The sequence below is a fragment of the Anopheles marshallii genome, chromosome 3 (assembly GCF_943734725.1).
Source record: "Anopheles marshallii chromosome 3, idAnoMarsDA_429_01, whole genome shotgun sequence".
NCBI classification, from domain to species: domain Eukaryota; kingdom Metazoa; phylum Arthropoda; class Insecta; order Diptera; family Culicidae; genus Anopheles; species Anopheles marshallii.
Window position 1 is genome coordinate 34,221,572 of NC_071327.1, and position 121,896 is coordinate 34,343,467.

General features: G+C 43.4%; 11 protein-coding genes across 14 annotated transcripts; 6 read left to right on the forward strand and 5 right to left on the reverse strand.

Moving 5' to 3' along the window:
* The first annotated feature begins 9,759 nt into the window (after nucleotides 1–9,759).
* Nucleotides 9,760–16,728, forward strand: LOC128712524 (protein Wnt-4). The gene is made up of 5 exons (XM_053807417.1): nucleotides 9,760–9,944; nucleotides 15,562–15,811; nucleotides 15,881–16,138; nucleotides 16,205–16,417; nucleotides 16,492–16,728. Exons 1-5 carry the CDS (start codon nucleotides 9,760–9,762, stop codon nucleotides 16,726–16,728), a joined length of 1,143 nt encoding a protein of 380 aa, XP_053663392.1.
* Nucleotides 16,729–41,163: 24,435 nt separating this feature from the next.
* On the forward strand, nucleotides 41,164–55,609 carry LOC128714702 (sodium-driven chloride bicarbonate exchanger). 4 transcript variants are annotated; one of them, XM_053809578.1, is made up of 13 exons: nucleotides 41,164–41,251; nucleotides 42,046–42,189; nucleotides 42,449–42,511; nucleotides 43,757–44,245; nucleotides 47,715–47,849; nucleotides 49,227–49,467; nucleotides 49,537–50,500; nucleotides 50,567–51,072; nucleotides 51,168–51,480; nucleotides 51,585–51,830; nucleotides 53,935–54,128; nucleotides 54,189–54,291; nucleotides 55,457–55,609. In XM_053809578.1, the coding sequence occupies exons 1-13, from the start codon at nucleotides 41,164–41,166 to the stop codon at nucleotides 55,607–55,609; spliced, it is 3,639 nt and encodes a 1,212-aa protein (XP_053665553.1). The 4 variants fall into 4 exon arrangements, with proteins under 4 accessions (XP_053665553.1, XP_053665552.1, XP_053665555.1 ...); XM_053809577.1 differs by lacking the exon at nucleotides 42,449–42,511 and adding an exon at nucleotides 44,549–44,725; XM_053809580.1 differs by lacking the exons at nucleotides 42,449–42,511; nucleotides 47,715–47,849; nucleotides 53,935–54,128; nucleotides 54,189–54,291; nucleotides 55,457–55,609 and adding exons at nucleotides 44,549–44,725; nucleotides 53,562–53,618.
* Nucleotides 55,610–56,378: 769 nt separating this feature from the next.
* On the reverse strand, nucleotides 56,379–58,711 carry LOC128714404 (elongation factor G, mitochondrial). Its single transcript, XM_053809279.1, has 2 exons — nucleotides 58,649–58,711; nucleotides 56,379–58,550 (listed from the first exon to the last, which is right to left on the reverse strand). Exons 1-2 carry the CDS (start codon nucleotides 58,709–58,711, stop codon nucleotides 56,379–56,381), a joined length of 2,235 nt encoding a protein of 744 aa, XP_053665254.1.
* A 4,939-nt stretch (nucleotides 58,712–63,650) lies between these two features.
* LOC128713474 (thioredoxin domain-containing protein 17) lies at nucleotides 63,651–64,351 on the forward strand. Its single transcript, XM_053808333.1, has 3 exons — nucleotides 63,651–63,825; nucleotides 64,019–64,097; nucleotides 64,198–64,351. Exons 1-3 carry the CDS (start codon nucleotides 63,651–63,653, stop codon nucleotides 64,349–64,351), a joined length of 408 nt encoding a protein of 135 aa, XP_053664308.1.
* Nucleotides 64,352–64,615: 264 nt separating this feature from the next.
* On the reverse strand, nucleotides 64,616–66,806 carry LOC128713684 (vacuolar protein sorting-associated protein 52 homolog). Its single transcript, XM_053808548.1, has 4 exons — nucleotides 65,694–66,806; nucleotides 65,513–65,631; nucleotides 65,328–65,448; nucleotides 64,616–65,245 (listed from the first exon to the last, which is right to left on the reverse strand). The coding sequence occupies exons 1-4, from the start codon at nucleotides 66,804–66,806 to the stop codon at nucleotides 64,616–64,618; spliced, it is 1,983 nt and encodes a 660-aa protein (XP_053664523.1).
* Nucleotides 66,807–67,001: 195 nt separating this feature from the next.
* On the forward strand, nucleotides 67,002–68,978 carry LOC128714029 (tRNA (guanine(26)-N(2))-dimethyltransferase). The gene is made up of 4 exons (XM_053808905.1): nucleotides 67,002–67,361; nucleotides 67,420–67,607; nucleotides 67,675–68,754; nucleotides 68,819–68,978. The coding sequence occupies exons 1-4, from the start codon at nucleotides 67,002–67,004 to the stop codon at nucleotides 68,976–68,978; spliced, it is 1,788 nt and encodes a 595-aa protein (XP_053664880.1).
* A 411-nt stretch (nucleotides 68,979–69,389) lies between these two features.
* Nucleotides 69,390–70,000, forward strand: LOC128714873 (cilia- and flagella-associated protein 276). Its single transcript, XM_053809754.1, has 2 exons — nucleotides 69,390–69,607; nucleotides 69,688–70,000. The coding sequence occupies exons 1-2, from the start codon at nucleotides 69,390–69,392 to the stop codon at nucleotides 69,998–70,000; spliced, it is 531 nt and encodes a 176-aa protein (XP_053665729.1).
* A 5,096-nt stretch (nucleotides 70,001–75,096) lies between these two features.
* Nucleotides 75,097–75,942, reverse strand: LOC128716364 (serine/arginine-rich splicing factor 2). The gene is made up of 3 exons (XM_053811283.1): nucleotides 75,889–75,942; nucleotides 75,485–75,615; nucleotides 75,097–75,415 (listed from the first exon to the last, which is right to left on the reverse strand). Exons 1-3 carry the CDS (start codon nucleotides 75,940–75,942, stop codon nucleotides 75,097–75,099), a joined length of 504 nt encoding a protein of 167 aa, XP_053667258.1.
* Nucleotides 75,943–76,726: 784 nt separating this feature from the next.
* On the forward strand, nucleotides 76,727–79,553 carry LOC128712022 (ribonuclease Z, mitochondrial). Its single transcript, XM_053806915.1, has 6 exons — nucleotides 76,727–77,967; nucleotides 78,027–78,131; nucleotides 78,195–78,419; nucleotides 78,500–78,642; nucleotides 78,713–78,873; nucleotides 78,936–79,553. The coding sequence occupies exons 1-6, from the start codon at nucleotides 76,727–76,729 to the stop codon at nucleotides 79,551–79,553; spliced, it is 2,493 nt and encodes an 830-aa protein (XP_053662890.1).
* A 6,418-nt stretch (nucleotides 79,554–85,971) lies between these two features.
* On the reverse strand, nucleotides 85,972–95,090 carry LOC128713455 (uncharacterized). Its single transcript, XM_053808316.1, has 5 exons — nucleotides 94,890–95,090; nucleotides 94,528–94,654; nucleotides 94,308–94,460; nucleotides 92,519–92,692; nucleotides 85,972–86,147 (listed from the first exon to the last, which is right to left on the reverse strand). The coding sequence occupies exons 1-5, from the start codon at nucleotides 95,088–95,090 to the stop codon at nucleotides 85,972–85,974; spliced, it is 831 nt and encodes a 276-aa protein (XP_053664291.1).
* A 17,956-nt stretch (nucleotides 95,091–113,046) lies between these two features.
* On the reverse strand, nucleotides 113,047–118,664 carry LOC128712526 (facilitated trehalose transporter Tret1-like). Its single transcript, XM_053807418.1, has 5 exons — nucleotides 118,636–118,664; nucleotides 114,521–115,044; nucleotides 114,243–114,448; nucleotides 113,401–114,005; nucleotides 113,047–113,326 (listed from the first exon to the last, which is right to left on the reverse strand). Exons 1-5 carry the CDS (start codon nucleotides 118,662–118,664, stop codon nucleotides 113,047–113,049), a joined length of 1,644 nt encoding a protein of 547 aa, XP_053663393.1.
* Nucleotides 118,665–121,896: the final 3,232 nt, after the last annotated feature.

The window sequence follows — 121,896 nt, forward strand, 5'->3', positions numbered from 1 at the left end:
GACAGTTGGTTGTGGCTGTCACGCGTGACTATCTAGAATATTCCAGATAACTGATTTCCGAAGCAAACAGGTGAGTTTACCCGTATGGCCAAACACGACGGCCACCTTTGGAGGTCCGGATGGTATGGGAACACTTGCCTTGTTTTACTCCATTCCATTTCGCCTTCGTACCCCAACACATTATCGACAAGCTGGACATCCCCTTTGATATCTTGGAGAGTAATACTGAAATATCTGCTCAAACCGTTTGCTACCCTCCGTGTATGTGGGTTTTTGTCTTTCTTTTCCCCGTACAAATGTGCTTCCCACTGCACATCCTTTCACCCATCACCGGCACGATAAGCTGCAGAAGCAATGGTAATAATAAAGACCGGGGCAGTAACATTCCCGCTTATCACTGGAAGTCCATTAGGTTTGACCACTGGATGACAGTTTTATACGATATTTCAACGTGGATTAAAAGTAACGATCAGTTGTAGTTCCTTTTTTTGTTGCGCCGTTTGTGCTGCTGCTTCGCTGTTTGCTCGTTCATGTGCAGCAAGTTAATGTTGCTGCCGCTTCTTCGCTGCCACCTGGGCTTCGATTACGCTCTTCCACTGCCACATTGAGCTTAACGCCGTTCGGTTCGGCATACGATCGCCTCCGGGGTATTGCGGAGTGAACCGTTACCAGGTCTTCTCATGGGACGTCATCCTTAATGAGACATTATAGGGAAAGATAGACTGGACGGGAGGACAAAGCGGACCGGACCGTCAATCGAACCGATCGATGATGTTCGCACGCATGTTCAATCAGTCGACTAATGACCACGACACATCGACCCACTCACCTTCCCCATTCCCGCACAACACTGCACTGCAATAACTTGTGGATTTATTAAAAAATTACAAATTAATGATAATATATGGGCCGACGGTGGAATTAAGTGATAAGAGGCCCGGAGGCGCATCTGGAAAACAGGTCCCCGATCGGATATTCCAAGGCACGCAGCAACAGGTACGGGCAGGGCCGGGGAAATGATTCAATTCGATCAGCTCAATGTGACGCCGGACCCTGGATGCTTTATCCCCTCCGCTCGTGGAATGTCCCGTTGGAGGGGTGGTTTTTGTGGGGCGACTTTATCTGACCGCCCGGTAGGAGGTACTGAATGGCGATTTTGCGATTTCGCCTTTGCAAAACATTCAGGCTTTGGTGTTTGGTGTGTGGTCTCGAGCAACTACAAAACAGGTCCTGGAGCGATTGTCATCCACGTAGCGTCCCCGCAGCATGATGACGGTCGCCATTGTTCGTCGGTCGAGCTGTTGTTGGGCAGCTTTCGGTGATTCGGTGAAGTGTTGGCGAAACATGGAAAGAAATCAATTATCAAGCGTTCGTGTGGGGTTTTGGGACCAATTTTGGGGAGGCTTATAACAGGCCGCTACAACTCGTTGAAACTTGATCCGCGCCCGGCAATACACGTTCGAATAAAGCACCGAGCGTATCGCTGATAAGCTACCAATACACCCGAAAACCAGTGCCATTCGGAAGGGATTAAAAAGCGGGTTTTACGTAGAAGATCGCTTCTTTTGTTTATGTTCGAACAGCAGAAACATTGATATGCAACTGACCGTAACCAGTTTGTTGGAATTCAAAATGGCGAACAACGGAGAAATCTCCCCCCGAAAAACATGGTCATTAAGAGGGATTACGGAATAATGCTTGCCAATCTCAACAACCCCTTGTAGTGGAGCCGATCTCAAGAACAGAACTCCTCAACGATACGCTCCTTACATTGATAGGAGTGGATTGTAGGAGCGGTTTAGCCCACCATACGAGGACATGCATTAATTAAAGACAAATTGGTATACAATTAGCACACAGTAAAAACGTTACTAATGTACCCATTATGCATGATTAATGCCATGGTATGGCAAAACGAAAACAACTACCCCTTTTCGCTCGCTACCAGTTGATCAGGTGTCTTACCCATGCACAAGTGTCCATTATCGCCCGCGTACGGTCCGGATCGAACCGATGTTTGATCGAGTGCAACTCTTAACGTGATCAATTTCGAGGCCAATTGCTACCGTAGCAAATAGGCGCTCCTTTCAACATGGGGGTAAATTAAATTATTTGTTGATTTCTCAACGGATCGATTACAAAATGATCGATCACTGCGATCGATCGTTGGTTGGAATGTGACCGAACGTGCCCGTTTAATGGTGCTGACAGCTATACAGAGCTGCGGCTGCATCAATGAAACTGAAGAATGAAACATTTACACAGCCTTCCAGTCTCGATCCTGCGATACGGTTTTGGCACAGGTAGACTGTGAGACGTTTTCGGGGTACGCTCCCCGTCCGAGAAGTGAGCAAAGAACCCTCTCCGTTGTACCTGTAGGTGGGCTGATTAGCGGAAGAATTTAAGTTAATTTCGTACGATTCCTCCTGAAGCACTGAGGATTTTCGTATCCCTTTTCTTCCAGAAGTGGTTTCACAGACAGCTTGCCCCCATCCTGCAGATGGATCAGCACGGTCCAAAACCCAGTCGCTCATATACACGCACGCTTCAAGTGAGTAGGGTATACATATCCCACATAGGATTTGGTGTCGTATGTTGTTTTTCTACTGCCTCTTTCGGTCGGATTCTTTTGTTCTAACGACGGTCAAATGCGCACGAAGGAACGTGTGGTTCGGGTCCAAATCCAAATACCTCCAAGCCCACGATGCCACTGCACCTAAGAGGATTGTTTACTTTTGTAATTATGCTTTCACCGGCTCGGGAGCGCAAATATTTTAACGAATAATGAGTGTAATGAGTATCATCATATCATGCAGTGCACATCAACACTTGCCTCCTTTTCGTCCAGCATCAGCAAGTTAAGTGTCGGACCGGTTGGATGGGTGAACATGAAGGAAAAAGAGGCTAATGCTGCTAATCCGCATCCACAAGTAAGATCACTTGCATCGATGCGAGAAGCTGTCTTTTGTTCGAAATTTGCAAATGCATTCAGTGGGATTAGGGATGGACCAGAAACTGCCTACACTTGGCGTATATCGATCCGACGCGACCATGCATGCGTGAGGGATGGAAGTAAAAGAGCAGATATAGCGTCAAGGGTGCATGTCGTTGAAGATTGCTGGGTTGATAGCAGTATTTATTTTATTCTTTCACGAAGTACCCGTTCGAATGGTCACCGATTCTGATTTTCCCTGCTATACAAGGTGTGCTGTCGAAATATCTAGGGCATAAGTTCTTTGCCTTGTTTTTTTTTTGCTCGGAGATATTGATACATCCAAAGAATTTGTTATTAAATAGTTACTAAAATGCCCTAAATACGTTGATGCGGGTTTGAAGAGTTTATTGAAATCGCTTGTGGGAATTGAATGAAAGTTGAAGTTATTAGATTCAAAATTTTCAAATTTTACTGTAAACGAATTGTTCTTTGAATCCTTCAACATGCACCAGCTCATTAATTTCAACCCCTAATTTCAACCCTCATTGGTCACGCCTGCCATCTAGGGGTGAGCTTTTGAAACACATGCACCAAAGAGCTTTCGGTTCCTGGCCGTCTTTTGTTTCCCGTACACTCCACTCTGCCAGACTACTAACTTCGTTTCCATGGAAGTGATTTTCATTCTCTACGCTTTCCAGCTCTAAAGGTTGAAGGTACTTTGAAACATTCGTCCCACATTAATGGTTTTTAAGATGACAAAATACATACCAAAGTAACAATCATTACCTTTTCTCAGACGGTGTTATGAAGCGAATCAGACTATGTGACCATATCACGATGGTTTCATTCAATTCAAGCACGATTAAGTTCGATTGCAATGCCAGACGATTTTATAAGCAAACGGCTGTTTACTATTTACGTCCACCACATATTTTGAGTTCTTGTTTAGATTGTTAAAGACCTGGAAGGAATGGTTCAAATACGACATTATAGGATACGATGATAGAAATTCGTTCTAACGAAGTTCTAACAGCAATATCTTTTATTTTTCGATTTCCTTATCTTGCTGTCTGAGGCACTGATAACGGCACGTTACATGCCATCCAGTAATGACCGGTTTTCAAACACGCAGCACACATCAACCACCCCTAGGTGTGGTCACCATTTCCTGTCCTGTGTTCGGAACGGTACTACGATGCTTCTAGGCTGGAACGATACCTTGCAGTTTACAAATAAATTCACAGCAATTCACCGGCCGCACTGTGTCTCATTACATTTCGACGAAAGCTCGCTCCCATTACAACGGCGCAAGAAATTTCTCATAGCTCGCGCACAAGAACAGCGAACTCACGCCCTATCCGCTAATGTTTACCGATCATAAATGCAGCACTCCGAACGCAATGGGACACGAATTCCCTCTTCTCAACCGTGGCACCGTGCGGTTGTGCCCTTTTTGTACCTTGCATCATTTAACGATTGCATCAATATTGTAGTTCGTGGAAACAACACCATCCCGATGTGATAGAAGTTTGTCGCATTCCAACTAAGGAAATGAAGCAAATGTTGTGTGGCATTTATGCTTGTGAGCTTGTTTTACACTTCTACAATATTTCTTTCCTGGTTTCATAACTTCCAATCTGCATGTAGTCTATCATCAATGCTAGGAAGAAAAGATTTTATCACTAAAATTCCTCACAACATCTGGTTTCACCACGTGCTACGTAAACACAACAATTGAAAAGAAAACTCCACTCCTTTTCTCTCTTCAATAAATCGTAATGAAATGATGCTAATGAAAGCAATATGATCATTACTTACCTTCATGATGCTGTATAATAAGTTAATGCACTTTATTATCTTTGCAATAACATCACAAACATTCCATGCTCAGAACTCTGGCACCAGCCCGGACGATTGATAAATGTTGTTTGTGTAATATTTTCCCCGCCTTAATTTGGCCAAAACCGGGGTTTTTTCACTTCAATTCCAGAAAACACTAAACAGGTGCTTTGTTCCAGTTTGGAAGAAGTTTTGGAAAAAACTCCTCCTACTAACGCCAAAGGAAACCATCCCGGCACAGCCAATCTCTGGCAATGAACATTTCTGCCCATGGCTCCAGACGAAATCTCATTAAAGCTAACCCACCCGTCTTGAGCTAACTCATACCGCTCTAAAAGCGCTCGAACGATCGTCATAAAATTGTTAACTTATAGGACAACGGTAGCTACCACCACAAAAAAGACAAAAATTTATCTCTTGGGTACAATTCGTTTCCACCTCTTAGTCACGCGGCATTTCGGTGGCGCCCGGTGGCGCTAACCTAATTATCTCTGCTTCCGGTGCCGCCGACTAGCATCCCATTCCAGCCACCCAGATCGAGAACGCCATTAAAATAGCTCTGCGATCGAACCTCGAATCGATCGTAAGGAGTTTGCCTTTAAATTTCAACATATTTGAGATCTCGAAATCCATCGCCTTATGGAGGATAAGATCATCTACCAGATCAGCAGAGCACCTGTCTCAGCTGGGCATGGGAAACGTGTGCCTTGCACTCAATGTTCTCCTTTTCCTTACTTCTTGCACCGGAGAATGTCACTCACCACCTCGAACGCGTACCCCACATTTTGGACGAGAATGTCCCAAGGAGTTGGACCAATATTCTAAACACACGCTCCGCCACCATGCACTTCATCCAAGCGTCCCTCAACCACCCTTTCTATCCTTTGCCGATACAAACGAAAACAAAAGGGACCGATATGTTTATCTTGACCCGCTTTTTCCCCCACTCGTGTGGCCCGCGGACGCTGGGTTTTAAACCCTTTTGGCTCAAAAGGTGCGGCCCCCGGCAGGCGCGTCAGTTCATAAAATCGTTATTTATGAAGATAAAAGTCAGCGGCGATAGAATCTTCATATTTAATTTCTAAAGTGTTTTTCCCGCAAACAAATCTCACCACACCATCTGTCCTCCCGCCTAGCTCCGGGCCGAGGGATGCTCTTCACTGCACGGCTCGGGATGCACTTTTCTAAACTGCTCCGACCAAGGAAAGGTGGTGAGTCCGTGGAGTCCGCCCCGAAAGGCGCAGAAGCGTGTGGTATTTTTATGATTTTATTTAACTCCCCGCTGTACGCACCTTTCTCTGGTGCCGGTGCGATGTTTCGAATCAATATTTAAATTTTCACAGTAAATTGAGTCATAACACATTAGCAGCACTTCTCGTACCTGGGAGGGCTACATCGGTCTCATCAGTACGATCCCGCTGTGGCGCGGCCCTTTATGCCGGCCCTCATCACGGTAAACTACGCGCCGGACGATGTGACGATCGGCTTGAAGAGAGATTCGCCGGCGTCATCACCAGTGGATTGTTTGTGTGTTTATCTTCAAGCAATTATTTAATGACTCAACTCCCAGACAGTATTTAAGTCACAATAACGAAAAAAGGAATAGCATTTTCAATTACTTAGAGATTTACTTTCTCTCTTCGTGGGATACACACTCAATCAATAATCGAATTAAAGAAATCGTTTAAGACATCAAGCATTGATCAAATGAAACCTTCAACTTTCACATACCACCTACGTACGAACAGTACGCTTTCCATCAGCTCTGTTGTCTGCTTAAATGTTTCATTAATATTTCACATCACGCTTTGCCATACTATCGTTTAACAACCTCCTTTCTACGATGGTCATCTGTTGGTCTAACTGTCGGCAAGATGCAGTCCAGTCTCTCTGTCCCTTTAACCATGATGGATCAGTGATGGAACTGTGTTTCTATCGCACTTTTGCAAACATTCATCGGCAGGCATTCGTGACACACCCTGGAAGATGAAGATGGCACTATTTGCATAACGGGCATCAGTGATTTCCAATTAAAGTACTCACATAGGTCGACACTGTGAGAGGACCCTCAACTAAACGTATGGCACGCTGATTTAGCGATTGATGCCCAGAAAATTAACAACATTACTATATCGATTTTGCATAAGAATAGCGTTTGCAGGGAGGCTTTGTTGTGTTGATGGATTAATGGTGATATTTTGTAATGCGATCACTAACGTTGTTGAACAAAAGTAAACAAAATTCGCTGGAAAACATAATGCCAACAACAACATAATGTCTAGCTGCTTCTAGAAAATGTCACCATTATTTTTTTCGTATTTTATTTTGTTTATCCCCCAACGACTTCTACAATTTCCACCACGCAGGAAAACTCGCTTCAAACCGGCTACCTAATACTAGTGCTGCGCTAGTAACCGGCGTAAAAACAAAGACCCATAAACGTTTATCTCAGCCGACGCAAAACCAGGAGTTCGACGCAATTAAAATTTAATGTCCCACATGATTCGAAATCGTTGCGAAATCGTAAAACCGTAAAAACCCGATTCGCCTTTCCGTAACGCCGTGTGGGGCGAGTTGGTAATCTGGCGCTCGTGGAGGCCGGTCGGTCTCTGGTCTCTGGAGAGGATTTTTGCTTGGAAGGGTTTTTGCATCCAGCACGGCCAACCGAACGCTGGTATCCTTACCGTCATTCCGCGCTCACATGTCATCGGTCCCTATTTTCAATTAAAGTTAATACGATTTTGATAGAAACGATCCGTCCCATAACTGGCCTGGACGGTGGTCTACTCAAACGCAAACGAACCATTTTTATGATGATTCCTGCCGCCCGTCATTCCACAGCTCCTTCCGCCTGATTCCGTGCGTTGTTTTGATTTGTTAAAGAGAAGACGTCAGTTAACGGCTTGAACGGTATGTGTTTGGTTGCTTCGTCTTCGCAATATCCTGTTAAGAGTTCGAGGGGGTTTTCCACGGGAAAATCACAAGCGTCAGCTTAAATTGGCTCAAGCGTTTATTGCAAAGCGCCATGTCATGTCATTGAAGGGTGACGATATGCTATATAAACAGCCATATGGGTAGTATGGGAGTGTTGAAACGACCTTACTTAAAGATTCGTTAAAAAGAGAAGCTTATATAATACAAGTAATTATAAGCAGTTAATTTGGGCCAACGGAAAAGAAATCACTCCAAGTACTGATGCAATGTTTTTACAAATTTTCCCACAGTCTCCTCAACTTGCTACATTCCAACTGATGCTTGCAGCACAGCTGCAGAACAGCTCGAAATGTGTTAAAAGCACCCCATCAGCACATCCTACGCCTTCCAAACCCCAAATAGGAACCATCCACAACCATAAAAAAAACCCTCCACCCCGACCCAACAAGCAGTTTCAGCGAAAAGGGGAACAAACAAACCCATTATTTCGTCGTCAGCGACTTACGCGACGAATTGTGTCTCTTTTCTAGTTTCCGATAAGGTAAACAGGTAATTTGCCTGTGTTTCTATTTCGTTTGGGGATTTTTTTTTCCCCGTTCGAAAAGCTCAGTGCCTTCAAAGCCTTCGCGAGTGGGCCAATCCTTCCGGGTTAGGTTTGTTTTGACGCGGAAAGAAGTGCATCCGCATGGAACGATGGGTTACAATTCTCACCCCGCGTTGTTTTCTGTGCACATCTTCCCGTTTTGTGATGCAATGGTAAGATGGCCGCGTGAAGCGAGTAGGTAAGAGAAACCACCCGGTGGTGGTCACGCACTGGACACACACATGCGGCATCGGGTCCGCGCTAATGATGCGATCCATGCGTGCTCAGACGACGCTCAACTGTGGTTCGATGTTGTTGAACGTGTCGAACGCCGTGAAGTTAGTTCCGTTTCACAGTGACAAGTGTACAAAGTGTTGCTCGAAAGTCGAGCAAATTTGTTCCTGTTAGAGTGGTTTTATACTTTTATTAACATTCCACAACCAAACGAACGATCGTACAGCATCACCAGCCGAAGAACTCGAAAAAAGCACAATCAAAGCTGAAGATAAATTTCCCATGCCTGGCACATTGCCGTAACGACCGAACGAGCGAAAAGGAAGGAACTAAACAGGCGGATGAAATCCGAATCCGAATCCACCCAGCAAGTGCCGAAGGATTTCGCCGTTTGGAGCCGCGGGTTCGTGCGTTAGTTAGTTGCTGCTTTTAGCGTGTGTTTTGCGTTGTGTTTGCGTTTGCCATGGTCGATTCCGATTTCCGAATGGAAAACCGAATCAACCGGCAATCGAGCAACGAGACGGCGCTAGCAAAGCCACCCGCAAGCCAAGCCGAATGGCGAACGTGTACGGTCGGGTGATGTCCACCGAATTGCAGAAATGTGTGCGCCGGTTTTTGTGCGAACTAAACCACAGTCGATCATCGTGCGACGCCGACTGAGGATGCAAAACTGATGTGTTGATAAGGCGCAAAACGGACTCTGTCTCCATTTGGAGCGTGATCTATCGGTGAAGAACAGAGTATTGAAGTGACAGACGGACTTTGAAGAATGCTTTCAAATTCATCCAAACAGTGTTGAAAAGTTTGTTTCGTAACTGTATCCGGTTGGCAATCGGCATCGTATGAATGAGTTTATCGTCCCAGCCCGGAGACTCGGTATGAACATGGGCGACCAACCGAAGACCGCTGGTACCGTCGTGAAGCCAACGTTCCCGCGTTGACAGTCGCTCGTTAGTCGGTGTTAGTGTGTGGTTCGGTGTGGATTGGTTTTAGGGTTGCCCGGCATTCGCATACCCAAACGCAAAGTGATCGTGTCGAAAGGATTCGTGCCCGGTTGGGGAAAGGAAAACCCCCTCATAGACAGTGAATTAAACGAAAGCGCGCGCGAAACAATCGCATTATTGTAAGCCGATCGTGGTGAAAGGTGATGGCCGGTGTGACTTGCAGGCGTAAAGGGTGAAACAGTGGCAATCCGCCGAGTTGATTGTTCGATTGTGATTCAGTTCGGTCCCTGATGGCTAGGGAAGGGGTGGACATTGTGCGGGAAGGTGGGACATTGGGAAGCAATGGCGGCCTGAACGGTGGGGGACGCAGTCGGACCGATGGGTCCTTCCAGCAGAAGAATATATTTGCTAGTTTGCTCATTCTGAGTGCGATTTGTTGCTTCATCGAGTGCAACGATGTCATCACATCGAAAGGGTGAGTAAATTGGAGTTAATTTTGAATAAAATACACAAAATGCGGTTTAGCAGATTTTATTTTAAATTAAAATGAGCAAAACAATATAATGAGGATAAATTGTACCAACCCAATTTGAATTCATTCGTAATTGCCAACCAATCGTCAACCAAACAACAGAAGATACTCGAAAACATATATGTAGTTTGAAAACATCAGTATATATTAAAAAAAAAAAATCTTAAAGCTAAACGAACACGAATTAAAAATAAATAAATATCTTTAAAAGAAATAGAACACAAATAACCTCCATAAATCATATATCTACTGATATTTTCTCATAAAACGATAAACTAAGCACACAAAAAAATTTATTGTCTCGATTATTTGAATGCTCATATGTTATCTTTTAATTTATTACTTGATTTCATCTGATATTTCAATATAGTTATCAACGACAAACAGATGTATTTAAGATAAATATCAAAAACAACTTATTGTCTTTTTATATAATTAACATTGTTTCATACTTTGTAAGTTTTTATTCTGAGAGAAAAGAAAAAAGAGAAAAGAGTTCAACTCCTTTAAAAACCTTCCAATTATTTGAAATTGATTATTATTATGTATAACTCACTTAGTTTTAATTACAAAAAGTCGGAATTTCGTATTAAAAACCTGATAGAAAGTAATTTGTTTTTTTAATATATAAATAAGTGATTTTTTGTTTTATTTTTGCTAAATTTATTGGGATAACGGAGCTTAATAGTTCGTTGTGTGAACAGGATCCAAATTCGAACGCAAATATGCCATATTGTTGTGGTACATTCCTATTATGCTATTTCTATCTGTTAAATAAGGAAAATTTGATCCTCATGTACTTGAAGCTAATTTACAATAATCAAACAGAACCTTAAGATCATTCATCGAAAGTGATACGACAACAATGCTCCAAAGCCATACAATTCCTCTTACAAACTCCCACTCATTTACATCCCAGTTCAACCAATTATTCACCTGTTTCACCAGTTCGCTGAAAGTCAATAATCTTAACAACTGTATTTACGGGCTGACGCACTCCGCGAAAAACGGCCGCACCGTGTCCAGAACACCGTGAACGGCAGCGGTCTATCTCAACAGGCTTGTCAAATATTTACTACTGACGGCTTTTCTCCCACGATGTATGGCTCCCATAGCTCCCAACCTTCTGCCACGAACCGCCACATTTATCCCAAGCCGGATATCCGAAATCCTGCTAAATAAACTTACCACCGTTGTGGGCTACGGAACGGGCGAGACAATGGCGGAAAGGACAGAATTAATTTACATCGATATCGGTTTGCAAATTTTCCCCACATCAATTATTATAATTGACCAACAGCAAACGATGATTTGCTTTGCCCCCGGTTTCGGTTCCATCCCCCACATGGCCCCGTTCCCGCCAAATAGGTAACATACGGTACCACGCACACACAACACCGACCGGTTCCAGCGAATCCAGTGATTCGCATGGAAGCGAAAACGATACCAAACAGAACCGACTTTCAAAAAACCTTTTGCTCCATTTACATTTGTAGTCACCACCTACTGCATCCTCCCCTTCCTTCCCGCACCCCACCGATGGACAACATTCCGAAGATACTTAAATCTCGAAATGAGCGATAACGTGAAATCGAATTAAAATTTATAGACATTTTCATCTGCCTGTCTAATGTTTGACTTTCCACATCGCTTCAAACCCACCACATCGGGGATGGATTATAGAGCAACGGTGGTGGTGATACAAAGCGAATCAAACAGCATCCGCTGGACATGGACACACAAATCGATTGGAATGCACACGGATCATCAAAAATGTATCCTCAAAATAACAAAACCCCGGGTTGGATCGGTTAAGCACACAAAGGAAAATAAAAGTGACAACGATGATCTGGTTTTGGGGGTGCAAGCGTGCAACTATGTGCAGTTGTGCGATACAATTCGATGACAATCCGAGATGGCATGATTTGCGCTGATGACTACCATCAATCAGCTCCAGCCAGTGTTTGATGCAATCTGTGTTATTTTTCTATTAAAACAATAACAAACCAGATAAACATGGCTACTTTGTACCGGTTGGTGGTAAAATTCCCGGAGCACGGAACACGGCGGCGAGCGGGTGTCTACAAATGTGAAACTATTTTCCACCCCGAATGCCTCCCATTTGGTACGTCGGTAGTTCACATTCGAACGGCCCAAACCGCTATCACCAAATATTTTAATTAATTTATGAATATTTCATCCAGCAATGTCAACGATTCCCAATGAATGGTTGAGAAAAAAATGTTTCCCTGTTGGTATCGATGTACACATATTTTCCAACGTATTGTACGGGAAATGGAGCACGATTCGATTGCATTGTTTCGATTTGTCCATCGGAAGAGCCGATAGTGGATTGAACGGCGATTTGTTGAGCTATTTATGTGAACTGGAACGGGAAGTTTAATCTATTTGTATTTAATTTGCTACAATGAACTGGGTATTTTAGTTAACCTATTTCATTGCAACAGACTTTACAACATAATATAAATTTACACTTACACTTTTTAATTTACAAACATTTTTTAACACAAATTTCATGAGAATCTTCAAAGAAAATCCCAAATTCCTCCTATGCTCTGAAGTTCTCATTAGACTTTTATAATCACCTTAATGAAATTCTCAATGCCAGCTATGTGCAGACAACAATAATGTATTAACCCTTTAGCTTGTATCAACAAGATACTTCAAGGTACAATAATCAATGGCGGTCGGGGTGTTGTAGATCGGTGCTGATCTCTCGCAGAGAAGGCCCGTTGAGAATCCCATACCGGCACATTCGTCCGTGACAATTATTGACTATCAAATTACGTGGATCCAAGTAAACTTGAAATGGTATGCTACACGTAGCAGGACTTTCAAAACTAAAAAGTTAATTTCGTTCATCTGATAGTACGCGTAGTTTAAAGCAGTTATATTAAAAGAAACCCCTCGTTAAAAAAAATGTAAAGACCGACAATGAGACTTGAATTAGAAATCTCGTTCAGAACTGTCTGTCCCTCATGCCGAACCATTTTATACCATATGCCACAGTTAACCGTACTTATCCCTTATAATTGCGTCTAGTTTTGTTCACCCAAACCAAGTCGCTCACGGCTCGCTTCCCGGCACTTTCACACAAAAATGTTTCAACCATATTCCGCTGAATTGATTTCTTTTACGACTTTTGTCTGCGATACTTTCCCGGATACTACATTCTATGGGTACTTAGCAAACGAGCCACAAAAAACACCCCTCATGGGTAGATACCACGGGGGTATGATGTGAGATGATGGCCCCAAACATAATGGTTGAATGGTGCGGAAAATCTACTCAACAAGTGGCCCTATACGGTAGCCTGCATGCTCCGTTTAGCGTCTGCTATGACTGTCCGTGGTACCATCAGCGTATGGTTTCAAAAGTACCTTCTGTTCGGAGTTGGGCTCCCGGCTGCGGGATCTACAAGGAAACTCCTGCTACACGGTATCCACAGACAACAAATCTAAGTAAAAATGGTTAGAAATACAAATCTCCCCCGTTTAACAACTGCTAAGATCTGGATCTAGAATAACACACGCCCGCCTCAGGATTCCTTCAGCTCAGAAGTGAATCCTTCCCTTTTCGCTAACGATTCTTTGTTACCGTGCACAGACGCAGGTTAAGCAGTGATGGTGGTGGTTTTCCGCGATATGAAAACATAATTTTCCGCGACCCGGTTGCATATGTCGCGATTGTCGCGAATGAATGGTCGGTGTCTACCCTGTTCTGGCGCACCGAAACCCACCAGGCAGTTGAAGTCAATTTCCTTATGAAAATATCTATTATACCGTCTGTAAAAATTTAGCCCCTCCCCACTTTAAACCGTTCCCGGTTCCGAACCACCCCTTGCCCGTGTGTATGTGTGTATTTTTTCATTAATTTTATGCTACTCCATTGCATCTTCGACGTCTAAATACCATCAATGAGAGGGTTTTTAGCGGAAAATGACACTCGGTAAACATAGGCCACCCGTTCGCCGCGCCCCATACGTTCGACGGCGGAAATTGCATCCCTGAAGTTGCTTACACACTTGCGCTTAAGTAGCTTCGGGTTCTGTGGGATAATGTTCGCTAAATTGCTACGATACCTGACATGCATAACGGATGCCTCCCTATTGTAGACGTCGCGGTTTGTTAGGGGAGGGATGGATGTCTTTAGGCTTGCCGGTAACGATGCAAAGACAAATATTCCGTTGTTTTGCTGGGTGTAGTGCTGGAAGTAAGACCAAGAAAATATATTGGTTTTCCGTTTGCATTCCTTTCCAATTGCTTCAAGAGCTTTGCTTAGCCTACTCAGGCTAATTAATTCGTTGTTAAATAGTGTGACGAATCACTTCGATTAGCGACTAACTGGCCGGTCCTTCGGAAGAAGTTACCAAAAAAACTTAAACTTAAAGTAACAATCAATAAATCACTGATTGTAATTGAACTTCATACCAAATAAGTAAATATTAATGTCCACTCCGGTATATAAGTCATTCGTGATAGGTATATAAAATGATATAACGGATTTCTTAACACTAAGCATTGGTTTTTAAAATTACTTATTGATTTACGTTATACGGTATACGGTACGGTTTTTTAATGTAATTCATTATGGGTCTATACAGTCATTGCACAAGCATTTCAACCCGAATCGGTCGAGCTGCGTATACATTTACTCCATAATCTGATATGATGCTCATTGCTATATTGATACATTGATAGCTATAGTTCTTTTGTTTTCCTTAATTGTTTTAATTTATCTGTTCAATTGGTTTATTGTTTAAAACAATTCTAGAATACAGTCTTTTCCCGAGTTACGCGAATAATTTGAAATGGGTGCTAGAGAAATTAGCGAATTCCCTTAATTATATCGTTTGTATTTATGTTTGTATATTTGTTTGTTCAGTGATCGAATTCTTTTTTTTTTACGTTACGAAGCATATTGGTAATGTATAATTTAACGATTATTTCGATAATTAGAGTAAACTTTTACCATAATTAATGTTTATTAATGTTAAAATATAACGTATTTTTGGGATGATTTGAAATTTGAGAAACAAAAAAATCAATTCCACATACAAAAGTACACGAACTGTCACAAAATTTTAAGATTCGCGTATCTCGAATTCGCTTAACGAGTCTTGTAACTCGAGAAATGACTGTATTAACAATTTCACTCAAAATACGTTTAATTCAAAATTAAACTACCATACTTTTATATCTCTTGGTTTGAGGTGTATTGAGCATTGCATACTTTTTAGGATACAATGTACTGCGGATTGCATGCCAATCGAACACGATTCATTCAACTCGAATTTTTGATCGCATGCAATAAGCAAGTTTTCTACGCCTGATGGTATGCAATGTGCATTACAACTTTTTCTCGAACGTTAAATTCAAATCATTAAAATTCAAGCGAATGAAAAGCAGATATTTTTCTATCGTACAGTATTTTTATGGGTTAAAAAATCGCACAAAGCAAATAGAAAACCCTTCAAACAATATACTATAATTATTAGAAAACAATTTTCTGATTGTATGTGTTGTTCATATTTTAACAGAGATACTCCATCATTGTCAGCAAAAAACACAGTAATGGCCGTTTTTAGTCCTATGATCAAATCACCCGGCCCATGCAAATTTCTGTCCGGCACGCGCAAACAGAACCATCAGTGCCGGCGCGACATCGGACTACCGGAAGCAATCAAGGAAGCGCGCCGTCTGGCGGTAACGCACTGCGAGGAACAGTTTCGATACGACCGCTGGAACTGCTCGATAGAAACCAGAGGCAAGCGTAACATTTTCAAAAAGGTACAGTGTGCTTTACTCGTGTTGGTTGCTAGAACCGAATTGAAGCGTTCGTTTTCATTATTTCCGTAGGTGTATCGTGAAACGGCATTTGTACACGCACTCACCGCCGCCGCCATTACGCACGCGGTCGCACGTGCGTGTGCTGAAGGAAAAATGACCAAATGTCAGTGCGCCTCGGAGAGAAAACCCGAGGCTACGAGTCTGGCCTGGCGCTGGGGCGGATGCAGTGACAATCTTAAGCACGGCAAGCGTGTCGCGCGGAACTTTCTCGAGCTGCAACCGAAAAATGGTGATCCGGTCGCGGAAATGCTACGACATGATAGTGAGGTAATGGGTTATGTTAAGTAATACGAATAGCACCTTGTATATATTGCTTGAAAACTGTGTTCATAGGTTGGCATAAGTGCAATTACCAGTGCAATGACGGATCGTTGCAAATGTCACGGCGTTTCGGGATCATGCTCGATGAAAACGTGCTGGAGAAGGCTTGGCGACTTTAACACGACTGCGGCACTGCTGAGAACAAAATACCATCTTGCCATACGGAAGATTCCGGTTAACAATAAAACTTCACGCCGATCGGCACCGAGAGACTTCCGCCCAAGGGTAAGACAGTCATTGCTTCGAAGGAAACGCCGAAAATGAAATACAACCAAATAAATCGCGTTCAATATTTGCAGGAAACGATCTACGATCAGCTGTACTACTTTGAAACCTCACCCACGTTCTGCTCGGTGACGCGTGGCCGACGATGTCTGCATCCGGACAACTGTGCGACACTCTGCTGCGGTCGCGGCTACACCACCAAGGTCATCAAGACGCTCGAAAAGTGTCGTTGCCGCTTCACGAACGGCCGCTGCTGTCAGGTGGTGTGTGACTACTGCGAAAAGTACGAGGATCGATATTACTGTAAATAGTAGTTCCACCGTGCATTGTGGACCCGCGAAGCACACTTATTTATTCACATTCAACCAGTAGCATTGTAAGAAGCACGCAACATAGGCGCGGCAGGCGCAAGGCAGGAAAAGCCTCCTCATTTACGAAAACCGAATCACATGTTCGTACTCATACATCTTAATGTTAGAGACTATTTAAAGAACGAAGACGAGGAAAATACACAAAGATTCACATAGTCAGCCCGGCAGCTTTTGTGTACATTGGAAGCACTGCAGACAAGCAGTAAGCAAACGAATCTAAGGGTAACGAAATCCAATGGAATGCTCAGTACATTTTCTGGTGGCCATCAAACAAACTCTCTAGTTCTCGTGTATCTTTAGCGGATTTCAACAAAAACCCACTAGCATCCAGTAGCATTTAGTCGTAGTTGGTGTCAAACGTGTTTGTACTAGGTGTAGCTTTGCATGGTAGAGCCAGTACAGTCCTGCTCCTACATCCAAACTCACAGCATCCAAACGCTAATATAAACGCTAGGTTAGTTTTAAAATTTCTTTCTCAATCTCGCTCTTAACCTACAGCAGTTGAAGTAAAAATAAATCAAAACTAGTTGTAGATTATTATCATACTTGGAAAAAAACATAACAGCGTGTTTATTTATTTTACTTTTATCATTCAAGTTATATATTTTTAATATACTTATTTTCTTAAAATCTTAATTTAAAAAAAGTAAAATATTATTCAGATTGAGCATTTTGGATGTAAAAACTAAAACTTCTTCTGCTTTCTACGTTGGTTATAAATAATGAACTTTGTTAAGAAAGAATCAGGTAAAGATTCAAAGAGAAGCACCGTAATGAGAGTAACATCAACAAGTTCTTCATTCTTATTTCTTAAAAGAGTTAGAATGTTTATGTTCGCAATTTAGTAAACTTCGGTTTTTTTTAAGATTTCTTGAAGGGCTAAGTTTTATGTTTTACTTTTAGAACATTGAGTTCTTCAGAATATTACCTATCGCTTCAAAATTCTGACGAAAATCCTAGTCAAGAACCTTGAAGCAACCCTCAAACCAGCTAAAGTTTCGGTGTCTTCATATTACTGGAACTGCTGATCGTGCTCATGAACAACCTAACGTAACAGCTGATATCCTCACTCAAAATATTGTTTACCGTTTACTTCTACTACGTTAGTGGAAACTCGTGAAGCAATCCAAAAATCAATCCAGGCCCATCATGTCCCTGGAACTGCAGGTAAGTTTGCCACCGTGTGCCTTAGGTACAGGTGATTTTCTGTTAGTACAATGAGTGATAATGAAGACAGAAACTCAGATCATCCCATTTTACTATTTTCCAAATAGTGCTGAACTCAATCTCTTTAATTGGTTTCTTTCTTTTTCAATGTTATTGGAAAACCTTCATGAAGATTGTTGGCTTAGAGCAGCATCTTCTTAAACATAAGTTAAAAAACGGGTACCAATTTTTGGTCAGCTTTATCGATTCCAAAACGGATATGAATTATCGGAATACAACCTGAACAACTGAATAGTCAAGCACATTGTTAATATCGAACAATCTGCGATACTAAATGAATGATTTTAGGCCCTCGAGTCACTCATACTCTGTTTGCGGCGGACCTAAAGTAAGAAATTAAATCACGACAATATATTTATGGTTAGCACTGTGGGCACTACACTCCTACTACATACCAGCACAATCAGCATTCACGGATGCTCTCAAATATCCATATATCCTTAAAAAACGAGACCAGAACAAGTGACAGTAATTCACAGCGATAGAAATCTGTACAAAACTTCCGCATACAGCATAACGCCAATTCTCCACACCACATTCTTCATTCGGTATGGTTCGCCGCACAAAACACACAGCATGCTTAACTTTTTCGCTCATCTTTCTCAACATTTTATGCTCCATTTGGAGCATCATTTTATGCTCAAGCATGCCACCCAAGAGCGCGCAACATAAATTGGCGAGAACGTGTTATGATTCTCTCGAGTTTACATTCTGCTTAGGGAACCACTCGCAGCATAAAACGTGAGAGTATCGTAACCTCCAAAGTTTCGCCCCCTCGCCCGGCCATCGCTGTTGCAGCAAGTTGTAGCACAGGCGTTGAAAAGTGACCCACATATTATTCGATAACATGTGCGTGCCAAGGTGCACCCGGTAACTCGGAAGATGTTGATGACCAAGTGACATGACCGGAGATGCTGGGTCACGTGGAACGTGAGGCAAAAAAATCAAACACGCGAATCAAACCCCCAAACACTGTACGATTCATGCACTATCTCACCAACTTGTTAAAAGTAAATACGCGCTACAGTGAATTGGTTTCGAGCAAATCGAAAAATGAACTAATCCATTTACATCCTTAGCGAAACCTTGGCCCCGCAACGGTGGCCCGGTGTTGATTGAAACGTCAAAGACGTCGAGCGGGTCCGTATACGGTGTGGAGGGCCATGTTGTCGTTCGCATCACAGCAAACATCACTCACAGTCCTATTTATTATCAATCGAAACAACCATCAATCCAAACACCTGCAGCCCTTGGTAAGCCCCCGGTGCTAAACGGAACGGCCAACTCGGGCTCGACTCGGTTAGGTTTCATCCTCTGTACGTCTGTTCCCATGCCGTGGTTATGTTGATACCACGGCCACGAGACTTCAGCTTCAGTACTGGACAGATCGGTCGTTATGGGCAGACGACGTTTAGACAAGCGTTTAGTAGCGAGTCGAGCGGCGGTGCAGACACTACACTACAGTAGACGCCAATTGTAACTCCACACGCCATCAGTTGTGTACGTTCTGAGAGCGCCAGTAAAGTGGATAAAGGTAGTACGACACGAACCTAACACACTATCAAACACGCAACGCATCCAAAAGAGTTATCTCCAAACACGGAAAGAGCGAGAGAGAGAGAGAGCGCGCGAGAAGAAGAGAACAAGCGTAGTTTCCTTCTCCGGTGCTGGAAATCGACACGGTACACCCGTCAATTCGGTTGTACGGTGCCGTTTTTCGCGAGGACCGATTATTGTGTTTTCGTTCGCTCGCTGGCATAGAACGCGTTCTAGCGCGAAAACTTTCCGTTCGCTTACCGTGTGTTACCAAGGATCTATCGATTGTGCGTGTGTCCGTGTGTTTATGTAGAGTGTGAATCTGCTTACTGCTCTATTGTTTTGCATCGCTTCAACTCACGGGAAAATCACAACTTGTGTTGATCGGAAGTCGGAAAAATTGATCCCAAACAGGTGAAATGTTTGTTCTTCCAACACCACGCGGAATATACCAAAGCTGTGCAGTCGTGCAATCAAACTGATAAGAGAGTGTTCTGGCAGTACCCGCCGTATTGCATTTGCGAGATCAAAGGCAGTCCCTACCTAAAGCTTATGCAAACTCAATTTGTAGGCGAATAGAAGAAAATGTACAGCGTTTGATGGAGACGCTTGCTGTAAGGAAATAAAACGTAAATCTTGTTCGTTTACATTTTCCACAGTTCCCGTGAACTTGTTACTTGTTTCTCGGTTTCCCTTCATCTTTTGTGCCTTTGGTGCTCTCCATTGGAAACTTTGCTGCATCTTGTGGTTAGTTTGTGTTTGTATATGTCGCACGGTTCGGTTTAATCCACCCGTAGTACACGCTTACCCAATACATTCCCGGCCCACCTTGCCCAACTATACCTTGTGCGAGCGTGATTAATGGTGCAGTGCTGTGTCCTGTAACGATGTGAAGCGTGTCAATTTAGATGTGGGTGTTATTTAGTAAAAGCAGACCGCTCTAGTGTGCTCTTGTTTCCGGAAAAGGTAAAAAGCTTCCATATCGACCGCTCCAAGATAGGCTACCCTGGGTATCCGGGGCTTAGCCACCGTGTCGGCTTTAATTAAATTAACGCAAAGTACGTAACCTCCCAAAAGTAAGCAGGTGGCAAACGGTAAAAACAACAACAACCAGCATCATCCAACCCCCCTGGCGACGTATAAACCATCAAAGTGTGCGGCGAACTAAATTGACACCTGAACGCGTTCACGCTCATTGCGCGGTTCTATTAGGTGTTTTTGTGTGGGTGTGTTTTTTTTTTGTTTTCCTGAAACTTTAACCACTCTTCAAACGGTACGGTGGTATCCAAAAACAGCTGGACAATTGAGGCCATCGATTAAGGAGCGAATTTTCGCCGGACCAAGGCAACCAGGGCAACTTCTCACATTCATCACAGCATCGCTGATTGAAGGTAATGTTACGAGCGGAAAAGCTCAAATGTTTTTAATTTTCCTTTCTATTTCTGTGCCCAAAAATAGCCCAAAGTTCGATATCAGTTCGACGAGAGGCAATTACTAGCCTATCAACAACAAAATTCCCCGTGTCTTACCTAATTCGCAGCATCCGCCAGAAAGCTGACGGGGTGGTTTTTGCACGTAGACTCATTTTTCAGAACCATGATACATACAACGTTCAAGTCATTCGATATTTGGCCACTTGGAAAATGCCCAACACACTCGAAATGAAAAAAAAATATTGTCGTACGTCAACATGGAGTTGAGGAAATTCGGGGATGAAAACTTCCCATCTTCCATGCTGGAGATTTTCTTTTTTGCTGTTACATCCGTAGGGAATTTTCCGATGGCACGTTTCACGTTTTATGTACTTTTCCTATGGTTCGCCTCTACTGCGCTTTAGAAGAAGAAAGCTCATGGCTCGATGACTTCGATACTTGGATGATGGGTTTTAATTTCCAACCCGGAGCAGTTTGCAAACCCCTAGTTTTCTTTTCTTTGTTTTAATGCTGCTAACTTTAATCCTGAACATCAACAGTAATTGCAAATTTACTGCATTTGACTGTACGTCCTGTTGTAAAAGGAAGCAGCAAAACAGGACAAAAAGGTAAAGGAGTTCCGTTAAAGTTCCATTAAAGTATAGTGAAAAAGTAAAGTTACTCTACACCGCTGGGACAAACGGTACCACAAGCTTTCTCCGTTTGTTTACTGATGGTGGTCAACGTGCTGTTTTAATATTTGCAAACCTGCATACAAACAACAACCATCGCCTGAGGGAACACGAGCGATGATGTGCAAACAATTGCACCGCGGACGGGTTTTCGCTTGTGGTTAAACCACCGGTCCCTGATTTACATAGCAGGGCACCGGAATTAAAGCCCTACCCCTGCCCGGAGCGTTACATTCGTTGCATGTAAGGTGCAAGTGCGTGCGTCCGTACCCTCGGTACCTTCAAGCTAAACCTGTAAAACGGCAATGAATGGCTTAATAATCGGTTCGGTGAATGGAGTTGTGTGCGGTTTGCGGTGGGATTGAATGCGCGCGTAAACTGGAGCAATCCACTAGCACCAGCACGGGTTGCCATTGCATCGATTCCCACGTGATTTGTGCCACGCGTCAAGTCATTTTTTTCTGCATGTCACCTTGTTAAAAGCTTGCCCGTAGGGCTGGTGGCAGGTTTTTGCCTAATGGAGTTGATGTACGGGGGATTTTTTTCCTTGTTTGGTACCATTATTTCATCTCTCGTCAGTGACCTACGGGTCGGACAACAACAATTCAGCTTCCCAAAACAACGCAATACATCTACGGCACACAACATTCATAATCGAATCGAGCATCACAAGCAACTGCTGCTGTGGACAGTAATGATGTGCCCGCTTAATCTGACAAATGTCATCCGAGTGGAAAATATGGCCGTGAATAATAACAAAAAAACACACATCCAAGACCTTCAGCGACGTCAAATACAATCGGATTAGAGGAAAAGATTACGCTGCCGGTCTGCTCGATCACTTTGTACCCTGAGTATTGTGGGATTCGGATCAATTTGGCATGTTGATACAACAAAACGGTTTAACTTCTTGAACTGAACTGAACAGAAACAGATTTGATTGATGTAGTCGTACCGCGCAAAGCAAAGCACAAACCGATTCGAAGGCCTTTATGAAATCGCTTCTGTACCGGTCGAGGACACTCGAATCTTTAATATCGCCACACACATTCATCAGCACGTCGTACTTGATAAGCGGATCCGGAGGGTGTCACCTAACGTAACGAGTGATTCGCGCTACACGAACCAACACCACGGGATATGGTAATCGATGGAACCATAAAACACTATCCTACACCCAGGTTGAGCAGGCCTGGGAGAGTCCAACAAAGAGTCGGAAGTAATACAAGGAGACAAGAGTCAAGACAAAGTCGACATCTCGTTGAAAGCTGACAGTACGAAGAAACCGAACCCTCTTGACGAGACCCCGCTGTTGCACCCGCAACAAAAAGCCGAACATGGAAATGATGGCAATCTGTACGCTTACTTTGAAAAGTAAATGGAAATGCATCACAACGCGCCTCCATCCGATGGGCGAGTCATCGGGAGATCTTCGGGGCAGAGTCGAGGAGGAATTGAATAAATGGAATGGTTTTGACGCGCATCCTTAATATTTATAGACTTCGGGAGGAATTCATTTCTTCTTGTCAAGAGCGACAAAATGTCGGATATTCCTCGTTTAATACTATTGTTTTTATTTTTAGTTCGCTTTATGATATCATTTGCTTGCATATTCATGAGTACACGAACTGTAATTAAGTCTGGATCTAAGTACTTAATAGACACTTGGAACAATTTGATTATTTGCTCACAGATAATTTCAAAACTATTCCTGTACACTAGACAGTTAGCTAAAAATCCTGGCCAATCCTTCGTGTCCTTTGATTCGGAGTTTTCCTCCTCGACCCAACCTTCACACTAAATTAGTTTCCCGGTTCCCCTACATAAACGCTTTCATGTAACAGCCCCCGCAAACGCGAATTGTTTTACCGGAGATGAAACAATGGAACCGATATTAAACCGACGTTTACTCCTGCACAAATGCACCGTAGTGCTCAGCTCCCTGGAACTGTGCCGTGCGCTTCCGCACCATCGCCGCAACAATACACCGTGGTGGCTTAACGAGCTAATATTTGCCCGACCAACCCGTGACTGGAAGATGCGAATATATATGGGAGCGAAAATGAAAAAAAAAAAACAAAACTTCATCATCCACCTAAACGAAAGATGAAAGATGCTCTTTTCTGTCTCGCAACCTGGCCTGACCAACGGATTTCATCCACCCGACGACAGCGGAGAGGTCAAGCAAATCTATTTTCGTTTGTTTCCCTCCGCATCCGTTGTTGTCCTCCTCCCGTACTTGGGCCGAAATCTTTCCTCCGGCGCAATATAGTTATAGTAGTTCCTTCCATCAGCATCGCCATCATCTCCGGTCCGGTGAATAGAAACGGTGTAGCCCCGAGCGGGAACGAACACACTGTGTCGACCGTGTTGGCTATCTGCTGAACGCACCTACACAGCAGCGAGAGATGTCCTTCGCGCGACAAACAATCGGCGCACGGCACACGACCCCGACTTATGCTGGAACGAACGCATAACTCTACCCTTAGACCCGGACCATGTTTATGTCTTTCGTTCTTTCGTACCCCCACCCGGGTCACAGCTGCCTTTTCGAGATGGGTCTTTAATATGTTTTTCATTCCATTTCCGTGAGCTATCTTCGGCGCTGCGTTGCGTTCCATTACTTTGCACATGGTCACCATCGATCCGGTTGGGAGCATCATGGTGCTTCATCTGTCCTGTCGACTTTCCGTGATTGCGTGACCATTTGCTGTGACCTTCCTCTTGCATTAGGTTGACACGGCTGTGACTGATAAGAACACTCCGGTATCATAAATAAATTCATGCTCACGGGTTAACGGTTAATCGGGTTGCATTTGCCCAGCGCCACACTTCAACGTGTGCGGTTGACGACTTCATTCAGCACAGAAGTGAACGGAATGGTGTGCAATGTTGGTCGAGTTCAACAGTTGATAAAGTCGTATTTATTTAATGCATTTGTTCATGATAACAAAACGATCTAGCAAACACTTTATTGGCTGATCGTGCCGAGACTGCACCGAGATTACATGATGACCTTAAACGAGTATTGCGCTAAGCTGTGCTATAAAATGTGATACAAACCTTTGATATGAAGTGTTGCTTTTTTTCGAATTCCCTTATTAAACCCAACTCATGGTGTTGGAAATTGTGTCACTGATTGTTTTTTTACGGGCCCCTTTCATGTGAACTCTTTACCACCTCTCTATGCCAAACGCTTCAGAATCCCAAGTAAGTACGAACTGCTGGAGAGTTCAATTAAAGGGTTATTAAAAAATAACTCTCCCACACCGATTGAATCGGACCGTAATGTAATCCACACAGCGCGGACCTAGCACTCACCGCATAGAGTGAATATGATTTACGACGATAGCTAACGGAGTGGACACGGTGGCTTGCCTTACCTTGACCCTTTGGAAGGGGATGTCTAAGGTGACTTGAGGTAGGAAGGCTGGCAAATTCAAGCTTTATCTGGTCCGCACGCAGTTGTCAATGGTACGGTGTGATTGCTTGCTTATAAAATATGCAACAAATCGATTGACTGGTGAGTTTAGCTGCTCGGTTGTCTATTCTTAGATCCATAAGTGGGGCACAATAGATTATACTTAATTATTAGCACTATGTCACTAGCACTAGAACGTATTATAATGTTGTTTATTTATGCATTTTTTCCGCTATAAAAACAATTACTTACTATTCTGTCAAGATCGTTAATTTTAAGAATTCTACGAACTCCACTATTTGTAAGTCCTTGTTTGCGTTATCTCGTCTCGCAATTAATGCGTTACTTGACATTCAAACTAGATACAGTGACAAGCCCCAAGTCGCAGACAGTTCTATTGAAAAATGACTCCAATTATAGCACCATTTGCCATCAAAGCTGGGCTGGGATCATTTGCGGTCGCCTAATCATATCTAGACGGCGGTATCTAGCACGAGAAGTTTTGCATTAAAATGAGCGCCAATTAGATCACACCTCCGGACGTCTTAGCGGAGGTCACCTTCACCCGTACTTTTACTAAACTTCAGAAGCCGCAGAATATATTCGACGCTCGCGTATGCCCACGTTGCAGTTTGCCCTTTCGCCTATACGTTCGGTGACCCACGTAGACTTATGGTCTGCGGCACACTCATACGCACACGGAGGGCCAATTTTGTTGAATGAAAGTTTAATTAACTCGACCGTCTCGGAGAAGCTGCGACTAGCGATTGCCAAGATTGCCCTAGACTAGAGCACCAAACGTTGTCGTACGAGCTCTTTCGCCAATGTGGTTACGCATGGCTATGCAAATTAGACACACGAGCAGCACAACGAAGAACTATCCATTGGGACTGGGAGGTTCTTGCAAATTGAAATAGAAATATGGATATGGGACTAGCCAAGGTTAAATCCTTTCGGCCCTCCCAGACCATCTATAATGGTGGCGAATCCTCTTCAATGGCGACCTTCGGCTGATCTCGGTGTGCAATGTTATAAGCACCTGCAGCTTAAGAATCTCGCCTTTGTTCGCGAGTAATATCTTCTCCATTTGTCACGATTTGTAAGCCTCTTTCGCCGTGCTAAGAAACGATGAAACGACCGACGCAATAGACACGTTCGCGTAGTTCACTCGATGACACATGCACACAACCGTGGCGGCGATATGTTACGATTGGTTGTACGGGAGTACGGAACATATGGCGCTACACAGATAGAAAGGATGCGCTTTTTCCAAGGATAAAGAGGCCACAAGTCACTCGTGCTCAAGAGGGATAGAGGACATCCTGGTGCAGTATTGACACGGCGGCTTACTGGGAAAGGGTTTATTGCCCGTGTTCTATGACGCACACTTTCCCGAGCGAGGCAATTGTTTGATCCTTTTTTTAGATTGTTCAAGTGGACAAAAGTAGCCTTTTTAATGGAATTGACTTTTCCATCTCGTATCGCTTTTACTCCTAAAATTTCCCAAGCCTGTACATCACTAGAACGTTTCAGATAAGGAGTTTTGTTATGAAAGATTCTACAAAAATATTCGCAGGAATCCGATGGTAATATTCAAGAAAATTTTATTTACTTTCATTTTTAATACATTAATAAAAACGAAACCATTTTACCATGAAAAACTCTACTGTACGTACGAACGAAGAGAACATATTTCGACATACCAAGGTATTGCATATCAACGTTACATATACCGTCAGGAGAGCAATAACAAGCCACAACAGCTTCTGCCTGGCTCGTGTAACTTGTCCAAGGTACGAGCACGATAATATGCTGTGACAACATTGATGCTGTTTTCCTTCTAAGTTAACAACATAAAACGAATCTGAGCCGCGTCGTGATACGTTGAGATTGTTGGCAACGCCAGTGTAATATCATTAGACAGACACAATTCTTCCCAATGTCCTTAAAGCACCAGATGCAAAGTTTTACAACAGAAAATAATTTTGCAAGCACACGTATTGCGCTATCCTTTTCCTTTGTCGCACATGATGCTTATTGATTTTATTTGCATTTGACAGGTTTCGTTCTTCCACACGGTTCGGCGCTTCCATTTGATCGATTTCTACTGTCACCGGTTTCCTTTTCTACTTACTAGTTATGGTTCTTATCCATAGTTTTGAACTCTTTGGCATTTCTACTAACTATCCTTGTTTGGTTCAATTTTCCATACACCATTCTGCCAATTACTTCGACCATCATGAGATATACGGCCGGACCATTCTCATGGAAATAAAAAAATCGACCATCGTCAAAGAGTTACGTTTATCGATTCAAATCGCTCATCAACTCTAAACGAATTTTTGCTTTTTTGTTGAGAGTTATTTCTCTTTTGCAAGCTGAGACAGATGATGGTGATATTGATGGCAATGGTAATGTATGAAACCAAATCATCCTACCCGATATATCTATCGGCAAGTGTTTGCGGGTGCTTTGTTTATAATAAACTTTCCCCCCACCGATGCCCCGTGCCCATGCGCGTCTCTTAGCATGCAAATATGAGCCGAAATATGAAAGAAAATTTAAAAGAAACAGATTGCCCACACACGCAGTGCTGGGTGGGAAAATTATACACAACCATTTGGTACCACCGTGCCAGTCACAGCTCGGCCCGTTTGAGATTTACATGCAAACTTATCAGCTCACGTGGAAAGCCCTCCGTTTTGCTGGGTTGCAGTGGCGAATTTTCCCAGCGGCTGTATGATTTCCTTATTAACTCTGGCGCCATCACCTGGCAGTTTGATGGGATTTAATTATTCGATAAAAGTCTAAACGTGAAACCAGCGAAACCCGTAATAATGTCATTGTTGTGCAGCGCACAATGGCGCGTATGAACGGCTACAAAAAGAGTGCCGTTTTCCGGCATGGAACGTATGAATTTCCTCTAACACTTGCTATACTGCGCATTTAAAACAACAACAACACAAACTTCTTCCAACGCTACAAAATGCTTGACGAAATGGGAAATAATACACGCAACTTATTTACAGTTTCAAATATGATTATTTCATTCTAACCATGCTTGTCATTATTATGGTAATACCGTTTAACATGGAAATTAGACTTCAAAGACATTTTAATTACCACCTACTCACACTCTCTTATTGACTCCTTCTACTGCTAACACCACCGAACGATGGGACCAATTTTCCAAGAACACCCACAAGCAACCGATTCATCCGCCTAATTTTACGTTCCTTAGACCTGCTAATAGGTATCGGGGCCGTACCGGAAATCGGAAAAGCGAAAAACTATTTCCATTCGCTTCATTTCCCACTTCCTCCAATTCCGACTGTGGACATGTTGGTTAATCCAAGGGCGATGTCGTACCACCCTGTACTTTCATCGGCTACGGCCATATGATTGGGTTGCGCGTTCGCACTCACATACACCCCCATATCTAACGCACCCACCGTCTATCGTACAAGGGGGTGCGTGCATACATTTGTGTTTGTGCTCGACTTGTTTGTAGGGGTGAACTCTCCCCCTTTTTATCTCGGTGTTTAGTACCACCACGACACACTACTGCAGCTGGTGATGGTACGAAAACTGTAGCATAAGTGATGCTAAGGATCGCACACAAATCTACAGTGCGTGCTGCATGTAGCGTTACTGGATCAATTTAAAATAATATTACAATATGGTGGAAAATTGTAATGGTTTCTGTTACGAACACCATTGATTTTTCAATGTTTATTTAAAGAAGCCAAATTGTCGCTATTGCTTTTCAAAAATCAGTATTTATTACAAAAAACAAATCACGAATTTATCACATTATTTACTATGTAACGGCAATTTACCGAACGAATCGATTGTTTTGATTTTTACTCCGTAATAAATGCGTTTAAAGAGGATTATTCGATTACCGATTACCGATCCGATGATAGGAGATTACCGATTACATCGACAACGTTACTGTTACAAATAGCTGCAAATCTATGTAAAAGGGTCTTTGAATATTTTCTCCTGTTCCTGTAATTAAAAGTTACTCATATTATTTGGAGTCTTCCCTCTTCCAAAATATGTTTTGAATTTTGAAATATAATTACAGTAACGACACCACAATTTATCATGCCTGTAGACTTGCCTCCACTGAATGTCGTATGGGTGATTTACTTTACTTTACTTAAGAAATTTAAAAACAAGTAAACCTCCTTCCTCAAGCATGACTAAAGCTTGCAGTGCACTGTAGCGCCAACTACTACCAATACTATCGCATTTTGCGCCCATGCGCCGGCACTGTTCCAGCCAATGTGCTGGCACATCAACAAACCAGCCACCTAATCTCCCAATGTCCTCCTGTTGCCCTTCGGCGCAGACGCCAATGTCGGTCGTCTCGTCAGAAACAGGGTACCCCCTCTGTCTGTCTTGAGCACCCGATTGCACTACTACTGCCGGCAACAACAAAACGCGTGTCGACGGTTTCGAATCCGGACCGCTGTGTCCGTACGGGCTGGAAACGGACGTGCCAGCAGTGTGGGAGGGGCGGGCAGAGCGTGGGTTTATGGATGGTGGCAGGGAAGGTATCAGACGGCAACAGCGGCAGCATAAAGAAACCACATCGCAGAGCGAACAACGTATCGGCTACACATCGACGCACATGGCATCGGGACCGCAGTCGAGAGCAACGTTTCGTTCGTGCGAGCCGTTCCGTTCAGTGCCGTGCGCGACATTCGGTATGCGCGTTGGTTGTCTGCGCGACCCCGTCTTTCTGTACGTAGGGCATACACATTTCTTTCTCCGGCTCCCAAAACACACCACCAACAAACAACACAAAATCATCCCAGCTCACCCCACGGGAAGAAGCGTCCGTTGCAAAAGTGCAGCACGAAACGGAAGCCGGGGAGTTATTCTTAAACTTACCAGACATCACACAGTACAGTGCCAGCGCTAGCGATTCGCCCCAGTGTGTAGTGTTTTTGACCTAATTTTTCATCATTTTTTGTACCTGTGCCTGGAAAATCTGTCCAATACGACACCGGCTACGACAATGCCCCGCACAATGTGGGCACGTTCGCAGCTACAGTGCCGGTGACGGTGAACTTTGTCCACTACCGAAGCCCAAGCGGGTGTCTGATGGATTTTCTTTGTGTGTGAAGTGGAAATTCCCACGGGAACGCTAACTCCAGTTTGAATGGTTTATGGGTGAGATCGCAAAAGAGTCCGCGAAGTTTTAGGGTGTTGCTTATTCCCTGCCAGTGCATCAAACGCTCATCGTTGATTTCTTCCATTTTGTGGACAGTTTGAGCGAACATCGTTTGGGTAAAGTGTATAAATTTTGCATTTTATGTGTCCATCGCGAAGGCTCCAACTGGATAAACCCCCTTTTCACTGGTGCGATGTAGTGAAATTGTGTGAGTTGCTTGTGTAGAAGAAAAAGTGCAAATAAAAAGTCAATTTACGCCACAAGTGAATTTCAATTTCTCCTTCCTAAAACCGCCTCCGTCCGGGCATTTGTTTTGGGTACTTGGATGTACGCATTTTTCCATCTCTGCAGAAATACCAGAGCTTTTTACAACAAAACAACAACAAAAAAGTCAATAGTGCAGAACGGCCTTCGACCGACTGGGAAGCAAGAAAGGAAGTTGCTACTGTAATGATAGTGATAAGCTGATTGTGCTAGTGTTTGGAGTTGTGGTGTAAGAAAGAAAACATAAAACCGTACGCACGCACACCCTCACACCCAGCTTGGGAGCGTGGGCCAAAATCAGCCCTGTGTCCTTGCAAGGCATCCTTCAATTATAATCAAGCGATGGATACAAATCGCTAGCCAGCTAAACAGCTAGCTCGTGCCACGAATTACTGACCACTCCGAACCGCACCGCACCGGGTTGTTTTATTGATTTTCGCTGCTCCGTCTTCACCCAGGCTTGCCACCATCAGCACGGTGCAGGCAAAGTAACGGCTATGCTTCACCGATTCACCGGTACAGTATCTTAAGCAGCTCAAAAGTGTGCCCAGCTCGCATTGTAATCACACACAAAATCCGTCACGTCCCACAAGCCCGGTAGCGTTCGGTTCAAGCACCGTCTCGATTGAACGATCTGATTAGCCAGGTTTGATCGCGGAATCCGTTCCGTTTTGTGCCGTGTGTGTGTGTTTGTTTTTGGCAGATTTTAACGCACGGAAGTAACGATTCCCAAAAAAAAGCATGAAGGACACCACGATTCGGCGATATCGCACGCAACGGTAAGTTCATCGGTGAACGATAGGAAGTAAAGGCTCATTGCATCCGGAAAACCCTTCCAGAAAGGTGCGGGAAAGGATTTTATCAATATTAATAGCCATGAAATGAATGTTTGAATCTGCTGGCGCACGTTTTGGGATACTTTCCATTAGCCTTTTTTATCTTGTTCTTACTTACATCCGTGGGTCGTATATGAGGTGTGAATTCTTGGAAGGTTTTGTGCAAAAGGGTAAAGAAGCGCATTCTTTGTTTGATAGGGTCTACTAAACTTTTATTGAGAATTGGTGACTTCTGATATCTGTGGGTGGTTTTTGGATAACTCTTTCTTAAATTCAGTGTTAGTGATTAAAAATCATTTAAGGTTTTTAAGAACTTTAGGCTAGAGAAAAGGACTGTTTTCAGTGTATAATGAAAATTCAAAAATTCGTTGACCCTGGCATTTCTGCCATTTCTTCTTCCATAAAAGTCACAAGGAATCGCTGGTCTATATGGAGTTTTGAACCAGACCTGTCGTGTTATGACCGTTCCATCAATACGTCATACTATATTCCACAATAACGATCATCGTGATCTCAAATCACTCAATCATTCGCATATTCACCGACCACACAACGCTGACATCTTACTGTACAAAGTATACATCCTTCAACACCGTTTTCGGTCACCCTTCACACGGTGCGAAACTGACGAATATAGAGTGGTCGACCCTCACCCCAAAAACCAACCTACGAATCCAAGCCAAGAAAGCAAACATTTTCCTTCCGTGCCAACCGAAATCACTCCGCTCGCGCACGGAGCCCGCAACCACAATCTCGATCGCTTCTGCGGTAAGATTCGCATGGTTGCCAGAAGGCCGGAAACCGACGGAAAGATAAGAGTACTTATAATCTGATCGGGCGCAATGTGAAGCCGGCGTGTAAAAAACGCACGAAAAAGCCTACCATCATCGCTGTATCACGAGCGCATTAAGGTGACGGTCGTAATGAGATCAAGATCAAGCAGTTCCCGCCGCTGCACGATCGGCCAAATGCACCGACGCACGTACGCGGTCCCAGAGAAAGGAACTCTCCGCTCGGATCGTTTGTGCTGTGAAAATTCGCCGTACGGTGCCGATGAGCAATCGCTGTTTGTGTTGGCCCTGGTCAGGACAGGGCAGGGTCGAGAAGCCCTGAGATCGTTGTCCATGAACGCGAACGAGCGTGCAGTTGCAGTTGGAGTTTTTATTTACTCTTTCCTATTTCGTTCTCCTGCTTCGCGATACGGTTGCACGAATGCAGTCGGGTGCAGTGTACCCGCGTGCACCCATCCCGCGTCCATCCATCCAGATGGCGAAAGTGTCTTCACGACAGCGACGACACGGTGCTGCCGGAGCGTACGATTTGCGTGTTGCGAAACGATTTGAAACCTCGTGGGTGCCAAGGGGCGTTGCGATTGCATTCCGGTTGCGGGTAGTATTTACATTTCGCCGTAAGATGCAGCTAATGAGCTTCACCGAGCTACCTATGTGGGAGGTATAATCAAGCAAGCGATAGTTTTATTCCGTCCCGCATAATCAATGCCAAACGCATCTCGTCAACGCGAATGCGCGTGTGGCAATGGCAGTGGGCTATCATAAACTTTTATTTTTTTCTCTCCAGATCGGTGTCACGGAAAGCTTAGCAAAAAGACTTTGGCCGTATCACCTGCGCACACTTGAAGTAAGTGGCAATAAAAGACTACTTAGTCCTCTTCACGTACCTCATCTCCTCGAACATCCCAATGTCTAATGTTGGGCCTAGTCCAAGTGGGCTGTTCGATGGAAGCGCGTAAAAGGGTTTTGATTGTTAGCAGCGTGGTGTTATAAATAGCAGCTACTTAAACCCTCCAGCATGATGAAAACACACTCGAACGGTTCAGAAGAAATCGAACGCTTTCACGGGGACTTTTCATTTCTTAATAGTGTGTTACGATAACGTGTAAAAATGTGGCCTCCCGCCCGGCTTTTCGCTGCCCGCTTATCTGTGCGGACGAGCGTTGCGTGCTATTTCCATTTTCTGCCGAGCACTCCATCGAGAAGCCCCTCGCTGGATGAATCAATCGCTACAAAGTCTTCCCAAAACGTGCCCGGGAATATTCGAGTGCGTCCAGCTAGTGCGTCCAATCGCGCGGCACCAACACATCCAAGCGGCCAATCGGCAATAGTACTGCTTCGCTGTGATTAGCATTCCGGTCAGACCCCTTTCGGCTTTCGGGTGAGCTTAGGCTAATAGTGGGGTAGATCACGGGAAAAGCCAGTTTTTTGTATGCGTTTTGACGTTTCCAGGCTTATAAGCTTACAGCTTCCCATACAAACTGCCAAGCCAGATAAGCCTGGGAATCGATGGTTAGATTGTTTTGCTTATGAAAGTGCTCGACAGCTGCTCGACAAATATCAAAACAAAGCATTTTTCCAGCAGGTTTAAACTAGGTTAGGCCATATTTCCCATAGGCTTAGGATGTTAAAAAAGGAAAAAAAATTACATAAATACGCATAATTAATAAGTTTTTTTTTAATTTCTGGTGTTCTGGTGTTTAACAATTATTATTTTTTTAAAAAAATCAGTTAAAAAAAAATTTATCAAAAAAGGTAAATTGTTATTTCAATTTACTTGCAGTTTTCCAGTTCACAGTTTATAAAGTCTAAACATCACTTAAATATTGCCTTGAAAATAACACGAAACATAAATTATGCTTTAAAACTGAACCGAAGTTTGCGTCCTCCGATTATTTCTCTCGATTATAATAGCATACAGATGAACATACCGTTTGTTGTTGCCTTGTGATGCGCAAGCTCATTTAATATAGCTCACCCTCGTAGCTTCTATCCTTTTAAAAAATATGGTGATGTATTACTTTCTACTTCATGGAACTGTTTCGTGCATTGATACATTTTTACCGTTTGATGTCAAACTTCAACAACACGGAACCCAAACTAAGCGATCTAGAGTAACTAACATTTTGTAGTCCTTTACTTTAATTAAACCCGTTGCGGTTTACCGTTGTACATGGAATTTTATATAAAAGACCCTGGCATTCTGTTAGATTCGAGATTCACCGACTGCTTTAAAATTAAGCATGTGCTGTTAAGAATAAACAGAGATCTTAATTACCTGCACCATTTGGAATCTCAGTTTTGGAAAATGGGATGCTTGAGAGTGCTATACAATTTCTTTGGCTGAAGTATGCTTCTTTGATTGGTGTCCTTCCTTAATACAGCTATAGCACGAGGGGAATGATTCGAAGAAGTTTTCACACGACAGCGCAAGGTGTATGGAAATACATGTTCAACGAAACCTCCGTACTCTAAGCGTTGCCAGTTAGTTCGTTATAGCTCTTCTCTTCAAAGCCATGAACGTCCGTTTCTTATACTTCTCGATCTCTGGCTTACTCATGGTACAGCAATCATCGCTCGTAATGAGAACGTCATAACCATACTGACGGGAAGCCAGCAAATAATTCGTTCAGCCCTTATCAATCTATCAGCATTATAGGCTGCTTCGATGGTCAATCACTGTTTAAAAAAGTTTTTTTAGTGCCGCACCATGACCGTCATGATCTGGATTATATTCTTCGAGTCCGGCCGTATCAGTGTCTTCCACTTGCCATGTTCTTCATCGTTGATACAGTAAAATGCTTCGGATATATTCGCAACGTCGTTCTAAGGATCATGCTTCAAACTCGAACGTTTGTCAGTTAACACACTAAACACTCGAAAATGCGACATGCATGTGATTTCTCCTTTTATTTATACACCAGATTTAGCTACATACGGATCGCATACCAACTACACCGCCTGCTTTGAACACAACTTACACAACACAACAAAACTGTGATGTTTCTTTAATCACAGTATTTAAACCAATGAGAACGAAAGAGCGAATGAGATATAATCCTTTGATTTTTTTTAACATGTGGCGTGACGGGTGACGGCTTAGTTGTCAGCATCGGATTGAATTCTTGAGTTCTTCGCTCGACTCAACAATTGATAGTTTTTTAAGTTGAATGTTTTTTTTTTAATGTTGAAATAAAGGAATTTCATCCTTTATAAATCACATAAAATTGTTTTTGACTCACGATACTTGAGGAAATTTCTTAGCTTGTATTTACGTATTCCCATAAGTATGAGTATAAAAAACGGTTTGAACATGCTTGAACCAATCTTTTGAAAGACATGTAAATACCGAGTAGGATTAATATGCTCATAAAGGTTTTTGAACCGGCTTTTCTTGTTGAGACGGCTCAATTGACTGAGATATAAATAAGGTTAATTATTATAAGTATCTATGTATATAAAAAATGTAGATACAGTTTTAAACTAAAATAAAAAAATAAATATCCTGAAAATCTCGGTACAGAATACCTAATGTCATTCTTTATGTCAAAAATCTATGTCCATATGTGATTGATGCAACCCGTTACCGATTCGCCGCTCGAAATCTGCTCGATTATTTGACACATACCGGCTTAAGCTTAAGCTTTCTAACTTTTGGGATGATCTACCTCAGTATTAGTCGCAACAGTGTGGCTTTGCTTTTTGCTCTGTCCGGTTAGCGTGATAGCGAAGTGCTTCAAAATGGACGGAAACGGTTGCACTTACGAGCGGTTTGGAGGAACTTGTTGATGAAACCTTCGCCATACTTCGGTTGGCTATCTTCCAAAGTGCTCCGTATGCTGGAACACAATTGGCAAACCAATGCACTGCTGGGAATGTTCTTCATTTAAACGGAATCGCCACAGAACGCGCAGGCAAACGTCTGGAACCCATGCAAAAGGAAACCTCTTCGATCGTTTGCCGGCGTGCTTCGCGTTCCTCAATCCGAGAGTTCAACAGCACGAATGTGTAGGTCAGTGAACCAATAAAACATACCCCTAGAACCCCACACTGTCTGCAGAAATGGCAACCAACAAACGGATAGTATTAAAAAAAAACAACAAGAGTGCACAAACACCACCATTCGTAAATGTGCGACCGCGATACGTTGCCTCCCAACATCAATATAGAGTCACGGTGGCGCCCAGTGTGTTTGCGCGCTTCCTCCCATTCGCTCATTTCACTTCCGTCTCCATTTCATTTCAGAGCGAAGATGCAAATACGGTGCCGCAGCGTTGACAGCAACAAATTATGCACCACCGCCACCAACATTCTTCCATCGCTTCCATTGTCCGATCGCGGCATACGAGATAATCGGTACCGAAGTGTAAACAAATCCGCCTCAACACCCCGGTATCGGGCAATCCCGTTGCTCATTCAGCCTCGTTTCTTCAGTGCGTACTGTGAATGTGAATGGTTTGTTGTCTGTTTCGTGATTTGTCGCGATGATCATTCGCGATCGGTGCGTACTGCGACGAGATGGCTCAGGTTACAGGTTCAAGTGAAGCCATTCACATTTCTGCCACCCGAATGAGTGCAGTCTGCAGAGACTGCATCAACAAATGTCACGGGCCCCGTTCCCTTTCGGCTGGGTTGTGTGCATATGAAAGTAGTAGTTTGGTTTTTCTGTGACCCACTTTCCAACAGACGGCATCCGACGTAATCGGTTTGCTGAACTAGAGCAAGGCCTACCGGAAGTAGCGACTTCTGAGGGAGGGGTGTGCTTCTGGGTACTCTTTCCTAGCGTCCCGGTTGATCTCAGGTAGTACAACAAAGTGTCTTTGTATACTAGTTGAACCGAACTCCAGCCTGAAATCGTACACCTAAATGTTACGATACACGACCACAGCAGTGACCATGGCGCCTCTAGCAGAAATTGGCATTGACTTACATATGCCACAGGGTAGAAACCTTTTGTGAAACTGGTTTTTACAAACGAGCACCGTTTTAGTGTCCCGCCATTATGTGGCGAACCAACGTCGAACGCGATCACCTCTGCGCGATCGCCATTGACGTAAATACCGACCCAAATGAACCGGGTATGCAAAATCGTGTATGTATAGTTATTTAAACTATTAAGATGAAACCTGTTCCTTTGGATACATCGAAACAGACAGCGTTCAAAACATCTTCCAAAAAAAAGGAGAGAAAAAAACCCTTCCGGATGAATCTTGTTGGAACTGGAATTCGGAGGCTCACACCAGACCTTGTAAGGGGGTTTTCAATTCGCGGACGATCAGCTCCAATAAACCACACACAGATAGGCACGGTGTAATGTGTGGATAATGATTGATCATTAGCGACGCAGGCAAACGATGGCCATTCCCAAAGCGAACAATCGGCACAAAAGCCTCTTTTTGTGTTGCGTTTCAAGTACATCAGCAGTAGTACAGTGCCTGTGATGCTTTGTGTTGCTTTATCCCACTGTCTGCTCCGTGGTGGGAGGTTATGTTTCAATATTTACCTAGCGCAGTGTCTCACCAGTACGCTTTCAATAGGGCCACTGGCGATCGGGGAAGAAAATTCTTAACCACTTCACTCTAGGCCCATCTTCTCTAATCTAACGACCTAATCGTGGTTGCGATCCCTCACTCCGCACACTGTTGATAACTGCCGCACGCAATGCCCCGAGCCCCGGCCGGACAGCCGGGCACCGTACTTCACGCTGCCCGTTCGCATTATTCTCCGGGGAAGTGTACGTAGTTCGCCGACAGAACCCGGTGCCGACGGAACGCTTTCTTACGCTGTGCGGTGTGTGAAGGGATTTTTGAGCTGCAGCTCCAGGTTTCTGGAACTGGCAAAAAGGCAACAAACCAAACGGAGCGGTGTACCGATGGCTTTGCAGCGATAAGAGCCGTTGGTGGTGAATAACTCGAACTCGTGCCACCGCAAACGTCACAATAGTGATGTAAATGGTGTTTAAACGATATATAATATCACCACCAAGCCCCGCGGGTGGCAGTCTTCATCCACTTCAGTCGCTTTGTCACCGGTACGCGTGTTGTTACAACGGTGGGTGGAATGGTGTGACAGTAGCCACTCGGCCCACAATCACCAGCAGCTTAAGCTTAACGAACCGGCCCGATGAGTTCGGGTCGTACTCGAGGGTCCACATGGTCGTGTCAGTCTTGCCGTGAGTGCAGTTCCTTCGATAGTGAGCTGCGTGCCACATCATAGTGCCTCCGAGATACCTCAGTAATAGCTGCAGTACTATCACCTCCGGAAGTCTTCCGGCGTGTACGTGTGTGTGTGTGTGTGCATGTGTTCGTGTTTGTGTGTGAATAGTTCATCATCCTTACCGGCATCCTTTCGCGATGAAGAATAAAAAGAGCAATTCTATGGAGCTTAAAGAAAGGTAGCTAACTTACAAGCGTGAATTCTCGTAAGATTACGACGAGATTACTTTGACCCATCGTAAAGAGGCTGGCCCCGTTAGTGCCTTTGTGACGAAGCAAATCTCCGTACGTTCGTTATCAGCCCACTCTAATCGATCGAAATTCCTACACTCGGAAACAGCGTGTGACGCGCGTAAATACAAACGAATCCACGCGGGGCTATAATTGGATCTTTGCTCCAATCAGACCGCCACTGATTGGGAGTTGTAAATCGTGCAATTGGAAACCGGCCGTGCAATTATCGGATACTCAGTAGCAATCGAATGTTGAATGTTTAGGATGTATTTAATTTTTTATCACTTGCCGTTAAACCCCTCCAGGCACTGCCGTTTAATTGCTGGGAAATCTCGGGAAAGAGCGCGATTAGGTGCGAACGCGTACCACTTGGTAGCACCAGGTGCAGGTCCACAACAGCGCGCTTGTTTATTTGCCCGATTTACAACTCCCGGAGCATTATCGTTGTTCGGTGTAAACCTGCCTGCTGCTTCACCATTGCTCCGGATAAACATTTGCTCGGAAACAACTTTACTGCCGGCTAGCTAGGCTAACTCGCGAGTAGTTGACGAGTTGACGACCCATTCTGACACCGTTTGCAACTGACTCGAATCGATGCGCTTTATCTGGTGCATGTTGACCACTGCAACAGACCGGTGGCCCACGGTGACTTAATGTCGGTGATCTAGACATCCGGAACTACTGCACTTGAGCAACAGCAAATATAGCTGACGGACAAGCTGCCAGACTATCTCGGCGGACGGTGCCGACGTTGGGTGTTAATGCATCAACCCTAGCGGCTTGTGAAAATTATTGCCCATTGTTACGATATGATGAAATGCCTCGGTACATGATAAGAAGCCAAGGAATTATTTATATGTCACCCAACGACTGAGCATTTGGATGGGTTTTCATATAAACAAATTCATAAACCACCACTTCACAGTACAACGCAATAAAGCTAAGTAAACAATGGCTCTAGCCCAACCGCAATTTACATCCGTGGATGGAAAACAATTTTAATTTCACACCGATATTCATGAGCTGCGACAGGGGGAGTGCTGGAATTTTAATAATTGATACATGACATATTCCGGTTCCAGACCGGAATGTAATCATATCAATCTTACACTTCATTTCAGCCTCGTTTGCATTGATTTATGGCCGTGCGATGTAAATCAATAACAAATTTCGTCTAGCCCCTAGCGTGTTTGTAGAGCCGCGGCATAGCCTCACGATATACTTCCGATCGGCGGATTAACATTTTCCCATAGCCCACACGCTGGTGTGTTCATCTTAGACGGCGAAGGTCATGGAAAATGATTGTACTCTAGCAAATGACGCGGAGGTTTCCGTTTTCCCACCAGAAGATCTTATCGATCTTGTTGTGTGACAAGAATCGTAAGGGGAATTCGCCTGCTTTGCATGTACGGCCAACTACATCTTACCCATGGACACGTGCTACAGTGCTTCCTGCAAGTGTTGCTGTCCATTAAGATCTCTATCACGTGTGTGTTTGTCTCACGTAGATAGCGTAGAAAAAATAAATGTTATTAAAAACAAGTTTTACCTTCCTGAGGTTATAACACTTTCACCTCAGTTAACGAACAGCAAGCCAACTAATGAACTTCAATTAGAAAAGTTACACACCGCTGGTCGGGACATAAATGTGTTAATAACAGGATACGTGATACGCAGCAAAAACTCACACACACGCACCACACTAACTGGTCAGTTGTGGTGTATAATTATGCAGTTAATGGAATTTCTCCATTCCGCACACATGATTATGATGGCACGCTGTGTGTCGGAAGGCTTGGCCACGCAATATGTTGCGCTGAATGCTGTGCCGGAGTTTTGCACTTCCATTAACTAACCGCGGAGGATGTTACCACTTGGTCACAAAAAAAAGATGCCGCATCGAACCGGCAGCGTTGGCACAATGACCGGAAGTAACAGTTCTTATCAGATTGTGCACGGTAACCTGTTACCGGTGACCACAGTCATGTGAACTCACATACCAGCCAGTGCCCTTTTGACACAAGGTTACATTCAGGAATCAAAGAAACTTCGGTTCGGGTGTTATTTTCGCATTTTCCCCACCATATTTTTCTTTTCATACCGGACGCCACATGATCGGGAACCTAGTGTGATAGTTTGAAATATGATCAATAATCAGTACTCGCCTTCTATCTCATGGTGATGCACGACTACGCCTAAAACGTGGCAGAAACCTGTTCGTGAAAATAGTTAGCGCGTGTGGACAGCGTTTTTGTTGGTTGATAATAGTTTCAATGAGCTTCCTAACGATGCAAAATTAGTATCAAATAAGCCGTGACTGTTTGTTCGCATTCTTCTATTGACCTCCACCGGTGTAGTTGATGTGTTGCTAGTTTACCTCGCTTAACTGGGTGGGTAATTGATCTAATACTGTTTTAATGTTTCCGCTGATTAATGCGTTGTTTTTCAACCGATTTGTTCACCTGCAAGCGGTTCATCATGCTGGGTTTTGTTTTTTTCATGCTTCATTTTGTAGTAATACTCAATGATTTTATTTTTCTCCCTTTTTTTTGCAGACCCTGGATGATGGATCACGGTGGCGTAGACGAGGAAGCTCCAATAGATCCGAGACTCAAAAATCGGACTTTTACCGCCGATCAGGACTTTGAAGGTAGGTTGGTGGGCGTGTACAACATGCATCGATATGATTTTATCAACATCAAAATTCTGTCAACTTAAGGATCAATCGAAAGTGTTCGAAAGCATATTTGATTACGGTAGAGGGAGTTGTGGTCCGCAAATTGCACATGGTTCCGGGAAACTTCCCCGGTGTGTGAGTAATGAGAAAACATGTATTGCATTAATTTATTGTAATAATAACGAGCTCGAGTGGGGACGGCTTGATCGATACGTTCACTGCATGATGTTTGCACATTACGCGTGTGTTTATGTTTGCTGCTTGTTATTTTCCTCCATCCTGAGAGCTAAATCGATTACCAAACAACCGTTGGCTAAGCAGCTGTTGCATTTCCCGCATCCCACCACGAGTGCGGTGTAAATTGTTAATATTAAATTCATCGAAAACTTGATGCGTGGTGACAACGTTGATAACGAGCAGTGAACGACTTTTGTCAACAAGTTATTGATGCGACCGTGCACGTGCGGATAGCTGGAAATTGTTTCATTTAAACCATGGACATCCTCGACATCGTCTTCTGCAATTTGTTTTACATTTAATACAGTGCTGCCTACTTGCTACTCCTTGCTATGCTCGACATATGCCCGGCGAACGCTTATGCAAATAATGCCTACAGCTTTGTTAATTGATGGACATCCTCAGTTCTCAACTTGATCGCTCATCATATCACTGCAGCGTACAATATCTAGAAAGAGAGCGAGAGAGAAAGAGTGTGTGTGTGTGTGTGTTTTTGAAATTAACGCTTCGTTGATTGCTTACCTTTTCAGGTCACCGAGCGCACACCGTTTTCGTTGGCGTCCACATTCCGGGCTCATCCCGCCGGCATTCGCAACGCCGTCGGCACAAGCACCACCAGACGAGCCGGGAAAGTGGTGATAAAGGCGGCACAGTTTCGGAATCGGACCGGCCTGGTAAGAACATGTTTTAATACAATCTATCTTTAAAAACTGTTTAAGCTTTAAACTAAAAATTGGTTGCCATAAATCATAATTGGACAAGTGTATATTGCTAAAAATTATAAACGATTTGTTAAAACCGTCTCAAAAGGCTATAAGTGTAGACGATCACGTCCTTCTTTAACCTGTAACCTATGCTCTTTCCTTTCGTGAAACTCTTCTGCCTTCTCGTCAACTATCTGTCACTGGCTTGCACCTTCGAAATGGTGTACAGTCGTTACGATACCTCACATCGTCACACAACGAAGAATCAGCATCGTTGATGATGGCGAATCTTGTAAGATAGATAAATAGTTTGTTTGTACAATTTTTACTTTGATTTTGCATGCTTCATCAACAGAGTGGTTGTTTAAAATATCCAATTTTGCCCTTAATATAAATTAATATTACACAATGGCAAATTGTTCAAAACTGTAATGAAAATCAATTACAATATTATTACAAAAGCATACTTTCATAAAACATAAGTCATTTGCTGTTCTTACAAACTTTACATTTCTGAGCATTTCTGAGCATGAGTTATGTTTAAACTAGTAATGGAGCTCTTTGCATCGGTTTACGAATCCACTCTCAACCCATCGCTGAGATACTGGAAAACTACGGGAAATATCCAAACATTCTAGATTTCTCCAAAGTACTCTGGATTATTCGAACTTCTCTTTATTAACCACAATTGGAGTATTGTCTAATCCGGATATGTTCATGCACGCGAGAACCTTTCGTTTGTAAGTCATGCATAATGCAGTTCCCTCGATTAGCAATTTCCAAGAGCTTTATTGGCTAACGTAATTAAATGTAACATCATAAACCCGAGGAAGTTAACTACAGACAAATTTAATAAGAGAAGAAAAGTATGGAAATGTATGGATTGTTGGTTTGGAGCTGCCTGCAAAAATTCCAGTAGTTGTATCTCCAATCTCTATCCGTGGAGATAATATTCCCATCACTACTTTAAACCCGATTATTTGTTAAAATCTTGCTCAGAACGTCAAGGTAATGAAGGTTTTTTTTTACCAAGAATAATACACAGCTAATTAATTAATTCATCTCAACTGAAACAAACATATTCACACCATCTCTCATGCATCACTTCATGGCTAAACACTCAATCATTTACGGACACAAAATAATTGAAAAGATTACGATCTTTCAGCCTACTCTGCAATGCAGCTGGGAACATTGGGAGTCAACCTCCAGCAAAGCATAATTTATTTAGCACTCTTGACACTTATTACCCTGGCACGCAATTCAGCTATGCTGTCGGCGCTAACGAAAGGCCCCTCGAAACATCATGCGCTAACGCTTCAGTCACTTCCATCGAAATCCACACTATGATAACACAATATGACATAAACGATGTCTAGACAAGCTTCCATTGTTTTTTTTTTTGTTGTGCTAGAGCATTTTGTTTCAGTCTTCCGGTTAGGCTTTACGGTCGCATGCTTTACTATTACTTCGGCCACAAAACAACGGTTTTATTGATTGCTTGTTTATTGTATTTCCTCCCCTACGGCTCCGACAGTTACGCCACCTGCACAAAGAGTTCAGTTCATTCTGGGCGGTGAAGTCGGCGGCGAAGGTGAGGGTACCCAACATGAGTCACACCCTCTGTTCTCCGAAATGGAGGAGCTGGTCAAGGAGGGCGACGAGATGGCCTGGAAGGAAACGGCACGCTGGGTAAAGTTCGAGGAGGACGTCGAGGAGGGTGGTAACCGGTGGTCCAAACCGCACGTGGCCACCCTCTCGCTGCATTCGCTGTTCGAGCTGCGCAGCCTGCTGCTGAACGGGACCGTCATGCTGGACATGGAAGCGGTTAGCCTGGAGCAGATCGCGGAGCTGGTGTGCGAGAACATGGTCAACTCGGGCACACTGCCGGTGGAGGCACGCGACAAGGTGATCGATGCACTGCTGAAGCGGCACAAGCATCAGCACGAGTTCGGCAACAAGAAAAGCCGTCTGCCGCTGATCCGCTCACTGGCCGACATTGGCAAGAATCATTCCTCTTCGAAGAGTAAGTATGCTTTTTGCTCAACAGGAAACATCCAACCCAAATCGATAATACCCCGTCTGGGTATGTTTTTTTCCTGTGTGTGTGTGCGCTCGCGCGCTTGGGAACTATTGTTTGCGCTGGGTTAATCACAAAAAGGGGAACGGGAGTTTTGTGCGAGAATGAAAAGCGAATGTTTTAGCGTGAGATAACCACCTGTTCGTGAAGAATGCCAGGTAGATGCACGACCGGGGGACAGAATCACAGATCAATCACAGCATCAACGTTCACACCCAAACCACTTCGATCGAACCACCCCTTTTCTAGATATGCCACGCTCATCCACCAGCTCCTCGGCCAACTCATTTCCAATGCACGTCGTTTCGTCGACACCCTCGGGCTTGCACGAAGATGGCGAATCCGCCCTGGCACCGGCATCGCCCCAAACGGCCCTGCTGTACGGCAGCAAAGACCAGCGCGGTCACTATCTAGCACTGCCAACAGGTACCCAAAACCAAAATCTTCACACCAATCACAATTACTCTGACCCGTATATGACCCGTTCGTTCGTCCGGAAACAACAAAAGCATCGTTCTGTTATTTCCTTTCCCCGTTTATCCTGGTGATGGTAGTGACGATGGTGGTGGCTAGATGACGATCCTCCAGAAGGCTCCGTGGTTTGTTGGAAGAATCTAACCAGAGTTGCTAGACGTTGTACAGTTGTGGATTGTGTATACATATAGCAGGTTAAATTGTTCGTCTTTAATTGCCTGTATATGCCCGAATGTAACCATGTAACCAGCTCGCTATAATCTAATGCTAGTGTATATGCTGACGGTGTTGGAATAAGGTGACCTAATAATTGATGCTTCAATTTTCAGATCGTTTGCCTCTAACACGAGCACAAGTGTCCAAAGGTAACGTGTGCATACTAATGCGTTCGAATTAAGACGTTAATCAACTTCAGATGTAAATTAATTAGTTAACACCTTTTGGCAAACCGATCGTTAATTTGCACACTGAAATGAAGATCGTATGAAAGGGAGACGAAAATAAAAATCGGTTCCGATCAGTTTTTGTACAGCAGCATATGTGAATATATGCCCAAAGATATGTCTAACACGTTCACATTAAGGTGTTAAATAGCTTCCGATGTAAATGCATTGGTTAACACATCAATTTTGCAAATGGCTCGCTAGTTTGCACGTTGATACTCACATCGTGTTAATGGGGAACAGGCGGCATCGTAGAATTTGTTTACAGCGGTACCGACGCATCCTTACAAAACACCATGCGTCTCCATTAGGAAAAACGGTCACACGTGTTGAACTGTTTAAGGCACGGGATTTTTGTGTGTGCTACGCTAGTTCACGAACCCCATTGAACCGGTGGGCCCCGGTCTAGCCCCGGTTTTGTTTCTTCTTAATGTTGCGTGCTGAATTTGACACCTTTTTAATGAGCACCGTGTCTGGACACGTTACGACGGAATTCTCTCACTCCTTTTCATCGACCCGCTAGCATGGTTAGCGATGATTAGAGGACAAAATGGAACAGCTCACGATACCTGATACTGTGCCATGAAACTCTACTTGGCCGGTTCGCACTTATGGCTGATACCTTTCATGGCGTTCTTGTTTTATGTTGATATCCTCTCTTCTCACTAAGCTACTGAGAAAATGTTGTCTACATTCTTTCATGCTTTTTGTTTGGTGGCGTGTACACAAGCCTCTGTGTCTTATTTCCGTAAATATTGCAACGTTTGCCCCAGCCCCAGTTTCGGGAGGTCATAGTAATCCTTTTTTCCCTCCCGTCGCATTCCGAACTCCTTCAACGCCGTACCCCGCTGTAGACGACATTTCGCCAACGGCTTCCCACTGCGGTAGTGGTGCAGGTGGTGGTGGTCCAAGTGGAAGTGGTCCAGCAGTTGGTGGAAGCAACGCTGGATCCACCGTGGGAGTAACTACCTGGTTCCATGCCGGTGCTTCAAGTTCCGCCGCTTCAACGACCGCTGGAAGAGGTTTTTTTTTCAAAAATAGCTTTCTATTCCTGTGTTTTTCTCCCTATTTTTTCCTTCTTCTTCGTTCTTGTTCATTCTCTCCTTTTCTGCGTGTATATCCTCGTTCTTGAAAGCATTTTCCATTGCTTTGGCTATTTTTGTGTTCTTCCTTTACACTCTCGAAACACTCTCCAATTATCTCTACATCGGTGTTGCACACATTCGCCAGCTCATCCTTCCTTCTGCTCGGACATCACCGACCATTCCGTCACACTCGTTCCATCGATTGTCACACATATCTTAACTTTCTCTCGCTCTTTCTCTGTGTGTTGTATATGAGTGTGCGAGTATGTATGTATGTTCAGCGTTAGTTTATTAAGTGTAAAACTACGGCAAACACCATTAGCGTTACGGGCCGTTCTGACACTGCTTCAAACTATCGATCGTCCATTGCGTTACGTTAGACGTTTGGAACGTAATTGTGTAGCTATTCACATCGTTTCATTTTCATTACACTAAATGTGCTCAACCGACAGCATTCACATTACTTTTCATTCGCATTCCTTCCGTAACTTAAGTCTTCTAATCATGAGTCGCATTATCACTGGCTGTGTAAAATTTGTTCTTTACACTCTCCGTGTGTCTGTGTGTGTGTATATTTCATAATATTAGATACCTTTTAATTACACTCCACATACAGTCACAATCGTTCATTGTTAGAACGTTTCGGATATAAAACGATAGGAAAGAAATAAAAATTAGGTTTGCAAGTAAGTTTCCAGCAACTTACAAAACCAAACGATACTATTACATCTTTGGAACGAAATTTAAGATTTACCAGCAATTTTTGTAGCAGTTGTGGTTTCTGGTGGCAAATTCCTTGCAGTACTTTCAAAACAATTTCTGAATCTTTGGAGAAAAAACGTTTGTGACTTATTTGTACACCCAATTCATGGAGAAAGTTTCCTCCTACGCACGCAAATATAAGAACTCATTGCTTGACCATTCGTCCTACTCAGAATTGTATTGGTAATTAGATGTTAGCCTAAACAAATAACAATCACAGACATTCGCCGGCTATGCCCTTAGGAGTGAGGCTAAAGGTAGCGAAAAACAATCAATCATTCTTTGCTTTAAAGGAAAGCTTTTGCTAGCGAACTTGACAGAATTTACCATTCATCGTGAAGAGCAATGCAAAAGCGAATTTTCAATGTTCTCCTCACAAAAAGCTTATATTTTAACCTCATCATTAACCCTCAAATTTATATAATTTATATGCAAAACTTCCACATGTCATCACATTGTTTGGGTGTTTGACCACAGTACATATTAGCACCGCTCATCCTAGTGTCATTTTACAATGTAAGCTCACCGGTAACTTGAATGCTCGTCCTTATGCATACTCCGAGATGCTCCGAATGTAAAAGATAGTGAGACTTATAGAAACAAATCAACCAAACAAACATATCCACCATATCCCTCCCGTCCTTCTTCCAGTTGAAGACCCAACGAATACTAACAGTCCACCGAATAGTGCTACTAGCAATGGCAGTAACCCGAATGCATCCAGCAAACCGACCAACGGCAACAGTGGCAGCGGCAAACACTTAACCGTACCCGGAAGAGCCGCCGGTAAATGAACTCCCACCCTTCACTACTTGCTCAACCCCCGTAGCGCACCTGTCTGTCCAATGCTCTCCACCGTAGTCGTGTCTGTAGACGTGGAGAAGTTGCACGTTTTGTAGAGTACATGCAATCAGTACACACACCCACATACAAGTACACGCACATTTGAGCCACACATATCGACGACGTTTGCATATTTAGTGTTTAGATCGTAGCGGTTCGTTAGTCTCCAATGCTCCTGTAAGCCAACACGAACGCCTGCCCAAATTGGTTTCCTTTCCGGTCGTATAGTTTTGCCAGCATATTTGCTTTTGTTATCTTTTTTTAGGAATGGTTCTTAATTTTTCATGAACACAGTCATGTACACATAAGACTCAAGAGTTCCCCTAGTCTCGTTTATACATAGAGAGAAAAGTAATTTGTAATCCACGTTACCGTTTCCCACCGTTTCTTTGGAAGGAACCAACATTTCGCCACAACAATTTCAAAATGTTGCAAAAAATGGCAGCTCTGTCCTTTTCCATTTTCCCAAACACTCCATCAGCGTTACACACCATGCGATAAAAGGCACAATAGTAACGCAGATCAATACGAATGGCTCCGAGGTAGGAAAATACATTGCAAACCGAAACCGATTGGAATATCCCTTCAATTTCTAGCGCTAAATTGTTCTGACCTGGATTTTCCCACTCCCGGCCAAATGCAACCGCATCGTCAGTTGGTACGGATTCCCAGGCAGGTGCAATATGTGCTGTCTGTAATTAGAATAAAATCCGTTCCCGAAGGTTCCCGGAGGTGAGGTTTACTTTACTGATGTACATGGTTTTAATGGTTCAACCAGAGCGACCCCAACTCGATCCGTTAGTTGTTGCTCAACGTAATCACACATGGTACGTGCGTTGATTTCGAATCCTTCTACAGGTACTGATTTACCAGGTTTTAGCAAAAGAAAGCTTGCAAACGATTCAGTATCTGCTGAGCTACAATAATATGATGAGAAGTAGAACTGTTTTAGTAAACTCTAACTGTTAACTCTATCCGTTGTCTGTAGAACATTAGTTTTAACCACTAACTCTGTATTTGCTGCATGTTGTTTTTTTTTACATATAACATTCTTCTTAACTAAAAACTCCCAATCTGTAGAACTTTTTTGTGTATTTTCGTGTAAATTTTCCTAAATTTGTCCCTTCGTATTAACTGTCCGCAATACATCCTTCTGTAACGTTACGGCAAACAGAACATTTAAATGCTTTCACAAAACAGCAGGAACAATGACACCTGTTACTACACCCCCAACACACGTAGAGGACGCACCCGTTTTGCACAACAACGGCACAAACAGAAATCTGCTTAACGCTTTTGCTCTGTCCCCCGCCATCGCAGGAGAACATATGACGCAAAGTCCGAGCAACGTGTCGATGCCGCGCAACACCAGCTCGGGCGAGCTGCAGAACGGCGAGCATAAGACGAACACGCACTTCATGCGCAAAATTCCACCCGGTGCCGAGGCCAGCAATATTCTTGTCGGTGAGGTTGACTTCCTCGACAAGACGCTGTCGGCGTTCCTGAGGCTCAATACCGCCTCGGTGATGGGCGATCTGACGGAGGTCCCGGTACCGACCAGGTAAAACTCTCGACGCGAGCTTAGAGACGCACATCTTACGAGTATTAAACGCTTCCTAACAACAAACAGGTTCATCTTTATCCTGCTCGGTCCGCCGGGTAGCCACGGAAGTTTCCATGAGATTGGGCGCGCAATGGCAACCCTAATGTCGGACGAGATATTCCACGAAGTAGCGTACCGTGCGAAAAAGCGCGAGCATCTGCTGGCCGGTATTGATGAGTTTCTGGACGCCGTCACAGTGCTGCCGCCGGGCGAATGGGATCCCTCCATTCGGATAGAACCGCCCGCGGCAATACCGTCGCAGGAGGTCCGCAAACGGCCACCGGAGAAGAACCCGAAGGAGGAGATCGACGAAGAGCTGGAGGAGCAGCGGCAACGCGAAGAAGCGGGCCTCTCCCGCACGGGTCGTCTATTCGGGGGGCTTATCAACGATCTGAAGCGTAAGGCACCGTTCTATCTGTCCGACTTTAAGGATGGACTTTCGATGCAGTGTGTAGCGTCGTGGATCTTCCTGTACTTCGCCTGTCTCTCGCCGATCATCACGTTCGGTGGCTTACTGGGGACGGCCACCGGTAATAATATCGCTGCGATGGAATCGCTCGTATCGGGCTTTGTATGTGGCATTGGGTATGGGTTCTTTTCCGGCCAACCGCTCACCATTCTCGGTTCGACCGGACCGGTACTGGTGTTCGAAACGATCGTGTATGAGTTCTGTTTGAAGGTCGGGTGGGATTATCTAACGTTCCGGTTCTGGATCGGTACCTGGATTACGCTCATTCTCTTCGTGCTGGTTGCGGTCGATGCGAGTGCGCTCGTGTGCTACATTACCCGCTTTACGGAGGAAAACTTTGCCTGCCTGATCGCCGTCATCTTCATCTACAAGGCGATCGAGAATGTGTTCCACATTGGGCAGGAATATCCGATCAACACGGCTGGCGGGAAGTTTGATTGCTCCTGTTTGCCACCGGTCGGGCAGGAGCTGACTCCGGACGCTATCCATCACTGGTCACAGTTTGATATGCGAACGTGCAAGGTAAATTGCAAGCAGCTTACCCCACAGGATGAAGTTTTATGCTACTCCGTCCATTCGTACTTTCAGAGCTCCAACGGAACGCTAGCCGGAACGGACTGCGACAAGCCCGAGTTTGTGTCGGATGTCTTCCTCATGTCGATCGTACTATTTCTCGGCACGTACATCATATCGGTCATACTGAAGGACTTCAAGAACGCCCTGTTCTTCCCCTCGATCGTGCGTCAATTCATCAGCGATTTCTCGGTCACGATTGCGATCTTCTCGATGACGCTGCTCGATTTCTTCACCAACATCGCAACGCCGAAGCTGGACGTGCCGGGCGAGTTCAAGCGTACGATCCCGGACCGGGGCTGGATCATTATGCCATTCCACGAGAACAACCCAGCCTGGTCGTCGGCACTAGCGATCCTGCCCGCCCTGCTCGGTACCATACTGATATTCATGGATCAACAAATTACGGCTGTGATAATCAATAGGAAGGAACACAAACTTACCAAAGGTTGTGGCTACCATCTGGATTTGTTCGTGCTGTCCTGTCTGATACAGATCTGCACCATCATGGGTCTACCTTGGTTAGTATGAGCAGTGGCATGGCATCGTACATGAGCAGCGTTTTACATACGCCCGTATGTTTTTCTCCGACGTTTTTCACCCCCCAATACCACAGGTTCGTTGCTGCCACCGTGCTCAGTATTAATCACGTCAATTCCCTGAAGAAAGAGTCCGAGACGGCTGCTCCGGGCGAGAAGCCACAGTTTATTGGAGTGCGCGAGCAGCGCGTTACCCACGTTCTGATCTTCCTGATGATCGGATGTTCCGTGCTGCTGACACCGCTACTATCCCACATTCCGATGCCGGTACTGTACGGGGTGTTTCTGTACATGGGTGTTTCGGCCCTCAAGGGACTGCAGTTCTTCGATCGCTTGCTGATCATGCTGATGCCTGCCAAGTACCAGCCGGACTACATGTTCCTGCGACAGGTTCACTATCCGTTCATTACTTTCCATCGCATCAGGAGCTATTGTACGATAATCTTATTGCTTTGGTTTTTATTCTTTCCCATCCGCATTCCTCAACGCTACAGGTCCCCATTCGACGTGTCCATCTGTTCACCATGATTCAGCTGGCCTGCTTTGCCGTACTGTGGCTAATTAAATCGTTCTCCATCACCTCGATCCTCTTCCCGCTAATGTTGGTGGTGATGATCGGCGTCCGGAAATCGCTCGACTACATCTTTACCAAGCGCGAATTGAAGATCCTGGACGACATCATGCCGGAGATGACGAAACGTGCCCGGGCGGACGATCTGCATCAGCTCGAGGACGGCGAGGTGGGAATTTACAAACGGCTGATCGGGTGTTGCATCGGTCAAAAGCCGTTGCAGCAACCCGTTACCACGATCAGCGTGACCAAAGTGACCGAACAGACAAACAAATCCAACAGCACTAACTCCAACAGCTAATGGAGCTTCCAAACTCCAACCCCCAAAAATGGTCCCATCTTTTAATTGCTCGATTCCGTGTAAAGTTCTCCGTTCAGTAACCCTCCCCACCCTCTGTTACTAGCAAACAACTGCATCGCTTGTTAACGGCGCTGAGCGTTAACGCTACGGCTAGTATTTTTGAGTACTCCTCATTAGCGCAATTTATGTTTGCAGCTGACTGCTGCTGCAGAGGACACGCTGTAGAAAGCTACATTCCATTAGCTTATATTTTATTACCTGTTTATATTTAGTATTTATAGTACATTGCACCATTTACCCAGTTCGATGGATCGCTGCACTGCTAAAGATTTAGATTGGTCTGCCGTTATGTCTCTTACGTTACCGATGACGATGTATTCAACTGTCTTGCACGGAGTGCTTATGTTTTAAGTACAATCCTATCATTATTTCCGAGTTGTCAACGTACAATGGGTACCTTATAACACTCTAAGCTTATGTTCTAAACATTTACAACGAATTGACAAAACAGTACACACGATCAATCACACCCACCCACAGAAAGAAGGATCCTTAGCTAATGCACCTTAATAGTTTAATTTAAGCCGTTATTGCATCTAGCTAGTTCACAATTGTAGGCTTGTTCAAAGCGCAATTCGAAGCGTTTAATTTTTAGCATTAGAAATTGCTTTCCGTTTCCGTTCGTTATGTAAAGTAGTGTAAATGAACAACAACAAGATTAATAAAACTCTCACCCTCAAAACACCAAAATACGCTACATTACTCATCATTTAGTATAACATCACCTTCCGTTTACCTATGTTTTTTAACCTCTACATCACACATACAATTGTTTAAACAATGAATAGTACACACGAATATGTTGTAGTGCTGCCTTTCGGTGGCTTACCGTTAGTGTAAGGGAATACCGCCCCTGCAGACGTGCGGACATCCAAAGTTTTCTGGACTTTCTTACTGGATGCCACTGGTTAGAACAGATAGTACTAATATTGAACTCCTCGGCTTCATATATTTTTTTAATTGTATTTTGCAACGGTGTCTCAGTGTATTAGTATCTCACGAGCAAGCAAAAACAGCGCCATCTGTGTGTACTAATAATTGAACTAAAATAGAGAGCATTAGCTAAGAAGATTCTGGTTAGTATCAAGTACAAGCAGGCCATATTTGTAAGTACACTGAGGCATTTGGACAACGTTGTACCTTGTAAACGATTTGCGCTTACTTAATGCTGCTTACATTCGTGTGTACTATCATTTTACCTCCTGATACGATTCATCCACAAAATTTATACAAATCCGAAAGTCTTGTACTTATAGTATAGTACTATACTGTACAGTTGTAGTACTTCATGCCCATAGTACTTACAAGATCACTGATACACTGACATGCTTTCGATGTTTAGTAGCACCAAGGCTACGAGATCGAAACGAGTGTCGCATTGTACAAAAGCCGTGTAAAATAAGGTAGTTGGTTTATTTACGTAACGTCTTATTCACTCCAAACACACACAACAACTACACTACCAAACACTTCGTTCTATCGTTGCGTTTGCATTGGCTTTGCTTTCTATTCATATTGTTTATTTCTTCTCCTCGACAGGAAAACCGTACTCTACTAACTGCACAGCGAACACAGATCATCGTTACTAACCATTAAACATGACCAACAACAAAATGTTCGCTTTTAACCGATAAATTCCGTTTTGCATGCGGTTTAGTGTGCTTTTTTCTTAACTTTTAATTATTCACCATTATTTCGCTGCTAAGCACGGAATTATTTTACACCCAACTTACTGATCCACATATTTTTGAGGGCGACAACTGTTAACAATGTCTCGTTAAGGCGAACAAGGCAAAGCTTACCCTCCTTTCTAAAACACCCAAAGCACACATTCTACACCGAGGCAAACACCACCGTGTCGATACCGAACTGAACATCGTTTCGTTGAAATTGCACTACCCCCTATTCTTAGGACTCTGGACAACATTCGGCCGACAATCTGCAGCTACCGCTGGAAAATGGTACCGTCAACGAGAAGGGCAAGATTAACATATCGGAAGAGGTCAATCGGACCACCATCTGGAAGCAGGTCAACAACTGTAATGTACTCTTCACGAAAAAACAAACACCGACGGCAACTGATCGCCAGAAACATTCGCAACAACTGTAAGCACGGAAGGTATGCGGTTTGACGTTGTACTAATCATTGTGTGCACTCCATTGCAGTTCTAAATCGAGTGAAGCCGAGAAAAGACTGTCCACTATGAGGGAGGAAGACGAAGTGGCTGATGAGACGGGCCGTCAATTAAGCCAGCAGAAGAAGACGCAGGTCTAAGATTTTCCACACTCCGCACGTTTTCGCAGACTCTTATGTGTATATATATATATATATGTATGTGTGTGCGTCTCTCGCTCTCTGTTGTGTAATGCGTGTGCGTTGAGTACTACCGTTTCAACAAAAACCAAAATCGATCGCACATCTTGACGCCATTTTCCAATCTTACCACCCAACATCAACATCATGAGTGAAAGCTACTTTACTAACCCATCAGATACTACAGATCGCGCCAACTACACTCATACAAGCACGCACACACTTACACGCAGCCATTCCTCACGGTAGAGGTTTCTATGGGAAGTACTCGATTTCAAACACTCTGTGCCCCCCCCACGAAATGGGGTTCCTGGTTGTGCGGAAATGTACGTGTATGTTTGTAATTGCATCCTGTGGATGGATTTTTTGGGAATGTTTGATTTGTATCCGAGAAGCGTTAGTATTTTACCATCGCAATGGCTGATGTGTATTGAGCTTTTAAAGCCGCATTTTAGTTCTGTCTAGGTAAATTGCAGTTGCACGGTGTTTAGCAATAGATTGCATTACTAGACACTGTCTGATAACAGTATCAGTAACAGTATCTTTATTATTAAATTGAATGTTTAGATTATTTTACTCGAAAGTTAGAACTTGGCTTAGTTAAAGAATAGCTTCAAACATACATTTTACAGGCTTCATTTAGAAAACCGTTTAATGCACTTTTTTAGAATTTGTCTCAACAATTCATATTAAGGCATGATAACACTAGAGATCGCATCCTTTGGTGTGTGTATTTTTGTTTGTGATCAACGTTCTTCATCGATAACACAAAAAAACAACAGTTTTCGCAATATCCCACCGTAGTTTAAACCGTTCCTTGTTAAGCAGCGCACATTCCGAATGCGCTTCTTGCCTAAAACAATGTTAAATTAAATTAATATCAATTAAATTAATAACACATAACATAGCATGATTTGCCCGCTAGTTCCCGAGTAGCTTCTACATTCAAGTTAGCGAAATATGTGCAGAAAATCGAAAGCAAGTCCCTTTGCGATATTGTGGCGTCCATTCATTCCATCACCCTATAGTTACCCAACTACGCTACGTGAGCCTTGCGTTAACAAAGTCGTGTGTACTAAAGATAGCCAAATCCACAACCCAATCCGATTGATTATTGCAGAAAATGAAGCGAGAGTTTTGGATGAATTCCCGTACCGGCAGCAGTAACGGTCGTGCCAATAGCAATAGCAACAGTACCGGAGGCAAGATCGTCGGCACCGACGGTCCTGCGGTGAGCCGCGGAACCAACGGCGCTTCCGAAACGCAGGTATAAACGAGCGGATAATGTTTTGACCACGGTTTTAGTACAGTATTGGATAGGAGCAGTGTGTTAGTGAATTGGAAGCGTTACCTGAGCGGTGTAACGCGTGCAGCGATCCTTTACAGATCGCGTATAGAATATTTGAATCAGGAATGTGCCGAGTGTTGCAGTGAGGCAGTAGAAGGAGCGGGGTCGATTGTTCCTGCCACAGAGAATCAGCTCCCGCATATAGGATAATGTCAACTTAGGTGAATTTACCCGAAATATACCCATCCAACTGCCCCCGAATTGGAAGGATGAACTTTTTGAAAAACAAATTTATACTCAAAAGACTACTGAGAAATGTTTGAGAAGGAAAGAGAGAGAGAGATAGAGAGAGAGAGAGAAAGAGAGATTGTGAGAGAACCGAGTCAATCAATCCACATGTCAGCATTGTGAATGGTTTAGCATTTTTTTAGTACATAAGAACCTGTTGGCGGGAAAACGTTATATTGAAACCGTTTTCTCGCGCAACACTCCCTCTCTTTTACCCCCATTGTAGAACAAATTACAAAACCAAGTAAAAATAATTCCAATGGATAAAACAATATATCACACCGATAATAAATCGCAACATTTCTATTAAGGTTATTACAGCTTTTCGTTCCTTTGGAAAGGGTTTATTTTCCCCCGGTTCATATCGTTTACCATATAATGGTCCTAATTAACGCTTTAAACCTAAACATAATCGAATTATTTACAAATTAATTACCTCTCCTCGTTCTCTGGCTGGGCTAGGAGTTTAGTTCTTTTTCTTCTGCTTTTTGTCCACTACCAAACCCTGCGACACTTGGTACTCGTGAACCAGTTTTTCCTGGGCTTCTGGCAGGCAAGGTGAATATCGGCTGTACTCCATGCTGAACTCCCCTTTGCCCTGTGTGCTTGACCGTAGCTCGCCGGCATATCCGAACATATCGTTCAGCGGTACCTCTGCGTACACGGTAAACCATCCCTCAGCACCTTCCGTACCCGTAATGATACCGTGGCGCTTATTAAGCTGCCCAATTACCGTACCCTGGAACTCTTCCGGAGCCGTCACCTCCACCATCATGATCGGTTCCAGTATTTGCCAGCTGCCATTTTCGAACACACTCTTGATCGCACCCTGGGCGGCCAACATGAACGCCAGCTCGCTCGAATCGACGATATGATGTGCACCGTCCTGCAGGCGGAACTTAATGCCTGACAGCTTGTGGCCGGATAACAAACCCTTCTCTGCCATCTGTCGGAATCCCTTCTCAATGGCTGGGATGAACTGTTTCGGTACATTCGTACCCATCGTTTCGTCCACAAACTCGATCACGGTGTTTTGGTGCGGTGGCAACGGTTCCAAAATGCCCGATACCCGCCCATACTGTCCTTGGCCACCTGATTGCTTCTTGTGCAGATAGTCGAACTCGCACGACCCGACAAGCGTCTCACGGAAAGCTACCTTAGGTTTGCCGAGCGTTACCGCACAGTTGTACTCGCGTTCCATTCGCTGCGCGTAGATCTCGAGATGTAGCTCACCCATACCGGACACGAGCGTTTCCTTCACGTCTGCATCGTACTCGAAGTGGAAGGTAGGATCTTCCTTGGTGAAGCGTGCGATCGCCTTCGCGAAATTGTCACGATCCTTCGAATTGTTCGGTTTGATTGCCATCGAGACGACGGGATCAGGCACATAGATCGATTCCATCGACAGTTCCAGCTTCGGGTTTGTTACGAACGTATCGCCCGATGCACAGTCGACTCCGAACAGGGCAAAAATGTCACCGGCGTACACCTCGTTTACGTCCTCCATTTGGTTGGAGTGCAGTCGGACCAAACGGGCCAGGCGAATCTTTTTGCCCGACCGCGTGTTGAAGATGTTGTCACCCTTTCGAAGAACGCCCTGATAGCAGCGAAGGTATGTTAGTTGTCCGAACCGACCCGCTTCCAGTTTGAAGGCTAATCCTACGAAAGGATCCTTCCCATCACGCGCAGGATTTAACAGGACCTTTTGTGGTTCTTCATCTTTCTTCTCGATCAGTGCCAGATTTTCAACCTCTCCCGGGTGGGGTAGATAATCTAGCACCGCATCCAGCAGTGGTTGGACACCTTTGTTCTTCAACGCCGTACCAACAAGCACAGGAGTGAACGCACGCTTCAAGGTTGATCGACGGATAGCTCCCATAATGTCTTCTACCGTCGCTTCACGTTCTTCCAGGAACAGTTCCCCGATCTTCTCGTCCACATTCGAAAGGTGCTCAATCAGCTCCTGCCGACGTTCGGTACACTCCGTGCGCATATCAGCCGGAATTTCATCCTCACGTATTTTCAACCCAAACGGTTCCTCGAAATAAAGCGCCCGCTGCTTGACCAGATCGATCACTCCCTTGCAGTTACTCTCTACTCCAATCGGTAACTGCACGAAGGCGGCATTGTGGTTCAATTTGGAACGCATCTGACCAAGCACACGGTACGGATTAGCGCCGGAACGATCGAGCTTGTTGATGAACGCAAGACACGGCACATTGTAACGCTTCATCTGTCGATTCACGGTGAGTGTTTGACTCTGAACACCACCCACGCTGCAAAGCACCAGCACAGCACCATCGAGAACACGCAAAGCACGTTCCACTTCCACGGTGAAATCCACATGCCCGGGCGTATCGATAATGTTGATATTATGTTCCTTCCAAATTGTGTACGTAGCGGCCGATTGAATCGTAATACCGCGCTGCCGTTCCAACTCCATCGAGTCCATCGTTGCGCCAACATTATCCTTTCCCTTCACCTCATGCATTTCCTTGATGCGTCCGGTGTAGAACAGAATGCGCTCGGTTAGTGTCGTTTTGCCACTGTCGATGTGTGCCGAGATGCCAATGTTGCGAATCTTTTCCAGCTGTTTGTGTTCCGCAAACGTTGCATGGCCGGAGAATGACTTCACGTTCTAATACCGGTGATGGAAATATGGTAAATTATATAATCTTTACTAATTGCAGCTCCATCCATGGGTCGAAAGGAAGGGAAGTTAGTTTTATTTATTACCTCTAGGAACGATTTTGCGGTGGCTAATATACAGCGCGAGCGTATCAAATTGCTTATCGTCATTTTGCACACTGGAGACGATTTCTGCAACGGAGGAAAATTATCGAAATCGTTTTACGCAATCTGGGACAACACCGGCACTACTCGCGAACACGGCAAAACAACAAACCGCATGCGAGAAACGTCAAATTAAGCTGTAAAAAAACAAGGTGTCTTTCTAGCCCAAGGCAAATAGGAATGAGATGTTTTGGTATTCTTTTTCATAAACAAAAAAAATCATTCAAATATTTTGGGTTTTCCATACTCTGTTTTGTGGAAAAATAGTATTTTATCTGCACAGAATACAGTAAGCAAATATTCAAAAAAATGCTGTAACTTTTAAATCATCCAGCATTCAAATGTCAAAGCCGTTGGTCAAAAAACCACAAAATGAGCGAACCTGCTCATTACCGGTCTGCTGTTTCCCAGTTGAAAACAACACGACAAGTGGTTTCCCATCGCAGCGTACTATTGCACAACGGAGCGTTGCCTGTGTATCCTGTGTTAGGATAAAAAAGTGTGTCGTTTGTTTAGTTTCACTGTTAGGAATGCAAACCCTGCATATTCAATTATGACGTGTGATAGACACGATGTGCGAAGACTCTACTGTAAACCATTTATATTGTATTGGCAACACTGAAATATATTCATTCCGAAGTATACATCGAAAGCGGCAACACACGGTTTTCTTTATATCACTGCATAACCTTTAGGTTATGGGCCCAGAGTATTAGAAAATGGAAGACGAAAAATACGACAAATTTCTGTTACCGCTGTTTGACGGCTCCAACTATAATGCATGGAAGTTTCGCATGCGTGTTGTGTTAGAGGAGCGTGATTTATTTGGATGTATCCAGTCGGAAGTGGCTGATGTCGCGGAACTTTGTGATAATGAAGGTGATACAACGGCTAAGAAAGCCGAAAAGGCTTTGGCGCGTGAAAAAAGGTTCAAGATGGACAAAAGGTGCAAAAGTTTGTTGGTGTCTAGAATACATGATTCTCAGTTGGAATACGTGCAGGATAAAGCAACACCAAAGGCTATTTGGGACGCCTTGATTGTTATCTTTGAACGGAAAAGTATCGCGAACCGTATGTATTTGAAGCGACAACTGGTGGCACTAAAGCACGAGTGCGGAAATCTTCAGGATCATTTCCTAAAGTATGACCGATTAGTGCGTGAGTATCGTGCGACAGGCGCAGTGATGGATGATTTGGAAGTGGTGTGTAGTTTGTTACTCACTTTAGGACCCAAATTTTCCACGGTAATCACTGCGATAGAAACCATGGCCGCAGAAAATCTTACCATAGATTTTGCAAAATGTCGTCTTTTGGACGAAGAAATTAAGCTGAAAGGCTTAAGTGTGGAACCAACGGTTCAAAGTGAATCATCGGTATTCATGAGTGCTAAGAAACCGATGAAAAAGAAGAAAACTCTAAAGTGTTACGGATGTCATCAAGAAGGACACAAGATATCCGAGTGCCCTAAAAGGAAGCCCAAAGCAAATCTAACAAAAGCAGAAAGTGTCTCTTTTGTGAGTTGTGTTAGTTCTATCGAAACAAACAAAGTGCAGTGGTTCGTGGACTCGGGGTGTTCTGATCATCTGGTGAAAGACAAAGAATTGTTTGAAACGCTAACTCCTTTAGCAATTCCTGTGAAAATTGCTGTAGCCAAAGATGGTGAATCTATCGAAGCTCGGCATATAGGAACAATACGGGTTTGTTCTGTGGTCAAAGGTGTTCAAATTCCGTGTACCATACACAATGTTCTTTATGTCCCTACTTTGCGTTTCAATTTGTTTTCCGTGTTAAAAGTAGAACAAAAAGGAATGAAAGTGATATTCGAAGATGGAAAGGTGTATGTGTGGGATAACAAAAGACTCGTTGCAACAGGATCGCGTTATGGAAATCTTTACGCTTTAGATGTGTTTAGTGATAAACGTATCGAGAACAATTCTTTGGTGGCTCATGGTCGAATCCAGAAAAATCTAGATTTGTGGCATCGTAGATTCGGTCATCTAAATAGTAGACAACTTGAGCAGTTGATAAGAAACCGTTTAGTGAAAGGATTTGATTTCGAAAACTTTGATAAAAAGGACAAAAACGTTACGGTATGTGAAACGTGCATTATCGGTAAGCAAACGCGACAGCCTTTTACAACATTTGGAGGAAAACGTTCTTCGAGAGTGTTGGAGCTAATCCATTCGGACGTGTGTGGTCCAATCACGCCTACTGGTCGTAAAGGCGAGCGATATTTTTTAACGTTTACAGACGATTATAGCCATTTTGTTATGATATATATCATGAAAAACAAAAGTGAGGTTTTCGAGAATTTCAAACAGTATGAGGCTAAGGTAACGGCTAAATTCTCATCAAAAATATCACGTTTGAGGTGCGATAATGGTGGAGAATTCAAAAATCATGCTATGGAACAGTTTTGTCGTGAGAAAGGAATCGAAATACAATATACAACGCCGTATACTCCTGAGCAGAACGGCACTAGTGAGAGGATAAATCGGACACTAGTTGAACGAGCAAGATCAATGTTAGAAGGTGCAAAGATTGATAAACAATTTTGGGTGCAAGCTATACAGACAGCCGGGTATGTGGTTAATCGATGCCCGACACGAGCGAACGACAATGATAAAACTCCAGCCGAAATATGGGAAAACATCAAGCCTGATGTATCTAAGTTGCGTGTTTTTGGATGTTCGGTGTTTGTACACATACCGAAGGAAAATCGTAAAAAGATGGATGCAAAGGCATGGAAAGGTACATTCGTCGGATATGCACCTACTGGCTACAGAGTATGGAACCCCAAAACGAGAACAATCATTACTTCGCGAGATGTTGATTTCTTCGAAATGGAGTCGCTATCAGACAACGAAAGAGGTGAGATTTCTGTGCGATATAACGAATCAGATATTATCGTTTTAGAGAAGGAGCAGACGGAACAAACAAGAGGAGATAACGGTCAAAACATAGATGATGTTATCGATCAGGAGAGCACTGCAAGCGAGGAACAATATGATACTGGTGAAGATGAGGTTAGTGAAGATACACCAAATACCAGACCAGTTCGCGAACGTACTGCCCCTGTATGGCATAAAGACTATGAGATAAATGCCAATTTTGCGTTGAATGCTCTGTCCTACGTAGAGAATACACCCAAATCGTTATCTGAGGTAAAGAAACGAGATGATTGGAAGTTGTGGCAACAAGCTTTACAAGATGAAATCAATTCTTTGGAAAAGAATAAGACTTGGACGCTAACAAAATTACCAGAAGGACGAAATCTTATATCGTGCAAATGGGTTTTTAAAGTGAAGCCTGGTGACGATGGACAGCAATCCAAATATAAAGCTCGTTTGGTTGCTAGAGGTTTCAGTCAAAAGCAAGGATTTGACTACACAGACACTTATTCACCAGTGGCACATCTAGACACCATTCGAATGGTTTTGGCTTTGGCAAATCGTAAAAACATGTATGTAGGTCAAATGGATGTAAAAACAGCATTTTTAAATGGCGAGTTAACAGAGGAGATCTATATGCAGCAGCCGGAAGGATTTGAACAAGGTAAAGGTTTAGTCTGCCGTCTGAATCGTTCTTTGTACGGATTGAAGCAAGCGTCGCGAAAATGGAACGAAAGATTCGATGAATTTGTGATTAGGCTTGGTTTTATCAGAAGTGCTAATGACCTTTGTTTGTACACTCGTGACTCTGGCGAAAAATTAGTGATCATCATTATCTACGTAGATGATGTTTTGATAGTCAGCTTATCTGAACAGAAGGTAAAAATAGTGAAGGCTTGTCTGGCAAAAGAATTTAAAATGACAGATATGGGCGAAGCAGGAAATTTTCTTGGTATGAAAATAGAGAGGAATCCTGACAAGGGGATTATGCGAATTTCTCAACGTCGATATCTAGAGAGCCTACTTTGTCGTTTCGGAATGGAAGATTGCCGACCAATCGCAACACCGATTGAGTATAGACTCAAGTTAGAAAAAGGAAATGAATGTAACAGAACTACTCATCCATATCGTGAACTTGTAGGTTGCATAATGTACGTATCATTAACATCTAGACCAGATTTGGCCATTGCTGCCAACTATTTTAGCCAGTTTCAGGCATGTCCCACAGACGAACATTGGGTACATCTGCGTCGTATATTACGGTACGTGAAAGGTACTTTGGATTATGGATTAATCTATTGTAAAGACGATAATGCACCAATATTGGAAGTTTATACAGATGCAGATTGGGCTAATGATATTGTGGACCGTCGTTCTGTATCGGGAGCACTTTTTAAAATGTTTGGAGCAACCATAAGTTGGATTGCAAAGAAACAAGCGACTGTATCTTTGTCGTCAACAGAAGCTGAGCTGGTAGCTCTTTGTAGTGCTGCGCGTCATAGTCAATGGTTGGTGCGAACATTAAAAGATTTAGGATTGGATATTAATCAACCAGTTCCATTTCATGAAGATAATCAATCGACTATCAAGATAATCAAAAATCAAAAGGATTCAGGCCGCATGAAGCATATCGACGTGAAACATTTTTATGTGCGAGAACTGGTAGAAAAGGGTAGTATTCAAATAGACTATGTACCAACAGAAAAACAAGAAGCGGATATATTAACAAAGGGTCTACCTGCTCCTGCGTTCAGGAAGTTACGTGCAAGTCTTGGTTTGTCCGAGTGCCAGGTATGAGCGGGCGATTTAGGACGATATGAATTAAACAGATGTATTGTGACTGCAATGTTTGAGCGGGCGTGTTAGGAATGCAAACCCTGCATATTCAATTATGACGTGTGATAGACACGATGTGCGAAGACTCTACTGTAAACCATTTATATTGTATTGGCAACACTGAAATATATTCATTCCGAAGTATACATCGAAAGCGGCAACACACGGTTTTCTTTATATCACTGCATAACCTTTATTCACTTCATTCTGCTCAGTGAATGCGTACAAGCCTGGTGCGGTTTGCAAAGATGGTCGTAAAACATAAAGTAACCGGGTACGAGGAGTTTACAAAGTTGGCCGAAAGTTTGGAAAGCAGTGGCGAACCGGTCCACATCCTGTTTACCGGCAGTAAGGATGAGAACGGTGAAAGCTGGTGCCCGTATTGTGTGAAGGGTAAGTGGAAAGCGTGGGTGGATAGGGTGCGAATACTTGCCACGAATTGTTGGCGTTTCTCACATGAAGATAAGATTAATCATTGATGAATGCCTCCCAGAGGAGGCCATACACATACTTGACGGGGTAATGCAAATGGTCCGCCAACTCTTATCAATTTTGTATCTGTTTGTTTGATACCCTTATTCAATAGCCGCACCCGTCGTCACGAAAGCCTTGGAGACGGCACCAGAAAAGAGCCATTTCATTACGGTTGAAATAGAACGCCCATTGTAAGTAGACAGGGGATCTACTCATACTAATCAAGCCCCTGACTGTGATGTCATCAACATGACGCTGCTTTTTTCTGTTCCGATTCTTAATCTATTTTAGCTGGAAAGATCTGAACTGTCCGTACCGAAAGGATCCACGCACACATCTGGTGTTTCTTCCCACACTTCTACGATGGCGATCGCCCCAGCGCTTGGACGGATCGCAGTGTACCAACACCGATTTGGTCCAAATGTTGTTCGAAGATGAAGATTAATCCTCAGCTCCAAATGTACCACAGAATCCATGGGGATTTATTTCTATTCATCTTTTTTTGCGCCCGCACTACACGAAGAAGCGCCTTTACACAATTTCGATTCTGTTTGATACAATAATGTAATGTCCGTGTTTTCATTTTCCATTTCAACCAATAAATAACTAAATGAAGTACGTAAGTCATCGTAAGCTATGGTAATGTTTGTGAAGCAATCCGTTCCCTTCGAAACAAGTAAGGTTTTAAACCTGCCCATTGCCAGTGTGCTTAGAAGTTGCTCTTGTACTTCTTCACCTCGATCATTATCACATGGATGTTCACCAGCTGTGCTCGGGCGTTGGGCGTTAGCAGCTTGTAGAACTTGTGATAGTACTGGACAAGCTGGGCCAGCGCGAGTTGCAACAACTGAGACCCCGTTAGCAACGAAGGAAACGATAGGAACACCTCACGGTTAAGGTCTTCCAAGGATTTCTTCCAGTTGGCACTAAAATTAGCTACCAGCTGCAGCGATCGGCGCTCTTGACGCTTCAGTTCCTCGGTCTGCTCCTTGTCTCGCATCTGCTCACAGTCCTTCACGAACTGTATAATACCACCGAGATGTGGAGCCAGTATCTCCTCCACGTATTCTGCACTGCGAGTGCTCAGCAACTCGCGGAATGCTTCCGCTTCCTTGGAATTGTCGCGAGTGCGTTCCATCAGCACACCCAACACGAGATCGTAATTGTTGATCAGATATATCAGTTGCTCTTTCCGCGTCGTGAAAATGGCGGCCATTCGAAGCATAAAACATTTCACCTCTTCCTGAAGCTCCAACAGCATGTGGCTGACCAGCTCGTTCGGGAAGTTCTCCGTTATGCCCACGATTGCGGCCGAGAATTCAGCATAACGGCGGGTAATCTGTAGCAGGAGAAGAAAAATGCAGCTGTTAGACTGAAGATGATCTGCACCGACGAGCCCGACTGCAATCGTTTCGACTTACATAATGTGGTCCAGTTTCTTTGGGGAATTTGGTCGGATCACAGTCCTGAATACTTTGTATGTTCATACGGAAAACTTGCTCAAATCGGGGCCATATCACCGCATGCAAGTTATCCCAATACCTTCAGGTGAAGAGAGAACGCTTGTACATTGAAATGCCCTCTTGAAACAACAAGCCACACATACTTATCTAAGGCGGGCACGCAACGTTTGTGGCACATCAGCTGATATCGGAAACAGAGCTGGATGCACAGGAACAGTGCTATCGTGTCGAAACAATCCTGAACGTACGTTTCCAAATTTTTCTACAAATATTTGTACAAACTCATTAATTTCCGTTAAAATAAACCCAATTCGACTTTCTTACAATCAAAAGAGTGGTCGTTTTGCCCATAATTTGGTTAAACAGTTCCTGCGCCTGTGGACCGCGAACGATGAAAAAGTCCGTCACGAATAGATACTCCCGACAGGCGTTATCGACCAGCGCATACTGCTCCGACCGGAACAGTGCTTCGTAAGCGTAACGAAACTTTTGTTGCGCGTGTGGCACAATGATCGGTGCTTCCAGCTGTTGATTAAGTACTTCGCCACGATCGCCAATCGAAAATACGGTGCTTTTGTTCTTCAGTGAGCTCGTTTTCGAGAAGATACTCCTCGGCACTGAATCGTCCAACCCCATCAGATCGTCCTTGGAGACGGCTTCCTCAAACTTTAGCGATCCGAGCCGGGTCGAGTAGCTCTTAAAGTAGCTGTAGTAAATCTTGCTCATCGTATCAACGTACTCGTTGCAAATCTCTTGCGCGACCGCCCGCTCGTTTGAGAGAATAAACTCGAAAAAGAACTTGTACTTCAGCATCGCATTCTGCGGTATCTGATAGTTGGCCATCGGTTTGCGGAACTTGTAGATCTGCTCCATCAGGTAGAGCCGCAGTTTGCTCATGGCTTTAATTTTGAGCTTCTGCAGAACATCGCTCACGTCCTGCGAGGATTTGCTTTCCTTGAAGTTAAGCTCTTTCATGAGATTCAGTTTGTGGTTAAGCTCGTTCAGGTGGCCCATAAACTCCTTCTCCGTTACGGGACTGTCCATGATGCAGGCCACCATCTCCTCCGGCACGGCCATATCCTCTATAAACTGCGAGATCTGAGCCCGTATCGATTGCCGATTGGTTAGCTGCACCGACATTGAGACAGACTTTTTCTGCAGCGAAGTGATCTCCGTGCTGATGTTATTCAGCGCATCCTGGATGTCCATCAGCATCGATTCCATCCGCTCCAGTATATTTGATGTGTTGCCAATCTGGTTGTGCAAGTTGGCTATGTTTTGGCTCTCTTTGATGTAATCATCGATGGAACGGTTTTCGACCTCTTTAAACTCTTTCTCGATCTGTGCCGAATATTGGCGCAAATCCGTGCCCGTCTTCAGGATCTCCTGCACCTCATCGTCCTCGATTTGTTCGCCAATAATTACCGCATCCGCCATGATTCACTTCAACCCAGCTGATGACGATAACACAACAAATATGCTAAAAATTTATCTTTTGTTGATTGTGCGAGAAAATTGTCGAATGACAGCTGTGCAAGGCCAAGGTGCTTACATGTGCCATGTGTACATAAACAAAACAGGGTAATCCAAATGAAACACAGTTTCGGATTGTTGTTGTCTGTCATCGGCTTCATGGCACGTGTGCTTTTGTTTACGTGCAAATCGGTGAAAGGCATCACGAAAAACCGGCTCTACATCAAAGTCTCAGCCTTTCCAGCAGTAAAGCTACATTCACTTACGAATAGCACCATGGCCGAAGAAAATAATAAAACCGGATCGTTAAAAACTATACGAGAAGGTAGTGCAGAAATCCTGGTTGCGGATCATGTATTCTACAACCCGGTGCAAGAATTTAATCGTGATCTGAGCATCTGCGTTTTGACAACCTTTTCGAGGATATATCAGCGGGAGAAGCATGAACAAAATCAGCGAAGGAATCCTCCGAATGAATCGTCAGACGAAACAACACTGGAAGCCGGAGTAAAACAAGAGGTAAACATAAACCGAAAGTACAGTCGATGTAGGGATTGAACGGTTCGTTTGATTATAGAATGGACTACGCATCCTGGAGGCACTGTCTGCAACCGGGTTGCGAAGCATACGGTACGCGAAAGAAATACCCGGTGTGAAGGAAATTATTGCAAACGATCTATCCAAGTCAGCGGTGGAATCGATCGAACAGAATGTGAAGCACAATCAAATAGAGCATCTGATCAAGCCCAGCTTTAATGACGCAATGTAAGTCGTGTCCCATCTTCCTGTCTTGGTCATTCTTTTCATGTTTAAATTTATTTTTTACTTCAAGGACGTTGATGTACATGTCAACCAAACCGGAGCAACACTTTACGGCGATCGATCTCGATCCTTATGGACATCCGACGCGATTTCTCGACGGAGCTGTTCAAAGCATTGAAGACGGTGGGTTGCTTCTTATCACTGCTACCGATATGGCTGTTTTGGCCGGTAACTCACCGGAGTCATGCTACGTAAAGTACGGATCGGTCCCGCTCAAAACCAAGGCATGTCACGAGATGGCGCTGCGCATCTTGCTTCGCTGCATCGAAACAACGGCCACTCGGTATGGACGGTACATGAAGCCCCTGCTTAGCATATCGGCTGATTTTTATATACGCGTGTTTGTTCGCATATACACCGGGAAATATGCTTGCAAAAAGAGTAGCAGCAAACAATCGATGGTGTTCCAGTGTACTGGCTGTGAAGCACTCACCTTACAACCCTTGGGCGTACTGAAACCGAACCCCACCGAAGCAAACCCACAGCAGATTAAGTTTGGAATTCCAACAGGGCCATTTGTTGGTAGTCGCTGTGAGCATTGCAATCATCAGCATCATATGGGAGGTCCGATATGGTCCGCACCGTTGCACGATGACGAATTCCTGGACGAATTGCTGGCAACTATAGAACAGGACGACTCAAAGCGATTGACAACGATCAGACGGATCTACGGTACGTTGTCTGTCATCCGCGAGGAACTCCATGATATTCCACTTTACTACGCGTTGGACCGGATGTGTGGCATACTAAAGCTAGAATCGATCGGAATGCTAACATTGCGGTCCGCTTTGTTACACGCGGGTTATCGCGTGTCCTATTCTCACGCCAGCCGTACCTCGATCAAAACCGACGCCCCGATCGGTGTGCTTTGGGATATTCTTCGTTGCTGGCATAGGTTACACCCGGTAAAGCCAGATCGATTCCTTGAGGGAGTCCCACTGACGGCAATTTTACGAAAGCAACCATTTCAAGAGTACAACATCGTAGACATACACCCGGACGCGAATCCACCAAGCCGGAAGGAATCACTTAGCCGTTTTCCGGAAAATCCCACCGCCTACTGGGGTCCTGGAACACGAGCGACACAAATGTACGTAAACGAACACCAATGCATGTCGGTTGTTATTAACCAGTTGCACTTTTATTCTATTTAGGGTCAGCGATAATAAAATGCTCAAAAGTGCTCAAAATCAGAACAAACGGAAGCAGAAACGAGCGCCAAAAAGTGAGACGAAGGCTCAGGATAATGATGTCAAGGCCGACAGCAAGTCACCGGACAGGAAAGTTCCCAAAACGATTACTACGGACTGTTGAATTGGAACGGAGGTTGGAGGTTAGTTACTATGGGAATGTAGCCCGACTCGGCTCGACCCGACCCGACACGGAAGTTGCGTGCGGTCGGTCGGTATGGTAATATGTTATACCGCGTTGACTTGCTGGATGGGGAAGAAAAATCGATTTAACACAACCTTCCCACATGCCTATACACATTTCACCTTAGTTTTGTGTTATTGTTATCGTAGCAGGCGATATTTTAACCATGCGACGTGGAGCTTCTCCAGAGTCTTAGAAGGCTTCGCGCACCAGAAGTTCACCCGAGAATAGAAAAGTGAAACTTTATTTGGCAAATAATAAATCTTGAGAGGGATCCTATTGGTGGAGATTTCTCTGTTTACAATTTAAATCTCAAGTCCTTTTGTCGTTGTGTGTTGATATTGAATCAAAATGGTACAAAAGCTGCCAGAAACACCGATAAAGCGTGAACGAAACGAGGAACATATTCCCTGCATCGACGGTGAAGGAGTTTACCGTAAGACGCTGCCCGTACCGCCGCTAACCCATCCTTCAAAACGCTGGTCCGATTCGTTACCACCCAATGAGCGTGTTTTCTATCATCAAACGTTAAGTTCAGCAAGACGCGCGGCACACTTCGTCAATCATGGGTAACAACAATCCTCAAGACCTTACTCAATAATCTTCAGAGCTTTAAGGATATTAATTGATTCCAAAATTTTTCTTTCAGAAACATTCCCGTAGATTCGCTGGATATAACACTTGCCGCTCAGTACAACCATTCGGATGATTTGTTCCTCGGCAAGAACGATGTCGTACTGCAGGACGAAACGCTGGGCCGAAGCACCTTCCGGCGGTTGCGGAATACGCGCGATTTAAGTCCCGAGAAGATTATCCCATTGAAGCACCCGCTGCTGATTGGAGGATTGAGAGAAAAGGCATCACCTAATAGTGTCAAATTGATGAATACTGGACCTCATACACCGTTAACGAATCCAGGCTATTCCCGTCAGTCGGGAGATGGAAATTTCTTCAATTATTAAAGCTATTCCTACGTTTCGGCAAATAAAACATCGTCATACAACCTCTCATAGAGCATTTTGTTTAGTAGTTTTTTAGCTTTATTTGATCTCTTTACGGCGCCAACATGTTAGCCCATCACAAGGACCACGTGCAGGGCAACACATGCGGCTCTCCTTTGCTAGAAGCTAGTACAAAGATATACAGGTAGAAAATGATAGCGTTTTTACCGTATTGAAACTCGTTCAACACCGGTCGTCTCTAAATCATACGCGCACGGAGCTTCACTTTCTATAAAAAACTATCCCTAAAAATGTTAGAACTAAAACCCAAATCTTGCCGTTACCATCAACACCATTTACAGCGCACAGGTGGTGTGCCAATTTTCAATTACAAAGCAATTGTGTTTTGTATTTTTGTGAAACAGTGTGGTGAACGTCAACAACACACATTATTGTTGATAATTTACAGCGAACGCGTTCAGCTTTACAGAGGTAAACAAAATTTCATTCAGCGTTAAATATCCTCCTGTGCTCTATAACTTGTAAGTATCAATAAGACGAATTACTGATGGAAATTTATATAAAAGAAAAAAAATATTTATATATAAACACCGTTCCGTTTCCCGAGCGGCTCCACAGTCTGGCCAACTTACCGTCGTTTGGTCTCTATATTATATCCGTTGATCTCATTTTTCAGCTACAGTTTGTGATAATGTTCGTGATTTAAAAAAGGTTAAAACAGGTTCCGCCAGTCGGCCGCCCAGAAAAGGGAACGAAATGTAGAAAATGCCGTGGAATTAAACTAGTAAACACTACACTTTTTCCTTTTTGTGTATCTACTGTCAAGATGTTCACCCTATTAGATGCCCTATCCTTAATTGTACGTACAATATTTTGTTTGTTGATTATTGAATCAAAATTTCCCTCACGATGAGGGAGAGAGTACTGTTGCAAATAATGTTCTGGGAAACAGAATACATTTCCCGTTCTGAAGCGCGTGTATTAAATTCTCCCTACTCTTGCAGCTACGATGCGTGCGGTTCGCTTTTCTACGCAAAAACCAAATTTCAATCCGAACAACCTCTCGTTTTGGGAGACACTGTTCCCATCCTAAACCCCGCTTATTAGACTTACTGCGCGTGTGAGGTATGTCGGAACCGGCATTTGTTCAAAAATTTTCTTCTGTTGTGAAATGGTCGTCGGTCCTCCGCGCGTCTTCTTCCGTAGGTTCCGTTAGAGGCTGTTAGGGGACAGGACACAACGATACTTGCGTGTAAGCGTTGTTCATGTTGATTGTTGCGCGGTTGTCATATTTTGTGAATGTTGGTTTTCAATAGAGAAATCTGAAAAAACATAAAACTGCATACCGTTTGGAATGGTTCTACTGTTTAACGTTGCTCGTTGATCGACCATCGGGGCGCGCACACATTTAACTGAGCCCTCCAGTCAAGACAGTCGAAGAAGGGACAAGAAGGTTCACTATTCCTTAATGAAGGGAAATTTGATACGTAAGTTTAATCTGGAAACTGCAGCGTTCTCAGGCATGTATGGCTGCTGTTCCACGGCTCGTTGAAATGTAAGATTAATTCACCCTCCTCTCTCTCATTCTCAATCTCTCGCGCTTTCAGCGATGCGAATCAGCAGCAGCTGCCTAGAAATATACAGATGGCACTGAACCGAAGAAAACCAAGCAGCATATCGCCCGTAAACATATGCGCGAATTGTTACTCCAAACGGCGGATTCGTCGCTGGGAAGTTATCTCCATCTTCAAAAGATCTCGACGTCGTGTTTTACGATGCGCCCCGCAATAGTGCCAGCTGCTCGATGCTATGAACATTATCGGGCTGCTGCTGCTGCTGCTAACGGCTTCAAACGCATTATCTTGTTGTCTTGAGTTCCCCCTTGCATTTTTTCTTTTAAATTCCCACATATATTGCCGCATCTCCTTCGTCTGCCAACAGCTCGCGCAACCAGCAGAAGTGTGAGCTCCAAAACTGCCTCCGAAGAAGTCGCTCTCCGTGTCCACGCGAATGCTCTCAAACAATAAATCAGCAAGTGGCAGATACAATTCGGTACGGCTACCTCCGCATCTTCGACACTGCGCCCGTTCCAAGTGGGGTCTTATCATCAAACCATGATAAAACCTTAGAATGGAATTTTCTTTTAATTTCAATGACACCTCCACGAAGACGCCCGATCGGAGACAGACATGTAAATAACGGGTGTGTTATTAATTCACTAGCGCACCAAAGGAGCGTGTGTGTGTTACGTGTGTTGATGCGTGCATGCGTGTGTTGTTTTGTCATACTGGTCAGTCCAACCTCCTGAAAGAGGGGACCCCATTATACATGTTTTGTTGGTGTTGCGAGTAACGTATGCATTAAATAATGGACTATTTTTGAATGACGATAAACATAAAATGGTTCGAAGTTATTGGATTTGATTCTCTGCGTGAGGTTATAGCCCTAAAATGTTCTGTCTGTTGCCTCTAAGAGCTATTTGGAGAGTCGGTGGTCTCCGATAAAACTTCATTAACTATTCGAAAAATAATTTTACCTGACCGATGCTACTGTTCTCGAATGACAATTTCACATAAAAAAATCTTCCTTGTTCAGATACTTCTTCACTGTTTGGTCGATTGTTTCAAACTCCAGAGGAAACAAAGACACTTTAATCTTCGATTTCCATCTTCAGATTCTGTTGTGTACGAGACTATCGTTTGACACCTTATCCTTTACCTGAGAAGGGAAAAGATACTATAAATGCCAGTTCGACCATATCGAGTATATACGAAACGGGAGAACTCATCAGGTAATCAGGTTTGAGCAAGACTCAAAAAAAATTAACTAACAATGTTGCCAAATTTTCCGTATGTATAATGGGATAGCAACAAGAGAAGAAACCATGCTGGATTCTTCCATTAGGTAGGAGGGAAAACCGTATAAAACACCGCTAAATTAGTCCATTTTTTAATACATACATTAGATAGCAAATGTGCACCGAAAAAAAAAATACGAAGAGAAACGGTTACGGATAATAAACAGAGAGAACACAAAAAGAGCATCTACATAGTAGTAGTAGTAGTAGCAGCAGTATTGGGGAGGAATTGTTGGAAAGCGGGAAAGGATATGAACACACTACTTCAGCTGGAAGAAAAGAAGAAGAGAAGAAAAACACGCAGAACACGAAGCGTTTACGGTGGCGCACAGACGAAACAGGGTTTTTGGGGACGATACACCGCGTCTTCTCCGCCAGTTCCGGGCAGCAAGCGCAGTAACAGCTAGGGGATCTAGTACCGGGTACACAAATACAGCTGCTGCAGCTGAACCTCCAGATTGAACACGCGCAGCCACACCGTCGAAAACGGGAAACCGGCAGCTGGGAGAATATTTTCATCCTATGCACGCTCTTCTTTTCGGCAGTCGATACAAAACGTGGCGATCTTGTGAGCGGCGTTGCTGCTCGGCAGCACCGGGACAGGATAAACCGGAAACCGCCAGCCTGCAAAATGGGACCATCCACTTACGCTCTCTCAAAACTCAAAAATCTCATCTACCTGCTCTGTTGAAGCGGATGAATGAATGACTCCCCTCTCTGTGTCTGTTTTTTCTACTTCATGCGCTCTCCGCTTCTCTTTTTGCTAATGCAGCGGAACACCCCAGCGAGGAAGCGGACGATCATCATCTGTGGCACACAGCACACCACATCTCCAGCATCGCGCACCATCTTCGCCTTCTGCTCCAACATGTGACTGCGACGTTGGCCGGAATAACCCCACGTTTACCTTCATCAACATCAACACCACCACAGCAAGCGTCCGTTCGCGGAGGTTGCAGCGCATAAGGAATTAATATACGGCCGCAATACCTGCACACACAAGGACGCATGTCTCCCCGTTCCCGACAGAACATTCGGGTACGAGGATCAGCGGCTGGAAGACGATTGCAGATCCCGCACGCTCTCTCGCTCTCTGTTCGCCTTCCTCTGTCTTTTCTTCTCTCGCCAAACATCTCTCCCTCGATCTCATCGAACTCGATGCTAAATTGGACAGCGCTTAGAAGAAGACACAGGAAGGAAAGTAGTGACCGGATGGGCAAATCAGCACGGGCAGCAGCTGCATTAACCGCAAATTGTTGCCCTATATGGTGAGACAGGTATTCATTTAGTACAGACAAACAGAGCGGTTTGTGGCTAACAGCTGTTTGTAACACTGTTAGGCGGAGTTGTACGCGGACTCTTACAATCGTGCTCGTGATAATGATAACGATATAAAAGGGTAAGATAATCAAACAAATCAACAACAACAAAAACAAGCAACACACAAATGTGTTAGCATACCATAAACGAATTATTGATCGTTGACTCACACGGAAACGAAAATGGGAAGTAAATAAGAAAAAACAAAACAAAACGGAAGTGTCTCTAATAGTAAGAATTTTAAAGCGCACAAGGAAATTTTCCCGCAATCGCACCAATGAGATTCATGGTGAACACAAAGCACTTTTGTCGGAACCGGATGCCACGGATTATGGTAACATACCGATTACCGAGGGGGTTTCACATGATGAACGACTCTCGGGAAACTTTCCTATTCAACCGATGTGTCCTATATGCCTGGACTACACCTCACTGAGACGTAGTTAAGAGGATTTGACATTGGGTGCTAAAACATGTGGAATCTGCTTTCACAAGGCGTGTGGTTTTTTTTTACCGAGGATAGAATAATATTCGTTAGGAGGATGTTGTGGAGGGAAAATATCGAGAAATTCTCAGTGGGGTCTTGAATTTCAACGAAGCCGTACTATAAAACAAGTTCGTGTGTAATATAAACTCTTCTAACACTTAAATCGATATATAAAACGGAGACAAAATACTGATTTCGCGAAAAACGGTTAAGGGAAAACAAGGGGATATGAGTGCGTTTAATGTTACCTTCTTGAATGTGGGGCGTATATCGTCAGGTTGAAAGAAAAAAAAAACGATCTCATCTCACACTGTTCTGTAGATGTTTGATCTATAATGAACAAGAAAGATGATCGCGTAAGTTTTTGTTGATCTTACTACACACAAGTAATAAAGTAATCAATTACCTTATATGAATCTTCGCACACACCCACTAATAATGCCCACGTTCGGCTGGGCTACGAGAGCGGGAATCCTTGCCTCGGGACGATTTACTTCCGGAACGGGAGCGTGGTGTGCGTGATTTGGAGCGAGAGTAAGAACGACGCCTATGTTCGGGGCTACGCGATCGCGAACGACGGCGATACCGTTCGCGGGAACGTCCTCTTTCACGTCCATTGTATCGATTTCCGCGTCGTTGTGGTGATGTTGGCCGTCCGTAACGTGCCATCTGGACGCGAAGCTCCCTACCATCCAACATGCGTCCATCCATAGCGTCTAGTGCGTCTTCGGCATCGCGTTTGTCATAGAATCTATTAATACAAACAGTTTACCATGTTTTTGACTTTGAAACCCATCATCAAACCACTTCAAATCCTTACCTGACAAAAGCAAAGCCCCTGCTTTCACGTGTATGTCTGTCGCGGGGAATGTAAATATCACCCACTTCACCGCAACGTTCGAATACTCGCCTCAAGTCATCCGGTGTCGTACGGTACGTTAAATTGTCAACCTGAAAGATACGGCGAAAATAGTTATGGGATCGGGCACACAACCAATCGGTTCAATATGGAAGACTATCGCTCCCGTTATGGTATCGTTAACTTTCTCCTTAATACGCATTATCTCGTATTCGAAGACGTGGCTTGAGATAATGCGTTCCGTAATTAGACTAAAGATAAGAATTGAACTAATAGTACATATGTTGCTACCAATCAGTAGCATACACGGAAAAGGGAAATAAAAGGATCTATTGCCCACGGTTACAAGCTTTGGATGGACTTACTTTCAATGAAATCATTCCATCTATTCTTGGAGGCGGACGTGCGTATCCACTCATCGTATTATTCTTGCTTTGCACCAACGCGAATCACTATGTCCAACACGGTGGAACACTTGACTGTATCCTTTCGGAAAATAAAATATTCGTAGTTAAAAGACGCGCTCGAATGTAAGCCACACTCTTTCCCGACGCGGAATAGTTTGAGCAAAAATGGCTACCTTGCTTCCGTACAAAATGGCTACCCAGTTTTAGCGGTTCAGCACAACGGGTTTGCTGGTAAGTCATTTTACAAGACAGATATGTAAAATACGGATGTCAAAATATTTACTTTTTGCCATTGAATAGCGAATTATGAAGCATTTCCGAATGGAACGAAGCAAATAAAAATTCAATCCTATTTTAGCCAAATGAGGCATGTTTTAAAACCGTAGAAACCATTTCAAAAATAGCAATTAGAAGATGACCAAAACCATGCCAGTATCCAACCGCAATCTAGCTGCAAGAAAGTTCAATAACGATTTTTTTCTACAAACAACGATTTCAACTCCTGAACAGTCGCAGATAAATATTTGTCATCCATCTTGCTCCAATAATACAAGGCAAGGAGTAGTGCTGTACATTTGTGGTTAAATTATATTTAAACCCCGTGTATTAATCTCATTTTAATATTATAAATCAATCTGAAACGGTTGAACTAATTATCTATTTATGCCGGCTTTTTCGTAAACAAATACCTGTCAACTGTGGATAGGAAAAGTGATGCAAACGAACATATGATTTCGTTAACACGTTGTAATATATTGGTTTTGGAGTGTGATCGGTTCAATAGACCGCTCTATATATGTATACAGTTACCGGATTGGTGAAGTCGAATGTAGCTAGATCGATAGTGCCTAAACGTTGGAATTCCATCAATAAGAAATTGCACAAAGTGCTAAGTAAAATGCCACTAGATCCTAAACACATTGCCGAAGCCCAGAAGCAGCGATTGAAGTTGAAGCAAAAAGTATCGAAAGTATCGCCCGGCATTGTAAACCTTCAGGTGCTAGGATGTGGCGCACCGGGAACGCCGGCATCGGTATACCTATTCACGGATCAAACTCGCTATCTTTTTAACTGTGGCGAGGGTACGCAAAGGTTAGCGTACGAGCACAAAACGAAGCTGTCCTGCTTGGAGAACATTTTCATGACCCGTACTAACTGGGAGCGGATCGGTGGCCTGCCGGGAATATGTTTGACAATGCAAGACGTCGGCGTGCCGGCTGTATCGCTCCATGGGCCACCCGGTTTGGATGAGTTGTTCAAAGCGATGCGTCGGTTCGTCATACTAAAGGACATGAAAGTGGAAGCCTCCGAATATGCTACCGGAGACGTGTACGAAGACCACGTTATGACTCTTCAATACATTGTAATCAATCGCGAAACGAGCGAATTGAAAGCGGCCGAATCTGATGAAGAGCCAGCCCAGGAGGAGGCTCCCGTAGATGATACGGATTATTACGCGTACGAGAGAAAAAAGGAAACTGCCCAGCAGCCACAACAGGATAGCGCTAAAAACATTCGAACGATGGACTGGACAAAACGCGAGGAAAGTTCCGTAATGGCATACATTTGCAAACTGAAACCACGCCACGGACAACTGTCTTTGGAAAAATGCGTTGAACAGGGCGTTCCGCCCGGTCCATTGCTTGGACAGCTAAAGAATGGCAACGATGTTACCTTACCCGACGGACGTGTTGTTAAATCCGTTGACGTTCGAGCTCCAGACGATCCTGGACCCGTATTTATGTTCATTGACATTCCCTGTCGAGAGTATTTGAAAGATTTCTTGGCAAAGGGTGATTTGTTTGCGAAATATCAGCAACAAGCGACGGAGGAAGCGGATCAGGCAATTTTCGTTATACATTTTAGCCCACTCGATGTGATGCACTGTGAAGAATATCGGCAGTTTATGGATCAATTCTCTGCCAGCACCAGGCACATTGCATTGAACGAGGTGAATAGTTTTTCCGGTTATATTGCAGCTCACCGGATTCAATACCATTTGAATCAGTTAGATGAACAAATATTCCCACTGCTACGGTGAGTTAAGATAGATATATTAACTTTGCTCTGTTTAACCCAACCATTTTCCGCCGCAGAGAAGAGAACAATGAGTATGAAGTTCTTCCAGCGACTGATAGCGATCTGGTACGATCGTCATCTTTAAGTTACATGCACATTCGGCCACCCAAAGGGATCGACAGGTATGTGAGCAGTAGAAGATGGGTCTAAAATCCAATTCATTCAACCATTTTATTTTATTCTAGGACACAAGAAGCATTGATCAATCCAGCCGAGTACCTGAGTGAATTAGAATTGCTACCAGACTTTAAAGAAGCTCTAGGCGAATTAAAGCATCAACTGGTACAGCATAACAAGCGACGAACGGCGTCGGTCAGAGCACAACAATATCCACGCATGATCTTCCTCGGTACCGGGTCATCGATACCAAACAAAACGCGAAACGTTAGCGCAATTTTGATCTTAACTAGGTAGGAAAAATAGCAATGCGAGATAGACATCTAATGTTGTACTATAAGTTGTTAGACATAATGTTTGTCTATGTTTTTAGTAACCAATCCTCTATTCTGTTGGACTGTGGTGAAGGAACTGTTGGTCAGATATGGCGATTTTTCGGCAAAAGCCACGCTGAAACCGTCTTGCGATCGATAAAGGCGGTCTATATTTCGCATCTGCATGCCGACCACCATCTGGGTAAACAGTATATTTCATATAATCTATAAGAAAATGTAATCAATAATTTGTTTTTTTTTGTTAACTTCAGGACTAATTGGTTTATTGCAAGCACGTAATAAGTTGTTCGGCAATAGCTGTGAACGTTTGACACTGCTTGCACCGGAACAAATTTCCTACTGGCTTCGGTTGTACGATTGTCGCTTCGAAGCCATTCACAAAGACTATAGGCTCGTGAAGAATGCGGATCTGGTAAGTGAACTTTCGCAAGATATAGAAAAAGAAAAACAAAATAATGGAGTTTTGCTTTACAGCTAGAGAATTCCTTCAAAGATGAAAAATTGCTGGAGATGGGTATTAAAGAAATCGCTACCTGTCGTGTCCGACACTGTCCACACTCGTTCGGAGTTGCCTTAAAAGTGGTATCGGCTGGAACCCATCCGGAAACCAACATAGAAGGGGATGTAAAAATCACCTACAGCGGTGATACCATGCCTTGCGAAAGTCTGATCGCGCTGGGCCGTGATTCGACCGTTCTCATCCACGAGGCAACCATGGAGGACGAGTTGGCAGCGGAGGCACGCATCAAAATGCACAGCACTCTCTCGCAGGCGATCGATCAGGGACGGAAAATGAATGCCCGTTACACACTACTAACGCACTTCAGCCAGCGGTACGCTAAAATTCCGCGCCTTCGACCCGAACAGCAACAGTCGGGACTCGGAACCGATTTAGGAATAGCGTTTGACAACATGGAGGTAACGCTGGACGATTTACCTACACTGTGTAAGTTTTACCCGGCACTGAAAGCGATGTTTATAAGCCACTTTGAGGAAATGGAACAGAAAGCGATAAAACGAGGTAACAAAAAGTTACGTCTAGAGTCGGTAAAAAATAGCACCATAGGCAGCGCTTGTTCTCCAACGCGTTAAGTTTCGCTAGAATAAGGTATCATTAAAAGTTGTTAAAAGGGAATAAAACAAGTCATCAAAACTGTAATGAAATGCAACTCCTGTAAGCAACGGTGTAAGATTTTCAGAATATTCGATTTATTTCTCACTTCACTTAGTTCAATGTATAGGTTGTTTTGTTTTTCGTATTGACTAAATGTGTTTTTGCTTTGTTCCGATAGCTTTGTTATTTAAACACACCACCCTTGCGTTGTTGCCACATTCGCATACCATTTGCTCTTGTTACTCAAGCTTTTTCATGTCAACTGTATGGTTGTTTGCTTCCTTACGCTTATGCATCTTATAGTTTAAAGTTTTTCCTTAAATAAAGCATAGCAATGGAGAAAGTTGATTTCTTTTATTAATGTGTGATTTTTGTTTGTTTGTTTGTTCTGCACGTTTAAAGACTTATTTACCACGTTTGCTAAGTGCCACCTTAGTACGGTAATTTCTTATTCACTTATCTAACTTCGGTCGATTTGTAATGGTGCGCATTGTTTTTTTGTTTTGATGCTTTCTGTCCGAATGTTTTGGAAGAGATTCAAACAGCCACGCGGCTTGTGGGCAAGTGTAAACACGTGCTCTTATGATTCAGATATAAGATTGTATTTCTTGCATGTTGTTAGCGACATTTTGTGTTCCATCCATATCATCGTAGGTAGTTCTAGCTCGAGACCCACCAAAAGCCTCGGGTTCAACGAGGTGCCGATATAGGTATATTTTTTCTTTTATTTTTACAGCAGAAGGATAGGAAAAAACCGAATGCATTTCTGTTTGTGTGTGTGTGTGCATAAGTTTTGTTAGTTATGCGTTTTTTTTGTTATTAATTCTTCGTGATTAGTTGGTTTCAATTCATCGCTTCTTCCTTATTTCCAATCACATTTTTATTACTGATGCAGTCATATTAAGCTAGCGAAATGTTCAGTCGGTGAAAATGCCGATAATAATTAACGTTAATACTCCATACAAACTGTTATATTAAACGGTGTTATAAACAATGCTATTGGGATGGGTTGTTGCGGACCTCTACAGAGCAATGAACGCTGGTGACTGACGGACACTAGAACGTGGATACACACATGATTATTTCCCTCGTTTGTTTTGGCATCTTATCGAAGCAAAATTGCATATTCGAAAAACCGGTGTACCATGAAACAAGTTTCATAAGAAAAAGTTGGCAACATAAATTCGATAGTTTACGTGTTTTGATTAACGGAGGGGATTACACGGTGTATTGAAACTTTACTCGGTATGCAAGTTCGTCGTACTCATTTTATCTATCAGGTGTGGCATGCAGCATCTTCTAACTTTGTTTTGTACAAAACCCGGCCACAGAAAAAGGCAATACATATTGGTGTATTGGCAGATGATCAGAACGTATATCTTCCAGTTTAACAATCCACTATTATTACATCATGATATTATGCAGCTATATGGGTGAGATTATGTGGCAAAGATCTCCACATCTGCAAATACTTCTTCGAGAGCTGATCTCTCGACTCTTTGAACTTCCAACTAAAATTAATAATTGTTTTTCGAGAAAAACCTTTGAAGAAGGAATGATGTCCATGTCTATTACGGATGTCCATGTAAAACATAACATATATAAAACAGTAAACTGATAGATAAATGTGAAGCTTTAACTTCAAACGCTTTTACATGCTTAATTTTGGAGCACTCTGTTTACTTAGCATCGTGCTGTTCATAGCTTAGGTTGACAAATTCGTAAAAAGAACATTTAATTTGGAAGAAAAGCTATTGGCCTAACCTTATTCCCTAGTACCATTTCCCATTTACTTGTGCAATTCCATTTCGAATGATTTGTTCACATCGGTCAATTCATCTTTCGGCCGTTTCTATTTCCCTCGTAAATGGTTTGGTTGGGGTCCCTCTTTTGAAGTGTATTTCACGCGTTTTACTACTCGTAATTGATCGTGAGTTAGGTTTATTAGTGCTGAAAATGTGAAGATTTCAAACATTACTATTTTTCCCCACTGTTGTTGTTTGCTAACTTTCTTCGTTCATTATTGTGGTAAAAAAAAGGAAAACTAACTCGAGTGGATTTGTGAACCCGTTTGATGTATGCCATTATTGTGTGTGTGCGCTGGTATTTCTTTGTTCTGAGATTTACTGAGATGAGACGAGGGGGCAAAACGTTCCACTCCGTTCCCTTTGTTATACTGACCCCTTTACTGCATATGGAGGGGTTTTGCAGCAAACGGCATGCATTACGCATGAAACGATCGTGTACAAAGCGACTCGTCGCTTAAACATGCTTATAGAAAAAGTTTGAAAATAGATCTTAGCTATAAATTGGTCGGAGTATATCATGTTTTTTTTTTTCGTTTTTTAGATGTAATTTTACATACTTTTATTGATTTCTTTTAGTTAATTCTGCAGCTTTCGTAACTAACGCAGTCGCATCCTGTGTACATAAATGGAGCAGCTTTCATCAGGCGAAACGAAACGTTTTGTCTACCGTACTGTTAAAGGATTCGCCCCAACGTTCATTTTGTTTTACCTTCTCTTTTTAAAAAATAGCTCTGCCATTACTAACGACGCTAAAAACATCCAACATTGTATTTACCCAACAGTGAATTAAAAAAAGATAAACCAGATATCTATATGGATATAACAGATTAAAACTAAAGCCCGTCTAGTTTTTCAAGAATCCTAATGAAGCAATATTCTTTGCGTTGCTTTTCGATCCGCGAGATATCGTATGAGAAAATACCAGAACCTCAGGTTTACTACTCTGTTCAGGTCATCAATTTGTGCAGGTCTCGATATGGAATGATTTCTTGAGATTCTTTCGTGCTCTACCGCAAGTATCCTTTTTGTTTTGCATTGTGTTTTTTAAATGTATGAATCGCTTCGTTTTATATAAGGACATTCATTATTAGTCAAAATAGTACACAAACACACAAGACACAATTTTATCTGCCATTTGCACCTCTGTTTTGGTTGCTGATGTGAATCGGGTAGAATTCCTTTTTATTCCTTACTTGCAATATTCATGAAGTTTATGTGAATTTCTATTTATTTTATTTATTGTTTCATATCTTTCTTTTAAAAAATAATTAAATTTATTTAACTCATTAATTAAGTCCATAAAAGGTGGCAAGAATAACATTCCGAGCTGTTATGAAAACCATTTTGCTTCGATTTTACACATCCGCCATGCTGCCATGTACGGCATTTGCAATTTATAGTCCCCCATAATGCCGGTGTTGTTAAACGTGATGAGCTTGAAAATAATTCTTCCGGTAATATAAACATTTGCGGGTACACTTAAAACAACGGGTGCTCCTAAAAACAACCCACAGCTCTAAGCAACATCGCAAACAGCCAAAAGAGAGGCAAGTGTAGAGCACAGCCAAACCCACAAACAAACACAAAATTCATGAGCTAGGTAAACTTTTCCGTAATATATACACTTTATGTTCTATTCCAACAGCAGCAGCCACATGCGAGAAGTGTGAGCGAACGATAGATGAACCACTGACTGGGGTAACTTCTTCACTCCGGAACCCAAAGGATGAAGAAGGATGAGAAGTTTGTCAAGAATTTCGTATAATTATCTAGGCACCCCCAAACTGTATCACAACAGTGTGTGAACACAGCTGAGTTATGTAGGGTTTATAGGGAGGAAAAGCTTCGGTCCTTATCGTGGGACTCATACAAACATCTGCATCAAACCCTTGCGGACAGCTGGCTGGTGGACTTATTAAGGGCTGAGTAGAGGGTTCTTTGCAAAATTTTACTCTGTCTTTCAAGGTTAGGTCGGAAAACGTATTAAGACAACACACGTAGCCAGCCAGTAGTGCTGAATCGAATGTCAATCGGGTCAATTAACATGTGATCGTTTCTCGAGCAACATTTAAATTGATTCAAGATGGCTGCCCACATGTGACGATGGGCGCGAAGAGCGAATGTAAATATTTTCTCTGTGCGGAAAATGAATTTTAGTTTTTCGTGTTTAAGTTTGGTAAATACTTCTTTGGGTTCTTTGAGCGGAAAACAGCAGAGTGGTACCATTAAAGTAACAGATTATAAAAGGAACCACCTCATTAATTCCCTCTATCCGCCTTCTTTTGCCGTATCCTTTGCCACAAATGTTTCATGTAAGCGTATGTATCGTGGAAAAGGATTTACTTTCAGTTTACCAGTCCATTCAGTTGTCCGACGAAGGATTAATGTTTCGTCATTCTTTTAGCATTATTTAAGAGGAACAGCTGTTTTGCTTACCTTGGGGCAGTACGAAATAGTTCAGCCAGAAGTTGTATAATGTTTGATACTTCCTTTTGCCTTATGTTTGCTTCACTATCTATCGGTCCGACTGATTGTATGCGTTTGCGCCCATGAAATACGGTGAACGAATATCTTTGGTGTAGTGTTTTTTTGTTGTATTTGCGACATGTTTTGCATTAAATAAATGTTTTGTATTGCTAATTTCTATCGATTTATCTTCGGCATAAACGTTTTACTTGCCTTTAGCTATGTATAAATATGGTTGACACTTAAATACGAGTTGTGTAAATGCTTGTGGTACTGATGTTGCCGACTTTGCAACTTAGCAGACATGGCCTGTTGTAAGGCAAAATGGTTGGTGAATGTTTTTGAGCCACTCACATTCGCCTCGATGAATTATTTAACAACATTTTGAGTAAAATAAAGGTGAAAAAGAACATTAAAAAGCACCAGATCATTTGTTCGTGACAAGTTTGAAGTGAGCCAGAGCGTCATCTCAGCTAGTTTGTTGTTGTTGTTCCTTAAGATGTTACGGGAGCTTACATCGTATTGTGTGTAGCACATATTGAAGTGGCGTTATCAGTTATGTTTCATATTTAATTACATCACCCTCAATTCCTTCATTATCTAGTTTTCTTTCCGCAATCGATCGTTAGAATTACCCTTGTTAACGCGATTGTTACTTTTGCTCGTTTTCGCTGCTATCTGTCTGAATATCCCGTACGTCTCTGTGTGCGAACGGTTCTGTGATTGTGTGTATGGAATAAAGTAAAACATACTTAACATCAAAAAGGTAATAAACTATCACCCACATTCACATGTATACGATTAATGGAGACATGAAGTTTATTTGCATACACCCTCGGACAGTAAATATGCTCGTGTGCTGATCGCTGATTGCAGCATTAATATTTCACGCCTACAGCTATCTATCTCACGTATTGATCTCGATTACACACATGTATTACACTATTGGCGACTGCATAGTTACGATACGATGGCTAAATAGTGGAAGCCGCAATCGATTTTACTTTGTTTTAACGTCAGCAGAAGACTTTCGTCATAAATAGTTCACTTCGTCGCGTTCGACAGCATGTTGCAAAATAGATGCATCTGTGTAGAAGCTGTTGTATCAACAATGATGCTAACGTTCGAAAGCAAAATCCCCTCAAGCCATCAACAGACAGTAACTTTGGTGCAAGCTTATAGTGAGCTTGCAAAACGTGCAACCAGAAGCTGAGCGATATGGTTCATAATCGGATTGAATTTTGTGTAATGATTGCACCGATGGCTTCAGATAGCCCTTGCTTGTCCTCCCCAGTGCTGGTGGGGTGGTTAATAGTGTGTTCCCGGTGATTTTTCCTCGCGCGTTTCAGGACGATCACGCGTTGTGATTAATCTCAGTGGGAATTTAATTTGATTCGAGCGGATGTCAATCAATCAACCCGGTTGACTTTTCCCTTATGCTCGCTGGTACGCCCACACTTAATCATCTACTGTATTTTTATGTCGCACAGCGGGCATCTCTATGTTTGGGAAGCAGCGGGAGAAAAGATTTATCTTCCACCGTGTATCCCACCGTTAACGTATTAATCGAGATTTTGTTTTGTTGTACTGTGTAACTGTATTTCTATCCCTTTTTTGTTGATGCCTTTTAGGGGGTAAATAAAATGGATGCTGTGGGAATTCTCATTCCGCATAATCCAACGTTGTTGGTAGATTAGTTTGCTGCGCGATCGGGAGCTGATTGAGACTAATTTTAGCGATAATGTTCAGCTAATAGAAAGAAAATGTCTCACTAGCTCACATCCTAGTCGTATGTTTGGATAATGTGTTACAAAACCGGACATCGCGGAATGACAGCAAGATGCGTTGAGTTTGAAGTCAGTACGAAAATCGTCCTTTGCTTTGTGTGTTGAATATACTAATTTTGCCCACCCCTGTTACAATGTCCCGCCACGAAACTCCCCTCCCACCAGCAAAAAGCTCTACCAAAACTACAAAAAATCGTCATCACAATTCAGCGTCAGCCTACCGATACGACAACAGCCTGGACAACACCACAGATTTCCATCGGAACCGCCCGCCCGGACGCATGTTGCATCTTCCTCGTGTCGTGTTCCTTTGGGGTCTCCACGCGAGTCCGTGCTTAGATGTCGGTCATGTGTATCGCGCCAGTATGGCCGTTGCCCAGCAGCAACCGCTTGTCGTTATCAGCACCGGGTGGTGATTGGCCGACGTTCCGAGAGTAGTAATCCGCATCGCCGTAGCTGCTGTCCTCTTCCAAAATCTTCTCCAACAAAATTTCACCCGAAGCGCCCAGAACTGCTTTCGATGGCGGGCGGAATGCATTGTGAAAGGTTTCATTATCATTGGAGTGGAAATTGACGTAGCGAAGAACAGCAATTGAGAGTAAAACAAAAACAAGAAACGAAACGTTAAGTTATGTGGAAGATCAAAATTGTTGCTTAACAAAAAGAAGTATACATCAACGCACACACTATACACAGAGCTAACGCTTAATACCATTCGCAATACATACATTCAAAGACATAGAGATAGAGGAAGGGAAAAACAAAAAATAGGTCAAAAAACCGAAACAAGCGTCAAATTTGGACAGAGAATCGGAATTCAAAAACCATAAACAATTTATCTTCAAAAATCACAACAAAAACTCTTCCAATAGCCTGTTACAATCTTGCTTGCTTTCATCAAAAAGATACAAAAAGATACAAAATATAACATCATTCGTACAGAAAAAAACATGGCGCATACAAGCACATGGTAGCAGGCTAACCCAGGAAATGCAGGGTTTGTCACTTGTTATCTTAGCTCATATATCGAAATGAAGCGGAAAAGGCATGATCTAAGTGTGGGATGGGTTTCTTTTTTTTGCTACAGGAAATTAAGCCCTGTGAATGAAGGATTTACATTTTTCGTTATGCTTCGGCAATGGGTTTAAAACTAAGATGAAATGATATGCAAAGTGGAGCAAATACAGCGTACGTCAAATTGGGTTTCGCTTTTCTTTTCAAGTCAGTTTTCATTTGTTGCAAACAACATGAATAGCTAGGGCCAAAAATAATAAGCACGAAAACTTGGTTTAAAAGGGAGCTTGAGTGGAGAAAAACTGGAAACGGTCAAAAAGATGGAAACAAAACGAAGCAACCAAAAGTATCAAAGAGACAGTAAAAAAAAAGTCATTCAAATCGCGTTTGTTCTCACGAATGATTAAACTTTACCGACGAAGAGTGTTCATATTCAAACGACAAAATAAAACAGGAAAAGTGGGTCCGAAGTGCAATTTGCTAATGCAACACAAGCGCGGAAACGGCGTGAACTTAACATTAACACATAAAATCAATGGTACATCAGTGTCCTCGAATTCTCATTCCGGCCTTTTGTACGTCACTTGCTGTAAGACGGGAAACGGAATGGCAACACAATCCATCGCTACCACCCGATTTTGTGCCACCCGCACACTCTTTGCTAACGTTTACACGTTGGCCTGGGAGCGTGTATGTCTGTGCTGTTGAGGCCAATACACCTATTACACGGAGGGGTAGGTACGTTTAAGCTGCTAAGCAACCAGAAAGAAGCAGGAAGAAAGAGGAACAAGGGTTTACAAAACAAATAAATAATAAACATAATAAAACATGTGATCCATACAGAACGGAACAAAAGGGAAAAACTTTAAGAATAATTTCAATCTGTTTTACCATTCACCTTTTGTCTTGCGTAAAATGATTATTGATATTTCTGTGATTATTCTTTGGCATTGCTTAGCCACAACGAAGAAGGGAGCTTCATTAGAGTGGTTTTATTAATGTACCAACAAGATAGTTTTCTTTAAAATCCCGACCGCACGTACGGCGAGTGTTTAACGACATTTACACATCACACTAATATCGATACGGTGCGCATATTAGTTAATTATACTTTTATTAGTTTAGTTTTTTGTTGGATGTTTAGTTTGTACTTTGCGGTGGTGATTGCTTTCGTGTTTGGTTTAGTTTTTTTTTTGGTTTAATGTGTGTTTTTTTACTCGTTTAATAACTTTCGTTTTTCGATGTTTTAATCATTACGCTTATTGTTATTGCTTTCTGTTGAGCGATGAGATCGTACGCGTATTTATTTTACTATTTTTGCATATTTTTCTTCTTCCTCTTTTTCTAATATATCAAACAATTATCGGTGGCTGAGTTAAGGTAACAGCTTCGTGAGGCTTGCAATGGAACGGACGTAACGATGGCAGTATCACATTAATATCTCGACGTGTGGTTTATAGTTAGCTGGCATTATTAGTGCAACTAGGTTTTAATTTTATTTTTTTTAAAAGATGTAAACACAATAAACACATAAATTAAATAATAAAACAGAACCAAAAAGCAGGAAGATCCCAGAAGAAGGTTCCGGAAAGAGGAGAAAGAGAAAGAGAAGTATTAGAGTATGAGGAAATTCAATTAGAGATGAGTGTGTTTAAAAACAATGAAGGCAACACCGAGCAACCACCAGTTTTGTGTCATTCGCAAATAAAACTACACAGTTGAAGAAACGAACCAAAAGCAATAGGGGGAGCGTATCGGGAAATCTGTTTATTCATTAGTTTCTTTTTTTCCTTGTTTTTGTTAAGGCCAAACTCTATCGCCATCGCGTTTTGGCGCTTTGCCTAAATCGATACTCCGACTCGTACTATCTGAGTTCGAACGCTCTCGGGGTTTAAAACCGAAACATGCACTGTGGCATCAGGATTGCAACTGCAGTTCCAATTACGAACTCACAAATTCCGGGCTAAGGTTTGCTGCTGGCTCGAAGTTTCGAACTGTTTTGTGCAGCAGACAGTGTTTTGTTCACGCTGAAACCAATGATAATGAGCAACGAGTGCAACGAGCGAAGTTAGCTTCATAAAGTCACCCCCACAAACACAAATTCAATTTAGCACAATTTTGCCACTGAAAACAATCTCAAAGTATGAAGATGAGTGAATCAGACGTATGAAGACGTAAATTGATTTTTCAATATGTTCCCATTAAATTAATGAATGAATTAGAGATTGATAATTAATTGTAATAATTTAAGGGTATACTAACATAATAGAGCAAAGATAAATGAAATAACGGATTATTAACAAAAGCCATTAAAGCTTAAGAATCAATCAATTTAGTAATTGTTCGTTTTGTTCAATAGCAATATTGGATAAATCTGTATTTTAACTGATGAATATCTGCTTAATCGTTCAACTAAATCGGTCATTGCTAGCAAAGGTTAGGACAGCTTGGAATATTCCGTATGTACACAAAGTTTCACTGCAGAGGACATTGCAATGCGTAAATGAATTTCTGGATATTGAAGAATCTTTCGACATTCTTAACTCTCTCTTCAGATAGTCGATTGATGAAGTTTTGTATGAATCTTTAAAAAAAATCATCAGGAACAATACTATTCAATAGCCTTGTAAACAGTTTGAAATCATATTGGTTCGATCACTCATACACAATAGATTGCACAATTCCGCTAGCAAATGGCTGCAATAGACGAACGAAGAATCGCATTCAATATAGAAGTAAAAAAAACATTCGGATCGAGCAAAGCACGATGGAAAGCGACACACCCGGAAGAGAGCAAGATGACAAAAGGTCAACATAACGCAAGCAATTTTTAATCCAGCATTGACAAATAATGATACACGATGAAAGAGGATGTATGCCGGTGTACATGAACATTGGTCAAGGGTGGATTTGGAAAAAAAACGAAACACACAGTAAGGGCGTTTGAAGCAACAAACAGTTAGCGAGGAAAAAGTGGGATATCGAACGATGAACGTTTCGAAACGATGAGCAGAGGCCGTTTGCGTTGCATCACAGACGACAGCAAAAAGCCGAAAGGAAGAACAGGTAGTAAATAGGAGAAAAAAACGGAAATCTAACACACGACACACGACACATCAAACGTTCGGGAACGAAAACGTAGAAGAAGTGCTGCTTCAAGGAAGGATTTATTTGCTCAACTTGCCTTGCCGTGCCTTGCCTCTCTGTTGCATTTGGCCACTGGGATGAATCTCGAGCGATGACATTCTTACAAAGCATAGCCTTTTTGGGTTTGTTTGTTTGTTTTTTTTTTAAGTGCCATTGCCATGTGTTTGGTTTTATGTTCAACAATTGTATGTTACCCGTTTACCGTTTGACGTATGACAAATATTGAATAAACGCATAGCGTGGCATTTGGGGTCCGAAATGGCGTACGGTATGAGTTAGTTGGTTCAAATTGCCGTGAAAACCGAGCATAAATTGCATTGTTTTTATTGTGAAGCGTCCGTTATGCGCACCCGAATGGGCGATAGTTTAGGGTGTACAGGGCGAGAGGCGAGATAAAAACAAATGCATTCGTACAGAAAGATGGCAATGGGGTAGAAAAAACAGGTGGAAAATAGTTAAAATTTGAAGCATATATGCTGTGTCGGTGAGGATAGCGAATCATGAGCGTGAGGCATGAAGTTTGGTGAAATCGTGTGTGTATCACTGGCGTGCTGGTGTTTAACGCTTCTCCGGCTGAAGCTGTTTTTTATGTTATTGTGGTAAATCATGAAAAATGTCTAAGAAGATGACAAGCAACACCTGAAACCAGGTGTAGTGTAAAATTTGCATACGATCAAGGCGCTCTTTATACGAAGCACTTTTTGATGTGCAATTTCCGTTGCAGTCTCGTCAAGGTTCATTTTCAAAACACGAACCCTGGTGCTGGGTGTTTGCGAATATAGTTGCGTGAAGATACATATGGCCTAGTTGTTAGACGGGTTGTTAGTCGGAATGAAACTCCTCAGCCTCAACAATGATTCAATAACAGTATCAGACATTAATTTGGCAGCGTACGAAATTGGAACATGGTGGTTGCAATTGTTGCATATGGACGAGGAAGGTTTTTATCGGGTAAGTGTTAGAGTGAACAGGCAGCCGATTGCCGCTGTCTGTTAGACATTAGTCAAAATTAATCTGATGCGAGCTGATGCTGATATACACAAGTGAATGTTTGTTCGATTTGGATCACTCCCGACCCCCTTTTTCAACGGTTGGATACAACCGTTGCCGAGCTGTTGAATATTCATTACCATCATGCGCCTGCATCACTGTCGCGTCGCGTTATTGCGAACGACCGATGCAAATTACGCCCAGCAGATGGAGGCGCCTGGTGCTTTGTGAAACAGACTGGGCGCCTCCATTGTGTCAGCCGAACCGTTGTTCGTACGTAAACGGGTAATGAGTGACGCAGTGGGAGAAGTGGGTAAAAACAAATAAACCAGAAGAATGTGGTATCGGTATGAAACAAAACAGTGGAACAGTGGGGAATGGGGGACGGAGTTGTCGTATGTTGTGTACGGTTCATTAGATGCATAAGGTTAATTGACGGGAGATTATCCTTTCTTTTCTGTGCCCACTTCGATCGCGACAATGTTAAAGATGAATGCAATCGCAACCATTTTGCCATTAGAAGAATATTTTACTTCCCTATTAATATGCTTCAAAATTTCTAAAAACTTCTATCAAATGACATCCATTATTAAAGCTTCGACCATGGTCTCCATTAAACTATTATCAGTACTTCTTTTTGCATAATTCAATTTGCTGTTGAAAGAAACGTACAATGTGTAATTTTATAATAATTGACCCCCGGCAAAAGTGTTCTCCCTAGCAAACAGCAAGATAACAATTTTCCTTCCCGAGATGTGTTTGCATTTTTCATCATCCTCCGGATGGGATCCGAAGCACGATTAAAACTAATTTCTTTTTAATCCACCCAACGGAGGGTGAAATATGCCGCTGGGCAAACGGAGACCTTGAACATCTCGCATCGGAATGCCAGTTTGTTTGGAAGCGGAGAAAATAAAACACGTGAAAGAAAGGGCACAGCATAAAAGCAAAAACGAGCACACGAGCGTCGCCTGATGCTATCTGGATAAAATGTCGGATGGCGAACAGCATCTGACTCCAAACACCAACCGGTCGTTATCGATCGAGAATGCACCATCTTGCAACATGGTATAGCAGTTACTCGGCCTGCTTTGCAGTTGTATCCCGCACGGAACGGTTGTGGTCTGCGGAGTCAAGTGGGCCAAAACTCCCGTACAAACGATACCGAGGTACAACAGAGGAATAGTTTGATGTTACAAAATTAAACAAAACTTAAAATAGCGAAATGAAAAAAACGCAAAATTCGGAAGTATAAGAAGCCAAATTGTCAAGTGATGAAACGGGAATGGAAAAGAAAGCGATAGAGAACAGAAAAGAAAAATGACCGAGTTTGAGAAATAAAACAAGATTAATGTGCTTCCCTGGATACGATACGATGCAATTTATGAGGTGCTATACTGTGGCATGAAAAGGGCTAGTCCATAAAAGAAGAAACACTAACCGGAGTTCGGTGTGTGTGTGTGTGTGAGTGTATGATTTTGTGTGTGTGTGATGATTTTTGCAGCTAATAATGTGATGGAAGTGCTATTATAATGGGTACGTGCTAGTCGCGGAATATAAAATGTACTAATGAACTTGAACAGAAGCAAGGGATGCGGTGATGGATGGTGATTGGTGCCGGTGGTAGTGGTGGTGATGATGGTGGTGGTGGTGGTGGTGGTGGTTTGCTAAGCAACGACAGAAGGTCATTCATGCCCTTCGTTGCTGGGGATATTAACGAGCTCGCCTTACCTCCGGACGGTGTTGTCGGAGTGACCACCTCGCTGCTGGTCGGCGTCAGCAGCACATTCGAGTTGGAAAGATCGTCCAGCCCCCTTTCGGCAGCACCCTTCTGTATCTGCATGGCTTTGCGGTGATGGCGTGTGGTCAGACCGCCAGTTTCCACGTCACGTTCCAGTCGATGACCTGTGCGAAGAAACGGCAAAGGATAAAGTAAAACGAAAACCCTCAATGACGAAGCCAGAACGACGAAATGACCAAATCGATAATGAAACCGATCAATCGACCCCTCCTCAAATCCCCCGACCCCAAAACAAGAAATTCAAAAGAGGGCCACGGTTTTATGACGTACTTCTTGCTGCTGGCCGATATCAAAAGCACGTCCGGTTGTGCACATGCGGCTAAATGGGGAAATTCCATTCCGAAAATGGAATGTGAACCGTGGCCGGTTCCTATAACCCACAGCCTCCGGAAGCAGCATTCCAGGCCACATTGACGGCATCGTTAATCGATATCTACGTATCTAAGCTTTCTTTGAATGGGTGAGCATATTGATTTATATTTGTCGTGTTTTCCTTTTGCCCTTCTGAAATAGGACGCGAGTTTCTTTGCTTCCGGAGTGATATGGCACTTTACAGCCGACCCACATCGTCGCAAGGTGCTATTTTTTGTTTAGATTCGTTCGGTGGATTTTGGGTTTAGTTTGGTCCCAGTGAAATGAAGCTCAACGTGTTCATGCTTCCCTACAGATGGAAGTTGACAAAGACACGTGTATGGCAAGAAAAGCACCAGCTGCTTCCTGCCGGAGACGCTGGAACTTTCACCAGTGTTAATACCGACGAATAGGTTCACATTCTTAGAATAGGGACAAAGTTAATCCATTTGGAAATAAATTGATGGTTAAATGCCATTTATGAAAGGTCATATTTCTCAATGAAATGGTTCGTTTTTTGATATTTATCTTGATTTTTTTACACAAAATCCAAGATCCAACACAAAACATTAATAAAAGCGATGTGAAATATGTGTTTAGACATTTGAGGTGCACATATAAATTCTGCTTCGTTTGATAATAAATTTCTGCTTTCAAAAGACTAAAAAAAAACACAATCTAAAAGGATATTCTCCATAGCTCGAAGACCTTGGCACAATAATGCTAGCATCACAAAAACAAACCTTGGCGCTTGGCTGTAATCAATTTAGCGTGTAACGATTGTACAAAGAAAATGCTGACCATGAAAACATAAAACGGTGGCATTTTGATACGATGAATAATATATCGCTAGCCACATTTGCCAACTTCCCTCCAGCGTTCTTAGTGGCGCACAGATACAGAAGCACGATGACCCAGTCGTCGTCGTGCTGCCGGACTGACGGACAACGACTAGACGGGCCGGAACGGAACTTTCGGCTAAATTATACACAAGACGCAACCGAACGGCGTTCTCAAACTGACTGAGGTCAATCGAAAGTGAAGTGTCACGTGCGTTATTGTGCTTTTCCTGCCTTGCTGTCGAATAGAACATTGCACGGCCGAGAAGAAAAAAATCCCACCAGCCACGCAAATGCTAGAAGTGTGCTATTTCGTGTTGCGCCGGGAAGAAAATCCCACAACTAATCATTTATTTACTCTGCCAGCGGATGGAGCGAATCGACAGGCGCGTCGAGCTGTTCGAAATGCACCCACAATTGCCGGCTGATTGTCGACTAATCGGATGTGGCATTTAACTCGCCATCATTTCCCTAAGTGGTTCCCTCGCTCAGGGAGGGAATTGTTTTGGGCGACTGTGGGAGTACTTACCGGACCGGGAACGTGTCAGCTGTCGCTGGACGTAGCTCTCGAGATCCTGCTCCTCTCGATTACTTATCACACAGTTCAGAATGATTAGAAATATGCCCAGACCGACGGCAAACAGTCCCGTGCATATCAGTTCATTCCACCAGGAGCCTTTGCCTGTAACGCAAGAAGATTATGCATTGATAACGGTGAGTTGCCGTGCGTTTGACAGTGCGTCACTTACCTAGCAGGTGCCACGATTGTTGCGGTTGATTGGATAGATTATCTGGAAAAAATCCAGCGCCTAGTAAAAAGATTCCGAAAACTACGAACACGACTCCTATGTGCAGCATGCCAATACTGGTGACTACCTACGGAGGACAGAGGGATGAGCATGTGGAGAGTTTGAGAGTGAGTCGATGAATTTCCGTTCCGTTGCGTGATGTGGTCCAATCTAATTTCCTGTCCCAAAGCTAAGTGTCCGTTTGGTGATTCACCCGAGCACTAGCATTTGGAACTCTCTAGGATTCTTCTCAATCTACCGTCACACAGTGAAGAAGAGGTTATGTACTCCCTCCACGGGTGGATACCCACGACGGTACTTACTTTCGTATCTAAATTATTATTATCGGTGATGTGCACTTTCTGGGGGTGGAATTTTCGACGTGTTGAACCGTGCGGCGAATGGGTGTCGCCGCTTTCCGAGCTCTGTATGCTGTAGCGGCGTTCCCGGGCCTTGCGCTGATTGTCGCGTCTCTTGCGCTGCCGTTTGATGGCAAGCGCCGAATGGATGCCCACCGAATGCATCTTGTGCTGTCGTTTAAGCCCTTGCTACTGCGATGATGTCTGGCGTCCTGGAGAGAGAAACAAATTACAGCGATGAGTGTGAGGTTGCATTGAGCGTGAGTGTGGTGACAATCGATGCACTTGATAAGTCACAGCATCATCAGCGCATGAAGTGAACTCATCCATTATAATAATCCGGTTCGGTACGGGAACGAGCTGACTGGCATCCCGAAAACGCCACGATAGGTGGTACAGATATGTAGACCACCGCTGTAAAAATAATCCGATAATGGTTTACGGTAATGAATGCTATCGGGCAACAGACTAGGCAGCCGAGCAAATGGTGGTCACCAGAGGAATGAGACCACTTTCATAACCTGTCAAGCGGCCAACGTCGTAAAGCATTCTCGAGCGTCGAGTGTTTCATGAAATATTTGGCATTTCACAACCCATCTTAGAGTGTGTGTGTGTGTGTGGCATGTGTGGAGAGATAACATAGTTTATAGCTCCTCACATTGAATTCTGTCGATTTTGATATGTAATGAGATCATTTCATTTGCTTGATAGTCTTGTTTATGACTGTGAAAAGCAATGGGTTTGGTGAGCAATGGGAAACAACATGATGGAAGTAGCTTGTTGCTAGCGCCATTTGGTCTGACATTCCTGGCTATCTCACATTTCTGAGAAACACAATCCATTCAAGTATAGAAACCCAGACCAGGCGTATTATTGAGACGAACTAACTAGCTGCTACGAATGAGATATAGTTAAAGTAATTTACATAAATTATTAAATTATAGCTAGACTTTTGAAACTGAATAATAACGCCTGGGTTTTTAAGCTCTCATTTTGCATTTCTCCTCGTACGAAGCTTGTGTGCCTGGTTTGTGTTCTATTTGAATTTGATGGTAATGAAATGCCGAAGCAAAAGTAGTGTTTTAGGTGATCCAATTTCGCCATATTTATATGGACTACCGACTACCGCTTTTGGCAGAAAGCGCTTTGGTAGTCGTTCTGAGAAATTCGTTTGAAACAGCTCTGAATTTAAAATTATTGCATTAGGAATCCCTGGATATCGCATGGGGGTTATAGTTTGAAATGAAGTCCACAATTAGGGCTCAACTTTAGTTGAGTAGTTGACTGTCATATCCAGTTATGTTATATTTCTCTGTCTCTCGATGTCACCTTATGACATAGCTGCTTAAAGACATTTAAAGACATATTAAAATTTAAGTTTAAAGTTGATTAGTAAATTTAGTTATGGTTTCATTAGCTACTTTTCCTCTTACTTTTAACCATAATTGAAAACGAGATCACCTGCTATGCGGACGTAAAAAGGACATAATAAAGTGCTGATTCAGCTATAATTTTCCACCTCTGCATCATCTAATTACGAAAAGAACACATTTTCCGCCAGCTTTACCAGCAGCAATGATTGCAATAGTCCAAAGAACAGCAAAAGGTATAACTTCTCTTGCATGCAAACGCCACACGCACACACAACGAATCGATAACATGACACCGATCAACGTTCAACTGTTAACCTAATCAATCGGCAAAGACAAATCCAGCGATGGCAATCGTAATTATCCAGCCCGTCTATCAATCGATCGAACGAACCATCTCGATTGAAACGCATTCGATCCAATTAGTTACTGAATGGTCTTTTTACGTTCATCCCTTCGTTAGCCGAGACCAAAGATACATTGATCACGAAATTAATTCGATTTACTTAAGCAGAAGCAATTAGCCTGCAAGGGAGCAAATGGTTGGGTGGTTTTTTCGCAATAAATTGACCTAAATGTAAATTGGTGCCGATTTCTGTAACATGCACGCCGCCTTTCAATAGGTAGTTTGGACACTCGGGTAGGTACACGTATGAACTAGGGCGTCTGAATGTTTATTCTCAACGGTACAACCATGGCTAGCTTTAATCAAATAAAGGGGTGTTCTTCATTTTGAAACCGTAAAGTAATATGCCTGTGCTTGAATTCATAAGCTTATTATTCCGGTGTGTTTCGCTGCTGCTGCTGGTTTCCAGTTTTTAGCAAAGGTCCACAGCACCAAACGTACTCACAAATGAAAATCAATAAAACATCCGCACACACTCTGGGGATGGGTTTTCCTACACAAATAACCCACCCGGCATCCGAATGTTTCGTTCGCAACGGACAGCATAAGCGCTGGGAATTGAGTTATGTGCCGCGTATTGCGAATGTGTCCTGACGGTGCTCCGTATGGCACTGGGGCTGTTTGTCGGACAAACTTGTGACGGGTTAGAACGGTCGCTGGAGGGTGTCTCCGTCAAACTTTGTGCGAAATTCAATTTCGTGAGCACCACCTTTTTTATTCATCCGTTTTTCCCCAGCACCTGCACGATTATTCGTAACTGAGCACTGTAAATGAACGATAGAAGAGCAACAACAACAGAAAAAAAAACCCACAAGAAGCAATAAAACCAACGCATCGCACAGTTAGCCGGGTGTAATGACGCCACAATGCCCGGCAGCGGTAGCATTTGGCAGCTGACATTTGGTAAATTTTCCAAAACAAACCGTTTACTGGCCGTTGAGTTTATCGGTCAACCCGGTGGCCGGTGAAAAAAATGGTTCCAAGGACCTTCGCCTAAGCGACCACATGCAGATCAGGCCGCTGTGTAATGAGTCATGGTGGGAGTTTGGTTAGGTTTTTTTTTTCTTTTCCCATTCTCACTACTTAACCATTCACGAACACACACATCGATTCAAAACCCTGCTGGGAAAAACGCTTCCATAGAGTTGGAGCCGGCAATCGAAGTCAGAACACGAACGAAGAAGAAAAAAGGTTCGAGCGTGGGACTCAATACAATATTGCGTTTTGGGAGGCTATTACTGTGGGGCCATGATAGCCACCCATCTGTGAGCCTTCCGCACACAAAACCCTGCCCCACGAACATCTTCCAATAGTGGAAGGACCTTCTGCTTTTTTTTGTTGTTGCCTGTCGGCACGTGTACTGATTCGCGCATGTCTTCTGAAGCTGACGATGCGGTTGTTTTGACTGTCAATTACAAGCCTATGCGAAGTTGGCAGAAACTTTACATCCGATTCCCGCTGATGCAAAAGATGGGAGCTTTTTTTACTGCTCATATGGCTGAGCGTGTCATTTGTTCTTATACAACTTAGTTTATTTATCGCACTTCAGAATGTGGGGAGTTTGATTAGTGTGACAGATGCAGGAATGCTTTACGGATTGAATTAATTAAAACAGAACTCACAAACAATCATTCTAGCAAAATCATCACACAAGCTGCTGACTATATGCGCAAAAGTTGTTTTGAAAAAACAAGTCTAAACATTTACATTTAATATGACAAAAAAGTCTTTACGTGAGTTGATTAATAAATTAAATTTCATATTTACGTCTTCCTCTAATGCACCTTCAAATGCTACTGAAACCGACAGGTACCCAACTTATCGCCCAGCAACGAAACTTTGCAAAACATTTCAAACTGTATATACGCGCTTTTCGAGTCACTCAGGCCAGGTTGTTTAATCATTCGAGTGGCCGACTGCCTAGAGCTCGCTCAAAAACCACTGAGGTCATAATTCCTGACAGCCCCACAACCACAAGCGCCCAACCGCTGCAAGTATTTTCCGCTTCGGGGTTGGGTGGTCGACCATCAGGTCGGGCTGTCAGTGGCGTGTTTTGGATGAATTGCCACCGATTGTCGTTTGTCAGTCGCCCGACCCGGAGACCCGGGAACTTGTGGCGTACGGAAGGGATTTTGGAACAGTACCTTATTTACATTTATGTTTGCCTGTGGTTACACCCGGGCTAGTAGCTACTGAGAGTGTGTTATTTGGTGTGTATTTTTTCCCCCTTACTGCTAGTATCGGCTCTCGCTCGCACACGCACACAAATCACAAGCGGTGAGTTTGCTATTGATTTTACAATCAATTTGGCACTTTCGATAAACCATCCGGTAGGCAACCCAACGAATGAAACGTGCAGTGGAGATGTTATTGTATCTCTTGCAGGTTAATGTGACTAAATAAGCTGAAAAGTGTCAAACGGAGCTTTATAGGGGTAAAGCGTGCACCAGGAGCAAACAGAAAGATTAAAGGAATGTCCCATATGCCGGGAGACAGCATCTCATGCGTATCCATTTCAACGTCGCCACGAGAAGAGCCACTTTTTTCGCCTGCAAGCTTTACCCGGTGCGTGTGGAAAATTAGTCCCTTTTTTGGATGGTTGTATTGTAACGAAGCTGCTTATTGCTTCATTTTTCGTTTTCCTTTCCTTTGCTGACGATTGGTCCCTTCTTCTCGTACGTTTAGGCACGGAAAAGTCGATTTTCAACGCTGATGCTGATTATTGCTATCCCGAGGACCTTGGCGACATCATGAAACCCGAGCAGACCGGCATTGCTGATAACAGTAAATTTGGTAAGGATTCAAGGATTTGCAAGGTCCTATGCCTTCTACGTATAGCGGCTGAGATTCCCGGCGAGGTACGACCGAAGTTACAGGACGAGAATGCCGGGTAAGACACTCTTCAGCAAAAATTCTGAAAAATGGTTTGGCATTAGCAAACTTCTTTTGCCCGGGGTTTTGCTTGTATTTTCTCCGAAAAAACCACCAACCCCTCCCCCTCTACACACACACACACAGAGTGTAATGTTTGCCTGCCTTGGCTTGTGATTTCAACTGGCGCCTAAAAGTGTTCTTTGCACATTGTCACGCAACTCTTCCCCCGTGTCATCTACACCATCAAACCGCCTGTCCTGGAATGTCGAAGGGATAACAAAATATTTGCTTTGAAATCGAATCGATCATGGCGTATCGTGCGCCGCTATGCACAAAGCACCAGCCCAGTGAATGTACGTGGTGAAAAGATGTGATTTGCACATTAATGGTGTGTTTCCGTGCGGCTGCCAATCCAGCGGACAGCGGTGTTGGGGATGTTTGAAAGCAACGATTTTCCGCGTGTTAAAGTAAACCATTATAAATACGAGGGATGAAAAACACGATGAAGATAAACGCATCGCACTGCTCAGTACAATACATTACACTCTGTCAAACCCAGCGCCTACAATTTATGAGCGCTTCTGTGTTGAACCATCCGAGCTTTTCCTCGGCTGTGCATGACCGGTGCGATGGGAAATGGGCTAAAAGTTTAGGGACGGCGAGCGACATACCATCGGAAGAGGAAAATCTCTTAGTCACGGTATTTACAATTCAACGCCCGGAAATCACGTCCGCACACACATATGTGCATGCCTGTTTTGGATTGTTAATGTGAGTGAATGGTCATTTATCAATGGTTCCGATCGATTCGACACTTTAGCGTGTTCAGGACAATTGTTTTAGTTCTGCTTTTTTTTTCTTCGTTTATTTCCGGTTTGTTGGTTGAACGCGTGTGTGTATCAGGAAAAGCGTAAAGAGCGTCGTATCACGCACACAATAAATAAGGTAATTGGGACCACTGACAGCAGATTGAATAAATCTCAATCGACGTACGTGAAATCGACTTTTAGGCAGACGAGTAAAAGGGACACAAAGGAAAAAAAAACTTTTTGGAAGAGTTTCACTTCATTAGTTTCTGTTTGTTCAAGTCGAAGTATATGTACCGTAGCGAAACGTGAAACTTTTTCTTCTTACTTGCCTTAACGATCGTTTGGGTCATGTATCTGTCATATTAATGGCAGACTAGAATTGGTTTTCTCTTTTATCCGGCAAATCATTCTTCGTTACAGAGGTCGATGCAGATGAGAATCGCGTTAAGATCTTTCGCGTATTTGACCATATGCTGAAGTGCGACATCACGATATCGTGAAGATCATATGAAATTACAGCATATATACATCAGATCATTATTCAATTGAAGCTGTCTTTGTAGATCTAGATAAGTAATTTTGAAATCAAACTTGTTACTGTTCTAAAAGGTAATCTCAGTATTGCTATTCAAGTTTCATGCAATTGAAGATCGTATGAAGATTAACTGAAGTTTACGACTCATGCAATTTATGCTCTTCAATAAATTGAAAACTAAACATCTCGCATTAAAAACTCGACTAATGTGCTCTCTTCCAACCCACATAAATGTAGGCATTTATTTCACAAAATCAGATTTATCGATAGTCACATCCCATGAATCCTTTCACACATAGGATGAAACGACTTACACACGCAATTATTTCACTCAGTCTTGGAACACGCAAAACCGACCCTTTTTCAACAGGTACTTGAAAAGGTAGAGCGTTGTAGTATTTCTATCCATCACGATGCGTCTCATCCGTTCCATACTATCCAAGACCAAAGCTGTCCTTTTTCGGTTTCCCAGCCAGGGTAACCTTCTTAACCTTGATGTTTGAAGAGCTAACCGCACCCGCCAGACTTATGGTTATGAATGTTTAATTAGATTGTTATTGAGTGTAGGATTTGTTTCAGAGACCTCAGAAGTGGGAGAAATCTCAAACAAACTACCACCGTAACCGTGAGGGGCTGTGATCGAAGAAAAGGGTACCGAACGTGTTCCGCATTTGAACGTCGAAAACCCTTTGTTGGTAGTTGTTGAAAGGGTCGAACACGCTCGAGTTTTTTATTTTGCTTTCCAATTTAAAGACGTACAAAATGTGCACTGGGAAATTCAATTTCCAATAAATAAATCAACACAAACGAGCTGTAAACGTATACCGTGTATGTTTATTCGCTTGTTCACAAGCTCCCGTGGGTAGGCCTACGAATGATCTCTCGGACGCTGTGTACATCTTCCGTTATCAAAAGGATGGGCCCTTGAACGTGTTATTGATGTAATAAACATTCCTACCACTTCCGACTGATCCCGAAGCACAATCCTCCTCTATGTTAATTCATACGACAAAGGAGGTCGTCGTGCTCTGCTGCCATACGAGGACATCCTAAAACAAACGCCGAGCGTTTCATTGTACTTTACGGTGTGTGGTGGGACATGTATTCCACAAAGATGATTCGTAAAGCCAACCTACTGTCGTAAGCTATTGTTTGCGGCCGTGATGCACTCGGCCGACCATCCTTTCGCTTCCATTACGTCGTTTGTCATGCAGAGCAGCAGCTCAGCTGTTCCGAGCAAAAGCGCATTTTCAATGCACTTGTGGCAAATACTGCAGCCTGCCAGTATGCGAACAACCCTACTTGCTCTGTTGCACCCTGGGCCAAAATGTCAATAGCTTTTGTGTGTTGGAAGAGCTTACGCGGCAGTTGAAGCGAACGGAAGAAAAAAGGGAAACTTCCCTGCTAGAAGATCCACCCGCAACAGCTGTCAATGGCACCCGTTCAGTGGATTTATTTCAATTCCCGTTTTTTGCTGCTGTTCCGAACAGCTACTTTCGGCACGATTGAAGAGTTTGAGCAAAGAGAAGAAAAAGAAAAACACTGAATTTTCTCGATAGGATTTCCCCAACATCCAACCGACTTCGAATCACGTTCTTATACGGCAAGTGCTGTCACGTTGCAGAAACAGCTGGCCAGCACCCTAGACCGAAGGCCTGTTGCGTCATGTGCTACCGGGTAAACGCTGTCAAATCGGAGCAGTTTCATTATTTTTCATTTGCAACCGAAAATTTATGGGTTCGCTCACTGCATCGGACGGCCTATTGTCAATCAACCCGTCAATCAGGGACGCCCGGGGAAAAAGTCCTAAAAATGAAAGCAAAAAACAATCCACACACACAAATCGTCCAACGAAGAGGCAACATCCTCGACTCCAACGATCAGCCCGGGGCAGTAGATTCGGTAAACAAAATTCGACGCATAAATTTGCATATGTCTCCGGGGAGTGATGGGAACTAATGAATGTGGCCGGGCTCCTCCCAGTAGCCGAGTATCATAAATTATCGCCACCCAACCTGACGCACATGGGCCACAATCAGCGTACCAAACACCCCAAAAAGAAGCAGGACCACGCTGTCCTGCTGGCGCATTCAGAGTTTGCTGTGCGTCTCGAACCGAGAGCATAAGGATGTGTACGATTCCTTCCTCGTAAGCAGGGTAGCAAAATGGTACGCTTTTAACCTTGTCATTACTATGACGCTGGCACAGCATGATCTCGAGGGAAATCTCAAATGTTGCTCCTCTTATGAGTGTACACAACAGGACCGTACACGACCGCGGTCCCATTGGCAAATGGCAAGAAAAGTGTGTCAATTCGTTGGAACCCACCCAAATGGACACGAATTTGGGGGATGGCCCACAAAATGGTTATGACGCCGTGATGCTTTTGAACGATGACCAAACAGGGAGCCAAACGGCATCAAAAAGGTCCTCTCCTCCCATTCAAACTATCCCCCTGTTTTGATCTGTGTCGAGGCACTGACAAAACGGACCCATAATCAGGGCAGAAGCGGTGATCCTACGGGTGACACATTTCGCTCCCACTTCCAGTCGGGGCATCCTCATTTAATCTCGGATTACGCTGCTTGCTGAATTGCGTTTGCACTTTCCAGTACGGTGCGAACAATTCATGCTTGAACCGGTGACCCATCGCTCGGCGGCAGTACCACCCAGGTAATACCCAACAATGGGCGATGACTGACACACCGGAACCTCGTGCCACTATGCTAGAACTTGACAGATTACATAGCACTCTCATCTCGCCGGTACTTGGCTTCTGTTCGTCTATTATTTCTTTGCCGAGCGACGACTTGAGGTTTTCCATTCGTCCAGCTTCTACGTCCAGAGCCGAGTGTGACAAAACAACGGGCGCCCTGAGTCTAGTGCTTCTTAAGTGAAGATATTAGATTTTGTTAGCGCATTTTGTGGGGACAAAGGCACGGTGGCACTTGAAATACAATCAGCAAGCAAAAGTATGTTCCATTTGTGATAATACTGTTCGTTTCAAGTGTACGCAATCGCTTTTTGATAGTAACAGTTTGGCCGGATGTCGCGATGACTTAGCTTGACAGCTTTAATCATTCGCAACGCATCAGAACTGGCAGCAGGCAGTGGGAGTGGAAGAAAGTGCCGGTAATGGGTTATACTGATGGGAGTTATTATTATTGTCCTGCATCATGTCTACTGTTACGTCGAAAGTTTCCTTCGCACGTTGCCAATAAACAACCATGCGTTGTTTGCCGTCCGCTGGGACCTATACTGATGTCTAGCCTTGGCACACCTGTTACAAATAACCATGCCATTTACCAACCACACCATCCTCGGGACTTTACCCAAAATAGTTTACCCAGGGTCTCGCACGCCTGTCAGACGCGCCAGTAATGGTCGATCTGATTACAGTTCGGCTGGAGGCGGATTTTGTCTCGGTAGGATACCGTGGATCTCTTCGTCATTCCAGCCAACAAAGGACAAACGCCAAATCATCCAGCCATTTTTACACGTTTTACGTAGCAAAATTTGCCGACTGGCACGGATACGGTTGTCTCAGACTGGGGTTGTTTTTTGTGGTGGGAAGGGGGACAAAATTGTTACTTCAATATTCCCTTTCTCCGTGAAAAGTGTATGTTACCAAGCATCAGGAACCACCGCCAAGGAAGAGCTTTTTTATTTGGCACAAAGTTAACGAGATGCCTTGCGAAAGCGCACCGCTCCACAGGTTACCGACAGTATGGGTATTAGTGTCTACATTGTCTGAGTCCCTATGCAACCAGAATGGTTTTCAAACAAGGGTGCTCTTAATTCTAAAGCAAAGAGCAGCTTATAAGGTTAATTTGATCGAAAACTGGTTTGGAGAAAAGTGAAGAAAAAATTGCTTACTCGTTGTTACTCGTACAAACTTTCCAACAATAGGGACCAAAACCTTTTGTGCCGACATGAGAGATCCAGATACCCCCCAGAATGGCGTCAGTTTCGAGTGATAGAACTCCCGTGCACTCTGACTGCGCGTGGTGTACGAATGTACTTGTTTATTTTTTCCAGTTTTCCATTTTCTTCCTAGTGGTTATATTTTTATCTCCAGTTGGGAAAAGTTAATGACTTGCTTTCGTTTGCTCGCCCATTTCATGGTTGAGTTTCTCGGTGTGTGCTTGGGCTTGGCACAATGGTATTATTACACCACCGAGCACCGAGCGAAATCGAATGAGCTGAGCTGGATGGGTTTCAGTGCAAACACAGGTCTTGTTTTCCTTTCGCACTCGCAACAAACGCAGGGTATAATTAAAATTCTCGTCAGCAAGCATAATCGATCGACACTAGCGAAATGTGTGACAAGGTGTAGCTGTGGAAATAGGCTAATGAAGCAGTCGTGTATTAAAGAAAAGAAAACAGGTGCGAATGCGTGCGGTATAAACATTTGCAGAATATTTTTAGCGCAGAAAATTGGACCTCCCTGTTTGACGCTAGTTGCAGAGTTTGATTTAAATAAAATTGCTAGTTTTAATTTTTAATACTAAACAATTACAATCGATTGAAAGTGCTCGATTAATATTATGAAATTAGTGTTATGTTAGTTAACTTAAATAAAAAAAACTATAATTTGCTACTTTAAATGCTAAATGATTTATGTTCCTTTACACGCATACACATACGCAAACATTTACTCAAATCGATACCAATAAATCCAACAGCTCATAGCATGAAACAATTACGCTTAGATAAGCTGCCCTATTTCTGCCATTATGTACCGACCTAGCGCAAACGATATCACGGTGGGAAATTTATTATTTTCCGCCTAAAAGTTACGAAATCGGCACAATATCGATAAGCGCACGGACGGCATTTCATTCCGCTGCCGCGCAAAGAGTAATTATAGCGCGATGTAGTATGCCTCAATTAGTCGGGGATATTGAATGCGTCCCTTGCCGACCGTCCCATGCGCGTGTAGTCTCGTAACGGACATCACAATGGCCATGGCAACGAAACCACCTTCCGTTTAGCGCGTGTCATACTGGGGTGGGTTCCACTTCCGCACAGCTTTGCAGTGGCATCTTGGTTGTGCTGTGGGTTGAATTTAACCGCAAATATGGCACACTATTGTTGGTGAAACTATGGAACACGAGAGATAGGTTGCTATGAAAGAGATTTGCAGTAATAGAATCTGATGGGATGCTTTTAATGAAAGCCGATACTTCCAGGTTCGGTACGGACCTGTACATATGATTTATATCTTCTAGGTTTTCACTTTATTTTTTACTCTAAACATGCAAAAAAAAAATGCAGCAAACGAGCTGCATACTTTTTCAAAAGATACGTAATTGCATTCTGTTCATTTACAGTATCTACCTTACTCGTTTTGACGATCGTGCACTGCGCGGTACATTACAAATTCCAAGCATGAATCACACGAAACTAGGAATATGTCATACTCCCATACGGAAAGCTCCTTTTACCATTTCTGAATCGCATTATGAGACGGTGTGCACTTAATGTACGGCATGATTTGCGTGATGCACATTCCTTCCTTACCATTAGGTAAGCACACACATTTCCATCGCCTTTTCCAACACGCTTTCTATACATCGTACCAGTTCATTAGTGCATGACATTTCGTGTGAATTCATGCAGAGACCGGGAACGATTTCAGTCTATCGGTGAAGTTGCGAAAGGTTTGGGGGCGAAATTTTCGAAACCATTTCCATCGAAAAATGGTTTCCCCAGTGATGGATTTATGAAGCGAATGAGATGAGACTGATGAAATTAAGCCGAATTTACATCAATTTCAATCAGCTTCGAAGTTGATGCCGGTATATGGTGGGTTCTCAAATTTTGTTCTCGTTAAATTTGTCAACAGAACTTTAGCATGTTAATTTGTAAAGCAATGAATCTGATGTTTGGGGTTGATGCATGGTTTTATTTATGTGGAAATGGGAAGGTAATAAAAGTAACACGCAAAATCAACATTATAAGACAAGGTTTTTGAGTTCAAGTGGCATAGCTGGAGTCATTTCTGGAATATTTTCAAGTTGAACTGGCATTTGTTGAAGCATCCATTCAAATATGGCACCACTTCAATTCCAATATCCTATAGAAAGTCCTGTGTCTTCTGTCGAAAGCAGATCGAGTATTTTTAGCAGATCCAATCTACTTATAACAATTGTCATATTTTTTTTTCTGACATAAGCTTACAATGTCGTTAGCGATGCGTTTATTTATTTGTGGCGTCCTTTTAAAATTTGCGGAATAATCAAGATGCAAAGTTGAGTACCGCATTTTGCTATGTTGTATTCGTCTTATTTATCCGATATTTTTAGACGAGGTTTTATACATCTTCAAAAAAGGTATAAAAACGATTTGTTGAAATTTGAAGAAATCAAATGTTAGATATTATATTATTCGAAAGCAATCAAAAACAAATGTTAATCATTGATCTTCTCTTTGAGATACCTTCCGAAGGTATCTTTCCGATGGAATCAAAAATTCCAAGTAACCGGACCTATTGAACAAACAAAGTTTGCCCGTTCCCTCCTAATATTAATATTGTCTGACCATTTTTCGGATATTGAAAGAAATCTCCTACCTTCCACTAAAAAAGCACCGGACATTTTTATCATAAAAGCCCGAGATAATTCTTAGCACCGATCGTTACCCAACATCAGCATTATATCTTCATTTGCTACACTCTATAAACGAAAACTCGCCTGAAAGGCCTTAGGGCAGCTCGTTACCTGGGAATGCAACGGTCAAAATAGCGAGTATGATTAGTATTCATATCCACATAAAGCTTTTCGCTAGAAACGAGGCACGTTTCAGGATGTGGCAAACGCTTGCTTTAATCATTTTAATTGGATACAGACCGCACTCTCGCTAAGAGCGAGCTTGTTTTGCAGCGTAAACCCACCTTTTATTTATGAAACTCAGTGCAGGGTGCTTTAGTTCTAAGGTCAAAGGGCGAAAATACTAATTTCTTTTGCAAAAAACCAAAGATTTCAGCAGTCGTTTAATTTTTTTTAAAGCTTCATTGTGGTGTTTGAATAGCTTTATACGTGAATATTGTTGTGAAGAGTAATCTAAACTTCTGGGTTATAAAACTACATTATTCGAAATATAGTTTCCATATGCTTCCTGCTCCTGAAGGAGTACTTGGGGATATTCATTACCTACAAACAAATCAAAATAATAGTAATGCGTATCTGCTGTTTTCACAGCTGCGTTCCATACGCAGCATCCGGTTATGGTATTACTTTTCCAGCACGATATCCCAATATCCCGAATCCATAACGGCGATGCAAAGGCAATAAAAACAAAGCGAAGAAGAAAAAACCCATCACACCAAACTTTTGCCCAATTGCTGGAAAGTTTCGTCTCAATCCCTTATCCGTTTTATTTCTAATACTTATCCTGATGAAATCTGTTCACCAACAACTTTTGATTCGACGAAAGCGCTGTTTCCCGAGCCATCCGACCAGACTCCACCACAGCCGTCCCGGAAAGATGCCAGATGGGGAAGAGTAGTTGCCACGATTGTGCTTAAAACTCCGGCCCGCACAGATAAAACATGCTCAGTTTTCCTTGCACATTGTGCCAACATCATTCGCACTGATGTGAAACCAGCTTCAGGCCATCAGGGAACACGAAACTGTATTTTTAATAATAAAAGTACTGTTATGTTAGGATTGTGTTTGCGGAAAAGTACTCTGTCTTTACCGCCGGTATCTATTAGCCGGTGTGGCTTGCGGAGTACGACTCTGTTAATGTGCCTCCGACAAGCACTACTGGCGTTATAATTGCGAAAACATTGCGCCATTCCCTTCGACGATGAACCACAAAAGTCACATCGACACCGAAGAAAGCTACCCGCACGTGCTCAATATTCACCACGGTTATACAGCTACAAGCGCTCGCGCACATACACAGTAGCATTAAGACGTGAGTTGTTTGTTTGATGATGTTTAACAAGCATTAATCCGCCGTGTTAGTAGTACGGGGAACTTTTTTTTTTGCGACGCTGGACATGATTATCACACTCAGAAAAGGAGATTCAAATATGGGCAGAAAATAAAGACGGCTCTGCTTAATAATGTTTACCCGTTTGGTATGACGGTAACGATCCGGTCGTCTGTTTGTACAACCATTCTTTGGCGTATTAATTACCATATGGATGATGTTCACCACTCCGCATTTCGCTAAATGTTTCCAAAAAGCCACTGAAATGGTTGTGGTTTTTGTGTTGACGGGGTTTGGAAATTGGACCAAAGTTTAGACAACAATGAAGAACAAAATGGAAAGCAAGGACAAAGGAAAGCCGTGGTAGAGGTACGAGTCGTCTTTGTGTCTAAAACCGGTCCGATATGCTAACCCCGGACCGTCGATGTTTGGAGGATGGGAAAGAAGGTGCTCAGTTGCCTGATGTTTCCCCAATTTTCCAGTTCAAGCTTCAACCATTGTCAAAATCCTTAGACGAGGAAGCACCGGAAGCACCTACTGGCGTGTGAGCAGACGGGAAAAAAGGAGGTCGCGCTGGAGAGTTTTCTCTCTCATCGAAAACCGATTAATTCTCTCTCGAAACGCTCCGTTTTTGCCGTATATTCTCAAATTTCCCGGCCGGCAGGCTCTTTCTCCTTTACACGCTTTCCGTATCCTTATGACGTTCTCTGTCACCAGCTTTTCATCGGATCCTTTTAGCGTAGTTTTTGTTACAGTGAACGTATTTACGGTGAGCTAAATGGCAAGTTTATTGACCTACATTTTCACGCCACCGCTGTTCGATTTCGAAGCCCGTGTTCAATTGGACAATAGATAAAACTAACCAAAGATGGTTTCTTGGAGAACAGGGTAAATACATAGATGTAAGAATATTATAGGAGAGAAAAAATGCCTAATTGAAAACTCACCTCGTTACACTTGGGTACTTTCCCACCCGAAGTACTAGAATCGGTCGTCTAAACAAGCTTGTATACTTCTGCAGTGCTTTGTATACTATGTACCGTCGGATGCACCGATGCCTGCACCACACTCTAGCGCTAGGTGGCGATTGCAAAGAAAGAACTTGTGGCACATTAACTCACAAACACAGAGACACACACACACACGCAGCTTCACAGCAGAATACACCACACCGCCGACCTTTTTCTTTGTGCGAAACTCGTGTGCAGTAATTCAGCTAACCTCTGGAGTTAGAGTAAGCTCAAACTTCGCATTGCACGTGATATGGCAGTTAGATAGATTAGATTCGATTTTGTGCTTAGCAAACACTCACTGGCTTGACAATGGCTCGTTAACAATCTTATTTTCCGAAAAGTTGAGGGAGCTTTTCAACTTTTGGAGACTTTATACTCTAAACGCAATCCACCTTCTCACACAAATGCACTTTGGCTTTTGGCTGGATGATGAAAACTTTCATCATCCGTAAGAGCGGAACTTCTGGTTTACGATTCGGGTTGAAGTGTGTTTGAAGATTGTATTTTCCAGCAAAGGGCACTAATAAAACCCTTCTCAATACACCACCGCTACCTTCTTCCAAAACGGACCGATAGCGCTTTAGAGTGTTTCTCTTCGTTAGGCTTTTGGTTTGGCCAATCGAGCTCCTTCAACTGCTAGGAGACGCACAATGTTGTGCCTTGTTCCTTCGCCTTTAATGCCTTTATTTTCTCAAAGCGGGGGTGCCCAATTTTCCTCCTATCGAAAATTTTCGTCACCGTTGGGGGTTTCTCTCTGGGCACTTAGAAGACCGGCGCAGCAAGCGATGCCGTCGCCCATGGTAGACTGCGTACGTGCTTTCGTTTTTTTTACGTGATACGTGCAGATCTTCCGTCGTTGGAACAGAAAGCAGAAGCTTACAGTTGGGAACGATTTTCCCACACACGTTGTGTTGTGCCCTTTGCAGGCCACTGAATTTGAATGTCACATCGAACAGCACACAAACGACACTACTGTTAACTGAGAGCGTTATTGATGGGTTTGCTTCCCAGCAGATAGAATCTATTATTTACGCAGTAACGCACTTACTCCCTTACGAGCCTTTCTCGTATATTTTTTTTATGTTTAACTCATTCTTCTTTTCGACCACGTACACGAGTAAATGCACTTGCTATCTTTTTTGTTGTTGCTCTTTTCAGAAACTATTGGACACAAATAAGACTCCTCACTAACCGCATCCACATCGACTAACGTTGAGTTTTCCGTTGTTAACTCCTGGCACCGTTGCAAGACGACTGACTACGTGAGAGCTGAATATGCTGCAGTTTTTTCCAGTTTGCAAAAAGTGTTGCCTCTCTCCCGGAGCGGATCCCTTTCGGGAAACAGGATATTCGTCCGATCGGAAAAATCTGACTTCGTATCAACGAGAACCTTTAAGAGTAGAGAGTTGTTTCGATATAAACAACACAACGCCAAAAGCCGAAGCACTCTCGGCTCTCACTTGCTTATTCGCTCCCATACGAGTCGAAAGCATAATTTATGTCGCTCTATTTTCTAGGAGCTTTCCGGCAAAGTTTCCCAAAACAAAACTACCCTCAATGCCGCTTTTTCGGGGAGTGTTTACGGTGTATCTGCGCATGTATGCGTGGAAAACAATCGCCCACTCTGGCAGAATTGCGGAAAACACGTAAACAGAACGCGCCACAGAAGCATTAGCGATAGAAGAGAGCGACAGCGAGGCGGAACCGGGTTTTGTTCGAAAGCTCTACAAAAAAAAAATGGAGGAAAAGCTTCACAGTGATAGAAATGGAAAATCTTTTATAAAATATAGAAGGAAATTGTGTTTTTTGTGTTGAAGTTGGTTAGATAAAATTTCTTGTGCATGATTTAGGTCGAGAGTCGAAATAACAGTTTAATATTTATGTTCTTAACGTATTGCAACTGTATTTTCCGATGAGTTTTTCCGCACGGAATGATTGATTCCCAAGTAACAATTTGGACATCGCAGTCAGACGGTGAACTTTGAATATTCCCATTCGAGCAGTTGTCATCAATCGCTCGTGAGGTGCAGAGGCCAGCGTGATGTCGTGCCAGAATAAGTCGGTTCAAACAGTGTTTTTTTACAAATAATATTTCCCAGTGTAAGATAAAAACATCTTTCAAATGACCTTTTTTCAATGTAAATTTATATTCATGTAATGTTTTTGGATCATCATGTGAAAAAGATGTAGTGTAGTATTCATAAATGTATCCATGCGTTGATTCGCAGTTTATCAAAAGCTTAATTCGTGCTTAATTCTATTAAACAAAAAAGCTTCGCTTCAGTTTGAATTTGATCGTTAAAGGTAATCTAAAAATGTAATAATTTAGTCTACTTAAAACAATGCAAATAGTGGAAAATGGGTTCTCAAATTTCATAAATCGTATCAAAAGCTTTATTAAAAGCTTTTTGTTTTGATCAAGGACAGCAAGATCAAGGTCGAAATCGTCAAACACTACCAATTGAACAGGAAACCATACAATTTAATTACCAAAATGCTTGAAACCCTTACCTGGCGTTGGAATGCATTGAACATACAAAATACGCAACCCAACACATTTCGGTCGCACTTTCAACTTCAACAGTTTATTTAGAACTAAATCTACGCATTTGCAATACTTCGAATACGATTAATACACTGTGTTTTGAACTTGGATTGCATTAAATGGCTTCACCAGGGTGGGCTGGTGCTGGGTTTTTTGTCGTCATGCGTATGGCTTCATTAAGCTCAGTCTGCCGAAACATTTCTCCGCTGTTCCTCGTCGCATCGCGAAAATCAATTAATCAATCGAAAACACAACTACCCTGTTTTGGTACACCTTCGGTAAATCATCATCGAGAGCAGGTTAAGGTGATTATCCTTTCTTCTGCCACCATTTCCATGACACGGCGAAAGGGTTTTCTTTTGCGGAATTTCAAAATACTAAAAATAAATATGTTTGCGTGTTTATGTGTGTTTTGTTCAAGGTTGCTGTATAAACCGTCAGTATCTTCTTAGCATACGGGACACACACTTATAGACTGGGCAGTTTGTCGATTAATTCGTTGTGCTTCTTCCTAGCGTGCTAAATTAAGTACAACTACTCGTCCACAGCATTTAGAAATACTTTTACAGTCAGTTACTGCCTTAGATCGTATATCGTGTGCACAGGGTTAACTGTTATCCCATCCAATCTAAGCTCCATTTTTGTTCTTCAGCATCAGTTCAACCTCTTTCAGCTTGGCCTCCCGGCTCGGGCTACGTATCAGATGCTCCGTCACGGACGGTTTGGCCGCTGGTTCAGTCGGTACACGGTGCGGTTGCGATTGACCCGCAAAGAATGCTTCTATCTCCGCCAAACTCTTGCCGTGCGTTTCCGGCAGGAAGAATAGTGCGAAGAAAAATCCGATCACCGACACGACGGCGAACATCCACTGTACCGCATACGCTCCACCGAGCAGATCGGTTATAGTTCTAAAAGTTCAAAGGAAAAACTTGTTAAAAAAAATGTACGAAAAGCTAACCGTCGATGACTCAAACGTTCATACCTGTAGCTTTGGACGGCAAAGAACATTAACAGGTTTGCCATCGAGTAGGATATCGAGTGTGCGATACCGCGTATTTCCGTCGGAAACAGTTCCGCCGTCATCGTCCAGGGTATGGTGAGCAGCCCGATCATGGAGGCGCAGACGTACAGCAGCAGCCCGACGACCGGTATCCACGTCAGCGTGGTGGTACCCTCCTTGATCCACAGCGTGAACAACCCCGAGACGAACATGCAAATGGCCATACCGGTCGTGGAGACCATGACCAGCTGGCGCCGGGGGAATCGCTTCAGCAACCATGCGTTCAGCAGCGACATCGTGAAGCGCGTCAGCCCGACAAAGATGGAGGCCGTGAACGCGTTCACCTCGGTGCCGACGTCTTGGATGAAGGTTACGGCGAAGAAGAGCGTTATGTAGATGCCACTGAACTGCTGTATCAGGAAGAACCAAAACAGGATAATCATCGGTTTGTAGCCGGTTGGTTTTAGGAAGCCGCGAAGTTTCGACTGCTGCACACCGTGCCGATTGACGTTCTTCTGCGCTTCGGCTAGTTTGGTTTCACGTTCCTTCAGCAATGCATTCAGGTGCATATCTGACAGTGGTTGATCCTGAGAGAAAATATAGCAAATTAATGGTTAGTGCATGAGGAAGTTTGGCGCCAGTGTGAATGAAAATGGGAAACACAAACAGAGGACAATTTTACGATACAAAACATTATTGATCATTCAATCATCAATGGGGTTCCAGTGTAATAAACACGTCGATAGTAGCAGTAGTTATAGCTTGAAGTAATAAACGATAATTGGATACTGATATCTGTAGCTCTAAAAAACATTGTGTCATACCGTATGCTCCGGTTGGGGATACTTTTTGTAAAGGAATCGCAATGAACGTGCTGCATCCTCTATGCGCCCTTTCGAAACCAGCCAGACAGGTGATTCCGGAACGAACAGCTGTATTAAAAGCACCGGCACGATGGTGTAGATGATGCAAATCCACGACACAGTCCGCCAATCCAAGAAGGCTCCCTTTGCGTAGGCAATAACCATTCCTAAAAGAAAACATACAACCTGTTAGACGTTTCGGTCCACTATCAACCCATTCCATGGAAGAATTTTCTTACCCAACGAAGCCAGCGTAGGACCGGAAGAGATCAACGATCCGCGCATATCGGGCCGGGCCACCTCCGTGATGTACACGATCGCCGGGCTGGTGCCAAGCGCACAGGCAAAACCGGTCAGTACACGCCCAACCATGATCCAGGTGAAGTTGTTCGCCAGCGCGATGGCAACCCAGCCCGCCACACACGGCACGGCAGCCAGTTTGATCGTGTTGAGCCGGCCCAGGAACTCCATCATCACGCCCGCCACCAACGAACCGATCGGTACCATGATCACGATAATCGACGCAATCCATGACGATTGCCCTTTCGTGATCGGTATGTCGCTACCGGGCAGTTCCAGCTGCGGGATCAGGATGGCCGAGTAGGCCAGCGAAATGCCGATGACGATGTGAAACGAGGCGGCCACAATCGCCGACAGGATCTGGGGCAGTGCGGACTTGAGGTTCGTCTCATACTTGCTCAGCGACCGGCAGCTTGCAATGATCTCTCGGAAGGCATCGTCTTTGTGCTGCTCACTGTTTTCTCTGTAAGCGAAGAAATTAACGTCACAAGAAGAAAAAAAAAAACACAATCAAAACCGATTAATATACACAGGTTCGGATAGCACGCGAGCGATGTCACTTGCAGCGCCAGGGTAACTGCAGTAAAATTGTGCTCAATTGATCCGCTGGTTGGGTTGCTTGACGCTGGTCCCACAAAACGAGGTCAAGGCGAGGTTGGCGATGTGTGTTGCTAAACGATCGCGAACCACTCGCAATGGTAGGCACTGGTAAGAGAGCTGGCATGTAAGTCAATGGAGCAAAGGGTTTCTGGCAAACTTCCGCGATTAGATGTGTCGGTATCAAATGCGCTCGTAGCGCACAACAGAAGTGTTAGGGAAAAACAACTCATCTTCATTGATTTGTCACGCAAATGTGTCATGTTTTACGAGCACAATTTATGGAGTAGCGTGTTAATTAAACTTTTAATTTTACCCATTAGGATCCCTGTTCAGGTTGAAAGTGATCGTAAAAAATATCAATCTTCGTTAGTTTTTTTTTTAATTTATCTGAAGAACGGCCGGGCCGTATATCTAGATCACTCTTCCTTAATTACATCACATCTAATATTAGATATGTAGTAGAATTTCACAGGTTTACTTAAGATTTATTTACATAAAAGGGGCAAAACTTTTGAATTTATGACGGCGAGCAGTAAACACCACAAACTCCGAGCAGAAGACTCCTGAAGAACAGCTATAACCATCAACGCCAACAAGACCAAATCACTGGATATGACCACGAATAGCTCTCTCAACTTCAAAATAACCAGAAGAGTATTGGATAACGTCTGCTGGCAGTATCAACATTGTCATTGATGCACGGATCCGAAATCACATCCGAAAGATCTAGTTAAACGCAAAATCTGTGTTTCTGTACGTTGCGCGAAACCTGGTGTATGTCAGCGGAGAACAAGCAATGTCTGCAGGCATTCATCAACAGATGCCTGCGGTATATTTTCCTGGAACTCCTGGACATCAGACCTGGGTTCATGGCGACCAAGTGTTAGTAATGAAATAAAAGAGAGGAACGAAGATGTGACTTGGCAACAGGTCAAGGCTTATGCAGGCAATCGCTCAGGATGGAAGTCTTTCAAGTCATCCCTTGGCTTAGTATGCTGGGGTTAGGCTAATTAATTACTATAATGGTAACAAAGTAAAGGTTTAAGTTTCTAATATGAAGACAAAGAAATCCATAAGACTGTTGCGACTCAAAAAGTACTATCGAATATTGAACAAATCGAATATAAATAGATCATTCGCCAGACTGCAACCATTCCCTCAATAGAGTTATTCAATAGAGTATAGTGAGACTTATATCAATAAATATAGCCTCAGCAGACCATTTTCCTTTCATAAAACCACCATGCCATTAGTAATAAATAATAATTGGTAGTGTATTTCGCGATCGGGACCCATCTTACGCGACATTAAAGGCATTCTTTGATGATACTGCGCTTTGCATTGTTTTCACTGTTTCCATCGATCCTATGGCTCCGGATGCTTCATACCGAGTCAATGTCAACCGCCTCCCGGGGGGAAGCCCCATAACAGTACGAATCTTCATGTAAAGATTCTCCCATCGTGCTTATTTATTATTCGTCTTATGCTTTCTCTGTTTTACCGTCTCGTTTAACCGAAAAATATTTGCACAAACAGCGAAAACGTGTACGGGAGCGGGAGGAAGGGCGTACAGGCAGATCCCGCTGATGCTGCTGCTGCTACTACCACAGTCGGCACGGACGAAACACCCTTGGAAGGTGTTCCTCACAAACGAAGCGCCAAATTGACCTTCAAACGGGTAGGCGTCGCGGTGTCTGCGAAATGGTTTAAATGTTTGCCGGTCGATATTGCGACGCATCGTATCGCCCGCATGGAAAACCGGTTTGATGCAGCATCCAACAATCCCCGAAAACTTGAATGCACAGGAAAGTTTATCATTTTGTGTTCCCTTCATCGTGTCCAGCCGTCGATCGAAAGAAGCAAAACAAATTAACCCAAAATGTGTAAATTAATTCACACCGATGCGATGTCTACAAAAAAAACACCAATGCCCATTGTGAATTTATCATCAGTTAGCAGCACGTGTTTTAAAGATTAAGCATAGCAAAATAGCCATGCATGCATTCTTGTCCGGTCCGGTCAACCTTTTCGGTGGTTTCGGATATGATGGGGTGCTTGGTAAAGTCCAAGGCAAAACCCCCTTGGTGACGATGTTGTTTGTCTTCCCTATCTTGTGTAGAGATAAACAGAGAAGAAGCATGAAGAAATTGTGCCTTCATCGTTAACCTTGGTCACTTATTATCAGGTAATCGAACCATCATTAAGTTGACAGTTGGCGATTTCGACGCACGAAGCGTAGCCCTCTTCTTCTCAGCCTTTTTTGCTACTACTTGCGTTCTGTATTTAAATCTTCTCCTTCACACACATGATGGTGGCTTCTGGTTGCTACGAAGAAGCGTAATTTTTAATCACTTACTACCGATCGCCAGTTAAACGGATGAATGATAAGTTTGTTGACGCGCACGTAAAACAAGACGCGTAACGGTTCGTCACGTGAAGCGACTTTCGAAAAAAGAGCCAACACGGGCCACAATGTGGACGGCTCTTTTTTTTATTTGATAAGCATGGGAACATGATCGATCTGTTCATTGATTCTGAAGCCTCTCGTGTGCTACTACAATTAAACGCACAACCACCTATACACAGGAATCATCTCAAGATAAATGCTTATCAGCTTTTAAGAATTTATGATGAGTGTAATCGCGTTTAATTTAGGCCACAATTAGCACTCTCTTCTCGCGTAAAACCGTAAATCAATGCCTGTCTGTTTGATACGCGTTGCGGTGGATAGAAGGTAGCTAGTAAACGATGAGGGTTTTTTTGTTATCAACACGAGACGTAGCCGAGGATTTTTTGTTTTGTTGAGATATATTTATAACTCTCAATGACACACTTTTGAAAAAATACCAAATGAATTTCGTACACGTTCGTCTGTGAACAACAATTATATTCATAAGTTCCGAAGTAATTTCATATAACACAACAAGGAATGAAAATCGTGGCTGGTCAGGGACTTCAAGAACAAGTAAGAAAATGCATAAATATTGCTTTAATGCTGTAGTGTATAAACGTGTCGGGTCGATATAACAAATACAAGGATGATCTCATGGTTGTCTTCTTCGACTTTTGGTCTTATGCTCAGAAGACCCTGGAACGAATCTCATCTCCATCAGCGAAGAAGTGGTAAAAGTAAAAGTGATCATCATTATTTCATTCTTTTTTTGGCTGGTTTTCCATGATTTTGTTATTCGCTAACCAGTTACGTTACTTGGAGCTCTTATTAGATCACTCTGCATCGATATGTCTTATTTTTCAACATTCCCAGTAAGCTCAGACGAAACCATCAGAATAGAATTGAAAATAATCATTTAAAAAGTTAAACGCTACATAAGACAATGTCGCGTAAACTTGTAGTACTTCTAGAACTTCAAATGAAACATTTAAGTTTATACTTTGAACAACTACCCAGGCACAACGACCACCATCCGCCGGCTCAAGTCAAGCCAAAGCTTACACATGCTCCATTAAAGCCTTCTGCCTCATGTTCACTTCTGTTATGCTGAATCACGTTTCGAACCGGCCGAACCTCACGTCAGCTGGTAACAAACCCATCAGCTGGCATAATGGTAGACAATCATTGCGAAACGAACACCACACAAAGCCAAGTGAATAGATCGCCTGCGGGAACCTAAGACGTTGCCGATGCTTCGTTCCTAAACCACCTCCCCGAACACAAAACCGGTTCCGTGGCCATCCGGTTGATGGTAACGGTAATTACTGCAAACTTTCCAACCTTTCTGTTGCTGTTTGCAAAACGGCCAGTCGTACAAACGTACCAAAGATGTACAGCAATTGTAGCGAGCAAAGTGATGAGCTCAAAAAGTGATTTCGCCGTCTCTGCACCAGTGAGAGAACTATCTTCTGGACAGTGTTTGGGCACATGTTGGGAAATGGAAGCGGTTTTAAGAAAGGATTTGTTGTACTGATACAAAACGGCACGATCATTAGCGTAATGAAAAATATCTCCAAATACAGTAACGGAGCTGTAAATATTCATAATTAATTACATTACACCGCACACACACACCCACACGTCCATCCACAAGCTGATCTCAACCTCAAGATTCACAGTGCACCTTTCAATTAGAATGCCGCTTTTTCTCACCACGGAAGCTATTTTTGGACGAAGGTTTAAGGAATCAGACTCGATCAGTGCGATCGATTGATCGTTTTTATATTCCATTTCATTGCCAGGTTAGAAATACCTCCGACGCCACTTTGAAAAGTGGCAATGATTGGCTGTCTGCCTGGAACGGAACCAAGTCCAACAAAATCTCCAAACACCCATAGATGGCGGTGTAGATGCGGTAGATATGGATGGGCGGTTATGGGTCCTTGATCAGGTATGCCGATCGCGTCCGAGACTTTGATGATGATGCCGATTGTGTGACGGAAATGGCTTAGACGTGTGTCGTACGGGTGTAGAGAATGTTGGATGGGAATATCCGGCATCGGAAGACACTGCCTGTCCTCTCTGCTATCTTGGAAATAAATCAGAATCCAAAGTAGAATTGATTCAACTTCAGCAGCCAACATAATAAACAGCAGTATTATTGATTATTAGGTCAACAGCGATAAGTATCCACAATAATGTTGCCTTGCCGTGATTAATAAATCGGAAACGAAATCGGAGATCGAACAGATAAGTTCCTAGTACACAAACTTCCGCTGTAGTGCCAAGTGCATAACCGCCTCCATACGCGACGGAATGCAACTCATTAGTTGCCTTGACTCCTGTGTTCTACCGCACATCGGCGATCTAATCATCCGAAAGTGAATGACATGCCGTAACTCGTTCGTCTGGGACAGGTGTGTACGGTTTCGGAAGCAACCAGCTGAGCAGCGGTACAACAAACCTGGCAACGGTTCAAGGTGCCGTCGACGAACACGGTTGTGTACGAACCAGCTGTACTGTTTGATCGAAACAATCCATTCCCAAAGGGGTTCTCGGTTTTACGTGTCAGCTGTAACCAGTATTCACCAGTTGCGGTTTGATTGAAATTTAAAATGGGGGAGAAAAAACAGTAAACCCCCTAAGCTCCCCTTCCAATAGGGACGATGACATTGACCCTGCAATGTGGTTGATATTGGCATTCCTACGCATAAACCCAGCACAGTGAGTGTCATCGGAGAGGAATGTGTGTTCGATTGATTACACACTTCCTCTTTCGACATAGAGTTGTTCCTGCTCATGAACCATGCTTAATGTTGGTTTAACAGGATATCATTTCCCGATGCGTGTATCCTTATCCCCCATAAACTCCGTACCTTATTTCCATTCAATAAATGTTTGGGAATTTTCCGGTTGCAGATATTGTTGCACACGAAACCCCCTGACGATAGGGAGGAAGTTGATGAGCGTTGTGACAATCCAGTCAGGTCTCAGGACCTAGGACAATGTTGCACAACGAGCTGTTGGCCGTGTGTCCTCCGTTACAGGATGTCCTTCTTTTCCGAACGTAAGTTATACTATTACGGTCGCTTGTAATTGTACGATCAACGTATCGGGATGCACCATAACTTCTATCACTGCCGTACCGTGCTTAAACGGTATCGGTTTACAACACCGTATCCTCAAGTACACTTTTAATTGTGTCAAACCTCGTTCCAGTACCACCGGATGAAAGCGAGAGAAAGAGACTCCCGGGGGGTTTTCACTCCGTGTGTTTCACTTTTTGCACCATTTCCCGGACGAACTGCTGGCGTTTAACCTTCGTTTCATCGGCCGAAGCCTTGTGCACGAGTACGGGGAAACCACTAATATAAGTATCACACAAACCCGATTACTAATCCGGCTGCTGAGGGAACTGTTTGCTCTATCGATTACACAATGCAGTGGATGTTGAACGGTTTGGACGGCATTTGCCACACGGCAATATCAATTGCATCGGTCGGAATGCTCAATTTGCTATGATTTCCACCGAATGCACTCTGGCAATTTGTCGACAAGGAATTGATTCGATAGACTAGTGTTTAGTGCAACCAAACAGTGGCAAACAGTCACTGGCGACCGTTCACGTTCATGAATATTGGATCGATGGACGGTCAATTGAAGGTTTTGTCGTTGTTTCTCGTTGGCACTCACGTAACGAGTACTTTCTTGAACAATTTGTACTTAAAGACTCGTCGTTTATATCGTCTCACATTACGACCGCTCATTTAAATTATTTTTCCACCATTTTTCACAAGAAGGACGAAATTTCTTTGTTCTTTCCCTGCACGCGACCTGCACGCACGTTTACTGTCGTAAAGCGTGAACTCGAAGCGCACCACCAGTAAACAGTAGCGTGAACCAGTACCACCGAAAAGGACCCAGAATGTCCACAGTGACAAGGCGTGCTTTAGGTCAGGACGACCGTGACCGAACGACTGCAATCAGCTGGCACGCGGTACCGACACTGCAGCCGGTCAGAACCGAACGGCGTCGGGAAAATCCGTTGTGAGCTCGCCATACACCACATACGCAAGAACATTTACGTGTGGAATGGTTGGCGAATGTGCCAGTGGTGGTGTTTTTCTTTCTGGCAGGCAAAAATAAATCACCTCCCTGCCGAATTTTCCCCGCCCTCGGCGATTCCCCGTCGGTGTTGTGGTGCCGGTGTGCTAGAACGAACCCAGCGATGGTCTGGGAGTGAAAGTTCAATGCCAAATTTGGATACCTGCCGGGGGTTTGGTTAGGATGGTGTTGGTGGTGATGAACGGTAACGTACGCCCA

Bases quoted from the DNA above. Each gene is read 5' to 3' on its own strand.
- LOC128712524 (XM_053807417.1), top strand. From the start codon at position 9,760: ATGGCTAGGGAAGGGGTGGACATTGTGCGGGAAGGTGGGACATTGGGA. The intron at 15,812-15,880 runs GTACAGTGTGCT...TTATTTCCGTAG, and splicing joins AGCGTAACATTTTCAAAAAG to GTGTATCGTGAAACGGCATT. The intron at 16,139-16,204 runs GTAATGGGTTAT...CTGTGTTCATAG, and splicing joins TGCTACGACATGATAGTGAG to GTTGGCATAAGTGCAATTAC.
- LOC128714702 (XM_053809577.1), top strand. From the start codon at position 41,164: ATGATGGATCACGGTGGCGTAGACGAGGAAGCTCCAATAGATCCGAGA. The intron at 41,252-42,045 runs GTAGGTTGGTGG...TTACCTTTTCAG, and splicing joins CGCCGATCAGGACTTTGAAG to GTCACCGAGCGCACACCGTT. The intron at 47,850-49,226 runs GTAAATGAACTC...CCGCCATCGCAG, and splicing joins CGTACCCGGAAGAGCCGCCG to GAGAACATATGACGCAAAGT.
- LOC128714404 (XM_053809279.1), bottom strand. From the start codon at position 58,711: ATGACGATAAGCAATTTGATACGCTCGCGCTGTATATTAGCCACCGCA. The intron at 58,551-58,648 runs GTAATAAATAAA...CACCGGTATTAG, and splicing joins CCGCAAAATCGTTCCTAGAG to AACGTGAAGTCATTCTCCGG.
- LOC128713474 (XM_053808333.1), top strand. From the start codon at position 63,651: ATGCGTACAAGCCTGGTGCGGTTTGCAAAGATGGTCGTAAAACATAAA. The intron at 63,826-64,018 runs GTAAGTGGAAAG...CTTATTCAATAG, and splicing joins GTGCCCGTATTGTGTGAAGG to CCGCACCCGTCGTCACGAAA. The intron at 64,098-64,197 runs GTAAGTAGACAG...AATCTATTTTAG, and splicing joins GTTGAAATAGAACGCCCATT to CTGGAAAGATCTGAACTGTC.
- LOC128713684 (XM_053808548.1), bottom strand. From the start codon at position 66,806: ATGGCGGATGCGGTAATTATTGGCGAACAAATCGAGGACGATGAGGTG. The intron at 65,449-65,512 runs GTATGTGTGGCT...CTTCACCTGAAG, and splicing joins TGCGTGCCCGCCTTAGATAA to GTATTGGGATAACTTGCATG. The intron at 65,246-65,327 runs GTAAGTCGAAAC...CTCCTGCTACAG, and splicing joins AAGAAACTGGACCACATTAT to ATTACCCGCCGTTATGCTGA.
- LOC128714029 (XM_053808905.1), top strand. From the start codon at position 67,002: ATGGCACGTGTGCTTTTGTTTACGTGCAAATCGGTGAAAGGCATCACG. The intron at 67,608-67,674 runs GTAAGTCGTGTC...TTTTACTTCAAG, and splicing joins CCCAGCTTTAATGACGCAAT to GACGTTGATGTACATGTCAA. The intron at 68,755-68,818 runs GTACGTAAACGA...TATTCTATTTAG, and splicing joins GGAACACGAGCGACACAAAT to GGTCAGCGATAATAAAATGC.
- LOC128714873 (XM_053809754.1), top strand. From the start codon at position 69,390: ATGGTACAAAAGCTGCCAGAAACACCGATAAAGCGTGAACGAAACGAG. The intron at 69,608-69,687 runs GTAACAACAATC...TTTTTCTTTCAG, and splicing joins GCACACTTCGTCAATCATGG to AAACATTCCCGTAGATTCGC.
- LOC128716364 (XM_053811283.1), bottom strand. From the start codon at position 75,942: ATGAGTGGATACGCACGTCCGCCTCCAAGAATAGATGGAATGATTTCA. The intron at 75,616-75,888 runs GTAAGTCCATCC...CGTATCTTTCAG, and splicing joins ATGGAATGATTTCATTGAAA to GTTGACAATTTAACGTACCG. The intron at 75,416-75,484 runs GTAAGGATTTGA...TTGTATTAATAG, and splicing joins AGGGGCTTTGCTTTTGTCAG to ATTCTATGACAAACGCGATG.
- LOC128712022 (XM_053806915.1), top strand. From the start codon at position 76,727: ATGTATACAGTTACCGGATTGGTGAAGTCGAATGTAGCTAGATCGATA. The intron at 78,420-78,499 runs GTAGGAAAAATA...CTATGTTTTTAG, and splicing joins GCAATTTTGATCTTAACTAG to TAACCAATCCTCTATTCTGT. The intron at 78,874-78,935 runs GTAAGTGAACTT...TTTGCTTTACAG, and splicing joins TCGTGAAGAATGCGGATCTG to CTAGAGAATTCCTTCAAAGA.
- LOC128713455 (XM_053808316.1), bottom strand. From the start codon at position 95,090: ATGCATTCGGTGGGCATCCATTCGGCGCTTGCCATCAAACGGCAGCGC. The intron at 94,655-94,889 runs GTAAGTACCGTC...TGTCCTCCGTAG, and splicing joins ATAATAATTTAGATACGAAA to GTAGTCACCAGTATTGGCAT. The intron at 92,693-94,307 runs GTAAGTACTCCC...TTCTTCGCACAG, and splicing joins GCTGACACGTTCCCGGTCCG to GTCATCGACTGGAACGTGAC.
- LOC128712526 (XM_053807418.1), bottom strand. From the start codon at position 118,664: ATGAGGCAGAAGGCTTTAATGGAGCATGT. The intron at 114,449-114,520 runs GTAAGAAAATTC...GTTTTCTTTTAG, and splicing joins TCCTACGCTGGCTTCGTTGG to GAATGGTTATTGCCTACGCA. The intron at 114,006-114,242 runs GTATGACACAAT...ATTTTCTCTCAG, and splicing joins ATCCCCAACCGGAGCATACG to GATCAACCACTGTCAGATAT.